We start from the raw sequence: 108,441 nt of genomic DNA, 5'->3' as shown, positions 1-108,441 counted from the left end.
TTTGTTATTGTAGTCTCAAACGAAACTTAATTTTACAGACTTTGTGGAGGTGGAGAGTTTGAGGTAGACTGCATTACATTTCTGGAATAGCATGTGTTGCAGATCACATTAGCCCCTTGGCACAAGCTACAGGCAGTTGTTGATAGAAGTGGCTGTCATAAGGAAGGAGAAGCTCACAAAGATGCAGTCAGAAGAATGGGAGGGAGGGAGCGTGTGTGTGTGTGTATCAGAAAGTCAGAGGAGAGTGAAAGCAACACAGATTAGCTGCGAAAGGAAAGCCAGACTCGTTTTTCTCGTTTCTGCATATCTCAAGAAGGTGGGACGGACTCGTGTAAACAGCTTAGCTCAGTGCACATACAGCTCTGCATGAGGATTGGTTTCTGAAACTTGGATTTAAACACTCTAACCAAAAGGTAAAGTGATTAATCTAGACTGCATGTCTTAACTTAAATAGTGTGTGTGTGTTTTGTATGTGAAAGAGAGAGGGAGAGAGAGGGAGAGAGAGAAAGAGAGAGAGAGATACACCTGTCAGATGACGGGCAGCTGCCTTGTGTCAATAATATGTTGCTGAGTGGAGACTTGGAAGCAGCTTCACTTCATCTTGATACATTAGAATATTTATTACTTTGGCGTTACACATTGTGCATTTTATGAGAAACTGAACTAGTTTATGCAGTATAAACTGATTCATCAGTAGATTGGAAGAGGAGGAAGAATTACATGAGGGAGAAAGGCAGGAAGATGAGCAGAAGAGATGTAAAACATTACACTATGTTTGCATGGCAGAAACTTGTGATGAACTGACAGTGTCTCTATTAAGTTTTGGTGGTTGTGTCATCTGCATGCTATGCATCTGCTGACAGTGGTTTTTCCTGTAGTGTGTATCGGTCACTTACAGTGAGTATGCACACTAAATACTCAGCATTCCTACAATCAACTCGTGGAATGTGGCAATATCAAGCACTCATTTGTCATTTTGTATGATGTCTAGACAAAGTTGAGAGGACCATGTTTTAAACAGTCGGATAAAGTTTATAAAAAGTTTTAAGCAAAAAAAAGCAAAGTAACGAGCAAAACTTATATATCATAGTCAAATAATAATGAGAAAAGGTATTACTAGTATAAAAGTTCCCAAAGAACATGAAATTAGGTGTTGGAAACATCACAGAAAGGTGATACACCGGTAAACATTTTTCGGGCAAAAGTTTTATAGTACCTAAACATTATTCCCTATTCTATGTATAGGCTATGTTTAATTTTACTCTGTTTGATCCTCACACAACAGATGTCTGGACCACCTCCTCCAGTGGTCCCTAGAAAGCCTTCAGGCGTCCGAGTCATGATAACTCCAGAGGAGCAGCTTCCTCCTGGTGGCCTACCCACCTACACAGATTTTAACAAAGGTAAAATTATCTGCCTAATACTAAATGATCTAAATGATCTGTGTACATGTTCGATTGTGTTATGTGTACTGTTGCCATGAAAATGTCTTTTTCTTCCTCTGCATGTACAGCTGACCTAATAATTTAGTTTGTATCACTAACCTTGTTCTTCCTCTGCTCAGAGAAAGGTGCCAGTGCAGAGCCAAACGACACATCTCTACTGAATGCAGAGAGAGAAGTGGTATGTGCTTGCAGATATCATTTAGATTTTCCTTTTTATATATGTGGGTCAGTAGGTTTAAGAATACAGCTTACAAATAAACAATAAGATCTTAAAGTCAAAGGAGACGGCGATTTATGTGGTCCCATAAAGTTTATGTCAGTAAACACATCAAGACCCAGACCATTGTCTATTGTCTACTGATCAAAATAAAAAAGAAATGTAACATTTTCAATGTATATATATACATAAAACTGAACTTTTGCTTACTGATCTTATAGATTTTTGAGGCAGGCTTAGTGTGGGAGGTGTAGAGCCAAGAGATTATTTAATATGTCTCTATATTTACCGAAGGAAAACACCTTCAGTGACCTTTGTATTGAATTTTGAATGAATATAGAGCTTTGAAATATGTACATGTTAAACATATAAGGAATAAGAAATTCAGAATATAAAAAGAAATATTTATACAGAATTAAAATATCATTTTAGACATTTAGTTAACTATTCTATGATTGGTGACATTACAATGAACCACTAATGGTGCTGCAATGGCCATAAAATCCTGTTAGAGAGGATTATCACAGATATGAAGATGAGAGATGATCATGAGATGATTTTTATTTTAGTTTGAGTAGGCCAAGTCTACATCATCAGCTGAGTTTGACTAATAGTTACAATATACTGAAATCCAGTGATACAGCCCTGCAGTAAATAGTGAAGGTTACAGTGTTCAGTTTGTTTGTTGAGACAGTGTGAGGTGTCAATTCAGCTGGTAATGGTTATATTTGAGGCTGTAATTTGTGGTGATGCTGTTGTATAAGATTCATGTGGTGATAGTGTTCCTAGGCAGACAAAATAATAGAAACACACAACATAGAGGATTATATAGAAATCAATGCCTCTTTCACAGTCTCAAATTGTGAACAGTTTAAGCATAATGAATGTAAAATATATGCTACCTTTCATGTTAGTGCAACTCCTTGTATGTTGTTGAACTGACCAGCATTATGAATTATTAACTTATTGAAACAATTTCTGTAAGTCTCTTTAAGTCACTGTATGTGTCAAACCTTCATCAGGAGATTATGAACCACTGTTTTGATGATGTGGAGCGATTCATGGTGCGCTTGCAGCAGACAGCCGAGGCCCAGAGTGTTCTCGACCAAAGGCAGAAGAAGAGCAGGAAGAGCAAGAAGAAGGAGAACCAAGATGGTGAGAACTGATATCCTTTTATACCATCCTTTTGACTAAGTACTGGTGTCATAGTTACACAACGATATCAAGATAAAAGACATACCTTTCAAAGCATCTGCTCTAATCAAGGTAACTGTTTGTGCATGAATAACGCAGCTTGAACAGGCCTTCAGAAATGAAGCAGTCAGAGGTTTGAGGCTATTTGGAGGTGCTTGGTGACTGCAGGGGAAGATTGAAACAGATAAATCTTGGTAGCAGATTGGAGAATGCTGGCTAAGGCTGCAGAAGAAGAGTATAGAGACAGGAAACTCGAGACAATAGTAGTATCGACACTATTTTACAAGATGAAAGCGGGTCAACAGGCAGGTTGCCAAAAATGTTTCAGATAATTCAGAAGACTGTTTCCTGCAGTAAGCGTAACAAGAAAACTTTGTAGTGAAGCACTGAAGCTTTAAATGTATCTTCAGATCGAAGATAAATTAGATTTCTGAGTGGCTGTCTCTGTTCCACTGTGATATCAAGATTAGTAAAGAGAAAAGTGATAAGATTTGGCTCTCAGGCCTGATCTTTCTATGTATATTGCTGTTTCTTCACCACTAGAAACTACAAATTGTCAATAGGTGTGAATGGGAGTTATACTGTTTGTCCCTTATCTGTGTACGCCCTGTGTTGGCCTGGCAACATGACTGGGTGTTTCCTAGGTTTCTGGCTAGTGCATGCTGGGATAGGTGTGACCCTATATAACAATTAAGACAATTAATGTATTCATAAAGAAATAGAGGACAAATTTTATTAGTCACTACCACTGGCTTTGTCTAGTAGGCGAGGACTGGCGGGAACAAGCTAGAACAAGCATTCCTCTCCACACCTAGACACATTTTCAACAATGGAAGTTTCTATTATTTCTATTTTCTACAATTCCTTCCACTCATAAAGTGTTAAATACTTAGTTAACTTGCACTTGGCAGCTTGCATATCACTCTATATGATCAAAAAGCACTTAACAAATGATACTGTACATTTAAGTATGTCAAGTTTGAAAATTGAAAGCAAGACCAACATCAACATGGATTGTATTGTGGGTATAATGTGTCTGTGTTTTATATGTATACTGTATTGGGTCGTTTTGGTTGTAGCTGCGATTGTGCTCTTCTGTTTGCAGATGATTTGTTGACCATGAAAGCCTGTCCTCCATCAGAGGAAGAATTCGTGGACCTCTTTCAGAAAATCAAATACTCCCTCAGTCTGCTGGTGAGATTAGCTCTCTTGTAACGTAATGAAAACTGAGAATAGCTTTTGAGTGTTTAGAATGGTATGATCTAATTTCCTGGTTTATATAGGACCGTCTCAAGTCATCCATCTCAGAGCCTGACGCGCCGGAGCTGCTGCATCACGTCTTTGCGCCTCTTAGACTGGTGAGTCTCTCTAAATGTTTCAATCTCTCTCTCTCTCTCTCTCTGTGTGATGCTGACTGTAGTGACTGCCTCTTTCACAGATGGTGAAAACCACTGGAGGGCCAGCATTAGGTGCAACAGTTGTCAGTCCCGCTCTGACCACTGGTGCCGTTTCACTTCTCCAGGAGCATCTAACTGAAGAGGAAAAAGAGCTCTGGGCTTCATTAGGGCCTAACTGGACTTCACACTGGTCTGTGTGTTTATGTATGTGTGTATAAATCTCTGTTTTGGAATGTGTGTGTGTGTGTCATGTTGCTCTAACAAACCCTCTCGCCATCTCTCCCAGTTCACAGCTTAGTGTGTCTGTTCCTCCATACTCACCTGTCTTCCTGGATGGATGGAAGCCTCATATGTTTGACTCAAATGGCCAGCCTTTGGAAGATCCCATCGAGTCACAACACAAACAGGATGCCGTCAGAGAAAGCAGGGCGGCGCAAACTCTACATGACCGAGCTCGACAGACAGCAGTGGGACCTGAAGGCACCGATGAAGTGTAAGACTGTAGAGATGCTCTTTTTACAATATGTAGCTCAGTATGGAAAGTTATGCTAAATGAGGAGTGGGAGCACAAATTCCAGTAATATTTGTAACGGCTGCAATTAACAGTATTTTGCCAAATAAAATCTGTCTGGAGGCTATTAAGAGGGTAACTCACTTGGACATCTCTCATCAGAGATTACAATAACTGATATGTGATAACTTTGTCAAATCTGTTGTTTTTTTTAAACATTATTTCTATTTCAGAGAAGGAAATGGGCTCCCACCAGAGGGTGAGAGACTTTTCTGCTGCAGTTATGATTTTGTGGCTAGAAACAGCAGTGAACTCTCAGTGCTTCAAGGAGAAACACTAGAGGTACAACTTCATAATCAGAATTACAGATGGTGACTGACTCGTAAAGGTACATTCTTGGAATATGTCACTACATTTGAATGATCTGTGTCTTATCTTTCTTTAGGTCATTGAGTCATCAAAGCGATGGTGGAAGTGTCGGAATCGCTTTGACCAGATAGGATTTGTTCCCTTTAACATCTTGGAGCCTCTGTCAGCTCTGAATAATACTGGGAGAGAAAGCCCAGTGGCACGCAGAGAGTCAAAGGTAAAAGTATGGACCTGATGTTAAAAACTTCACACACTGAGCTTTTTTGTCTCGTGTCATCTTACAGTTTTTACTCATTTCTGCTTTTCCACAACAGAAGGTGCCTCTTACTCCTCAGTCAAAGTACTTCTCATATGCTCCGCCGAGCCCAGTTGGGACCAGTCCTACAGCTACAAGCCCAAAAATGCGACCTCAGAGTATGGTTTTACCATCTACAGCAATGCACGGAGAAGACGATGACCGAGGTAACATACCCATACATGTTAAGTGTGAGCTCAGCTATGATAGCAAATCATGTGTACAGCCATAGGAGGGGCTTGTTAGTTAGAATATCAAGTGAGATCGCAAACATAACTATTGGCTTCTTGTATACAACTTCTTGGAGTTTGCAACCCATAAACATGAATGAACGAAATAAGCAATTTGCTCAATCAACACACTTATTTTTTAATACGTTAAGAGCATGTTGAGAGTAGAATATTTCAGCATGTAACAGCAGAAGAAGTATGATATTATAAGAAATATACATATAAGAAATATAAATGAAATGTATCATATGTGGAAGCAAGGATTACACATGCACAGGTGTAATAGAAGGCAGGTGTAATCTTTTGTTGAACATTATTGTCTGTATAGAGCTAACTGGACATAAACAGATCTCTGACTATGTGGTGCATCTAAAAATCTTTAGAAATTTAGTCATAAACCTTCATGAACATGTATCACATTTAAATGCAAAACAACCCAGACTCAGACTCACCATGCTTTATACCGTACCGGTTTATATGCAAATGATGTTGTGTGTGTTTCTGCAGTGCTGATAATGAATGATGAGCTTCTTCAGCGGCTGGCTGGTAAAAGAAGCTCGGGCCGTCCTCTGGTGGTCCCCCGCACAGCTGACACTTCTAGTCCATTGAACTACCACTCACCGCCTGCCGAGGTGGAGGCCTGGCTCACTGCCAAGGGCTTCAGTCAGCAGTGAGTATGCACAGTGGCAGCTCAGGCAGTTTCCAGAAACCTCACTCAGAACAAGACCTGTTTCTAGAAACTATTTATTCATTTATAGCCACATCCACTTGTCTTCTGCTGAAGTAGTTTTAATTTAACAAATGAAAATGACTGAAGAGCATCATGACCTATACCAGGCAATTTAAAATAAGAAGTAGATTTTTATTGGTCAAGTGGAGAAGCACTGTCTTGCCTTCAGTGTGTTGTATTCAGGTGCTTTTTGGACAAAGAGGTGCTAAAGAACAATGAAGAAAAAGTTATCTTCACACTTTATTGCAGTTTGCTGTACATGCTACACATGCAGCTTTCACAAGTACACTCCCTGATTTTGTTACAGTGCCCAATAGCGCCCTCAAATGTCAACATTTCCTCCCTGCTACTGTTTATATACTCAACTCTGAACTGAGTAGGGCTGGACTTGAACATAAACAGTGAGCTGGGAGGACATTTAGGAAACTTGATGGCACTAAATGCCACAGAAAATTTAAGAAGTCTAAAGAAGAGAAACTTAGTTTATTCCTATTTCAACAATTTCTATTTGACAAATATACTCCAGGTTACACTGTAATTGAACTTTTGACAATGAAAGCTCCATAAAATTGAACAGACACCAACACAGATTTTGTTGCTGCTCCCTCCTCTGTTAGGACAGTCCAGAGTCTGGGCATTTTAAATGGAGCGCAGCTTTTTTCCCTGAATAAGGAGGAGCTCCGCACTGTGTCACCGGAGGAAGGTGTAAGAGTTTACAGCCAAATAATGGTGCAGAAGGCCCTTCTCGAGGTTTGTTTGTCTGTCATCCTGGATGTAGGCTACTGTGTCTGTGTACATATGTGTATGTGTGTGTGTGTGTGTGTGTGTGGTTATGCTTGGGTTCATGTTTTCTGAGCCACTTATTTGCTCAGCCTTGGCTTATGCACCGACTTACGTACCACATTATTAGTGACCTACATTGACTGCAGAAATACACATTAGCTTCTTACCTCAGTGGTCACTGTGGGTAGATTTTGCAGTTGTTAATTGCTAGAGACTCTGATATTAAGGGGTGTGTTTTAATTTGACCTTCACTTCACAAACATCAGTTTAAAATATGACCATAAAGAGCTGTTAGTTCAGTGCAAAGGTCATCTTCAAATGACAGAGTCAAAATAATGGACTAAGCCAGTTGGGAAACTTCTTTCATCTGCAAAAAAGGAAAATTTCTTTGATATTTTTCTTCCTCAGGATGTGCGCAAAGCCACAGAACTGGAGACGGTGATGGAGAAGCAAAAGCTGAAGATTGACCTGAAATCAGAGAGTGAGGTGGTGTGATAGAGCGATCTAACATCCACTGATGCAGACGTGGCATCAAAGATCAGTGGACATAAATGTAATATTGCTTATACAAGCTGTTATATCTCTCATGTGCTACAGATTCATCAGCCAAAGCGAACTGTGTTTTGATTTCTAAGACAGAGACTTTAACCTCCTTGCCAGAGTTGACTAAAATTATCCTTTTGTTTGGTTTTCATCATACATTTAACAATGTGTAAGTATTTCTACTATCCACTGTTTAGCCAATACCTGAAACATGACATTAACCACAAGAAAGCAAGTGCTACAAATACGGACTAAGACTGCTTTTAGAGCTACAAGACCCATGAAATGAGCCTTCTGATAAACATGTTTATGACTCCACAGAACAGTCAGCTGTTGATTTACAGTTTTTATTGCTTGCACATCAACCTGTATTAAAAGAATGTTGCTTGTTGCAGCCGGATGCTGTTATTGACCAAATATATCATAAATATACAATTTGAGACCCGACTTTTTCTTTGATGTTCTCTGGAGACTAACATATTTAATGATTTTTCATTGTAATTCTGCACCGAATTACAATGAAAAATCATTAAATATGTTTATTATGATATAATGTGAAACAAGGAAACACAACATTGTCTGAAGGAATGTGTAGTTCTGTATCGTAGCTTTTGAGCTTGCAGCAACCATTACTTTCATATTCTGACATTGAGCAATTATATGGTTAAACTATGAATTCTCAAAAAAGATGGTCTAAATAAGTCATTTCATGTTTCATATTGAGTAAAACATAAAGACTCTGTATAAAGAAGCAAAAATATGTTTGATTTAAAGTCATTACAAGCAAGTGGCACTGAAGATGTCAACATATACAATCTGAATCACTCCCCTGCATCTAACAATAGCAGGTGGAGGTAAATCATCATCATTACCATCATCATGGAAAGCTGTGCAGGGCACAGCAACATGTTATATAAATACATTTTTACACTGGAAGCACCACCAAATTCTACAAAGAGGTCAGATCTAGTGTTAAGAGTGATAATTTGATTTTGGCTCAACAATTCACATTTCAGACAAATCCTTTTCTCAAGTTTTGTGCTTAACTTGAGACTGTTCAGCCTCATATTTCATTGTTCTGCTCCACAGTGGTTTTAAACAGAGGTAGGAGGATTACTTAACGATTTCAGTTACGCAGATTTACTCAAAGTAGAATAATTACACTTGAGGACATACTGTAGTCAAGTGAATGATTAACTTAGTTTCTTTATTAAATTGCTTTTCAATATTCATAAAAACAACACTACTACATAAAAATAGGATTGCAATCTCTTGAAAAATGTGTATTTTTTTTCTCTGTGGGAATAATGTTGATGAGAACAACTTCATCAGTCTGCTGGATCATGGTTGGTGAGCTGAGTGCAGGTTGTGTGTAACAGTTTGTATGTACAATAGAAGCTGTTCATGATCATCATACAGCAGAGCAGTTACAGATGGTGAAAGTCAGTTCTTACATTTTTACAGAATAGGCAATAAAGATTTGTTAAATAAAATTAGATTACACTGTGTCTATGTTGATTGGTAGCACTTCGATCTAACATTAAGTCAATTTTAACATAAAATCTGTTTAGACTCTCTCTAGCTATTTAGACTACTGTGCAAGATTTTGGGATAGAAGCCAGAATGCCTAATAAATAAACAAGCACACCAGATTTTAGCCATTTGTCAGAAGGACCTTGACATATTAGATGATTGTGAAATACATTCTGATGTCACATCTGCTTTGATCCACAAGCAATTCAAATATTTTAGTTGGAAATCAGGCACTGACATTTTCAACATCTGCCATGCATATTTCCACACTGCAGGTCAATGTTTTACACATATTGCATCCACTGCAGGGGACAGAAGGACAAATGATTATGATACACGTTTCATCCTGAGACCAAAAACCTGTTCAATGAAAGATGTAACAACATATACTTGCTAATGTAGCGTGAATTATAAAATCTCAGTGACATTTGTTTCAACAAAAAAATTTCATTGTAAGTGCACTTGCTGAGGTAAATTATTTGGCAGGAACTCTAAATCTTTTTCATTCGCTGTGGTCACATTGTCAGAGGAGACAGAGCTTTTGAGCAGCAGCAGGAGAAGAGGTAGTATTACTGATTCTCACTGCGTTCGACTCTCGGCGTCTTTACACCTCACAGGTGATGCTCTGGTCACAGCAATCCCAGTTCAGGAGCTCTTTTCCCTGAAACCACAGCTGGATTTCCCTCTGAGCGCCCTCCAATGAATCGCTGGCATGGACCACATTCCTTTAAATGACCAAAGCACATCATGATTTTACCTCCAAGACATAAAAATCACATGTAATAGGTGCATATCAAAAAGTTTATTGCTCAATCCTAAAACTTACTGTGGACATAATGAGATCAAATGACACCAGGTTACCTGCTGACATGAAAGCTGAAATCTCCTCTGACTGTGCCTGCCTGGGCCTCAGCTGGGTTGGTATGTCCCACCATCACACGTGATGTCTGGACTACATTGTGCCCTTCCCACACCTAAACAAGAATAAAACAACACACATATGAAAACAAGCTATTCAAGACTTGAAGATATTTGTAGCAGCTTTACACCCCAAACACTGTGTATTAGGTTTAAATCAGTAGCAGTCATTTTATAAAACACAAATGTCAATATGGGACCAATGAGAAAGGTGATGAAAATCACATAGAAACCATTATAAATCAATATATGCACATTATGACTAGTATGTGTTATATTTTCAAAGATAATAATTACATAGAGGTGATTTTTGCAAGAAAAATATAACTGTAATTCACTCATATTCAATAAAATCAGCTCATGGTGTGTGTAGGAGACAGCAGACATTGCTGATGCATGTGCCAGTCAGTGTAAAATAATGCAAAAGTAGAAATGATGAAAGTGAAGAGGCCTCACCATGACAACCACAGGACCTGAGGTCATGTAATGCAGCAGACTGGGATAGAAGGGCTTCTTCCTCAGTGCACAGTAGTGCTGAGACAGGAGATCCTCAGACACCTCCGCAACAGAGACAGCCACAGTTCAAATTAAACAAACAGAAAACTTGCACATTACAAACATTGCCAAACACATGATTTCTGACTTCTGTACCTGCAACATTTTCAGGCCAACCAGCTTGAATCCCCGCTGCTCAAAACGCCGAATGATTTGTCCAACAAGACGACGTTGAACTCCATCTGGCTTTACAGCTACAAGAGTCTGCTCCCTAACATCTGGAACACCTGGCGGTACAGACAGAAAAGATGCTGATGTTAACCATCATCCTCGCGTGCTGCCATATTAGTGACATTCAGGGAAGAGGACAAAAATTGACCTAAATTCAGCCACAGTACTACAAGGGAACACGCCTCTACTACACACACATTGAGCTCTGCTGATGTCAAACACGAACTATCTCTGTGAGCAGAACGAAACTTAACACATCAGATATTATATGTATTTGGTGTTAGTTGTAGTTTGGCAGCTGTGAACACAGCTGGCCGCTGTGAACACTCCAGGCACGAGCTAATGAATGACTGCATGCGATCAATTAAATACACACGTGACCCAACACGAGAGAACGTCACTCTACTGGTATTTCACATTAAGACTTTCTGTGCCAGTAAAGTCCAGCGAATCGTTAACGGGCTGGATGGAAGTTCAGTTTGAAGAAAAAGGTTCTGGTGTCGTACTGGACTGTTTCTGTGCGTTACCCATTACGCACGGGTGTGCGCAGATTTTGGCAGATTACGCACGCCGCAGGTCACCTTTTCTCCAGCATCGCTGCTACCAACATACACAATCATCATCATCATCATCACTATCTTCTGTGCCTCTAACCTAGTTCCAGTTCATGACCTCTTGAGTTTGGCAAGCAAATTTGTTTTCGAAATGGCCCCGTTAAAGTTGGAACAAATAAACGGTGCGCCTCGGAGGTAAAGTCGCCAAGACTTTGTGCAAATTATGTTAAACACATTAAATCTAAAGGAATATATTGTATTTCATCACCACATATTAAAAAGTGACAGTTTTCTTATGTCCTGGAAGAGTGCCATCTAGTCCTTCCACTCGAGTTTTCTTAAATGAGAACAAGTTGTTTGAAAGTGGTTGAAAGACTAAATGAAATGTACAAAAACAAAAATCGATTAAATACATTCTCTATAAGTCACTTACTTGATTTGCTCCTGTGCGCAGAAGCTCTGTGTCCTTTCAGCAGCGCGGTGGGAAACCCAAACAACAAACCTTTGGTGGTTTCTTGATTCCCTAAAGAAATCTGCTGGAGGATCCTCTTAAAAACGCACCGCTGCAACATGACCGTGTTTTGACGTGTGTTCAGTTCTGTCAGACACCACAGACAGAAGTCAACCCTTCTCAATCAAAACTCACGAGTCATCCCCCTCTCTGTCCCCCCGCACTGACTGTCTGAAACATGTTTAACTCCAGTGATGCCAGAGGTGTGTCTACTATTTCTCTTCTACTATTTGCTCCAACATTCACACTGAATTCAGAAATGTTTCATTTACAAACCTTTCTGGTTTATTTGTTGGATTTCTTTGAATAAACTTTTCCCAGAATCTCGTGGAGCATATTTCTATCTTCACTTTTCATTTTACTGCAGCCAGTAACAGTGGACTGGTGACTGTGAGTTTAAGAGCCAAACATGGATCCTGGAACTCAGTTCCTACAACTAGAGCCTTGAGATCATGATTTGAGTTTTACAGCATTTAAGGCGAGTGTTAACCATACTAAAATGACTAATAATGGCACAAGAACATTAGAAAGAAAAAGAAAAAAGAGGAAAGGAAGAAAAAGTCAAATAATGCAGATTCCAAGATACGAGGACTTTGTCCCTTTTGGATCTTTTTTAGATTCAGAACTGCTGGATCCTTCACTTCTCATTATGTAACTCAACAGCGTTTTGTTCATTCATTTTCCATGATAATTAAACTCTATAGTGGCAGTTTGTAAAGCAGACTCATATTTTTTGTCAAAGAATACATCGTACAGTTGAAGAAGGTTGAGTGAGTAGTATTTCCTGTGATGAATAAATTGATTTGGAGGTGTAAAATTGGTGGAATTCCCTTTAAAAGCACATTAATCTCTGGAAATGTTAGTGATTTCGTTACCTTTTAGGTTCATTTTCAATGCAAACAAAGTTCAATCAGCACTAAATGGAAACATAACATCTTACAATTATAATTATATACATACTTAAAAAACATCACTAGATATTTAGCAGCAAGATGAAATTTTAAGACAAAAATAAGTTCTAGTGAAAATAAGTCCAGCAATAAATCCAATTAGTTCTGTTCCTGTTGCAGCCCTGTAAGATGTAGTGAGTGACACAACCTTCCAGCCTGTTTTCTAATATCCAGCAATGACACAAACCTAAATGAGAAGCTAACAGCATAACTGAATAAGCATTTGCCTTCAGTATTTACACAGCAGCCATCTCCATTCAGTCTTGGTGATGCTTCAACATCTCAATATCTGAAATCCTGGACAGATGGAACCATCACACACGAATATTAAAGCTGTAACTCTGTACAAGATCATCCTACAGAAAAGATGATGGAACATCTGGTGTCGAGTTTGTGAAGTTTCACCTTGTTAATACTGTGAAGTTCTTCCTGTCTTCTGTATGCAGTGTCCTCACACAGCGTGTCACATGTGATATGTCACGTGCCACCTCATCAAGACCTCTGGCTGTCAATGCTTCATATCTTTCAAAGGGCATTAGCCATTCTTAAAATTAAAATCAACTCAAGCTTAACCATTGACTCTTTAAAGACTCAAAACCAACTTTTTGCTCATTTGTGTGTGTTCTAAAAGATACAAGGCTGAAAACAAAAATCAGCAATTAAAAAATGGATTCTAAAAGGATGCCATTGATAGAAAGGTTAAAACAGTATGAACATTATTCTCACATACAACACTTTAATAACAAATACAAGAGAAGAGCACAGAAACCGATGAAATTAACCGATACCTGAGTTTTACTAAAAAAGCACTTTATTAATCAAGCAGGTTTTCTCTTTTTCAGAATGGAATGATATGAAAGATCTTAAGTTGAGAGTCCGTCTCCTTTGGAGATGAAAAAAACTTGAAGGCAAAATGAATAAAAGCAGACATTTTAAAAACTCAAAATGAGTTGAAAGTGCTCAGTCCCAGCCCAGCTTTGTTGCAGAGGCGTGGGAAAGAAGGCCTGGCTCAGACTGCTCCAGGTCTGGGCGAAAGCCAACTGCAGACCAGGTTTACATTTCTTGCCAAAATATCATTGGCAACACATAAGGAGGGCGCTGCTTTCAAAAAATAATTACGCGCCAACCTTCTACAGTAGAAATCAAAGAGAAATATCAGCAGCATCCTCAACTTCCAATCACTCAACCGTGTGTTTTGATCCTTCCTATTTCTTTGAATACATGGACCAAAGCTGAATTTGGAGAAGGAGTGTTGGGCAAAGTGGTCAGCACAGGCAGTCCTTGAAGATCAGAGTTGATGTGTAGAGTGGTTCAAGCAGTCATTGTGCTATAGCTTGATGGTGCCAGTGGGCAGGCTACTATTACACAGTCTGTAGTAGCGAAGGTCATTCACCAGCCGCTGCACGCTTTGAGTGAACGAAGGCAGGTCCTAGAGAAAGAAATGAAAAGTTGGAGAGTAAAATTACAGAAGAGACAGGAGTCGACATTGTTCAGAGTGCAGAGGAGCAGAAAACATGTAAATGAGAAATCAAAGCTGTCTGGCCAAATCATGTATGAAACAGTTGGTAAACTAATGAAAATATGCCAAATATGTGCACACAGATGACAACATACATTGCCATGGTTACCCATTAGAGAATAGCTCACAAACCCCACATGCTTATGTCAGTTTTGAAGCTGTGATTACAGTTGCGTTTTGCAAATTCTTACTCTTACACTGCGTTCAATTTCATTCTCACCTGTTCAAGCTTGAAGTTGCGTGCGAGTACAGCTCGTTGGTTGGTGTCCACACCCTGGCAGCCATTGAGGAACTCTGGCATGAAAGCCGAGTAGAAGGCATCAAAGTCAACAGAGGCCATGTTGTAAATAGCAAGGGTGATTTCCTCCTGAAGGAGGTCGTGACTTTTGTGGAGAAGGACCTGCAGCAGCACGTTGATGAAGTGGAAGAGCATCGAGGTCCGGAAAAGCTTCTAAAAACACAATAAAAACAAATAAAACAATTACAATGGAGTCCATACATGAGTTGAAAGCAGTCAGTGTAGCTCTCATCTAGTCACGATGTGTGGATCACAGGACACATGTTGTCTAAATTACAGGTGAATCCTTTTATCAAGGACATCTAAGAATTTGGTTTAATACTGACAGTGATGTCTGAGATCTTAGAAGCTAAATTTACTGTTGCTTTGATTACAGGGGACAGATCACACTTGTGTCTCGTGTGCTTTCCCTCCTCCTGATTACTAGAAAGAGTTTATTTGTCAAAAAGGGATGAAACGGCCAGAAGGAAAGAGATAAAATTGACAAATTCTACTGCTAACAAGCTTTCAAGTTTACAGCTGACAGTGATAAATGTTACATCCTCATAAAAATTATAGCTATGGAAAAGAAAGAGAACTGCACTGCAGTTACAACCATTGCCTGCAGGTGGCCCATGTGTTAAAATTGCAGACATAAAAGCAGAAGGACTCTGGGATGGCAATGTCGGACTGTCAGAGGTTGATCAGTCCACAAATTCGGTCCAAACCTTGACAACTTTTAGATGGTTTTAAAATGAATCAGAGACTTTGGTGATTACCTGACTTGTTACCTATTGCCACAAGGAGGTCAGTTTTCACTTATCTGTGAAATATCTCAACATCTACTTGATAAAAAGGCACAACATCTGTACACACATTCATGGCTTGCAAACGATGTATTCTAATAGCTTGGTAATACTCTGACTTTTCTTCTAGTGCCACTATTAGTTGACATTTCTTTTCTTGAGTGAAACTATTAGATGGATTTCCATAGACATTGGTACACACATTCATGTCCCTCTCGGGATGAATTTAATAACTTGGGCAAGCCCCTGACTTTGAAACTAACACCATTCATCAGGTCAGAAACTAACTGCAAAAATAGTGACATTCCCATCAGCATTAGTTTACTTATGAGTTAACAGCTAATTATCAAATATTATTATTGATGTTAACAACTCTGCTCTGTGACGTACTTAAGATCTAAACACAAAGACACTGATATAAAAGCTCAACTTACTCTGTGATACAACTTGTGCTTGCTGTTGAGTGACTCCAAATAGGAGAGATTCTGCTTGAAGATGTGGATGTCTGGCTGCAGGAAGGACTGGCCAAAAGCCTGCCAAAGACATTTAAGCAGTGAGTCAGTAAATTGAGAAGAGCTATGTTTAACAATAACTTTAATTATTAGCATTGCTTCAATTAGCCAATTTTACAATTTGATATGACTGCTGATTTTGAGAACACTTCAGTTCTTTATGCTCCACATTAAAAGCTATACTATTGTTACACCGACTGTGTAAGTAAACTGATATTCTCTTGAAGAACAGAAACTCAAACTAAGACCGAAAGTCTGGATTTCCTTGTTCAATCAAAAGGAATTTGATGAAGTGTAGGTGCATGCAAACACCCACCTGCATGGCAGCTGTGAACTGGGCCTCATTTTCCATGGTATCTTCAGTGGCTCCTCTTTGGACACTTGTTAAGACTGAAGTTTTAAAGAAGTACCTCCAGTTTTGGTGAAGTATTTGGTATAGCAACTCAAACATCTCTGCCTTCACGTCCGGGGAAGGCCGCTATCAAAGACAAAAGGTAAGAGACAAGATACCATCAGTTATGCAGGAAATGTGATGAAAACAAAAGGCAAAGATATTATTGTTATAAAATAGGATCATTGTTAAGTACCTGAGAATTCTAGTTTTAACATTTGCACTGAGATATTTTTGGTAATACTGGCAGCTAACGCCACAACATTCATACTTCACTGTAGGTACTGTACATCTTTTTCAAAAGGGTTTCAGATTTCAAAAGGGAGAGGTGACACTACATGTCTACAGGCTAATCAATAAAGATGCAAACCAAATCAGGATGGAGGACTCCAGGATGAATATGATAATTCAAGACAGGTGACCAACAACTGACCTCTGCCACGACTGGGTAAACCTGCTCCATGCACAGAGAGAGGATGCTAGGTAGGAAGGGCTTGAAAGCTTGACCCGGCTCTTGCACCACCACCTGCAGGATTTTCAGGAACTTCTGTACCACTCTACAGCCTGCACTGCCCTCTTGCAAAATACTGGCCGCCAGCTGTTCCCTGAAACACACACAAGTGACATTGCATAATTAGCTTTAAGAAAGTTTTTGTGCCTTTTAAATCTTCATTAGATTCACCTAGGCAGGATGTAATATTACTACAAATAATAACTATTGTTAAATAATCTTTTTTTTTAACCTGGTGAACATGCTGAGGAAAGTGTGGATGATTTGTCCTGTGAAGGCAACTCCCATCTGGACTCGCAACGCCTGAAACAGCGTCAAGAAGAAGGCCAACATCTCATCTGTCACATCTGGAAGGAGAGGTAACAATTAACAGCTAGTCAAATAACCTTTAGTGTCCCAGTTTATTAAATAATTGTAATGATTATCATTAATCACATTTTGTTAAAACAGCTATGAGATATGTCTACTGAAACAGAGTATGGTTTTGTACAGAACTTGGAACAGAGTGTATGTGACCATTTGACAGTAAAAGCCAATTCATGCTTTCCGCCTCAACGGACAGCTGAAGAGTTGCATGCGGACCGTGGACGCATGCGGTTCCATTCATACTACGTTTGGGGGTCCGTGGACACAGACATGTTCCACATATGCCCTGTAGTAAACAGGGTCACAGCGTGATAACTTTCCAGAGTTGTAAAATCCAGTCTGTGAGCATTACAAGCAGCTGTGGTGTGTTTTTCTTATAAGCCATTAAACACAATATACTTTTACTCCAACTGCACTTGCTAGATTGGATTTCATTGTCTCAATGGCACTTTAAACAACATGTCCACACCAACACGGCCCTTTGTATTGTTTTACACAAGGCTGTTTTCAGTCTGAATGCAGCTGCAGAGTTCCTGTATGTTGCTGAACAATAAGAAAAAGTCAAAAAAAGGAAAAGAAAAGCGACAGCTTAATAAGAATAGGAATACAGTACACGTATAGCATACAGTAGATGAGACTTTTTGCTTTTCTAGCACATGCCCAGTTGACATGCTTGCCATGCGTATAGTCCGCACGGTCACAAGTCTTGGGCTGCGTGTCTGCAGAGGGGTCTGTTCACACCCTCGTGGCCGAGCGGACGTGGAAAGCATGAATTGGCCAAGTTCACACAAGATGTTTGCACACTGCCATTAATCAGATTCAGCGTCTTATACTTAAATCTAACTCAGTTTTTTTTTATTATACGTTATCTAACACAATCTAGCTGCGTCTATAAATACCAGTTACTACGGTAGAGGCAGTCAAAAAGCAGGCAAAAGTCAAATGTTAAGATAGTATAATGATGTGGATCTGATCTTTTGCAATATGAACCGTTATCATCTTGCATGCACTGATGGGAGACAGGGGACCATTTCTACATGCCAGTACAGTGCATGCTGGGATAGACCTCAGTCCCTGCCCCCCCTGACAGGATAAGGTAAGTAATGGATGAATTGGACCATCTTTATACTGTGATCACATTTTAAATTCAAACTAACAAACCTGTAGATGAGACACACTGACCTGGCTGCTGAATAAACACCGGGAAGAGGCTGAGGGAGACTTGGACAGACTCCTGAAGACTCTGGTAGCAGATCTGACGTGATTTGGTGGATTCCCCAGAAATGCTGTCCACTATGTCTCTGAGCACAGGCAGGGTTTGCTGTATCACTGTTTTCACTAGTAAAACGAAAGCAGGGAGAGCAAAAAGAGCAGGACAAAATGTGAAAAAGCTGATAAATCTGTTATCAACATCAGTATAATTTAAAAAAACTAACAAAACCAAAAACAAAAGAAAGAGAAAGAAATACTGACAGTCACCCAGATCAGGTCGTCGTGGAGTTATGTTCACTGTCCCTCTTAAAATACGATATTCCCGAGTGAGTGCTGCCAGTAGGCTGGCATGGTTGCTGGAGCGTGTTTGCCACTGCTGCTCACTCTCTGGTAAATTCGGCCACGGGAGCAGCAGCATGTTGGATAAAGCCCTACACACCAACATGTGAGCCTGTATGAGCAGGCACATGCACACACAAAGACAAAGAGAGGATGATTAAATCAAGTATTTAGGACATTTTAAGAACTTGAAACTTCAATATTATTTTAAAAACTCCACATACTTTTAATCTTTATGTTTGTGTGGTGTTTTCATCAAAGATAATTTTATGACTAAATATCAAAAAAGATAAAAACTATGATATCTTTAAGGAGGTACGCCTACTTTGCTACTTCTTGGAAGTGAATAAATCTATTAGTTATTAATTAATTAATTATTTATTACAGTAAATGAGTGAACCACGATATGCACAATAAAAGCAACAAACATTTACCTCTTGAGGGAGTCTGCGGGTCTGATTCTCTGTAATGAGGTTGAAGATGTTCTGAACAGCTGGCAAAGTGACCAAGAACACAGGTCGCACAGTAGAGGTGATGGAAACCATCAGATGGCATGCTGAGAGCAGCAACTTTTCAGGTACCTGGAAATAAAGAGAGAATTTAAGTGCTAGAAACAGGAAAGAAAGTCTGCTTTCCTTACCAAGGCTTGTTTTCTAAGGATACGTGAACACATTTCGGTCAGATAATGTTGACTTGTCTTGAATACAGTAATGAATGAGTGGCTCATCTGCAGTAAAACATTATTAGTTATCAAATACAACATTGCTGACTGACACACCATCAAGAAGTTATAGTGAGAAGCCAGAGTTTTGGCGGAGACACAGCTACACTCTCCATCCTCTTACTCTTCACACAGACTCAACCCAAAACACCCTTCTCCTCCCACAGTCCTCACACTTATTTTCATTTTTTTAAATCATGCAATAGTTGGAAACGAGCTCAAACTGGTTGCAAATCAAGTCTTTAGCTAAGGAATAGTGAATAATGTGCAATGGCTGGACTGTAACTTTGTTCTTCCATCTATTTTTCCATGAGCAAAACTGGTGTCTCAAAATAATCGACATATTTCTAAGTATATTTGGGCCATTTTCTACCTGATAGAATAGGATTGAAAGGAAACGAGGGAAGAGACAGACGGGGGAAATGACATGCAGTAAAACTGCCTGGCTGGACTCGAACTTAGCCATTCATGGCCAGCGCCTTAACCCCTAGACCACCAGCTTGATGCCTGTCTTAGGGCAATCTGAATAAGATCTGCTCTGTGTCTCACCATGTAAAAGAATAGAGTCAATAATGCAGAATTATCAAAGCTAATTAATCTGTTATATACAAAATGTGAATGATATGGCTAAAAAGGCCGATTTATGAATTAATTAAATTGTGCCATTTTACCATATTAACTCCCAGCCAAGAGGAACAACAACCAAAAAGCATGAGATACATAAGTGGAAAATTCTGTGAACACCGTCTTAAGGTTTAAGTGTTAGTTCATATTTTCCATATCATACTTCCTCCCAATGAGCTACCGTTTCAACATGAAAGCAGCACTTTTTTATGAGAGTATCCATGAACTGCAGTCACTTATATTTGACTTATAAACTTATTTCACCCAAATAAGAGATCCTGCGTTGATCATATTTAAGGCTTTTTCAAATTATGAAGTTTAAATGTAATAACTTTTACATGACATAAATTCATCCCAGACTCATTATTCATTTATAAACACCAGAAAGGACAACAATATGAATATGAGGGAAGCTACCTTTGCCGTGATGAGTGGGCTACTGGCATCTATTGCAGATGTGATGAGGTTGATGAACTGGCTCTGGTTTTGACCGTGGACCTCACTGTAGAACTGCGCGAGCCAATGAGAGTAGGCTTGCAAAGCAGCGAGGGCCTGTGCATGTCTGAAACCAACAAACAACACACACATTCACACAGCTAAAAAACATACCGCAATGGCCTGAATAAAACATACTCGCTTCTTCTACATACAAGATTGTGTTCCTTGTGATGTGTTTAGTATATTTATGATAGTATTCATTTAAGTTATCATCAGTTTCCCAACCAACACTACAACATAACTTTAGACGTTATTGTATTTCTACGAAGTCTTTCCCTGATTTTTATGCAACTTCATTATGTCAAACATGAAACTGCTCCTATAACAATGAACAGAGGACTCCAAAAAAACCTCCCCAACACTGTGCCAACAGCAAAGGTGGCTTTTCAGGGGCTTTTGTTCATGCTGTGAAATACGGCAAAGTGACTAAATTCACACAAACACTGTAATTATCAACAAAATTTCCCCTTTTCTCTTGTCAGTGAGCGGTTTAGACTTGTTATTTGTAACTGCAACTTTCATAAACAGTGGTTCACATATATAAACAGCGTGTCACCCATGTTAGAGCTGAGTTTTCCTTTAACCATGTGATACTCACACATCTATGAGGTCTGGCTTGAGCACAGAAGGCACAGCAGTCTCCAGGTCGTAAAGGCTGGTCTGAGAGCCGTAGCAGGTCACTTCAACCAACCTTGAAAAAGAAACACATGGTCCATTATAATATTTTGCTCCTTAAACTGAGTAGAATTTACCAGCCAAGATCAAGATTTACCAGTCACACCACTTATTACGCTAAATACATTAAACCATATAGACAGAACACTAAAAATAGAAACCAATGTCACTGTAAGAGTTGAAATTCAGTATTATTGACTAAAGAATGTGCAACAATGTGGTTACTCTTGTTCAAATACAAATATAGCCTCATTATGTTGGCACAAAATCACTTTACAATGTTTTGGTGGCAGAGCACTGACCTCTCCACCACTGCCAGGGCATCAGTGAAACGTGCAGCAAAAACTTCTCCGATGAAATGCTCAGCCAAGCGTCCGACCGCTTGAAGTAGGGAGCTGAGGTCCCTGAGAGAACAGTGAAGTCGACGGCAATCATTCTCTGCTGTGATATTAAGCCTTCGACCTGAAAGAAGGACATCATGACAGGTCATCTTTACATTTTCATCTATGGGATTACAATCACTCAGTTTGACTGTACCTCAAAACAAAAGACAGAAGGTGAAGCTGAAAAAACTACAAAACAAACTAAAAAAAAAAGGGAAGTTACTTACTTGTGCCAGTGGTAACGATAAACTGCTGCAAACCCAGGTACACGTCCAAATTTTCTTGAAGGACTGGAAACTTGAGAGAGAAGAGGGGAAAGAAAGAGACTCTATATAACTGTACTGTACTGTATATAACTGTATATCATCTATAACAAATACTGACTTACATGGAATTATAAAATCAATAGCCACGAGAAAAGAACTGGTTCTCTGGGATATTTACTTTTTTTTTTAAACTTATGGACATGTCACTGAAAACAGCGAGACATGTACAAACACATAACATGCACGATACAAAACTGAAAGAGATAAGATAGAAAAAAAAAATAAAAAGATAACCTCAGTTCCTTAAAGCATGTTTACAAGTAATTACTGAGAAGATATTTGGAGGAACTGATCCCTTACAGGAACAAATTCATGCAATCATAATTGAATTAAAAAATACTTTTAAGTACAATAAAGCATTCACTAGACTGAGCATTTTACTAAACTTTGCAACTCATCTCCTGATGTGTGTTCTATTCAAATCTGACACGAAAACTAAAACTTACACCCATAACAGAACACAAGAACAAACTGGACGTTAAAAAAAAGATGTTTGATTATGTTACCTTTTAGTAAAATGATGTAATTTATAGTGCCGTGCTGGGGCAGGTAAGTTGTCTATCTCTTGTTTTATGTAACCAAAATGGACACTCTCTTATAAAAACAAAATGAAACTCATGATTCTACATTTCACAATTCTTGAACGTGTGAAACTTACTTGTTAGATTTGAAAAGTTAATTTACATATGAGTGCATCAATCTACTTCTGCTTCAACAATCTTAAGTTATAGTTCACTGTAACTGTGACATTAAGAGAGCAATGTTAAAACTTTTACCATTGGTATGAAACCCTTGTGCCTTATTTTCTAATATTAATATATACATGAACTCATGATTCCAGTAGTTTCACAAATGAGGTTGCTAGTAACATAGCATTAAGCATTAAGCATTAAGTATCATTGCTGTGGGTAGCTGTGATTTAATGCAACATACATTACATAATGATTTTGAAATGTGGTTAAACATCAGACAAATTACTGTTGCACAATTTTTACGCACACCTGGCAGCCAATCAATGCCAAGTGTCTAGTATAATATTCAGGAGTTGGTATTGCTCCTTAAATGTTTAGAGAAGCTACACTGTGAACTAAATGTTTTAGAGTGGATCTTAATCTTTGAGGCTGTACGCTCTCTTGCAGCTACACATTTAGATCTCTTACCAAAGTGGTGAATGCATGGGATGGGAGCAGCTCCATCACCTTGGCAACCACCTCCAGACTCTGACGCAGGTACCTTTGCCACTCTGTCTGTTGCTATAGTTACCAAATAAAATAGAACATTAGGATTTGAAGTGAAAAATACTGTATTTGCTTTTGTAACGTGGGCATATCATTAAGGGGTTTATATGCTAATAATATAATAAAAACACAGAACATATTGAGTGAAAAGGTGCAAATGACAGAAACATATGTAAATTGTTCTTACATCATCATCCAGAGTCTCATCATCCAGCTCTTCCAACTGAGCCTGATTGTATCTGAACTGTATGCGATTCAGAACTTCCCTTAACAGAAGAACTAAGGCATCTTTGTACCTGTCAAACAATACATTCATTTACTTAACAAGCACATTTTAAACAAAAGCAAAGACAGATTAATAACAATCACCAGGCACTTTGTACACCTTATTGTCTATATTTCATATGGTTGCATTAATTTAAGATCATTCATCAATTTTAAGTTTAAAAGGATAAATAGGTTTTTGAGCTACTTACCTATTTAGAACACTATCTCTGTCAGCCAGTCTGCTTTTGATTTTGGTTGTTAGAAAATCCAAAAACACACTCCATATATCCAAACAGGCAAAGTAGCCCTCATGGGTAGGCTGAAAAAAGAAATGAGAAGGAAATTATGTAATCCGTCAGAACTAGCTAGGGATGTCAACGGTTAACCGCTGAGAATATTTTTGACCGGGTACGCATGTCTGTCTACAGGTTAATTTGCAAAACACTTCGTTAATGGCTAGACAATTACATCATCAGATATTCTTTCTGAATGGAGAAAGTAGCGGTGTAAAACCGATTTCTACACGAAGTGTTGCATTATGGGTTGTTTGTAGCATTAATGTTGCTAGGCTAGCGAGTGTCTTAAAGTCTGTTCATAGCGAGTGTGTTAGAGTCAGTCAGCACTAAAAAAGTGTTTCCTTAGTTCAGTTTAACCTGCAGGAGTTTCTGAAGGCTTGTGTAATGTGTTTTTCTGCCACGAAGGAAATAAATTCATGTGAAAATGAGTCCAAAGTGTTTTCCAACGTCTCTACTGCAGAAATGGAATATGTCAGGCTGCCAAATACCACTGTCAGATGATAAGGAGCTCAAAAAGACAAACAGGTAGTTGTATTAATACTAACTGCCGGAGGGAATCATTTTTACCGCTTCCAAGAGCCTGGTAGGAGAGTGTGTGAGTATGTAACCATAATATGATGTAAGTTATAAAAGTAACATTATTTTTCCAAAAACAGCTGTTGGAAAAGGGGGGTGTTCTGATAATCAGAGTCGCCTTATATTCATATTATTATTTATATCGTACCTCAAGCCTGAGTACATTATGCACTTTGAGGGGAAGAAGAATGAGCTAAAGTCAAGCTAACGTTAGCTCTGACCACCAACTGCTGGACAGCTCTCACAAACGAAAGTTATGTCACAACTTTTCTTAATAATTAACCGATTAGTTATCGGTTAATGGGTGTCAGTCTGTTGAAAGCAAAATGAACCAAAACTGACATCCCTAGTCAGACCTCACATGTTGTAGGAGATCAATAGAAGTAAACATCCTGTGTTGCACTTCATGAATAAATAACTTATTGATAAAATTATCATTACCTGGTTGAAGGTGTACTTGAAAAGCAGGCCAAGAAACTCTACAATTGGAAACTGAGGACTGGACTCAATCCGCCTCAAGTGAACACTGACAAACAGGCGCAGAAAATCTGTGAACTTTTCCAAGTAACTGCAAGATAAAAGAGAAAACATTACAAAACAAAAACATGTAAGTCTTGCAGTCAGGAGTTACTTCATATTGTTTATGCTGGTTAATCACAAAACTATTTCTTAAACCAAGTTCAAAAGCACACAGTGTCAGAGGAAGTCACATTACCCAATCGTAATTTTCATCTCGACAATGGACAGTGACAGCTGGTTTGTGGCTGCACGAACTACGAGACCACTCACGAAAATATCAAGATTGTGTATTGATGTATGATTGTGATGTAAAAGATGAGGTAAAGGGGAATAAGAGAGGCTCAATGAAGGAACCGATGTCTGGAAAGACCAAACTGGCCACATCTAGTCTGCAAATTGCCATTTTGCCTTTTCTTTTTAAGTCATCACTCTGTGGTTAGGTCTGCAAAGAAACTAAGTTTGGAAAAGAGGCCACATTCAAACTTGAAACTGATACAATATACAGTCATGTTAACTCAACAGCCAATGAAGACTAACTTAAAACTAAGTTGAGTATATATTTAAATAAAATCTGATAGGACCGAAGAGACGTGGGTTTTTCTCAGCCACTCTAGTCAACTGAAAAACAGATGAAAATAGTGTCATTAAAAAGGTTTTAAAAATGTGTTATAATATTAGCACAGTTTTATACATAGAGCAGAAAGAATAGGTCAGAATGACACATGTGACAGAGCTGAGGTACATGGCTGTATAGAGCCAGTGTACAGAGCAGTAGTGATGGAAACAAAGACTGTTTTGAGAGGACTGCTAAGAAATACCTCATAGCAATCTCTGACTGCAAATTAGGCTTGTCTGTAACCACAGTAAACATGACCAGTAGACTACATGTTGGAATTATTGTGGTAGAAAACACTGTACTGTCTATGAACAGTGAAAGCAATACCAGTGTCAACTTAGGGACAGAGACATACCTCTCATCAAGCTCCTGTAGGCGACTCTTGACTGTGTGAGCGTTATTCTCTCGTGTCAGCCTCTGCAGGAGAAAGAAGGTCTGCTGGAACATGCGCAGCAGGTACTCCTCAAAATCCAATGGCACACAGTTCTTTGACACCAGTTCATTGACACAGGTCATAGCGAGTACACCGAGTCGGGCACGATCCACCTTGTTGCCCTCGCTCTGCTGTCCGTTTCGCCCTCCTCCATTCGATGTTGGTGGCATTGTCCCTGGATTGAGCTGTCCATTAGAAGAGGAGGAGTTGGAGGAGATGAAGGGTCCTGTTTTGGCCTTTGTCCGAAGATCACAACCGAAACGCGCAAAATGGAAAATGGATGCCAGCAGGGTGGGTGTGATGCTTGTGGACAGAGGGATCCAGCTGAACAGGTGGGCCAAACACTCCAAAACAAGACAACAGACCTGTTGACTCTCATTGTCCAGTGCTGCCATTGGCTGGCAAAGCAGCTTGGAGTACTGGCTGCCCTGAAACAAATTGCCCAGCAATTCCACTGACAAGATTGAAGAGACACAAAATAGCCTGGTTAACACATGAAAACAAACCACTCCATAAAATACTGGCTTTGCTATCATCAAACAAGCAACGACTGCTCTGTGATTATAACCACATCACTAGCAAGACTTTGTAGTTTTACGTAACTACAGGACGATTCACTCACCACTTTCCCCTGAGGTGGGTGAGGGAGGTGGGGTGGAAGCGATGACACTGTGCTTGTCCCAATAGGTCTCCAGGATACCTGCGACACAAGATGTTTTAAGACTGCAATTATCCACAGATACTGAAAATTAGCCACCCAAAAGATTGTTCTAACTGGGAGCCTGACTCTAATATTTGGCAGATTTTTATCTTTAATTAAATCTGAGAATAAAAAAAACCCCATAAAAATACTGAATTTTGCAAGTCCTCATTACCATGATATGTCATATCATGGGTGGCTTTATATCCAATTCAAATAACATTTCTTTTAATGTGCATTAGTTTGAAATTTAGAATGGATTTCAGATTGTAATTTAGCTTTTAACATTGTCGTCAGACAGAGAGAGCATTATTAGCTCATGTCAGTATCAACCATCACTTCTACACTATAACTAAAACAAGAATAAACAGAAGTGCTTGAATTGTTTTTGTACATTGTGCCTGCAACCTGCTGTTATGCTCCAATACTGAAAAAATGCACTACCATTAACCTAGCAGCAACAACTACTGGGACTTTGTTGCCTTTATAAATCCTATTTACATCAGGAAATCATGTTGCAGTAAATACAAAAAGGTCGCTCTCACCTGTCAACAGTCCAAGCACTGTCGGTACCTGCTCCAGCAGCAGTTTACGCAGCTCATCTTTCCTGGCAACACAGAGGTCTTCTCGAGGACATGCAAGTTCCTCTGATGTGGTTTTCAGCATCACCAACCCCAGTGGAGCCAGTGCTGGCGACTGGATCAACTGCAATTCACAAGAGATTGACGGACAACCGCTTTTATCAATAAAGATACTGAAGTTTGCTACTAACAGAAGCTTTATAGGGATTGGTCAATAGTTTTTCATAATGTTTTATAGCAGCGGTGGCCAAACTCATCTAAAAGAAAGACAACCTCTGCTATCATCTTATACTATTAATACCCTTATATGAAAATCCCATTTACATAATGAACATGTATGTTTAAGCAGTCATCTACTAACTAAATCGATAACAAGACAAGATGCATCATAGTCCATTGTTTGTGGGTTACCACCTTGGTTGAACAATTTCCCTGCAGCTTATTTAATCTATTGCTTTTCTGTTCATAATCTGGTGCTACACAGTAAAATGAGATATGTTATTACATGCAAAGTGTGGAAACAGCTCAGCAAACCAGAAAAATACCTTGCATCCCCAAAGGCAAATTATTTCAAATTAATTTGCCAAAATTTCTTTAATTAAAAAAAGGGGGAGCATGTAGTGGAACTAGAGAAGCGGGGATGAAGGCTGGTCTACTGGAATTCAGATGAAACTACCTAATAAGCTATGGGACCAGTCAATATAAGTTAGCCTAAGCAGATACAGTGCAGATGTAAGGCTGGGTCAAGCCGTCAAGTATTTGCTCTTTGCTTTGGTGACAGTAGGTTTTCAAAGGCAACTTAGAAGTATGTTAGGTCAGGGCTTGAGAATGGTGTTGCCTGCCGGAGGATTCAGTGGATTTATCACCTATGAGCCTGGTATCCACTGCAGGGCCTGATGATAGGTCAAACATAATTTAACATGAATACTGGGCATGTTCAATCAGCTGTAATTTTACTCTAACGCTTGCCCCCCGCTCTGAAGGAAGAGAGGCTTTGCAAATAGAGCCTCCAATGTAGACTTTTTTCTTTAAACCTAATCAATGAAATCCTATCCACCCAGCAGCAGTACAATGTTGTAAGATCAATTAGGAAGAAAGATACTTTTCACAGCAACTTCACATGATCAAAGAACGGAAACTATGGTTTTGCAACCTTGTAGTTTTGACATTATTTCTGTTTCTTAGGCAAATAAGTATTTTTAGGTATTCAGCAACACATCAATCAGCACCCAGCTACTGATGATTGAAACGCCACACTTAACAGCAGAGACCACATCAGCAGGACTTACCTGAAGGGTGTTCGTGAAGAAATCATGGTAGAACATTGGCCAGTCCTGGCGACCAATGTCCACAATGACTTTACAGAGTTTATTACGAATGAAATAGGGCACAGATTTGTGCTGCGCAAGCAGGAGTTTCGGCAAACAGTTGCGAATCTCCATCTTGTCTTGTGAAGCAACACCGATCCACATCTTGTTCACCAGGTTCTGGAAAAAAAGGGGAACAATCAGCTATCAGAGATGTGACTAGGCAATACAGACAGAGATTTAGCAACAGTTCTCGATAATCTGTCTTATCTGATTATTTGTAATGTTCTGATATAGTGAAAACATTTTTACTAACACTGTATACTACAAACGTAACACTGCAAATAAACCACCTAAATTGAAGCAAAAATGTCTGAGATATGCATGAAAGAAGGTGAAAGTATGTCACAGGATGTTCAGCCTTTTATCCCATGCAACATGTAAGTTGCATAACGTCTTTAAAAGACAAAGAGGAAACAGGAAAACAACATCTTTACCACTTCATGTACTCAGACCTCAAAAAACAATACTTTTACTCTGAGTATTGTCTTATTTTCCAAGCATGAAAAGGGCACAATTCTATGAACTGAAAATACTTATCTCCCACCTACAGGACTTACTTCAAATACTGTGAGGCTGTACATCATTACATACTCATTCCGAGTATTAGAGAGGAAGAACAAGCAGTGGCGCCACGCTCCATTCTGCTGTGCAAAATTATTCAGCAGCTCCTCTGCAGAAAAAAGGAAGTAAGCATGATCACTGACAGAGGTACATGACATTGTAATACTTAGTTCGCAGACATACTGAAAGTAATGCGTCACAACACAGGAAGTGTGTTAAAAAGAAATGCAAAAAACCTTTAATGGTAAGCAAATCAATTCAGGTCACAGTAAACAATCTACAGTGACTGTCGGACAACAACATAGCCCATACATTTTATTTGTGGATCCAGATACTATTAAAGATCTTGGTAGGGAGTATCAAGTCGGTAAAAATTTCACAAATTATATTTGAAGATATGAGAAGGCCTCATGTATATTACCATTTTATCAAATAACGAGATGAGATCTACAAAGTGATCTAATTTCATTTTGAATAAAAAGACACCTTCAAATTTGATGTATGTGCAATTAAGCAGACCCTGGGGAAAAAGGTTGTAAAACAACACTTTTCCCCTCCTCACTGTTTTAGAGACAAGCTCTATTTTGTTTGCATTAAAACCCAGCTTGGTGGAAAACACAGAGCCTTGATCCTAATGAATAATGGTAGGTTTTTACAAGGCCAAACCTACCTATTTCTCTTTTTCTCTCATTGGTTGTACAGCTGTGAAAGAACTCCGTCATCAGGCTCTCCAGAGCACGCAGCGATGCCTCCTCTGAAGACTGGTGGATAAAAAAAGGCCAAGTTAAATTCAAAACGCACATTTAGCCTATTTTAAAATATGCATGATCCAAACCACAGACAGGTGTATTTTTATCATAACCAAATACCTATTAATATCACATCAATCACACTCAGACTAGCAAGTGCAATCTGTCTAATGGTTATATTTAATAACCACTAGACATAAAATTTAGTGGTGTGCATGTCATGCAGTATACATGCACAGCAGATGCTCAACTGCAGACCAATCACAAGCCTCTCCAAACAGCTGCTCGTGAACAAGAAACCCACCTTCACAGTGAAGAGGACAATGGATTGCCAATCAAATATCTTGATTACAAGATATTATTTTGATTACATACCTGAGCATTTATTATGCCTATGTATTTGGTGAAAAATGTTTTGTGTTTTATGTGCAAAGCTCTTCAACAGGCCTGATTTAAGGACATTTTGTAAGAGTGCTTGCAGGCGTGTATGTACCATCTTGCTTAGTGAGCTGGAAATTTATTTCCCCATGCTCATACCTGCACATATCTATGGTTGGTTAATATTACACATGTTTTGGTAAAGTCCCATGGAAATATGGTTCACAACTGCAATCAGACTTGCTCATATGGTTCAGCATGATCAGGATTGCATGATAATCTTTTTTCATACAAACCAAAGCAAGTTGTACGTTAAAATCGACTGTAATACCACACTTACACAGGTAGAGGAAGTTGGGCCCTGCCTGGATAAAAACCAGATAGCAAATTGAGATTTTAAAGAGCAGCTCCTGTGGCAGGCGGGTCTGAATTCCTCAAATAAGCCACAACTTGCCGAGGCTGAACACTTCTCAGGGCAAATATTCAGTTTTGCAAGATGGGCGTCTTGTATCGTGAAATGGCTTTAAGGAGCTGTCACATCCCGTGAAATACCTGTCCTCTCACAAACCGTTATACGACTTCACCGACGAACAGAGCCGTCAGTTAGCTATACAGTAAATAATTAAAATACATTATTAACATAACTTTAGGTCCTTCCTGTTCAAGTGTGCGAATCAAAAGCTTATGCACCATGTTAAGTTAGCTATTAGCACATGAGACAGAAAGACCTGAATACCTTGTAAAATAATAATCGTTAAACTGTACTTACCATGTTTAACTGGCTCAGATGCTTTCTTCAGTTCAGTCTCGGATTAATTACAGCAGTAAGACAAACGTTAAGTGACCGAGCGAGCCAATTCTGTAGCTACCGTTAGCTAAGGTGTTGCTGGCTAACGTAACCGCAGAGGGGCTTCATCATGGTCTGCTCGCTTACTTTGAGGTCGATACTTCACCGACAAATATCTAGCAAAGACAGGCAGCGTTTCCTTTGCATACAACAACCTTTAAACACTGACTGAATTTCACCTTGCTCGAGTAGTTTAGACGCGTTTTTTTCGATTACCAAGCAGCTAGTTGCACTGCATTGTCGTCGTATAATTCCGTTTACAGCTAAGAAGTTAAATACAGAGATCTTGTTCTTTTGTGGAAACTAGCTAACATTTGCTCCAGAAGAGGAGAAATGTGCAGCGTTAATTAGCTTTCTCTGTCTGTGTGGTCAAAGTGTTTTGAAGCTGGCTTAAGTTACCTAAATGCTAGCGTTGCAGCGGGTGGCTAGCTCGCTAGCTTTTCTAGAAAGATGAAGGCAACATTTTCGTTAGCTCGGTTAGCTGTCAAACGTAGACATGCTTAACTACAGGGCTGTCGCTCACAACTTGCCTTTTGCCGGTTGCAATTTCAAAGCGGGTAAATATGCACACCTAAGTTATGTAGCAGACAAATTTATAACAACACTAAATACATAATACTATACGCGCTTGTGCCTGTTATTCCCCTTTTCAGTGCTTAGGGCGGCTCAGGAATATAGCTCGCTTGCTGGTTACAGGGTTTCTTCGCAACTTCCTCTTCTGCTGCAGGAATGAACCAACCCAAAGCAGCTTGAGTCGAGTCAGTCAGTGATCTCCGGTTAAACCTTTCAAACTACAGCTACTTTTGTGGACACATTTGCAGACAAGGTTCCTCATAGTATGCATCAGTGTGAAAATGAGTTACAGATGAAAGAAAATGAGATAATTACTCAATAATCGATTTACATGTTATATATTCTGAGCTCTAAAAGCATATGCAAAATGGTCATATAATATTGTCTTTCTGCTAGAATAGAGACTACACAGAGACGGTTCAATTCAATTTGTGTATATAAAGTATACGGCGTGAATTTGTGTATATGAGGTAGTATATATCTGCAATTATTTGTAGTAGAGCTGTGCAAATGGCAGTGGAAACATAGCAGTGGTGCAAAAATAAAGTCATTAGATTGGGGGGAGGGTGGGGGGCATATAGGGACCTACATGGCATAAAAATAGACACAGTATATACACATAGTAAATAGCACATTATAGTAAAAATATATATTCATATAGTAAAGACATTAAAAAATGTCAACATATGCACAAACTTGCATTACCTATATGAGGCAGTACATATATTTGAAAGTATTTGTAGTAGAGCTGTGCACATGGTATTGTAACATGACAGTAGTGCAAAAGAGAAAGTCATTAAAGGAGGGAGCAGAGGGGAGAGATCAGGGTGTGAATGTTGATAGGTGAGAGGACACGGAGGACAGTGTGAAACAGACAAATAGAGAAAAGACTACATACAAATACAATACAATACAAAGACAACAATAGAATACAAAAGAAGGCATACACAGACAAATAAAAAAACTCTTCTGCTATAAGTATATTATGTCTAAAGTTATGTTTTTTTTATGCCATAACTAAAAAAAAGTGCTGTAAAAAGGCTCTTACTGATGGGGATAAAAAAAATAAATTAATTAACTTAATAAAATTAAGATAAAAATTCGGCAATTCACATAATACAACACTGCCGTACAATTAGTAGGTGAGTGCAAGATGAATACTTTTGCTAAATAATCAAAAAATAATTGTATTACAAGCAATTTGTTACATGGCTCACTGTATATTACTGTCACTCCTGATTGAAGAAGTTATTCTTTGCAGCTGAGTGCATCTTTTTTTATTTATAATTTGTGTATCAACTCAAACTGCTGAAGCCTCAGATAAACTTTGGAAAACATTTTTGCATAATATGAGGATTTTAGATTTTGTCCCCCATCACTTACATTGACAGTGCTTTAGGAAGGGATTTTTTAATAGCCAGTATGAAGAGGAGGAAACATTCCAGCAAGCAAAACCTGTTTGAATGTTGATTATGGGCACGTGACTCTTGTTTTAAGGTTGCCTCCAATAGTTACATTTCAGTCTCTGTAAGCCATTATTGCTTGTTTTGTTTGGGCAATTAGAAGAGAATCCAGAAAAACAACTACCACCAAAACAAACCTGTGGGATTATCACTTACAACACAGGGAAGGTAAATGCATGACATGTATATAATATGTATACAGAGTTAACTGTGTCAAACTGGCAAAGGATGCACTGTACACAGGGATACTGGTACATCTGAACCCTTTATTCACAGCATTTCACAGTAGCCACCTCTGACATAAAGAGCCTGAATAGCCACATTCCACACTTGCTGACACAAAGACTCCCCAGCGCTGAGTGCCTTTGACCATCAACCACAGGGCATTTTAACTATTTCCTCTTTCTCTCAGAAAGATTTATTTAAGAGTTATTACTCACTCAGTAATGACAATAATGGATAAAATTAACAGAACACTTAAAAAGGAAATGACATTAAGTTGCATCACCTACAGATGATACAGTATTAAAAGCTTGTTGTCCCCAGGAAGGTTTCAGAGGTAAAGGTGTTTTCCTTTAATGTTGAGAGAAACCCTCTCTGGGGAAATTCAAACATTACAAATAACAAATAAAATCCATCAAAACAATGTAAAAGAGCATTTTATGCAGAAATTCTACATGGCTGCTGATCCCTGCACCGACTTTGCACAGTTTGTCAGAAACTATCCTGTCAGTGTCATTAATTATGTGTTGAGTCAGTAAAAGGTCCTTGATATTCCAAGAGAAGGATTTTTACATCTTAAAAGAAGTAAGTTAATGATATATAATTTAATTTCTCTGAGGGAAAACGACGAGGAACATCAAGGTAGCTTCAAAGTGGATTCTTTCTCCTTGTCATTTTCCTTGCGGGTGTGCTGTCTTTGTGCTTGCATGCTATATGCCCAGGCTCTGTCCACACCATGTCCCTCAATCCTGCAGGGTGTCCAGTCAGGCAGGGGAAAACGACCAGCTACCACTAGAGCATCATCGGGAAGCTCAGCCTGCAGCTTCTCCTGCAATAATGAAAGCTGGGAACACAAGAGCACAAAGAAAAATTACTGCAATTCTCGAACAGAGTTTGAAATTTCTTACATTTACTGGTATTGACCCATAATAATACATCTGACTGCAACTGCACCTCAAATTCCTAGAATAACTGTTAAACTGAAAAGTTGCAACCACCTGACTGAAATAGTATAACAAATCATTTAGAGACAATTCAGACAGAAAAGTATTTCTTAAAACATTGTGTTCACCATCAGTGTGATACTCAAACATGATTAAAACCAGGGCAACAAATAGATTTGGCCCAACCAAGTGAAATTTGTTACTCTTGTCCTCTGAGATATCTTACTAGAGACAGGGGTGCTGCAAGGAACTCTATGCCCCAAGATCTGATATTAAATCACCCAACATATTACATCACACCTGGCATAACGGCTCCCTGTTTCATGACAGAACAAGAGTTTCTGTAACGCCTGCAGGTGACCCACTGTGCCTCATCTCATCTGGCTTTTAAAGAACTCATCCTCATTTTTTCTTTATTGTTGCATAATTTGGCTTTAAGCTATATGGAAATGGCCCATCATCCATCTATATATATATATATATTATATATATTATATTTTACTCACCACGCTAGGTGCCAAAAACACTGTGATATTCTTGCATTCTGTCAAGTCAACCTGTGATGAGATACAAGGCAGCATGTAAATTGGCAATAATAAACAATTCAGATTTAAATATGGATACAATAATCTAATTAAAAAAATACTCTTTAGTATTCACATAAAACACTGACAGGATTTACTCCTTGACACTGTTAAATTAATGGTTGCAAAGGTTCCTGCTGAAGGGAGGAAAACCATGCTGACTGATTCATTCATGTTATCTTTACCTTCCACTGAAATTTATTTCCTTTTTATTTCCTGCACACAAGGAGTGGGGATATTTCCACTCAAACTATGATTTTGTTGCAATAATATCCTGTTGCAAGAACAAATGCAGTAATACCGTCAAAATTAATGTTTACATTTCATGGTGGTGCAGCTTGCATCAAAGCCTCCTAACTGATAACTCAGCGGTCAAATTTGAACAGGAGTGTTACTAATGCCATAGCACAAGTGACAAATGTCAAACCTTCCAGAGATCTTCTCGTCGGTACGACACTTTTCCGTGGTGGCCTGCTCTCCACGCATGAAAGTGGGCCATTCGAACGAGCCAGGGGTTGAGCTCATATCCAACAGCAGGAGTGAAACCCTGCCGATGGGCTTCCAAGACCTTGAGGGTTAAAAATGACCACAATCAAAATGCATTTCTCACCAGTGTAAGAAAAGGTCAGCACAAATAGCTTGCCTGTACTTACAATACGGCCGTCACCAGATCCCAAATCCACAAGGTTTCCCTTTCGACCTCTCAGTAATGTCATTACATTATTTACTTGGGCTTTGCTGGCAGGGATGTATGGGACCTGGAAGATATATTACAGCCCTGATTCTCAAGCCTTTCAGAGGTATGAGTTGCCCAAGCAGCTGCATCAATAGTTATTCAAAGTATTATAAATGTGTAGATCATACCTGTAGCCTCAAGGGGACTTTTCTGAAGCCTGGTTGGAGGATTCCCACCCACATAGCATATACAGCAAGCCCTGTGCCAGCAGCTATCTGAGCCACATCCCAACCTCCAAGTTGCCTGGTCTTGAGCTCAGCAAATGCCTCGTTTGGTGCATCGTCATCCATTTCTGCATGACATGGATGTAATATAGGATCTGAGTAAATGTAAATTCTAGAGAAAATACTAAAACTCACAATGAAAGGGCTATAAAAGACAGCAGTGGCTTAGCTATTGCTGTAAAAAAAATCTTATTGCTGTATGCAATAGATGTGAGAAATATCTTAAATCTCTACATGCACACACGTAATGTATATGCTCAAAAATGTGGTGCCCCAGTGCGGTGGTTGCAGAATAGGACATCATTGATTATTACCACCTGTATGTCCCTTGTTATTTCAGCTGAGTGTCTGGATGGAGTTTGTGGTGATAGTCAGTCTTACAACGTGGTGTTTTTTCTTTGACAATCCTCTTTTCCTTCTACACAAAAGCCAGAGAGGCTTACAGACACTGGCGATGTACTAATCAGCGAATCAGCTGATGTACTGGTGTCTTTTTTTTTAGACAAATGACAACAAATAGCTCACAACTGGAGACTCTACTGCTTTAGAGAAAGTGCTAATGTGTGTTAGAAGCAGCATTGAAGAACATTTCGTCCCATATGTATAGTACCGTAACATCCGGTGGTCAAAATATATAAAGCTTTAGAGTTTAAAGAGTAAATTAACCTTCACGGTATTGAAATGATATGAGGGTGAAGTTTATTACGTTGTAATTAAGTTATCTGGCTAAGTATCGACACATTCCGTTATTAGCAAACATCTTTAAGGCCTATAATCCCATATACAAACAACACAGCAGGAGTGTGCATATTAAAGTAATAGATAATATCTCATTGACCTGCAGGAGAGCGGGCGGACACATTACCCCATCGGACCAGTCCGTCTTCGGAAATATTCCGTCCATCCGGGAGCGCACGTACGTTAGTTCCGGGAATGTGACGCATAGGGTGAAATTCCCGAAATTCCAGCTAACACCTGACATTTTCAGCAGTGATTGCCAACTGGGTTGGTGTGAGTTATAGAGAGGCACTTCTGGAACTTAGGTGTTTTCCTCAATAAAACTTCAGCGGTGGATACAAACACAAAAGGCCTGAACTCTGACTTTCTAGCCACAAGGGATCACTACTATTTGCTTCCTGCTACTTTTATGGGCTCAGTTAGCAAGTTTTTTACTGTGCTGTCAGGTCTCTTTTTTCCTTGTTTTGCCTTCCTTCATCCCAGTAAGATTCAAAGCTAAATCAACCCTTTTCAGTTTTTTGTTCCTCAGGTAAAATAAAATAGTTGTTACAAATGAGCACAATATTTTATTTGAAACTGAACATAAATGTACATTAAATTATATTTATCATCACTTTCCATTATTTTCTGTAAAAAAAATTATGTATCAATTTTCTCGCATAATGTTTTGTAAATATTTAGTATCAAAACAACATATACAAGACAAAGCCCCACTTGAACAGAGGAAAAGGAATGTCTATATCCGAGTGGCATCTGAACACCTGGAAGAAGAACTGTCCCTGTCAGTCGCTGTCAGCATCATCACTGATGATTCCCTGCAGGTTAGACCAGTCTGTTGCTCTTCTGCGCCCTCTGTTTGTATTTTCCTGATCACTATCAGAGCCGGAGTTCAAAGAGCGCTGATATGCGGAGGATGGAGGGTCTTCTTGTTTCTGCCATGCTGAGGCTCCTCGCCGTTTAGGACGACCTGAAAAAATAATTTATTAATATTTTCATATTTCGCAATAATACAAATAATATCAGTGACTTAATCACTTTGAAATTACAAAATCATAGATTATATGATTGCAACAATGACATGACTATACACTTTGCACTTCCCCATCCAACCAGGCTATAAGCCACACCTATAGCTATTATTACTCATGTGCTATGTACACAATGTTAACACTTTGGACAGTTACCCACTTGGGATACCAGTGAACTTCTAAAATTCTTCATCTGACCCAAAGATAATGTCACAAATGCTTGATTGAAAAGCCTTTTCTTTAACATTTCTTACTATGTTTACATGTACTCTGCATAAGTATCACCACAAAATGAGAATTTTTCTTTATACAACAGTTAGATTCAACCAAGTAATTTGACTGGACAAGAGGCATACCACGAGTACTGAGTGCTAGAGTACAATAGCACTGGGACTTTTAACTATAATAACATTAGTGGTCGTTATCTATCTTACATTGCAACAAACTTTGCACCACAAAGATTTCCACAAATAGAATTAAATTATCAGTGATCGTCATAAAAAGATCACTGATAAAAAGACCAGCACATCTTAAAATATTCTGCAGCACTAAGTCCAGACAAAATGTTTACTGAACAAAGTCTGGTTCGATATTCAGTTACACTTTGGATACAGGGGTAAAGACGGGAATCGGGATCTCAAACCTGACTCATTCATTCTAAAATGTGATGAGAATGGAGTAAAGTATTTCACCATGACATTCAACGAAGAAACAAAAAACCACAAAGACCCACTGAAGAGTGACAGAGAAGATCGGAGGGGCGCTGTGTTTGAGGAGCGAGGAAACCCCCTCTGTCTGGTGCCTTGGTCTTACACCAACCACAGCCGGAGAGCCACCATCATACAGAAACTGTCTGATGCAGTACTCGAGGCGAGGGAGATCATGGCAGTGAGACGCTACGATGTGAATTGTGATTTATAATGAGTCGCGGAACATAAAAAAAAAACTATCAGTAAACAAAAAACTTGGAGACCATCCACGGAGAGCAGGAAATGATGGAGCAACGTACTATCTGATCAAGCTGTTGACTCATCGGAATCACACATGCCAACAAAGTGACTGTCAACACACTGGCTGGTTGCCCAATAAATGGAAACAGACTGATAAATGTACATGATGCGGCTGTGATTATCTTCGACGCTCAGCCTGCAGCCTCGTACCTACAACTGAATCACAGCTGTGCTGATATTCAGTACAACAGCACTCCCTCACGTGTAATATTACTTAAATAACCTTTAGTGACCAAGAAAGCCTGACGCATTTCAACAATGCAAGCAGCATGAGAAAACATTTATAGTATCTATCGGCCTTACAACAGTAACAAAAGGCTATTGCCTGTATTTGGAATAATTCTTGTATGAATTCTAAGGTGTTGTGAAACCTTAATTGTTTCAAGATAGTTTTGAATGAACTTTTTGCTTTTCTGGTGTTCATATTGAGTTGTGTGTAAAATCAAATTGTCTTTCCTGTTCAAACTACAATGAAACCTAATTACAGATTAAAGCCACAAAAATGTAATTTCCACAAATTCTGGTATGTATCATGTTCATTATAGAGCATATTTATATTTATTTATATCCACTGGTACTTGTGTTGTTACAGGTTTTTGAATAATGTGGATTTGAACCACAGAAATGTATTTCTGTATCTGTATTTTATAAAGCAAGTGTGTTTCCAATAAGCAACTGCATGCTGCTACCCAATTTTGCACTGATTTTTGCTTGGAGGGAACCAACAGCAAAACTCTGTTTGTTTTTTCCTTCTATGGTTCATGGATTATTATGAGAAACTCTGCTTGGCATATACATTAATACTGAATTACTGCCTTCCTCCATAAAACTGGAAAACATAGTTATGGGTGCAAAAAACTGCCAAATAGTTACCTTGTGTGGCAATGATGTTGCTGACATCAAGCTCAGCCAGTTCCCGAGCTTCTTCTCTCTTCATTCTGATTTTTTTGCATTTCATAATAGATGGATTACCTGTGTGAAAAGACAATTATGTATATTATTACTTTAACTTTAACAGGTGATTCTCTGAGTTTATCGAACTGTTTCAGTTATGGAGAAAATTAAAATTGTTTTTACACTGTTCACAAACGACAAATGTCACACTGCTGTTTTACCAATTTAATAGTCCACTGAAGGTTTTTGTTTTAGGCTCATCTAGCATTCTTTTATGTGCAAAACCAAAAACTTTATGTACAGTATTTAAACAATTGTATAAAAAAAGGGAGAAAGCAAGAAAAAAAATACAGATGTAGGTGCTTGGTAAATTTCTGGAAGCTTGCCAGTTAGATTTTTATATTTTTTGTGTCAAATTGGCCGTCTAGTGACACTAGACAATTGGCCCATGGACATCAAAAACATCAGGATTCGTTCTCAGGGTTAGGCCACAAACATCCCTTTTACTGTTTTACCACTCAGAAGTCATTGAAAATACATTTTCAAGATACCTTCTCATGGGCCAATGTGAAACCTGAATTTGGGGATGTGTATTATGTTAAAAGGTGAATGTATTCCCTCTGACCTTGGACACCAAGATCCTCAAGCTCCCTCTTCAGAACAGCCACCATGGAACGAACGGAGCGACAGTCTTGGAGAAGCTTCTTGTAATTATGTCTCACGCCACAGAGAGAAATGTAGCGTTTGAGCCTCACAACTGCTTTGTTTTCTTCCTGCAGGATGAATCAGAGGTCAGACAGGTTGTGAAGAGAAGATGCGGACTTCGGTCCTCCAATTCTGATTTATAACATCACTCATGGCGAGTCACCTTTTGACTTTTCGAGCTCTCCTTTGTTTTCACGGTTTTCTTCTTTTCAGTATCTTTCTTATTTTCTGTCCCACTGTCCTGTTCATCCAGAGAGGGGAGTGATGATGAATCCGAATCTGACTCGTTCGTTTTCTTTTCCACTGAGACTTTTTCTTCTGCATACCACAACGGAAAGTCATGTCAAGTCATATAAAAAGTATGTTATCTTTTTCAGATACAATATGAATGAATGAACTTTTATTGATGGGATATGCAAGCATAAAGCTTTCATAGTCACCTTTTTCACTGTCAGCGGCGGACTCATTCTCATTGTTCTTGTCACTCTTTTCCGACCCGTTATCTGAGCCATCTGAGTCATCTTCATCCTCTTCGTCACTCTGTGGTGTTTTCTTTCCTCGACTCGTGTTACTGCTCGTTATCGCTCCGTTCTTTGTAGTATGTGGTTTCTTTTTTACCTTTTCTTTTGGACTGTCAGCACAGCTTCTCTCACTCCCACTCGTTTCTGACTCATTCTTTTCCTCACCTGCTGAATCTTCACTGTTTATCTGCCGTTTGCTGTTCTCATTTGATTTTTTCACCTCTTGCTCTTCATCCTCGGATCCAGTTTTAATTTGCTCTTCCTCTTCACTCTCCTCACTTCCTGTTTTGCGGTCCTCTTTATCCTCGGATTCTGTCATTAGCCACACAACAAGAAAATAACACATGAAACACAAAGATTTCATGCTCTACAAAAAGGAGAAACACACAACACACAAGGAAATTTCACCACAAAGTGGACCGTGCTATAGATTATTAAAACTACAGGCATCTAAATGCGTTTCATGTGAAGAACAGTTATAACCCACCTGATGATGAGTTTAACTGACGACGGGATTTCTTTGCACGGGATTCATCTTCACCCTCACTTATCACCTCGTCATTTTCCTTTTCTCTCTTCCTTTTATTTTGGGGCATCTTTGTCTCCAACTCACATCCATTTTGGTCATTTTCCTTTCAGGAAAAAAAAAAAAAAAAAAAAATCACGATTTACACAAGAATAATGACTACAGCACTAAAATGATCCCCCTTCAACAACTTAAAACACTGAAAGAATGAAGCATATATGAGCTGTACAGGAAGAATTCACATACCTGCATTTTCATCAGTTCCTCTTTAACCACCTGTTTCATGAAATGTTTGGCCTCTGGACTTAATGTTTCACATCCCTCACGTGCCAAATATCGCTGTTTTAAAATTCCTAAGGTCAGTGTGCTGAAATAAGACATTAGAAAGCTTTCATCAAGATTTGTGAGGGAGAAGGTTATTTGCAGTAACAGATACTGAATAATTAACCTAACAGTTTGTGTTTCTGAATACAGAACGAGAAACACATCTGAAAATGGTAACAATGAACATAAATACCCACATTATACTGAATGACTGGTTTTAAAGAGATGAAGACTATAAATCCTGAAGGCTGAGTGACTGTTGTTGAAGAAAATCATTCAAGTCCAGTTCAGAAGTTTGCTGTAGTGCTGTGAGTTTAATGAATCCACAGACACAGAGAGGATCTGAACCGGTGAGCTGACTCAGAGCGATGACGGGGAAGCACGTTGATGCAGTGATCAGACAGTATGCAGCTAGATAGTAGTGATCAATGGGTATTGTGACGCGGTATGTAAGGGGCATTCTAACTGTTGCCATCTTGTTTATTTTGGAACCAGAAGTGATGAGAAGTGACCATATTTGGACGAGAGCATGGAGCTGGGGAGGATTTCACCAGGGTCCAACTACAGCACCTCATGGACTGCTGTGGTAGCGACTTCTCTATAACAAGGTAGCCACGCCCCAAATCATACCCTACTTTATTGTCTATTTTACTCTAAATGGGACCATAATTTACTAAATGAACATCATGCTGTATTGAAGAAGACTTGAAACTAGTGATTGAGATCATAAATTCATTTGGAAAATGTTTACTAAGGTAATAAATCAAGTGAGAAGTAGGGTCATTTTCTCATAGACTTCCATACAATCAGACTTCTTTTTGGAGTCAATGGAGTCGCCCCCTGCTGGCCAATAGAGAGAATGCAGGTTTAAGGCACTTCTGCATTGACTTCACTTTTCAGACCCGGAGCCACCTGCTTGGTTGTGACACACAGTTGGCAAATGACAAGATCAAGGGGCCAAACCAGGGTGGGGCAGACGTCCCAGACTTTACTCAATGAGTAAGTCTGCACTGCCCAAATGTGCATGTCTTCATCATTGTCAAATGCAAAATTTAGAGGTCGCAGACACAGATAATAAAGGATTAAATGTCTTTTTTGAATGAAATATTAGGGGACATAAAAGAAATATCAACTAATAGATTTTATCCACAGAACTGATTAACCAAAATTTTCACTAAAGTTTGTGAAAACCACTTAAAGTACAATTTTCCATCTGTGGATTAAAAAAAAAACACTATTTCAGTTAAGGCTTTCTAGTCATAACAAAATACTTACAATATAATGACTTTATTCAAAGTGCATTGTTTATTTAAAAGACAGATATACGTGGTCTTACTTAGCGTAAAAAACTGACGCTACTTTTTTTTTTTTTTTTTTAAACAAGAAATTCAAACCAATTACAATTACCAAAAGACAAATCGCTAAAATTGCATTTACTAACCAAAGTTGACACAATATTATTGCCTCTTATTCCACTGACAGATACCACATCTCACCAGCAGGAGTCGTTTAAAACTGGCAGTTTATCCCAATATTGTGGCAAATACTCTTCTTCTTGGCAGCTGTCCCTTACATGGATAACTTTACCTAACTTAACGAAGCTAGCCAGGCGACCTAAAAGTTCAATTTTAGCCCCGTATGGCCCTCACATCCAATGTTGGCTGATGGTGTTGTGTTGGGATGATAAACCAAAACATTGCCAAACTGTATCACATCTGTTGGGTTATTAGTAGTAAATGGCACATTAACTGCAGTGCTGGCAAATGGTTTGAGTAAATGACCATTAAATAGCCGTGTTCAAAGAGGTAAATGTCAGTGGGTATTACTCAACCCCATTTCACACATCCAGTCTATCCCTGAAATGTTTGGGAACATTTCTTGCATGGGGTCATGTGTGAATGGGAGCAGAGATCGATATTCAGGGAAATTGGTACCGCCCATTTCCCACCTCAAGACCTAGTAACATTTCAGGGAAAATGCTGGTACAGCTGTGTTGCGCAAGTAGGTCTATCTGTGGATTCACAGTACCTACATGACACACCCAGTTTACTAGGTGACACACTCACTTGGTTAGGTTTAGACATTAGCAGTGAGATGATTAGGGAGTACATCCCAAGTCTCTTAATTGTATCCACATTTCCCTCACTTGTGTCCTTTCCTTGCGTCTATGTCCCTCCCACTAGGGCTGGGCAATATATCAATATTATATCAATACTGTGATATGAGATTAGATATCGTCTTAGATTTTGGATATTTTGATATGGCATAACCTTTGTCTTTTACTGGTTTTAAAGCATTACAGTAGAGTGATGTAATTTTCTGAATTTTACCAGACTGTTGTAGCTGTTCTATTATTTGCCCTTACCCACTTAGTCATTATTTCCACATTACTGATGATTATTTATTAAAAATGTCATTGTGTAAATATTTTGTGAAAGCACCAATAGTCATCTGAATGGCCCTTCACTTCTAAAAAAGTTAGTTTTGAGCCTTAGCGCTTTCCATAGTACCTCGGTGGTACGAGCACAGCACCTCGGGGGCGAGCTTTTGTGAACGCGCGTTTGGACGGCGGCGGAGCTACGCATAGGGGGAAACAGATCGATACAACACCAGCATTGCCATGGCATGTGTGAAAAGGCGAAAGATAGAAATGTTCCTGAATATAGCTGTATGTGTGAATCGTGAAAGTCACCAGTGGCGTCTTAACGGTTATCCCAGTAGGATCTATGTGTGACAGAGGCTTTATACTGTTAACTGACAGCAGTTATCAGTCATTGTAGATCAAAGTTAGCAACAGTTAGCTCAAACACTCACAATCAGTGCACTAACCTGTGCTCTTAATCTCAGTTACAAACACACAACGTGCTCAAACAACTCTTAACTGTACCTTAAGTCTGGCTCATTATCGAGCTGCCGACACACAAATCTGCGGATCCTTGCTGTCTCTTTCTCTGACACCATTATTCTTGACTGCGACGGTTTCTATTTAGCGCCCAGGCACCCGGACGTGACAGGAAGTGACGCCAGAGACACGCCCTTTCATGATTGAATTTCAGAATAAAACTTTGGACAATTGATAGACTTGATAGCAGTGGTTCCCAAACTTGAGGTTGACACATATTTTTCCTTTTTCTTCTTCAAGCTTTCCTCAAACCTTTGTTTTATGTATTGTAAAGCACTGTGTTTTATCTCCTCAACCCTCTAAAGGTTATTCAAATTTTTCAAAAAAAGACCTCTTTTGTTTAAGTGATAGACATCACAACGTGTGACCAGGGGTCCCAGGCATACACTTTGCTTTATTTTAAGGGGACACAAGCCGGAAAGGTTGGGAACCACTGATCGATAGCATGTGTCACAACGAAGTGATATATAACTTCAGTCTCAACTTAGATTTTGTTCAATTTAATAAGAGGACAGTCACATTGAAAATATAAACTTTGGTAATAAAATATGACTATGGGTAACTTCCATTTGTTTTCTGTAACAGTTATGTGTTTCCTGAGTCAATTTCTTTATTATACTTTAGGGAAGAAGGAGAAAAAAAGAGAAGTGAAGCTGAATTTCATAAGTAATTTATTCAGAACATTCATGACCACAATTGGACGGAAGTTTTATTAGTGCATATTTTAAGGTATTCTAAAGGTGATTTTGTTAAGTGTGTGAGATGCATATTGCTCTCATTCAATTTTTTTGTTTCAGTATTCAGAGTGATTAGGCTTGCACAAGACACTGGTGAATATTAGAAAGAGAATACTTATCTTTTCCCTGAGGGGAATAAAAACACAACCCAGGATTAACAGCCTTTATCATTGCTGTACAGCCAATTATTTTGAACAAATTTCAGTGGTTTGATGTAAGACATAAAGCAAAAGATCATGGCTCAGAATAAAATACAAATACAATCAAAGAAATGGTGGACAGGTCATGGTTCCTCTTGAAACATGAAACTGAAACATAAGTTCACGATTTAGTCATTTACACAAGTAAATTCAAAATCTGAAGTGTGCCATGGAGTGCATCATATTCCAAAAATTAAAATTCACTTGAGCACTACATAACACAAAGATTGCATACAATACAAAAGTTAAATAGCAAACAATAAATTAGGTTCATAAATTAATTAATAAAAAACATCTGGAAGCAACAGCAGTAATAATTTAAATAAAGAAAATGGAGCTGCTCAACAATCTCATTCGTAGAGAACCTCACTAAAAATGGCTACTCAGTTTTATTCCAGTGTTAATGTATCTAAGCTAAACACGAAATCCATCTTCTGTTCATTACTGTCAACTTATGAAAAGGCAACAGATGTTCCACAACCTGAAAAAACAGTGCAGTGCATATCACAAAACAACCATATTAACAGTAGGCATAAAATCCATCTGTGTGGTTGGTGTTGGGCATTGAGGCCCATTCAGTAACATGCAGGAGGTTCCTTGCAAGGTAATATTTATGCCAGTTTCGTGTCCCAGGTAAATTGACATATTTCCTATTTTTAAGAATGTACACAATTGCTTTTCATGTAAACAAAAGCATTTTCATCTCCAAATGACTCTCAACTCGGTTACAAATCAGTCGTCAACCCCTACACGTACTGCAGTGATGTCTAAAGACATTAAATGAAATAACTAACACTCAAGCTATTGCTATGATCAAGGACATCTCTTTCATTCTGCTTCCAACAAAAAAACAAACATACATAAAGTCACTCTTCCATGCCTTATGTTTTCACATTATTAGTCCTTGTACACAGTTTGCTGACCGTGCCCTCTTTCATCATGCATTATATGCCTCCTTACGTGGATCCGTCTGACTCGCCTGTCCCCTCCCCCAGCACCCTCTTCCTCTGATTGGCCAGCTCCCAGTGATGTACCTGACCCTCTTGAATCTAAAAGGTGAAGGCCTCCTGGACCAGATCCTCTACCGTTCTCATAAATGAGAATATTGAGGGTTTCTTCAAAGATTCGAGCCTCAGGAAACTCAACCTAAAAAACACAGATGTTAAAGTTTGCTGGTGAGTGGCTCAACATTTATTTTCAATGGACAATATAGTTGAAAGCTTTTACCTGTTAAAGCGGAAAAGTTGGGTTAAAATAAACACCAACATGTAATTAAAGCGTGTTTACCTCCTCTACTTCCAAGAATCTACTGCAATGTACACATTATGTCATGCTTACTTTGGTCTGCTTCTTCTCTGTGGCATAAACAATTGAAGTGCAGCACACTTCAGCAATCTTGCGGCCTTCTCCATAAAAAGACCAGCAGCAGATCTCGTCCCCCAGCACGTCTTTGACAAACAGGACACGGCCATTAAACCGTAGCACGAGTTTGTCAAACAGTTCAATGTTCTTCAGCAGGTTATCATCCGAGTTGCTGGTCACAGGGAGAGACAAAGAGTAAGTTATTATCAAATGAGCAGATTAATACTCTTAATAAAAAAGTATTCCACACTCTATAGATAGGTTTTCGTGCCCTATGTAGGACAGTCAGCCCTGATTTTTACCTGGTGTAAGAGTATTTGTTGTTTCCTCTGTTGTTCTGCAACTTTACTACTGGCTGTAAAAACAAGAATCAGGGATAAATCTGAGGAAGTTGTTAAATAATGATTATCTCTGTAGTCCATAAATGAAAAATAGTCTTTACAAATTTTGTGTACATACAATGTGAGACAACTTAGAAATATTACGATTTACATTTTGGCAGTGAAATGAATTCTTTCAAAGTTAACAATCATATTAAAAAACTAATAAAACAATTTTCATGGTGCACAATTCTACATCAAATGTCTCTTCAAACCATGTAGGTTTCTCTGTACAGAAAAACCTACAGAGGACACTACTATATTGGACAACTAGGGTTTGACAGCTGCTATCCTAATAAACACTTTTGTCACTACTCCATTTGATATAGATGAAAGTTAATTTACCTTTCTGCAGGTAGCAATCATCCTCTGCTCTTCTTTGACTGAGGTGATCATGGGGATGCGGCACACACTTTCAAAGACATCCTTTTGTTTCTGATGATAAATGAAGAAAGTACGTCAACATACAACTGCAAACAATATTTATTTTTGACGTATCCATTAACCAGTTCATTATATGGTCAATTAAACATCAATAATTCCAGGGTCCAAAGTGAAGGCACTGAATTTCTTGTTTAGTCTGACCAATAGCCAAAACCCGGATATATTAAATTTATGATCTGAAATGGGAAAAGCAAGTAACTCTTTGTATTTGTGAAGGTGTTTTTACAAAATAAATGACTAAGACATCAATGAATAACATAGTGTGTATTAACTACATGTTTATCAGCTCATCAACTGATCAGCTTATTGTTTTGACACTTTATTAAACAGACACTGATAAATCATAAAGAGTTAAGATAGTGAAATACAGACATGCAACTTTGAGGATACTTTGAGGATACTTTGGTCCTTTGGCACATATTAACTCACTGGGATACTTAGGAGATAGCTGACAAGCTGGGAGGTGGATTTGATGTGGAAGAGACGAGGAAATTATAAAATACTTCAAATACTTCAATAGTTTATTGTGCTAATGTTATATGAGAATTTCTCTGTTTCACATCTGCATGTCTGTATGTTCTTAGATGCTCTAGAGCAGAAACAAAACCAGTAAAATTGTTTTAAAAAGCATTTTGTCCGTTTACCTGCATGGCAGTGAGGCAGTGCTGGACGAGGCCCTGGACCTGGTAGTACTGGGCCTCCTTCAGAACCTCATCCAGTTCTTTGTGGTCCTCTGGAAGTGGTACTGAGCCGTCTCGCAGGAAGTTCAAAACCAAAGAAAAATGTCGGCCACATCTGTCCAAAACTACCCAACCTGGGACAGTGGGGAAAATGATTTTCAGTAATTAGCATTCTTCTGTATTTTCTATTTATTTAAATGGTAGACCAATGGCCCCCAGTGTGCGGTATGGATGTGAGTCCTTTTAAACATTTTACTGAGACATATGAAAAGGCAGTATGGACTTGTAAGAATAAATTCAGGACTCACATTCAGTTTAAGCCCTGAAAGTGACCAACATTTGAGTATTTAAACTTCAAACAGCACATCCACAAAAATCAGTTACATGTTCACTCATTGTTGGTTCACTAAAGTAGATAAAATCACGTTTTACATCTGAATTAAATACACTGGATTATGAAAGAGCAAAACTAAGAAGTGTAGTGACGTGACACTAATGTAAAACTGAAGTTATGTACTAGTCACTTATTTTATAAAGATTTCATAATTTATATAAATTCAAAACAGAACACCTGAACTAAGTGTGATAGTAACACCTCATAACAAATCCTGAGGGGACGTCATACTTAAAGTGACATGTACAATAAACAATAGCAAAGTGGATGCAGTAAAAAGGTGAGAACAGTCAGACACGTCCACTCACCTTCTGAGTCTATGGTAACCTCCGTGCCTCCATTGCATATACTGTGTAGCAGACTGTCTTCCTTGCTTAATGTCTGGACAGTTGTATAATGCAGCGAGCCACCCACATTTAACTTGACATACTTGCTCCCCAGCAGACCCCGATTCCTGAGATCATCTGTGTTCTGACAGGCGGGCTGGGAAACAGCAGACTGGGCCGAGTCGGCAGCATGACTGCCAACTGAAGCCTCAGCAGACATGGGGCTGAAGAGTCACTTCCTGACTGTAATACAGAAGAATACAATGGCTTATTTGTAGTACAGGTTTGGACTAGAACAAGGAACAGTTTTTTTTTTATCAATGTCAATATGGATTGTCACTATTTCAATTGTCTCTTAAATTGACTGATTAACTGTGTGGGTAAAATATGTATAATGGCCTTTACCATTAAAATTAGGCCATTTCTGACTCTTTCCTGTTTTCCTGTTGCTTTATAGATGAGAACAAAGGACTATTATGAATTGTATCCACGGAAGAACCACAGTGACACTATTTTCAGCATGAAATACTTAAATCCAAGAAAGCAGAGCTATGTGTCCTTGAAAATAGAGAACATACATAAGACTAACGTTACTTCTACTACTACCACTGCTACTTCTTTATACCCCATACGTGTGAAGCGTATCAGTTTGTGACCAGGCTTTCTCCACACTTCATCTCAGTGGGATGCAGAAATTATTTATAAGTACAATAAGTCATCCTACATTAGAGGCAAGCATGTAGACTGTCCTGTCAGCTCACTGATGCTTCTGTTGTCCCACAATTTTGGTGTTAGCTTGATCAACATAATGTTAACAACAACCAGAAGCACTGTTAGCTCATAAATGATAGCACCGACTGACGTCTGGTTGCTAAGATAATATTTGCTTTACTTATCGGGCTTATAAGATACAGCGACAATAAGTTAGCATATAATTAAGCTTTATGTTATAATATATTTGTATAATTTATTAACAAAATGTAACTTTACTTACCACGCTAAACATCCAAGGGAGCTACAGGAGTGAACGTAACTACGCTGAGATAGCTGGCGTTAAATGTGTTAATATAACTAATATATATAAAACTAATTAATTTAACTACAACGCAGCTGACGTTTCACAACTCATTTTAACAGCAAGCTAAATCAAAATGGCTAACATCGGCTAGTCTGTTTTTGTTACGCTGAAAGCTCGCCTCCGTTTTCGTACCGCTTCTTGGAGGACAAATCAGATATTAACCATCAAAAAAACTAAAAAACATAAGCCAGACCCCAAACGAAGAAGGGCCATTTCCATTATTAATCATAAAAATGATGAACTGATGCTAATATGAGGAGCTAGGGAGCTAAATAGGTCACTCGGAAACGAAACTGGAGCATCTTCTTCTTCCGCTGCTTTCTTCTTCTACGTTCTAAAACTGTTCAACAGCAACTTGTAACGGAATCACTGCCACCTTTTGAACTGGAAATTCCTGTTTCCAACAGAAAAACTATATAATATATAATAATAATAATAATGGTAATAACAACAACAACAACAACAACAACAACAACAACAACAACAACAACAACAACAATAATAATAATAATAATACATTTAATTTGTACTGCACTTTTCATTTGCAGTGAATCTCAAAGTGCTACAGCCTCAAAAAACAAACAAAAACATATGAAGATGACAAAAGTTGAGATAAAAAAAGTAAAAAGCTTTTTAAGCTTGTTTTAAAAGAGTCTAATTTTAAAAAATCTACTGTACATAGACGATTGTTAAAGTATGTAGTGGATTGTCCATGTACCATGTTTAGCATGGTTTATGGTAAAAAAACAAAAAAACAAACAAAAATTCGGCGGTGACAAAATATAAGAAATACTGCTCTCTTTTTTATGACACTAAAGGTGGAGGTTTTTTTTTTTTTTTTTTTTTTTTTTTTTTTTTTAAACTTTATTGAGAACATGAATCCACATGAGGTACATTCTTGAGAACAAAATACCAGGGGGGATTCACAAACAACACAGAATTAAATAACATAATAATAATAATAAAAAAGAATACAAATAATGAATATAAAATAATTACATAAAATAAAAACAGAAAGACATTAAAAACAATACACTCAACAGATTTTAGTCTTCTTTTTAGTTCAAGATTTAATGGTCTGTAAGTACTGCTCATATTCTTTATGACAGTGGTCAAGGACCCTAAACTGACACAAATTTTACTACGGTCCCTCATCTGATAAGACTTTTGCTTTTAGATGTTTTATTACAGAAAGTGTATGAAACCCATGACCAAAATAGTCATAGATTCTGTTATTATGTTACTTATAGATGGAATTATAGTGAAAATAAATTATGCTGGGGACCCCCTGGAACCCCCTCAAGGACCACTGGGGGTCCCTGGACCCCAGTTTGAGAACCACTGCTTTATGAAAAACTGAGAAGAGAGACTAAAGGTGTGGAACTATATTGAATTTGTGACTAATTTTCACTCTAATAATTCAATATGAACAACTTATATTTGTGTGATTCTTACAAAACAATGAGAACACTTTAATAATAACTTGTAGAGACTAGTCTATCCTTCTTGACATGTTAACACCAGACTCAAGCTTTGACATTGTGGATGGTTGACTAAGTATATTTAGAATCAAGACCTTAACTGCCCTCTAGTGGCCACAGTGAGGAACTTCAATGAATAATGCACAGTCATATCATAACATTAGTTATTTAATATTAATATATACAATTCATATTAGTGTGATTGTAACAAATACCAACAGCAGCATGTTATTTTTTCTGGCGTGCAGATGGGTTTACCTCTAGATAAGTTCATGAATTAAACGAGATGATGGTTGTCTGGAGTGTATTCAAAATCATAACAGAAATGATCTTTATGTAGAATAATGATAAATACAAATGATCGCCACTAATTAAAGGTGAATTTTAATTTCCAACTCAGTGCTTAATGTGTGAAACCTAAAATATTATCATGCACCAACTCTGTATTTTGCCCCTCTGTGTTTGCTATGAAGGAAAAATGTCTATCAAGTACGAAATAATCTCATATATATTACATGACTTTTCAATGGGCGAGTTATATAATCATTAACACAGTTTTGTTTATGTGCAAATGTAGGTATGACAGCCTTGTTATTCGGAAAAATAAAAACTCATTTCAACAAGTTTTACACCATTCAACAGAGACTTTATTTCCAGTTTAGCAAATAATTGACTGCCTTCAAAAGAATGTGTTGTATCATATATGAAGCAAAGAAATGCTACTGATGATAAGAATTAAGTCTACAAAGCAATAGTCTCCAAGATCCTCCATGTGGCACAGCGAATGAGACTACATTCACTGTTCAAACAATCAGTCGTAAATAAATACATAATGCATCACAGCAAGCAGCCAAGTTTGTAATTTTTCATCAACATAGTGCATACAACATCAAATCTGATAACAATGATAACTGTCAATAACTATAATGATAATGGTAAGATTGAGCAGAAGCAATATAATTTACAATCAGTGCATGCTATAAGCATAATGACATTCATGTCCTCGCCTTTTCTTCTATGTCATGTGACACTGGGTGACGATGCACTCCAGAAACAGCAAAGAATAAAATAAACACTGCCTTTTGTAAACACTATTGCAACAACAGATGAAACACTTAAGGACATTAAATTATTTAACATATTTTGGCACTGAATTTTCATTATACATATAATGAAAATATATAACCTCCCGCCACCATGTATAAGTGTATATATGAGGCTTATATATATATATATATATATATTAATTTAGTGTATATATATCAACCTCAGTCAATATTAAGTCAGATATTTACATTCAATCTGTGTGTGTGTGTGTGTGTGTGTGTGTGTATGTTACACAGAGAAAGACAAAGTAAGGAAGAGAGAAAATGACTGCTGATCTCAAAACTTCTCTCATGATTGAAATTAAAATATTCTTCCCGTAATACTTTTCAAAATGTGACATGAGCCACGCTAAAAATGAAAGAAAAACATTCAGCGTGTACTGTATGCTCGTGACTGTAACTTTTGATTGTTAAAAATAAGGTATTGCCAAGTTTTCTAATGTTTGGCCTCATAATAATTTAACTTAATCAATAAAATCCATTTCCCATCAGTCTGTTCCCCTCCTTTCCTGTTCTTATGCCTCCCACACTGTTATTTCTTCTCTTTTGTCAATTTCTTACCCTTCATAAGGCACCAGTCCTAATGATACAGGAAGTTGGACTGTGAAGTAGGACCCACAATTGGCAGACAACCAAATCAGTGCAAAAAAATCAAAATAAAGCACTTCAGAAGAATACAGTGCTATAACCAAGAGCTATAACCAGAGGTACAGTGATGGTAAAACAGAAAGATAAGTAAAAATGAGTGATAAAAGGGGAGTGAGGCCTTACAATACTAAGCATTTTTTCCTCCAAAAGAATTTATTCTTTTTGTGGTTTTTAATTCTCACGGAGATATTTTCTCCTTTAAATGGATACTTCATACTCTCGTGTATCCTGTGGACAAAGGGAGAAAGCAATTATTAAAAAACAAAACAATACAGTTTTACCAAAGCTCTGAAATCAGAAAGTATTTCTAAGAAAAACATAAAGGACCCATTTCAATGTTCATGTTTGAAACTGTGAAATCGTCCATGTATAAAATAAATATATCTAAAATCATTTAATGTCTCAATTAAACAAATATGAAGTACAGAAAACAGAGGTTTAAAGTTTCAGCTTTATACTCACCCCTGCCTCATAAAGAGGGTTGTTGAAATCGGACTCAACTGTAATGGGACTGTAGGAGTGTGTGTGTGAAAGAGACTTCCAGAAGAGCGGCTTCCATTCTAGTTTGCATATGCTGTGAGTGATAAAAAGAAATGACATATAACCACATGAACAGAGAGTTAAAGCAGTGTTGCAACTACACCACAGAGATGGATGAGTGTGGACATTTGTAAAAACTGAATCAAGTTTTAGATGTCACATTGGTACTCACTTTGTATAGTACATGTAAATCCCTCCAATCAGGAGGATGACCAGGATGATTGGCAGAATTATTGCCAAAGCGATGTTCTCACTCAGGATCTGATGGGACGGCTCGAATGCCTGGGACACTGTGAAGAAGTCAAGAAAAAGATGCTTCTTCTATCAACTGTGATTTGTTTTCTCTTCACAATGTACTTTTATTTCATTAAAAATGATAACATAATGTAAGCCAAACACATGAAAAAATGAGTTGCTAAATCTGGGGACCCTTAAAGCTGGAGTGCAGGACTTTTGTCTCCCCCTTCTGGCATTGAGAGTAGTTATAAAAGCACTGTCGACATGTGCTTGCGTCATAGGCTACGCTGTAGCCTACTCTGTCGCTACTGTTGCTGCTGTAAAACGGTGGATAAATTGTTTTGAGCATCACACAACCCCAGCGAAATGACAGATCAGAATTTGATAAATTTGGTCCAATAACATTTGGAAAGTCTAGAAGAGCTGCACGATTAAATTATTTTTATCCCTATTCAAGTTAGCAGAGAGCTAACTGGAAGTTAGTTGGGTTGGCCAGCAGAAATCTCTAGTATGCATGCTCTTCCCATAGAGCAGCAGTATACATTCATCCAGGCCAGCGCGGGAATGTCAAACACAACACCAGAAATATATTCTCCAATATACTGTGAAATACAGAGAGATGTTCGTACGTATGTTCATTTATATGTAAAAGTTCCACACTGCAGGTTTAACTTTAATTTGAAAGAGTATCTTTTTAGTACACCAATTACCACTTATATTACATTTTCTAAATGTAAGTAGTCTAACATTGCCCAATGTTAAGTTTTTTTTAGTGTGTCTGCTATTATTGCACTATATATTTTGTACATTGTAACAATAGTAGACTAGTAGACAACAAAACTATTGTATCCCTCGTGTCCAGTGTAAAACAAAAATTCAAAAATCACATTTACTTTTGTAACGGCATCTATCAGCGTCCTTCTTAATATCACCGCTAGATGGTGCCAAATTTAAAAAAAACAAAATCCTGCACATAGTTGCTTTAAATATCATGTCTGAAGGACTTATTTGACTTCATATGCATCACATAGGAGAAAAGAAGAAATGAAATCACCTTCTAATTTGTGATCATCCAAAAGCTCCTCATATGCCACTGTGTGAAATGAAGATACAAGAAATATTATAAGACATATTCATGTTGGAAGTTCTCGTCTTATTTCTGTGCTGATGTTTATTTTATTACTAAAATAATGAGTGGTAAAAGCACCTTGGTAATTAAACTCAAAAACGTAACCTTATTAAGTCAAACACAGACACAGTGAATTGGTTTTCAGACATTTTCCTGTTCTGTTTTTTAAATGAAATCAAAGAGAGTCCAGAGCAGTATATAAAAATGTGGACAACAATGATAAGCTTCACCTTTGCAAAAGGGCGGTGGGCTGTTCCACTGAGACGGGTGGCCAGGAACGCAGCTGATAATGACCTCACCAATAAGTTCGTAGCCCTCATAACAAAAGAAACGCAGAGTTTCTCCTGCCTGGTAGCTGTGCTTGTACAACGTTTGGTAACCATTGTCAGGGACACCAGGGTTTGGGCATGGGTCATATTTTACTGTTCAGAGCACAAAAAAACATACAGAGGACAGTCATGTAGTTGAACGTTACTTCATAAGCAGACAGGCAAAACCAGCAGAGAGCAGGAGAGGGACTTACAGACACACTTTGGACTGCGGTCACTCCATTTGGGAGTGCCAGTGTCTCGTCCATGGCAGGAGATTTGGCTGGGACCTTCCAGTTGATAGCCCTGGTTACAAGAGAAACGGACCACTGTTCCAACTGCAAAACCTGCTTCAGGGCGCACTGAGCGCGCTCCGTTTACCACCTCTCCTGGATCAGGACACTGCTGGACTGTGGGGAACAAAAACGGACATGTATGACAGCATTTAACTTGCAATTGGGAAAAAAACTCAAGACAAAGAGGAGCAGCAATAGCAGCATGGATGATTTCTACGTCAACTGTATGATGAAACATTGATACTACTTAGAGAGATAACAGCAAACGAGAGAGAAAGAGATGAGTAACGGCATGCATGGGGATTTTGGGGATGGGGGTGCCTAGCTTAGCATAAAGGCTGCATAAATCTGCTTACCAAGACCTCTAAAGCTCACAAATTAACATGTTATATTTAGTTTTGTTTAAGCTGTAAGGAAACCAAAGTGTAAAAACAACACATTTCTTTTCATTTCTTGTACATAATCCCTTGTAAAACCATTACTTGTTGTTTTTACACTTTGGTTTTTGTACAGATTGAACAAGCAAGATATAACATTTTAATTAGTGAGGTACTGTTAGGCGGATTTTGGGTAACACCTGTTTAGCATTTATAAGTATTATAGTGTGCTATTTATTAAATTTTTATGTGCTGCTTACTATGCTAAATAGGGGGACTTAAAGTGAAGTGCATTTTGTTACCTTTGATAAGATCCAGATTCCAGTCTTGATGCTAAGCTAAGCTAACCAGCTGCTGGCTGTGGTTTCATATTTAACATGGTATCAATCTTCTCATCTTATTCTATGCTGGAAAGTGAATAAGTGCATTTCCTTAACTGTTGAACAATTTCTTTTGTGACATATGAATGTGTTTAGTTATATGATAAAACTAAAAACATGAATCTTTTGTATCTCATCATCTGATCTTATCTTCAGAAAAAGTCAAATCTCTTAGCTTCTATACTGTCTCAGTCCTAACAAAGATTTCTGTGTGGAGAAAAGATCTTTAAAGTACTTGTCTCACCTTTAACACAAGTGGGTGGACTGCTACTCCAGGAGAGGTCCCACTGACAGGTAATGATGTCAGAGCCACTGATGTCATACCCTGGTTGGCACTGATAGGTCAGCACACTGCCTCTCACAGGGGAAGAGTGGGACGAGCTGATCCATCCGAACTCAATTTGAGGCAGGGTAGGGCAGGTGTCATTTGGCTCAACCTCTGCACGACACAGAAAGCAATTCAGTGAAAGAAATTAAAACAGGTTGGTCATGATCTCATTTGTCCTGCCCAATTATGAGACAGACTTTTACATAATCTATATTTTAAATGTAAAAGATGTGTAGATTCACAATGTTTACACTTTACGCCATAAAATTAGTTAATTTAGGAGTCACTTACCACGATAATGTATAAGGAATCCCTGACTTAGGATGAAACTGGAATCATCTGGATCACTTTGAAACTGAATAGTGACCTCTGACCCCCCAGACACAACCTGGAAGCGCTCTCTGGACCCCAGGTATTGGCCGATCACATGGGACATGAGATCACGTCCATCAAAAACAGTCAGCACATCAGTGTGACGGATATTTAAACTTTAAGAGGGAAAGACAAGAATAAAAAAAAGAAATGAGATTTCACTTCAGGGAGATTCTGTTTTTTAAGACGAGCAGTCCACATACCTGATGCATTTTATTAGTTAATAACAGGACAAAGAGCATAATAATAAAATATTAAACAAGTATAACTCATTTGAAATCTGTAAATACACATGTACAATATATCACAATGTAAACTGCTAAAAATGTTATGGAAATAGTAACATGAGCTGTTATTGAATTGTATATGCAGTGCAGACACAAGCTGAATTGCTGTTTAAATAGATTTTTGTCTATTTAAGATTTTTTTGCAATTCATTTGGAACATTTACTGAACAATATACACAGGCATACTATTCAGTAAATGTTCCAAATAAATGTCATCAAAAGCCTTTGTACCATCTCTTATCAATGCTTTTCTTGACTTCAAGGTTTCATGCAGTGTTTCACCTACCAAATATATTGCAAACCCTTGTCATGTAAGATGTTTGACACATAATTTTACACAATAAACAATAACTACATCATTTAGACATTTAACTATTTGCAGTATTTTGCGTGAACAATATGTCAGTTTTTTCCAAATGTGTATGGCATTACAAACAAAATGTTGCATAATGCAGTCTTGAAACATGTACTCCTACATATAAGGGGTACATGTTTTCAATTTCTGTGTGTTATAAATATGACAATATTCAAGTATTTAATTTAGTCACTTTTTAACTGCCAACCAGTTAAATTAGCAATACTCACATGTGGACATCCAGTTCAATACGTTTCTCCTCGTTACCATGGATCTGCCATACGCAGTCGAGCCCCTTGGAGTAGCTCTGGGGCCAATCAGGAGACAGGATGGTACCTGCGGGCTCGGTCAACTCCCCTCCACACAGAGCTTACAGAGGAGAAGAGAGGAGAGAAATTGAGGTGAGAACATAGACTGGAGGACAAAGGGAATCATGAAATAACAACAAAAATTGGAAAAAGAAAAGCCAGAGAGCTGGAGGAAAATGAATTATTAATGGAAGGTGAGAACACAAATAAAGACAGTTTGAAAAGGAGAAATGAAGAAGAGGTGATAAAGAGTTCAGAGAGCACTTAAAAAGGAAAAATAGTGTATGGATACTATAAAACTTTCATAGTTACACTTGGACTAATTAAAAACAGCCATCTGCCTGTTGTCTACTATTTGTTCTGCTATCAATTAATGAATGTGATCACTTTGACACTGTTACTACATTACATTACATCTACCATCAACTATTAGATTAACATCAACCACAGCAGCTTGTGGCCTAATACGAACAGCTAGGAAAGTGTGCCAGTAGGGAGATGAAAACTCTTGGGTGCAAACTGCAGTGATGATTGTATTTGGTTGCAAACCAACAATTTTGCCTGTGAGAATGCATAAAATTAGATTTGGATTGAAGAATACTGCTGACTTCATATACAATGCCAGAACTTGCTCTCATACAAAGCATCAACCAAAGCATGAAACTAGGAAGCCACACACACGGCCAGCCGTGTCTGTGGCGTGAATCCAGGTATTGTTCACAGAAACACGTGATAGAATAAAAAGACATCCCACACACACTCCTCTGGGAACATTTTAACCACAACAGTTGTCAAATATCTTTCAGTGAGAGCATAACAGGCAGATATGAGCAGGATATGACTTCCAGGACATAACACTGGAAACCAAGAAAACAAAAAATGCTAAAGTTACTGACATCCTACCATCCACCTGCTGTTCCATCACTGTGTGTGAGCTTCTTGTGCTTTACTCAAAGCAAAAACACCACACAGCATATGGCTTTCAGAATGTCTTTCTGTCACTTTAACGCTTGGTTGAAAGCATAACACCTGTGTTTTCAACCAGTCCCTGACCCTGTGCAATGTCTCTGCCAGTTTCATATCTGCCACAGTCTCTCTGTTGCTCTCAGTTTTCACAGCATGCCAACAGATCAGCAGATGACAGAGTCAGCGAGGCTGTAGTCTTCATGCTATAACATCTTGACGCCTCTCAACACAATTCAATTTGAATATTAATCAAATGACTTTCTCACTTCATATAAAACACAAGGGTGGACAGGGAATAAGAAAGATTGCAATTCTGATAAGGGAAATAAAAACTATTTGATTTCATAAGGATAAATATATTAATGGACTCACTCATTTGAAATACAACTGATGCTCAGTCCCAAAACTTACCTTTGCACACAGGTTCGCTGTCATTCCAGTGGGGATTGCTGGGGTCAATGCACTCAATCGTCCCTGAGCCTTGTTCCATGACAAACCCTGGAGAGCAAGTGAAGGTAACAGTGGTGCCTAGCTGATATGTGATGTCACTGCTGCTGAAATTTCCATGGGGCATGTAGGGCTCCCAGCAGTGTTCATCATCAAAAGCTAAAAACAAAAAAAGAGACAAGGAGAAAAAAAGATAACAAAATTATTTTTTTTAATAAAAAACATAATTCTGTTATGTGTGTGAGTGCACTGATCCAGGAAAGTATTTTTTTTCTATTCCCTACATTTTTACATACATTTTTACAGATTCTACACGATCTCTGTTGAGAAGCAGATACAGTAGTTGTTCTCGTGGTTGACAAAATTAAGCAACCATACCTGTTTAATTGAGGAGGGAGAAGTGTAGCTTTTCACTTGGGATGACCAAAAGCCTCAAAACCTCTTTCCTAGAAAAAGCCCAGCTGTGAGACACTAACAGCTTCAACGGTAAGCATCTCCAAAGCCTAAAATACATCCCACTGAGGCGTAGGCAGACTGTGAGCACTTATGTGGCTTATTATAGCCCTCTTAAACACAACAGCAAATGAGAAGAAAGCACTGGTTTTCTTGAGTGCTGCCTATTAAACTTCACTCCCACTCCAGATATAATACATATCAATAACCTGTAACAAGTGACATATCACCTGTGAGGATTTTGAATTTTTATATTTGGTGGGTTCCTGTTATTCAATAATGTGTCACATCTATTCTTATATCTATCATATTTTCAGGCAGGATGTTGACACAGGTATTGACAGGATGTGCAGCTATGCTACTGCCTTTGTGTTATGCTGAATGTGGAAAAGGATGCAGGCTGAGTATCCGGAGTCTCTCCGCTCACCCTCATAACGCAGCGCCAGAAGCAGAGGGATGGAAGAAGAATCAGCTGTGAGCTCCAGGTACAGTGTAGAGCTCTCACTCAGCAACCCACGCTCTGGGACATCATCCAGGTCTGAATCAAAGAGCGGTGGAGACAGGGAACTGTTTCCACTGCGCACAATTAACCTAAAAGGAACAAACCACAAAGATGGGCGGTGGTAAGCCCAAGAAAAGAGGAAGACGTTATGATAAGTGTCTGAATAAAGAATGCATGAATGTGCATGGATAATAAGTTGAAGGTACATCAACATGACTGTGAATAAAGTTATATTGCTTTGGTCTTGGATATACTAAAGCTACTAGATTTTTCTGTTCATTTGTGAAATTAAGTTATTATAATTTTTCTAATATTGTTTTGTAATGCTTAAATAGAAGGTTAAGTTACAAGCTAAGAAAAATAACTAAGGGTTTACTTTTCAATTGTATTAATTAAATAAACTCGTAATTACTTATAATGTGCGGCTATCATTAAATGATGGTTGGTGGTAGAGTAGTGAGAAATAAAAAACTGAGCAACAGTCTAACTAGTCAAATGGGGACAGTCTGGGCAAAAGACAATATCCATTTGCATCATGGGTAGTGTAGTACCCAGGATTTCAAAGAACGAAGCATATTTTAGAATCGTTTTAGCATATTTTATTTATTGTCTGTCTATCATAAATTGGACAGGTTTAGGGATGTGCAATTTTGAAGTAGTTTGGTATGCTTTAAATAATTGACAACAACTTTGTGCGTCTCAGATCTGCGGAACATTAAGTGAAGGTGGTGAAAAATAAAGGGAGGGCTGCTGACTGTCCCTGACTTGCCAAAAATCTGAAAGAGGAACATAATTTTGTGGAAAGATGCCAAAACTAAAAATACAAACTTTCATTTGCCAAAACAAAACACATTGGTGATTCTGAATTTGATATGAGCATTCAAATTTTCAAATGATTGAAGATTCTGTGATACACATACTAGTGGAAACACAAACTTACTTATCATCATCTTCATCCAGTGCAATCCTCTCAAAGTGTAGGTGGAGTCTGTGCCCCTCTTTGGCTTCTATTAACCAGTGGCAGCTCAGGTTGTTTCCATTACTGTGGTTGCTGACAGATGGAGGAGGTGGAGACAGTATCCGGCCCACTGTTGCATTACGAATCCATCCTCCGCAAGACACAGCTACGGAAAAATAATAATCCACATATTACTTTCCACGGTCACAATCACACTGCTATGAAAGACTAGCCAGACTTGTTACATTTATTTCTAAATGAGTCTACTGACCAACACACTGTGGCTCAGGAGTGCTCCAGTGTGGCTGTGTTGTGTTGACGCAGGTAGCCACCTCATGGCCGCGAATCTGGAAACCTGGATCACAGTGGAAATGTGCCTGACCTCCAGGATGGATGTCTGTCACCGTCACTCCGCCGCCCTCAGGAGACAGGGGGAATGGGCAGGACAGCAGAAAGGCTAAAAGGATGTTTTAGAGAGACAGGAAGGAAGTGGAAAAAACAGTTAGACCTGCAACACGTGTGCTTCATTCTCTTGACATCATATTGTATATAATGCTTTTTAGGAAGTTCAAAAAGGATATTTTCTTGTGTTTTTAATTTCTTCTAATGATGAATTTCTATTCAATTTTATTTATATAGCGCTAAATCACAACAAAAGTCATCTCAGGGCACTTTTCACACAGAGCAGGTCTAGACCTTACTCTTTAATTTACAAGAGAAGACTGTACTCTCTAATTTCTACTCTCTCTGTGCACTGTGTGATCATCATTCATAAATCTCTACAATTTATGTCATGTCCATTGTCCCATTCTGTCAAAACTCTTATTCACAATTTTCATGCGTCATCATTGTGACCGGGAGGTCGTCAGTTCAATCCCCTGGCCCCGCAGGATAAATCAGGGTGGGGAAAGTGAAAAGCAGCACTTGCCCCTCCGTCATCACCACCACTTAAGTGACCCCAAACCCTAGCTGCTCCAGTGGAGCTGCCCAGTGGCCAGCAAATCAGACTGTGGTTGTACTGGGTGGCTTCCATGTGTAAATGTGTAGCTGTGTGAATGTAATCAGGGTGTTCCTGAAAAAGAGAGCATTGCTGCAATAGATAAAGGGAAAATATGTAACCTGAAGGGTTAATTTACCTTGATAGTGGAGGCTGAACATGCCATGGTTGGTCTGTCGGAGACTGCGATAGTGAATGTACACCTGATTGGTTGTACTGCGAATCACCTGACCCTCTCTCATCAGGGTCTCGTTGGCCAACAGCTCTGGTCCCACACCTCCGTACCCCATGATTGTCAGAGACTCTTCCTTGGACAGATTAACCTTCCTCACCTAGAGGGAAAAGAGGAAATAACAGCACAGAACCAGCTTTAATTATTAAACTTGCCAGGCAATTTAGCAGCAAGTGAACTATAAGTCTTTCTGTGCACATTTGGCACCTTTAAGATGAACAAATGAAAAACATAAATACATGATATGGTGTGTGAAATGGTCTTAATTTATTGTTCAAATAATAAGAGACATCATGTTTGCGGTTTTTGAATTGTGTGTGAATGTGTTGGCTTCAATTTGCTAACAATTAACTTGAGCCTCATTAGCTAAAAATCAATACAGCGCAGCTCATTGACCATATTGCTACACTTTTTTTGTTTGTATACAGCTAACTGTAAACGCTTTAGCCACTCAACATACAGCATCAACACTGCAATTATTTATTTGACTGAAAATGTAAAATATGCTTCAAATTTTGTATCTACTTTGACAGATATCACAGTTCACATTCAAATAAGAGATCTAATTAGATTTCTATGCAAAATTCACTGACTGTATTTAATAAAACATATTTCAAGTCTCACTTTTGTACTGAATCTATATTCCTCTCAGTAATTAGAAAAGGACAGAAGCCTAAATATTCAGTTTAAAGAAGACATTAAAACTTTATTTTACATTGGAAATATGTCTTTGAAAATAGGTGCATATTTGAAAAATTATTTATGCTTATGGATTCTTAAGAAATAATACACATTACCTGAATTTCCACACCATAACCCGCATACACAGTAATGCTGTAGGTGCATTCCAGCGGGGAAAAAGATGATGATGATGATGCAGGATCTGGTGACTCAACAACATCCTCCATTGCCGACAAAGTTGCATTGCATTGGACTGTGAAAAAACGGAAAAGGCAGGGGAAGAAAAAGTAAGAACACGTGATGGGAAATAGATCTAAAGTTTTTAAAACTTACAACAGGAACACTTTAGAGAACATATATTATTTTTTAGCATCATGACTCACATTCATACACTTTCAGTGCTGTTTCAGCTTTTTTCCCAGCTGATATTTTCACAGTCAAATGTTTTTGAGAATCAAGGTGCACTGTGCAAAGGCCAGTTAACATGTATGCATCCCAGTGCATGTGGGGATTGTGACATTTTACAGTTTTACAGAGACACACGGTGCACCTTTGGTATAGCGAGGAATGAGATGGGATTAGGAGGCATACATACTCAGCTGATTTGAAAAAAAAGAAAAAGAAATTATGATTTGGTAAGATAAAATATCCGCATATTTGTGTTTAGGAGGAAAATAAACACATCAATAGGATTACAGATTGGTCTGAGGCTGATTTTTAGTAGTATATTTATTGTCACGATTACCAATGCACAGGGAACGCCTCCCACCAACCTAGATAGAGATAGTGGCAACAGCTCAACACTACGTGCTGCTATTGCGTGACAAGCTTTTAGCAAGCTAGCAGAGATGTCAGAATAGCTAAAAGTAAAGAATGAATAGTTGAACAGGTCCAGCTTCTGCCACACTAAGAGGTTAAGTACAAATGCAAAGTTTAGCAAATGTACCAGAAAAAAGGAAGAAAGAGATCAGGCCTAAACATTGACAATGCCAGGATCACTATGTCTTGTGTCAAATAAAAGTAAAAATATCAATTTTTATATGATTAATTATGTTTAATAATAATCAAATTAAAATAGAAGTTTGGATTATTATGAGTGGTGTCAATGAAGAGATATTTGAGATCACCTAGGGCCTCTTGGGGCAGAAAAGTTAAATCTGAGCTTAGCTTGACCCTGATTTATCGTCACTAATAAGCGGTATACAGTTGAATGGACTCCTTACCACTGAGTACTGGCTGAACTGTACTTTTAGATGAAGCTGTGATCTGCTGGATTGCCTTGGATTCAATTATTTTATGGGCCGCATGACTGACTGAAACTGCTGCTATGCTTGAGTAGATTCAAATTATTGACCAGCCCTTGTAAAACAAATGACATCAGAAGAGGAAAGGGCTTTACAGTTCATTTGGCTAGCAATAAACAGAAACCAAAATGTGTTAGCTAGAAGCATCAATCAGGGGAAAGCAACCAAACACTTTTGGAGCTGACAGTGTTAACTGAGCATGCAGACAGGTGGGAGAAAATGTAAAATCTGGCCACTTAGATGGAACACCTTTATGCTATTTTTAAAGATAGACTGGATTTAAGTGTAGTGGACACACTTGTTTGTTGTCAAATAATTCTTTAATGGCAGGGAAATTATAATTTGTGACCACAACACATAATGTACATTTCAGAGTTGAAGTTAAATGTTAAGAAATATGCTTATTTGCTCTCTTGCCAAGACTTAGATGAAAAGATTGATACCACTCTCATTTTTATACAGGAAATATGAAGCCACCGCCAGCAGCTGGTTAGCTTAGCTTAGCATAAAGACTAAGCAGGGAGAAACAGCTAGCCTTAGCCTTCCAACACCTCTAAAGTTCAATTATTAACAGGTCATATCTAATTTGTTTAATCGACACAACAACTTAAGTGTAAAAACTTTTATTTGGTGTATTTTGTTACCTCTGGACAGAGCTTGCCTGGCTGTTTCCACAGACATTTTATCAAACTTCTCACCTAACTCTTGGCAAGAAAGCATATTTCAAGTGTTGAACTCTTCCTTTAAGCTACAATTGTGTTGCCATATAGGCTAGTGAAAATGTCGGCTTAATCGATAATCTCCAGTAAAAACACAATAAAAAAACTGTGGAATCACAGAGGAAGTAGGTGACAAAACACACACATCTCACTGATCACTCATCTAAAAATCAGCGGACCCACCTCCTACCTCCTCAGTCACATTTCCTCAATTCTCATCTGTAGCTGTCATAGTAATACTGTCTTTCAATGCTGCTGAAGGCCAACCACCATCATCTCCACCTCCATCCCACTCCACACACTCCAGATCCAATCCTCCAGAGCTCTGGACTCGACTATTGCACACAAACTGATTTTTGTACATGGACTAAAATATGTAGAAATATAGCTGACCTGTGTAGATAACAATGCTGCATATTTTATTTATATTTTGTTGTCACTACTTCACCTACATAACATACATACATAATTATAGCTACACCAGAACCATTACTGCTCCACAAATTTTGCACAACCTTTTTTTTTATTTAAAAAAATACAATCCACAAGTCAGGTCATGTATATAGCTTAAGCATTGTAATGTGTATAATATTCATAGACTGAATTCCATTTACTTGACTTCTTATTTTGTTTGCATTTTACTCCTAGTTCTTATCTGTTTCCTTGTTTCCTGCACTGCTATAACATGCGCATTTCCCCTCTGGGGATCAATAAAGTCTTATCTTATTTCATGACCAGAATGAGTAAACACTCTCATTGAAGGTGGATGAGTGCTGATACTCATTGTGGTACCTGAGCCAAAGGAAATTCTCACTTAAGAGCATTTCTGACAATCATTTGAATGCTATTCTGTTCTTCACCAACCCTCATTAGTATTCACGTCATGATGGCATTGTTGACTGACTCATACTGATTTGTCAAATTAATACCTCTCTTCTTAGAATATGACAGTGATGATATCAGTGTTCATGTTCACCTGGTTGCTCTTTCTTCAGTTAATAAGTTGTTTGCATGTTCACTGATTAGTATGTATTTGTTTGTTGTAATGATAACTAAAACACAGAGAGAGTGCATTCAGACTTTATTGTCAAGATTCTTCCGGATACAGAGATTTTCATGTGACAATGTGAACGGGGAGGACAGTAACAGTGAATGTGTCGCATGAAAATGGACACATTTCATTTACAAAATTCTTGTAGATATTGAGCCCAAACCCCTCCTGTATGATTCATACCTCACTTGTCTCAGAGCTTCAAAATCTTCAAAGTCGTCAGCTTCTCTTTATCTTCGTACATCTTGTCCTTTGTGACTGATACAGATTTCATTGAGGGAAATAAATCAGTATTTTTTTACTTGGATTCAGCTCATCAGTGTACTGCAAAATTTTGTACATTTAAATCTCATGTGGTCATGGTGCAGTTGCCCACACAGGAACAGACTATAAACTAATGCCCTGTGTACTTTCTTCAGTGCCAGCAATGCTAACCATCATCTGGGTCAAAGATGAACACATCCATCTAAGTACTTTACTGATAAAGGTGGCTGTATGATCATCTCTCTGCAGATCTCATGTGTGTTTTCTTGTGTGTTTTCTTGTTTTGGGTTATGGTGGAGAGATAGGGGAAACACTTCATCATCTCTTCATCACCGTTCATGGCTCCGTGCATTATTTATGTCTCTTCACAATTTTGAAGAATGAATCCTGAAATGTAGAGGAACAAAAAACATGTTATTTTGCTGAAATAAGACCAGAAGCATGGGCAAACATGTCTGTACTTTAGACTGTTCTCAAATAATACTGTTACCAAACAGCTAAAATTCTAAAACCAATATTGGATACTGAATATATTGCAGAATAACACTTAACATTATTAGCGCTAGCTATGTTGACTGAATAGCTAAACAATGAGCATTAAGTCACTGGTTATGTAACAGTGTTGCAGTTTTCTAAAAAAAAAAAACATAAGGTACATGCATGTTTTTCTTTACAGCTAACTCACATTGTACAGTAACCCGCTGAGTAACCTATTAATATTTTATGACTGTTTCATGTTACCTTGTCTGTCAAGATCTTCTTGTCACCCTTTCTTCAAAGAGTCAGAGGCAGAGAGGAGAATTGAATGAAGTTGTGACGGAAACCAAAGTGATTCAGTAGAGGAATTTGTTGCTGTTGCCGGCGCCACCGAAATCTGAACAACTCCAAAGCCACAGGCGAGATCCTGAATTATTTGTTCGAGCATTTTTTTTGTTCACATTGGTTTATCAGAACCATATCAACTAGCATCAACAAACAACCAAGACTCATGGGAAGCCAGGTGATGGCATGCAGGTACCTGGCATGTGCATTGTAGTTATAGTGGTCGTAGTGATCAGAGTGGTAGTTGTCTCCTCCTCTATGGGGAGCGAGGACATGGTATTCCTTGATCCTGTCTGGCTGGCTGCAGAGGAGGAGCTTAAAGCTGTGGTGAGCAGGCCTGGTGATATGACTGTTGCTGTAGACTCGGTTTGCCCAAGCCCAGGCACAGCCTGTGTTGGGTTGGTGGTAGTACCTGCAGAATCCAAACATTCAATTTAAGGTGTGTCATTTCCAATGAGCAATCACCCACATCGTACTGTAGCTGCATTTCCTAAGCCATAAAGACCTGTGTTAATGTACCTGTGCCCGCAGAAGCCTGTCCTAAGTATTCCTTACTCTGCAGGGCAGCATGGATCAGGTCACCCAGAGGGTAAGAGTCTGGGGTTGATGTTGGTGGTGTATCAGGCTCAGGAGTCATAAAGCTCATACCTGAAATAGCCAGGACTAATTACTGTATATGTTATTTGCCAGAATATAATGAAATTAGCAAAATGTGGCAAACAAACTGAATAGAAAATACATTTTTCTCTAGGTTTAAGATAAACAAAACACTCTGCATTATTCTGGTGGGACACATTAGAGAACACACACACATACACACATGCACACACATACATGCAGTTACCTGAAACAAGGTGGATCATGGTGACAGACAGTATCACAGCAAGTTGTGTGAACCCCATGGCTTTGGATGAAACTGAATGACCTGAGAAGGTTAAAGTGAGCAGGTTAGCAAACTGTGATCATGTAAACAGAATAATTACTGTATCTTGTATACTGTCATGTAACTGCTTATTAGTGGACAGCTGATAATAACAGCAAGAGGCACATGAATAATCCATGTTGACTGGAGAGGCATTAGTTAGCAAATTATTAGTCATATCATTTCTTTCATGACAACTTCAGGGAAATTCTCTCGCAATTCAGCATATGTTTACATCACACAGGCCACAATGACTCGGATTAGAGGATAAATGCGATGTGAATACTGCAAAAGCTCAGCTCCATCAATCTGGAAAATATGCATTCATATCATACGATGAAGATTCTTAAAATTAACAATTAAATAAAAGTTATTTTTACAGGTCTACGAAAAAGGAACAAGCACACATCGCATCCGAGAGAAGGTTAAATATTCAGGCTTTCCCCTTGCATTTTCTCATCCAAATCTGCAATAGCATGTCCGAAAATGCGCTATTCCAAAACTGCCTTCCTTCGCCGCAGGTAGACTGTAAACCTTTATTCTATCATTAAACGGTTAATGGTAATGTGTCAAAAAGCACCTCCGCTGTTATTCGAGGCGTTTCCTCGGTAAAAATACCAGCCTGGTGTGTGTCAAAATGATGGGGCTCTACGAGGCAGCATCACTCGCACCTCTCCCGGCCCTCTTTGTGCGGAGGACGAATTTTGGCACCAGTCATCACTACTGTGACACCATCTCAGCTACGTAGAAAGGTGCCTGCCGCTTACCTTTGTCTTCAAGGCTGCGTCCTGTTGTCTTTTTGTTGGACTGTATCCTGTTGCTTTAGGCCCCGGGAACACGGCGGGGTTTGTGCTGGTGAGATGCCCCTCGCTGGTTACTGTGTGGTTGACGCATTCGGCTATGATGTGAGGGCATTTGTGTTGAAGCTTCAGGTGCGCCCTAGCGGCAGGACGCGGCAACTGCAGCGGCGCGCGGTAAATATCCACATTTTGTCTGTGCGCGCTGGAGGAGCTGTCCACCAGCACGGCGCTGAAATCTGCCAGACACAGCGCTGCACGGTATATCAAGGTAATCAGACACAGATGTGAGATGCAGCACGCAGTGGGTAAAATAGTGGTGTTTGCTCATTTAAAGGCCTGCATGTGCCATACGGTATGCATGGCGAACCTTGTTGTGCTGTGCTTTCCTGTAATGGGTGGATGTTGGCGCTAACATGTATTGCGGACATTATAACATGAGCCAGCTGAGCTGTGGGGGCTAGCGCAGAGCAAGAACAAGATGAGAGCTGAGGCGAGTGAAAGAAAAAACGACTCAAGTCCGCAATTTATGGGACACCTTTGCGGTGCGTAGCCTTGCTGTAGCCTATAGGTGTTTCCACTGCTCATCACTTAGCATGTAATTGATGCGACTACCAAACGAATCCGTTGGAATAAGCCTATTAGGAAAGAGCCCTCCCACCTAAACACACACACACACACACACCGGCACGCACGCACACATACACACACAAGCGCGCGCATATAGACGTACACGCACATGTTTTGTGCTTGCAGGTAACAGTAAGCCTAAGAGTCTGTCTGTCTGACTCTGTGTCTGTCTCCCAAACACACACACACACACACACACACACACACACACACACACACACACACACACACACACACACACACAAACACACACACACACACACACAGACGGATATCTTCTACTTTCTCGTTTCCATTCATAAAATAGCAGAAATCGGATTTATATACAGCTGAAATGTAACATCTGGCCCACTTCCGCACTAGGAAGTGTGTCTGTGCCATGGGTGCTCTGCAACATTTGAGTACACTTCACATTGGTTCAAAGAGATACACAGTTGCAATGTGTCCTTACTCATACAAAGTTAATATTAACTATAATTATAATCAATTCCGTCCAAAGTTGAACACTCTTAACAAATGTTATTAGCAAGTAATTGAACAGAGAAATGTTTTACAATTAATAGGAAAGAGAACATTATTACAATAGCTTTGATCATACAGACAAGAATGGTGATTAGACAAAAGTTAGGGCTGCTCGGAAATTAGGGGGCAACAAAGATCAACCATTCAGAAGTGGTTAAACTTTCAGCAGCCTGTTTACTTTGTAGACCACAGAAGTAGAAAGAAAACACAATAAATGTGGCATATTAAAAGGAAATAACATAAACTGTCTCCATTAGCAGCCAAGGTTGACCACTGAAGATGGAAAAACCCTTGGCATGACTTCAGAATATTTCCTGCTGAGAAATCTTTGACTACATCCGCAGCTAGCTTGCTCAGGGAGTGAGGGGTCTGAGATCACTTACATAACACCATGAAGTCAGTCTCAGGGCTACTAAAGCAAGAGCTCAGTGGCTCTGTGACGGACTGGAAACCTATCCTGAATGTTTCATTAATTTCTTCCAAGTGCATGCTGGGATGTAGCTCTATATGACCCTGAAGGGGATTAAAGTAAAGAAAAGAAATGAATGTGTAGTCTGTTTGAAACCAGGGCAGTCCATCATTTCCTTTAGGCTGTGCTTGTTGGCAAACACAGCCTGTCTTACCCTTTATATTATCTGAAAGACGGTGACAAGCAAAAAACTGTAGGAAAGACTGTCTTAGAATACATACCACTGTTGTGTTCGCTATGTAAATTAGAGAAATATAATAAGAAAGATTACGATAAAGTTTTTGTCACCTGGAGAATTAATTTTCTGCCAGAAATTTTTTTTAATTTTTTTTATTTTACTGACATGCTGACTGATGCCATATTACACATATTCATGCATTACCATAATCTTTCAATCTGTTTCTTTTTCAGTATTTTAGTGTCTCACAAAATCAAAGGATGCACTGGTCAATGAACACACTGCCCTTGCCTCCATATGTTGAGCTGGGTGTCCATTCACTGAGCGGCCTTCTGTGGACCCTACTGCTCTTGTTTCTGTGGCACTGTTATCGGATGGGCTCCGACCTGCCAATCCCAGGTCACACACATGCTGGAAAGCTCAAGTCGGGCTTAAGGCGGTCCATGATGTCCCGTAGCGGTAGCTGCGCCGGAACAAAGTGTAGTGCACGATCCAAGCTATTGAGGAGTGATCAAATTACTCCCTTTATTTCCATGGAAACAGAGGAAGATGAGGAGCAGGGACAGGGCTACCTCACCCCAGTGCTGAGTCATGCCTTGTTCCCAGCCCAGGCATCTGCAGAAGCCAAGAAACTGTACACAGCACTGCAAGAGTACGCCAAGCGCTATAGTTGGGTGGGCATGGGTCGCATTCATAAGGGCCTCCGAGAGCAGGTACGAGTTTATTCCATGCAGGCCATAGGCTGGTGCTTGCAATTGGCAGTACATCTTGTGTATATGTGTATTCAATGGATTACATTGAATTTCATCATGGTCAAAGATTTGTTTTAATAGCATTTATAATCTTATGTAAAACCTTCACACCTTCATTTGGACAACAACATTGAAATTTTGAAATTTAATTAAGAATTAATCACTGATTTCTCATTGTTCTTACTTTAGGTCAGACTGAATGATCACTCTGCTATACAGAAGCCTCATCTTTTCTTCCTGCCAGATGTCCCAAGTGTTCCTTTCTTCCCACGTGATGCTCATCGGCATGACATTGAGGTCTTGGAAGCAAACTATCCTGTGATTTTGGCCGAGTTCCAGGCTGTTTACCAGAGGGGCATTGACTCAAAATTAGGCTGGACGTGTCTGGGACCAAAGGTACATAATAATATCTCTTGGGCTCACTATGAGAAAGGCGCAATGCAAGAAGCACTTCCAGCTTTTGTATAAAATCGTCGTCATTACCTGTTATACATAGTCCTGTGGAAAAAAAAATTGGCACAATCTGGGAGCTCAAATACCACCTTCTGAAAAATAGCATTATATGGAAGGAGAGAGAGTGACCAGGGCAATAAAAGTTTTTCTTAAAGATGAAATTCAACGTTTATCCAAATGTTTGTGACTTGTTGAATGGACTTTGCAAACAAATATATTTATCTTTGTTTAATCAATTAAATCAATCAATCAAATAAAATCAAATAAAATGACAGATTTACTTATGGCTACAAATGTTTTAGCCATGTCAGTATGATTTTTACATTTAACTATCAAAATTATTATCAAAATTATTGGTCACAAGTAAAAAATGGTGCATGAGTAAATGTGCAAAGTCTAAAATGTTATTCATGTTCCTAAATCACATTAAATCACGCCTTAAAATATGAAAAGTACGTGACACAGAAAGTTCATAAATGTTTCTCTCAGAATGCACTTTCATTAAAGTAAGGCCTAAATGGTTAAGTACCCATAATAATAAACCATTGTTACACACTGGATTTTTATAGTGTTCTTGTTTTGCAAGGGAAGGTCCAAAACAATTTCAAATAAGCCAAAAAAAAAAAGTATAACTATGAATGAATCTAATAATCTTGTATTTATTTTGTATTTTTTATTATAGAGTTGGTTCCTTAAAAATGCACCTATTAATTCTGATATTGATGTATGTGTCTATTCTACATTAGAGGCCTCATCTGAGTCATATTTTAATCACATGTCATTGTTTTTTTTAGGGCCAGGCAGTATTTTCTTTGTACAGCGCAGGTGTCTGTGTGGCGGGAAACTGTCGTTCCTGTCCTTGCACCTACCGGACACTGCTTTCTCTCCGTACGTTTATAAACAGCAACTCATTGGGATCTGCTGGATTTTGGCTGCTGGGGCCCGGTGCTACACTGGGGAGCTCATATGGACCCACTAATACACGTCTACGTTGTCATCTAGGTCAGTAAACGAATTAGGACTTGGAAGAGTTTTTTTGAACATGAACATTTGAAGTAGATTTTATGCATGTGACTAAGTATTGTCATCTCAGACATATCTGAAAAATCTGTCACTGACTCTTCCAATCCAAAGTAAATTAGCAATGCTTTTGTTTCACACAATATACTGTAGTTTGCTGCCCCAACTCTACATTCGAAAGCCGTCACTTTACACACATAAAAGTCAACAATACACAGCATACTCACACAGACAAAAATGAAAAAAATATACTCTAACTCTGAAATAAATTCAATTAAATACATAACAACTTTATCATCCAAACCTATTTGAACACCACTGACTTCAATGGTGATGATTTTTTAGGAAACGGATAGAGGTGATTTATTCTCACCTTGTTGCATCAGTCATCACCAACCAAAATGTCTCACGCCCAACTGAGATACACTGTGGAACTTGACAGGGTTGCCCTCTCTCTCCATTTTTGTTTTCAATTATGGAGGATCCATTAGCAATCAGTGTTAGACAGAACCCTGAAATAGATCTACAGGGGATCCCACATCTCTCTCTTTATGATGACGATATCCTTTTGTATCTATCAATCCCAGATCAGTACCTCCACTGCTCTCACATTTACAGTTTTAGCTCATTCTCAGGATTTGCAATTAAATGGGAAAAGATCACTCCTTTCAAAAATGCCTACAGCAGCTTCACATATCTTGGAATTACAATAAGGCTTTCATGCCCCTTTCTCATTTTAAACAGCTAGACTCAATTCAATTCAAGACTCATTGTACCCTTCATATGGGGCTACAAAACTGTATGAATCACCAAAAAACACCTAATCAAACCAAAAGACGAGGGTAGTTTAGGCCTGCCACATTTTAAAACTTACTACTGGCAGCTCACTTAAACATAATATCGTGGTGGAAAAAGGGCACTCATTATAGTGCACTCTTTGTAATAAGACCTCTCTTCTTGCCCTTCTTAACAGCCCCACCAAAACAGGCAAATTACATTAAAATAATATTTTTGTTATGAATACATTTAAAATCTTGAACCAAATCAAATTACATAACATCCTAGCCTCATATTTCTTTAGGTACTTGCAAATTCGAGACTATGTTAGGAACATAACTTGATAACCTTGAGAATATCAACAACTTTGGTCCGTGTAATAAGGGGGCAATCTCTTACTTTTATCAAACTAGACAAAGACATATTGATGTTAATACAAGTGCACATGAGCAGAATCGGGAGACTGAGTTGGGCAAACAGATAGACGATGAGACTTGGGAGGAAAGCCTTGAAAGTCTGCATAAATGTTCAATTAACTCTAGACACAACCTGATACAATTCAAAACAGTGCATCGGCTATACTACTCCAAAGACAGGTTACATTTTCCCTGATGTGTCCCCTCTCTGTAACAGGTGTAAAGAGGCAGAAGGGTCACTGACGCATTCTCTTTGGACATGTTGGAAATTGTTTACTTATTGGAAGAGTATATTTGTATATTTCTCTGAAGCCTTTGAGAAGAACTGGGAAGTGTCAACCTACACCACTAGTTGCTGTCTTAGGTGCCACAAGTGTGTTACCTGTATGGCAAACAAATATGAAACTCAAGCCATTTCATTTGGTATGGTGGTAGCAAGAAAACTTATTCTACTTATGTTGAAGTCAGACTACGCACCAATATATATTATGTGGATAAGAGAGTTGATGAATGTGTTATACTTAGAAAGGTTAAGGTTCTCTAATAAGAACAAGACTTGAATATTTGTCAGAATTTGGAGCCCTGTACTAAAGAACCTCAAGGGTAGTGGACTGATGGTGTAACTGTGTACCCTCTATCGCTGTGTATATGTCAGTGGCGGTTGGTGACTCAAAAAATTGGGGAGGACAGGAGGAAAACCAACCCATGGAATCATGTTATTTTACACTAACTACTTATCTTTCTTATGTTCAAGTTATATTATGTTCTTATGTTCAAATGCAGGGCAGTGCAGAGAGCTTTAGAGGAGCAGGTGCTCAAGGTTAAAGGGGCACAGGAACAAAATTTTTAAAACACCATACACCAATATAATTTATATCATAACCTGTTGAATTATAGCAACCCATCATTTGAACCCTGTAAGACTTCAACACATAATTATTCAGTAGGTAATGACCGTATTATCACAGAAGGAAATAGTCTATGTACATTGTAAGAGATGCACTAGCAACAAACATCAAGTTGATGGAGAGAGAATAAAGAGATATTACAGCTCAGTATACATATTGTGAAGTGCATTTTGGAGCTGTTCTGTTGTTTACCACACACACACACACACACACACACACACACACACACACACACAAAATCCAATAAAAAACTACACCACTGCATTATGCAGTACTTTGTGGTTTAGGGTTAAAATTCATTTCCCCTTTAGCCCATTTTGTGCTGTGATCCGTCTGGCTATAATCCTCTCTGTTTTTCCTTTAAACAGTGCATGCCCTTCTTAGCTGACAAAATATAATATTTTGTAACCAAAGTTTAAAAGCAGACATCACTTTTGTAGGTCTGCAAACTCCACCCCTGTGTGAGCTGGTGGTGGGAGGGGAGCCTCAGTGCTGGTCAGAGGGACACTGCCTTCTGGTTGATGATTCCTTCCTTCACACTGTCTCCCATAAGGGTTAGTGAACCACATAAACTTTTGAAGAACTAAGTTTAATTTGTGTCCATTTATAGTATTAAGAAATGCGGGAAATTATAGGGGAAACATCTCAGTTTACTGCATTTATTCAGTTAAAATTTAGAAAACTGAATTACAATGAAGACAACTAGTAACAAATAAATTGTGGTGGGAAACAAATGCATATATCATTAATTTTATTCTTATTTTTTACTTATTTGCATCTGTATTCTCATTCTTAGACTTAAAAAAACATTCAAGTATTTTAATGAACTCTTTCATAAAATATCACTGGAGTTTTTTGCTTCAAAATGAATCATTACCCAACAACTGAATCTATATGACTATTACATATTCCTCTACAATTGTGTCTGTGTCTATTTTTAAAGGGCCTCCAGATGCAGGACCCCGAGTCATTCTGAGTGTGGACCTCTGGCATCCGAATGTGGCTGCGGCAGAGAGACAAGCTTTGGACTTCATGTTCAGCCCTGACCTCTGAATTCACTCCTGAACTACCAAAATACAACATGCAGGGGTGCCTTACCTTAGCCCTGCTTGTTGTTGGTCATATAGTTCATTCCAGTCAATGAAACACTGTGTGAATCTGCCCTAAGAATTACACAAGCCATTAGCCATGCTTTCAAGTGGTATTGGATTTATGGTCTATGCAAATTACCCAACAGGAAGTGCCAAATGGAAACATTTGAAATGGCATGACATGGGGAAATTTGGCTGCAAACTATGAACTGACATCACTTGAAAGCACAATAAAACCTAACCTAAGAAGAGCAGATCTGGTGTATATTATGCTTGTGAATGCTATTTGCATGTGAAACCTATTTGTTATGATTTTGGACTTTGTTTTGAGATGCTGGTGCATGTGCTATGCCTTCAGGAAGGAAAGGCCACGAGAGTCAGCCTGAGATGCTTTATTTTAAGTTTACCTATGGTTCAACCAACAAACTGTGAGAACATGAAACTGAAAAACATGAAAAATTATATACATATAAATTTTGATTTATTTTTGCTTCTCAGTTTGATGCCAAAAATATGTTACCTTTTGCATACTGTGATTATTTTTCCTCTTCTTATCACTATCTTGTATGTAAGCTGGTGTGTATCTATCTATGAAGTATAACATGCATACATCAGGGTTTTTGTTAATTCTATTCAACAATTAAATAACAAATAAATCAATATTGACTCAGTGCCTCAGTGTAAATTAATTTATGAATAATAAAGATGATATATAGAAATATATTATGAAATAGCATAAAAACAATTATAAAAATTTCACAAGACATAAGTAAATTGAAGATGGATTAATCAATTTCAAAGGTGTAATACATATATAATGAACTTCTATGGGGAAACACTCATCTCAATGTAATAATTAATATTTAGGTGTATATTATTTAGACCTGTTGTCTACTTGGCTTGTCAGAACATTGTGATAAAATAAAATCTAAATGTGTTAAATCCAAAACAGCCAGTATTATTGTTTGGGAAAATATAATATATATGAATATGTCATAAAACAATAAAACAAAACATAATTTTAAAATAACATTCTGGTTCATTAAGCTCCTATAGCTCTTTTTGGTTACTTTTTTTTATACAGTAGATGAGAATTAGTGTGGTGATTTTATCTTATCTGCCATCTGCTTATCTGAGGGTCCCATGATGAGGATTACAGAGACTGAACTAATCCACCCCAGAGAGGCAGATTATTCCTGAGATTGTTTATATGTTGTTGTATGTATATGTTGTTTCATGATGTATGAATTTGTTCAACACCGGACATTTATTCTATCAGTTGTTGAGGATCTGATGAGGGGCAAAGCATCTGACTGTCAAATTCAGAGGCAAATAATAAATAAATCAAATACACTATCATGGACCAGCATTAAAACTCGTATCTTAAATTTGCTCAACTGTCCACTTCATCATCACAAGTCCAGTTTATACACCTCTGGCATGTCATATATTTTAGTGATAATATTTTACCAAGATATCTTGCATTAATATTGGTCACTTGATAGATTAATTAAGTAATATTTTTTAGTTTCTCAGGAATTGTGTATCATTACATTGATTCTACAACACATATTTTTTGATAACCATCTCAACATAGGCTGTAGCCTTCAAAAATTAGGACCAGCACATTCAATCAAAAGGGAAAAATAGCAGTTGTCATGATTTCCATGTTGTCCTTTTGTTGTGTAACAGAATTAGTCAACCTTATGGGGATTCTTATTTATTTTCAGCCAAAGATGCTAAATGAACAAAGTGGTTGAAAAATAAATTTGTTATTATTGTAATTTATAATAATATAAGTCAAATGACACTTGTTGAAGTACTGCATGAGAAATGATGATTAATCTGCTTGGTATACAGTATATTTTTTATTTAAGTTTAGTTAAATTGTCTATATTAAGACTTAAGGCCTACACTGTCATCTACAATACCCTATTTTCCCTCAATGTTTTATTCCCTGTTGATTCTTTGCAGACATACACATAAATATGCCCATGCATAAAAATAAAAATCTATATGCACAGATGTACTTAACGCGTATGTTTGTGCCACTGAGGCAAAAAAAGATGAAGGTTCGCACACTGTAGCTTCCTTAGATGCAGTTTATTGACACATCCACCAGTGATGTTTTGAGCCACATGCTCTTCTTCAGACTAAACAATATATATATATATATATATACAGTCACCATCTTAAATAGAGCATAGGCTCCAGTCACATGACTGTCACATTATATATGTGCAAAACTCATTCTATCACTGACCAACATATTATATATAAAGACTCAAGGGCCACTGAGGCCCACTCCACAGGCTTGGTCGACAGTGACAGTGCTGCCAGAAATAATCATTTAATAATCATCCTCTGGGGAATTTATAATATTCATTCACCAAATTGGAAAGCTATCCAGTATGTTGCTCTGGAACAAAGTGTTGGATAGACAGAATGACTGACAGATGAACGGACTGACCCCACATGCTGCTCATAAGAACTTGTTTTGTTCATTTCAAAACTTATTTTTGAGAATTTAATTTATGCACATGGTGATATTTGATGGCAAATCACTACATCTGCATTAGTAATCATACTTTTCAAACAAAATTTTAAATGAATGAAATTACATTTACATACCGTTTTACTGACAACTGTCTGTTACTGTTCTGTTACTGTTCAGCCTTACTTCACAACTTCTTGATGACTGTGGAACATCAGATCTGTGTGTCACCCCTACTGCAACAAGTGGAGCTGATTAGGCAGCACATGTAGGATTCAAGAGAAAGAATAAAACATCTGAGAAATACCTTGTAGTTTTATTTTTGGAAATTTGCAGTAGAATGTCTGATATTGTGTTGTAAGCTCTGGTGTTTCATTTGATGGGTCTTTGAGATGTATGTATGCTCAGAAGAACATTTGTGACTATCATTGATGAATAAACTTTAAGCAGATGAGCGGCCTTTTCACCCTGGTGAGACAAAGGTGGAAACATGGCAGAGGGCATACAATCCTGTTGAGATTATGATGGCATCACTGGAAGAACAGATGGTTTTTGGGTCAGAGCTGCAGTTACATTGAAGGACCTGTGGCAGCATCAACCGTTACTTTTGAGAGGTCAGTGCAGGTGAGGAGCAGATACATCATCAAGGAAGGGTTGTTGTCATCGTCCACAACTAATATACCCTTGGAAAAATATCATCTCAGTGAGCTCAATAATCACCCAGACGCTAGTCCTTATTTTTTAAACAAGTTAAATTCTCTTCTTTCTGGGTCAAACAATAATGTATTAATAATAAGGATGACCAGTTGGCCCTAATAGTACTTGTGAAGGAAAAAGAGGGCAACATCCAAAAGGGGGGAACTTGCACCACACACTCTTCCAACATGTAACTTTATAGCACATTTAGTATTACAGTGCCTCATTCCAAATGTGACCTAGATCTTCATCCATCTAAAGAACATGTAAACTAATCTACCCAGTTCCCTCAGCATAATCTTTAAATAACAAAGACGGCAAAAGATATTTTTACATTATTAAGTTTTACTTTAGTTCTCCAAGGCCAGCCCATAGTACAGCACACTTACAACATCTTCACAACACACATTTGTTGACTGAGACTTGTTCTTTGTAGCACTTTAACTTCTGCTGACGTAATTAATAGCTAGAATTTGTAATTTCACCCCTAACAGATATTCAGCTGCTGTGCACCGTATTCACTAGTTCCTTACAAGAGACAACAGCACTGCCATCCTTTTTGACCAGCTGACCATGACATCTACACTCACTGCTCTGTGGGACAGGTCTGGGAGATTCAGGGCAAATTAGACAATACCAAATTTGCCAAATATCATATCATAGCTGTCTAGAGCTACCATTCAAACATTCATTACTTTATATCCACCAAGTAGAACAAAAAGAACAAGAACAAAAGTAGGCTATCATCAGCATAAAATTAAATAAAAACTGCATCCTCTCCATTCTCAGTCATCCATTTGTTCAATTCTCCTCATTTTGATGACATCATTTTCACAAACTCTGTAAAGACAATGGAGAAGATATTGATTAGCTAAATTGTTTTAGATTCATAGCAATATGAGAACAATTATCATAGCAAATGTTGTATGGGTTACGCCACATTGCAAACTACTTTCTGCTTTGGTTGGTTTAGCTGTTTAAACTAGTGACCACTGCTGTTGTTTTCCTATAGAGGACTGTTAAAGTGAGTTCATACTGTCTGTGAAAAGTGTAACTAAAAAAAGAGAAAAAGTTAGGGTATGTGTGAACACAGTCAAATGAAATAACCATTTTACTAAAGAAATTCTTTCAACAATTCTTTCTTCATAGCAGACATTTTGACTTGTCATTACAAGAAAAGCACAAGTGAATAATACCATTAATTATGGCTCAGATGCATCTACAGTAGGTGTGCCAGTCAGCAGTAGGTCAATTAATGTTATTAGTTGCATTTGTGTTTGATAAGTTAAAATGTTGTGTGTGAGGAAAGTCTATTTGGTATCAAAATAAATAGACTTTATTGAAATTAAATGAAATCACTTTAGCAATTTTTCTCATCAAAATTACTTAATTTAACAACAGTTTTAACCAAAGATTATTGATCAAAAAATCCTGTTACTTCAACTTCTGTGTCTCACAGAGCAATCCTCTTCAACATTTAGTCAACATTTATTTATACAACAGAGGTCAATATAAGGTTATAAACAGACAAAATTCATTTTTTGTCCTGTATGTGTGTGTGTGTACTTGTATCTCACCCTCAAAGTCAACTGTTCCATCTCCGTTGTTATCAGCTTCTCTGACCACAGCATCAATTTCATTTTTGCTGGTTTGTTCACCCAATAACTTCACCATGGCATTTCTCAGCTCATCAGATGTAATTGAGCCATCACCATCTATATCAAACTGTAAGAGAGGGAAGAGGAAAACAAACAATTGGCATTTTGGACATATCACAATCATAACATAATGTTTTACAAGATTTAAAGTTTGAGATGTTCATTTTCATTTGGTGTCCACCATGGGGTGCCAAAGACCAAAGAGAGAGAATAGGGATGTTGAGCTCACCTCTCTGAAAGCATCTTTAAGTTCCTTCAGCCCAATCATCCCTGCAGTTTCAGCCAGAAGTTTGGGGGACATTAGTTCCACAAAATCCTCAAAGTCCACCCGTCCTCCCACTGTGATAAGACAAATAATATAAATGATACAAACGATAAAAAAATATAGTGACTATAAGCAGCAGTCAGTAAACACATTTTAAGCAAGGTTTAAGTGTAATAACCCCATTGTGATTTAAATGACAAAACAATCACACGTCAGCTATTAAAGAGATACAATATTTTATCTTTAGCAATCAGTGATTTTCTATTTCATACATTAAATTTCCCTCTGCTGCAATAGTCACTGTGGGAAAACAACTGAGATCATATACAGTATGCAAGCACAATTGTGCCACTTTCTCTATTTTTATCTTCCTTTTCCTACATTAATAAGTTCATACACAATGTTAGTGGCATGAAATACTTGCAATACACACTCAGGTTTCATAAATGTGCATAGGATGTTTCACTTTCAACTATTAAATGTGATGTACAAATATACTACAACTAAGATAATATATGTGCTTTTCTGTAAAATTTATGGTAACCAGTGACATATGATAAGCCATTAGACAATATATTCATATTTTTGTTCCTACCAACACTTGACAAGCTACTTTCGAGATAGAAATATGTAAATAAGAGCTCAGGAGACATGGAAACTGAAAGACACATTTCCTGAAAACATGTCGATTCACACACAAAACACAATTTAATGTCAAATTTCAATAATTTCATTTTCTAATTTAATTTCATTCATTTTTCTCGGGAGGAGTTGTGATTTTTTTTAGGTGTTTCATAATGAAAATAACTTCAATGCATTGTTCAATGTATTGATGATTCTCCTTGAGAAATTGTGTTTTCTCATATGTGTGTCAGGTTATATCACCAGTCCTGAAAATGCTTATATTTTTTATTTTGTGAAAAATAAATAAAATAATATAGATTTTATATGGTATATTCTTGGAACATGTTCTTTACATATGATATATTTTTAAGGGGCCAGCACAAGTTGCATAGTTGCACATCTGTTTATTTATTTTTTGGCACCAAAGAGGTAACGAGTGACATTTTTCTTTGTCTATACTTCATATAATGTGCTGAAGAAAAAGGGAAATACTCATGAAATCATTGGATTATTGTAGTGCTGATGTATTTTGCTTTCACCTCATAAATTAGAGTACATTACTCACAATTCATGTTGATATTCTGGCCCAGTTCTATCAGCTCCATTTCAGTTGGCATGTAACCCATGGTCCTCATCAGGTTCCCCAAGTCTTTACAGCTTATGAAACCGTCCTTGTCTTTATCAAACTCCGCAAAAGCGTCACGTAACTCTAGGGAGCATGCAGACACAAGCAAGTGAGAAGTGAAAAATATTATACAGCACTCTGCAACAAATACATAGGAAAGCATGCAAAAATAATTACCTTCTATCTCATCGTGTGTAAGAGCTCTTGTCTGCAAAACAACAACATGGACACAGATATAAATTGATTTTAGAATGTTTTATACACAGTAATTTACCACAAAATATACAACTCTTGTTATGTGCATAGTCATACATAGTGTCTTTCTGCAAGGCACTGACCTCCTATAAGCCTCATACATACATACATACATATATAAATATGTATTGCACCTGTTGAATCAGTTAGTGTTCATTGTCAATGTCTGAGGTTTTTTAACACATACAGTCTGTATATAGATTTGAATTATTAATTTAATTTATTGAAAACATTAGTACACTTACTTGTTTTTAAGAAAGGAAATTAGAGTAAAAGAGGGGAATGAGTCATTTAGAGGCATGAATACAGAAAACCTGTGTCCAGAAATGTAATGTGTCATAACATTTTGAACTATTAAATGTTGGGACTTTTGCATTTTCTGCAACATTCTTTAAAATATATTTATCAGTTTCGTTAAATTAAATTACACATTCATATAACATTGTACAGCAGAAATCTGAGCTACATTTTTTAGACCAGAGCAATGTAATAAATTGTACATTTATTCAATAATTTGAATCGTTCTCCCAAACTGTCTGGTCTCCAAATAACATCGTAGTATGTAACAGCACCATTAACATTATGTTTTCTGATGAACATTCACTATTTTCACTGTTACTCTCGTCCTGCTGTTCATTATTTTGCATATATGCTTTTAGTTTTTGTGCTCCTGAAATATTGTTGTGCATATGAATGATGGAGTAAACTTACTTATTCAGCACTTTTATTCAGTTCTCAAACTTATTGGTTTGAACTCAAATTTCTAGTAATACTGAAAAGTAATTCAAATCAAAGAACAATGCGGAATATCTGAATGAGTTTATATTTTGTGTCTGCTTTTAGCCACATGGTCCAGGAAGGCTACTGGACTATTATTTATTACATTATATATTAATCAGCCTGCTCTTTCTGATGAACACATATTGATGTTTATTTCTGTACATTCTGAGAATGTATTGATGATAATCTCCAGATGCACTCTGTTCATGCGATTGCACCTTTAGCACGCATTTCCTATATATTTAAAAATATGTACGTTTCAAAATATACTGTAAGTGATGAGTATAAAATGCACCTTATTGATGTAAATATGTTTTCATTTGTATATAGAATATTCAGGTTTTGCGTGAATGTATTCTTTGAAATTAGGGACCAAGCACAGAAGCTGAGTACCAATGCCTCCGCCTGATGCATCAGCTAAAAAGTTTGCCCTCCCACCTCAACTCTAGAATAGGACTAGTGCTTTAAGCTTCTTTCCCCTTAGCCCACAAATAACACCACATTAAAAAAAAAAACAAAAGACAACCCCCCCCCCCCCCCCCCCCAAAAAAAAAAAAAAAACAGAACAAAAAACAACAAGATATTTGTTTCATACACAATCAACAAATGAAAATAAGATTTACGTTCCTGGTAAACCAATGAAAAATAATGATATGTACACATATTTATTTAATTTGCTCTAGAAAACTCCTAAAGTAAAAACACACATAAAATACCATAAAACCATAAACTGTACCAAAAACCTCCCGACTTACTTGTCTCCTTGTTCCTCCTCTGAGAAAGATGCAGGCTTGTTTGAGACTCATGATGACAGCCTTAGTCGAGATCCTGGGATACTTGTTCCTATGAATTTCTTATCAAAGTATAATTTTATAATTGAATTCACTCTGTTATATGTTGCTATATCATTTGGTTTATTTTTTCCATGCGTTCATGTGTCTGTGAGTGTAAACTGTGATGAGCAGTGATCTGCGTATGCCAGAGAGGAGGGATGAGGTCTCTCATGGATTATCTCTGCAGCTTTGGTCTAGAAAAGAAAGATGAGCTTAATGCTGTGCATATACACAGTTTCATATGCACAGTCAAACATTAGTTGTTTTTAAGACCTTTTCATGAGGTATAGTAAAGAGATCTGAATTTCAATAATAGAAATTGTAGAAGAGTAAAATTAAAAAAAATTGTTCGCTGCTGATAAAGATAGCTTTTTAACTTGCTCTTTGGATTTCAATCTTTATTCATTTGGAAAAGGGGAACTCATGTAGAATACATATCAGTATTTGTGTATTGTTTCCAGTTTTTGGCTGCTTGCATCCCTTCATGTGGTGCTGGTTGAGTAAATGGCTGTCTGGATAGAGCTTTCTGTCTGTTATCTCTACATGAAACAAGATAGAGTACAACAGATGGGAAAGTGGGGAGGGAAAGTCTGTTGGAGGGATTGTGCTTCATATGCCACTGCATAATGTGCATTAGTAATTTCTTTATGAATATGGAAAAAAACTAAGAACATAGCAAAAGTTTTGATAAAATTTCTGTATTAACCTAAATGAATGTAATAGATTTTTCAGTATGTTATTTTTTATTTTTTATTAATCTCAGCATGCAAAATGACAGGGTTTGTTCACTATGAGAACATACATCACCACCATGCCTTCTGAATGCTGCTATCAGTACTGTAGTTGTTGAATGACTGTCTTCTCTATGCCTTTCAAAAATTAATAAAAACTTTATTCTGAAAAAAAAACAAAAAACCCTCAAACAAACGACTTCCATCACAAGCCTATTACATAACCATGAATGCATTGGGAAAATTAAATCTGAACATAATCTAGATCTGTGCAATGTAAGAAGATTGTCAAATCGACAGGCAACGATATCATTTGAAGCAGAATCGTTTGTTACATTTCACAAAAAGCCCAACAACACTAAATGAGCACATGACCAATTTGATCATCACAAAAACATATACATATATAGTGACTTCAGCCTGTCTGTATGTGGCAGAATCTGCACTTTCTTACATCATAAGCATGATGCCAGATAATGTCCTGAAATCACTTCTTACATAACGGCATTGATCCTGTACATATAGTCTGTACACTACCATAAAGACAGATCAAATTCTGTTTCAATTCACTAGTGTAATTTAGAAAACACTTTTGTAAAAATGTGAGAGTGCCATTTCATTCTTTATATTATCCATATGCTTAGTCAAGTCAAAATTTATAGAGCACATTTAAAAACAACAGAAGTTGACTACAGTGCTTCACAGAAAAATCTAAAATACAATTAAACTGAAATAGACAGAGTTAATAATTTTATCATGCTATAAATAGGACAAAAAACTGATTCTATAAAGCTGGGATTCAAGCTGGGATTTAAAAGTGGTGATAGATGAGGAAGATTTGACAGCGAGCAGCAAACTGTTCCACAATCTGGGAGCAGCACTGAATGGGAACATGGAACAGAGAGAAGTAACCGGTCAGAGGATCTGAGGGGTCTGGATGTAGGATATGGACTGAGGAGATCAGAAATGTAGGCTGGTGCCAAACCATTCAGAACTTTAAAGACAAATAAAAGAATCAATACTATATTTCTCTGGTAACCAGTGGACTAAGGCCAGTACATGGGTGATGTGGTCTCGCTGCTGCATTTTGAACCGCTTGCAGACGAGACAGAGAGGACTAATGGACTCCCACTTTGAATATATTCATAGAGTAAAAGGGCTAATAGGCTTTGTCCATTGAAATAAACTGTGTAAAATGATGAAATAAGATATCCATACACAACATATTTGCACTAAAAACAGAATAAAAAGACTCAGTCACCTCTGGTTTTAAGCCTCAACCTACAGGAACTAACATACCACTACTGTAGGTCTGTAAGTCTTCTACTTGCAGACCACAGGTCCTTTTCATGATGCCCTAAATTCTTTTTCAGACATGATGGACTTACTGAAAAAGTTTCAGAAAATAATATGCACAGAAAGATATGATTTTAATTGCATAGACAGCCAGACAGACTCAGTCTGACTCTTTTTTGGTAATTTAAGCAGTGAAAAATCATGAGCTAACCTAACACCTACCACCTAACTGCTGTAGCAACTGAGTCCATTGTTTGTCAGTGAAACTGATGCTGGGAAAGAACATAAATATCCATGAAACATATTTTTGCCTCTGAGATGTATTTGAATGATATGAGCCAAATATGTTGGCCCCTCCCTTGTATAATGCAAATCTAGAGTATTTTAGAGAGTATACTTTTGTCCTCCCACTAACCATCTGTCTCTTAGTGTGAAGCATCTGAGTTCACATTACTAGTCTCAAGATGATGTACAAACTGTCCATTCTGCTGACAGCGCTTTGTCTGCCCTGTGAGTTGTTTCATGCTGCAATACTGATCAGAAATTGAAAAATGCATATATTTCATGCTCTGACATTCAGTCCTCTCTTGTTCTCACCCCTCTCTTATTTCTGTTTCTTTGGCAGGTTTGAATGGCCAGGCTATGGAGTCCATTCCCTCAACTTCAGTGCTGAAAAAGCCCCAGGAAGCCCTCAGTCTTTCCTGCAGGGGAACTGGTTTTGATTTCAGTCAGTTTGGAATGCACTGGATTAGACAACCTGCTGGAAAAACACTGGAATGGTTGGGGCTCATTTACTATGATGCAAGTAAAACAGTGTATGCAAGCGGTGTGCAAGGACGTATAGAAATTACCAGAGATAATAGCAACAGCATGGTGTATCTGAGACTGTCCAACTTAAAGCCAGAGGACTCTGCTGTGTATTACTGTGCCAGAGACACACTGGTTAAAGTAAGCAGAGAGGCTTTACAAAAACTCCACACATGATATTTTTACAGAGACCTACAGGTGGCAGTAGAAGATATGGTTTGGAAAAATACTCTCTAAGGAGAGTAATGACAAAACCTCTAAACACGTACACACATGCACACTATGAAAGCAGCAGCTGATGGTGTGGTTTGTGACTTCCTCTTTCTTATGGTTTTTACCAACATATGTGTAACCTGATGAGGGGTTGTCTAAAAACTCAAGTTAGACTAAGTTAAAAATCCGACGACGCCACCCTGGGAATTCCACCCAGGGAATACATCAAATAAATTCCTACTTCGATCACACAGGTAAGTTTCACAAAAAGAATTAACAGACATGGTTTTTTAAAAAGGTATTAAAAAGAGTTGGTGTTTTTAATCTTCTTCAATGATGCAGCATATCATAAAATGGCAGTAAAAATAGAGGATATAAAAAACATCAAACTGTGATCCTAAAATAATTAAAAAAAAAAAAAAAAAAAAATGAAAAAAAAATACATAAGATAGGGAGGTGGAGGAATTGACTAAAAAAAGGGAACATACAAAGGTGTTCACAACCACCACAAAATGTAAAAGAAATTAGGAATATACTAAAAGAAATAAAACATAAATACACTAAGATCACTGAATAAAACCTAGCATTTAAAACTCAATAAAAGAAATTAAAAATCAAGTGAGTTTCAGGTATAACAAAGCAGCAGTGGCAGTCACAGCCGCAGAGACAAAAAAAGAAACACAGGTTAGTCCAATCTTCTTTTTTATTATTATTTATTTACCGAAACACACAATGATAAAATAAGGTTACCTCGGCTGTATAACTCCAATCAATACCGTCAGGCCGTGGGGGACACAAAGTGTGAAAGTATGGCACCAAACAGAGCAGCAGCAGCAAAAGGAAGACAAAGGATAACAGTGCTACTCCCTGTGTTTATGTGCCACTGATTGGGGACACTTGGTTCAGGTGTGTGGGGCAGGAAGGGACTGGGATATTACAGCTATGTAGCGACCCCAACTGGTGGGGAGGACTCAACCTGTCTGTTACATCTGCTTTTCTACAGCAATACATCGGTTAATAATATTCCCATCAGTTATTTTGTAAAGCAAGTGTGAAGATTTTTCTGTTACATTTCAACTACTAAAATAAGAAATTACAATGGCTAAATAATGATTGAAAGGAGACAAATAAAACACATAAAGAACTGAAAAAACAGGTGTTAAGCAAAATGTTTTTGTCTTGAAGCTGTGGATGAGTACAAAAAAATAAGGACCTAACTGAAATCTGATAAGGCCTTGTACATGAGGGCACATATTTTTTCAAGCAGGCATAATTAAGGTATGCCAAAAAAAAACTGTTTACTGTTTAGGGAATGGTTACTGTGAGAAAAAAAATCAGTATATGTGTACACAGTTGGATTTATATATCTATTTGTATCCTTTCAATTTATATAAAGAAAATCAGACTTAACAAACATCTCTGACAGTCTATTAAGGTTAGACCCCATCAATCACCTGCCAGGTCTCTTATTCTGTTAGAGGCTTTAAAAACTTACTCAGAGAGCACAAAGGACTGCAGAGGACTGAGACAAATAAGATTGACTTATGAATTGCACTGGTTCTGAAATCAGTACACTGACTATTCACTGTTGTCACACTGATTCAGTACTCAACATGTTTTCCTCCACAGGTGTGGAGGATTCACTAATGAAGTTCTAAAGAAGAGATCAATATCAACTTAGAATGTCAGCAGACCTGAACACTTAGCAGAGGAGGATCCCTAAGACCACTAAAGATTTCAAGACCAGTATGAATTTTCCATCTATGTTTTGTCTGTCCAACAGCATTATTTCTTAACACTAAACTCTTCACCTTTAATGAATTTAAATTAAATTTAGCTGAATGATTATCAATAATATGCATGTTTACCTCATTATGGGTTTCCTCATAAGGAAGTGAAGTGTGTGTGTGTGTGTGTCAGTGAGAGGACAGAAGAGCTCACATCAGTTCAGCTTCAACATCAACCATGTTCTCTGCAGCTCTGATGCTGCTGCTGGCAGCTGGATCCTGTGAGGAGCTTTCAGTGGATTCACACTAATAAACACATTTGAAACACTGAATAGTCAGATGAATGATGGAGATAATGTTGATTTCTCTTTTCACAGGTGTGTACAGTATTGATCTCATCCAGCCAGATTCAATGGTTGTGCAGCCTGGACAGTCTTTGACCATCATCTGTCAGGTCTCTGGTTATTCTCTGACTGATAGCAGCTATGCAACAAGTTGGATCAGACAGCGTGAAGGAAAACCAATGGACTGGATTTTCCATCAGTGGGGAGGAGGCAGCTTTTATTAAAATAATGCCCTGCAAATTATTTTAGCACACATACACTTCTACTAGCAGAGTGACATTAACGTAAATCACCAACAGACTGGTACAAATACCCCAGCAACCTATGTGACTAATATTCACACACACATACATGCATGCACACATGCACTCACTCACACATGCACACACACACACACACACACACACACACACACACACACACACACACACACACACACACACACACACATACACGCACGCATGCATAAACGCAGGTTACATTACAGCATTTCAGATCTTCATATTCCTCTTCATGTTCACTCTGCTAGTTTAACTAAAGAATGCATGATGGGATATGAAAACAGGAACAACAGTTGACCAAGTATTCAAGAAGAGTTTTGTTGACATATTCATCTCTGTGACTCTTGTAGATTGCTCTGGATATTTTTAACAGAAGCTGAAAAAGTGTTGAAATGCTGAAAATGAACAGGAGTTATGAGAAATTTGCATATTAGTGTTAGCATAGAGAGTGTCAACCACATATGCACTATTTTTTCTGTTACACTTACTGATGTACAGAATATAAACACTACAGATACCATCTTTAAGAAACCAGTCACAGTGAAGTAGTGTGTCCCAGTGTATGAAGATAAGCATGTTATAAATCCAACTTCAAAAATTGTTAGAAATGATTAAAAACACCACAGTATGTCTGCTGGCCAGATCTGTCTACTGCAGACACAGAGATCATTTGGGTCACAATACCTTTTTCAAACTAACACTACTGTAGTTCAACCTGCAGGGCCACCACTTGAGAAAATCAAGAATTTTGTTAATCACTTATGCCTGAATATCTTCTCTGAGTAGGCCTAATTAACAAATCTTTATTTATACAAGTACAAATACAGTGTTTTGTTTAATTGTTTTCTTTTTCAAATGAAGCGACAAGGTGAGAGGGATATGTAGTAGACATAAGTGACAACATTTTTGTAGCATCAGAATATTCCACTGTATCTGTGATGCTGAAAGTCGGTACATAAACAGCTAAGGACACTTAATCATCTACTGTATATTTGTCTTCATACATAATGATTTACTGAGTCATTCAAATTGACGTATCAACATAAAAAAAGAAAATGAAAACTGAGATGTTATTTTGTCTCATAGATACAAAATGTATGTATTGGGTATTGTGTAATCAACATTGAAGTTCTTGAACACTTTTATCATATAAGTGTGTTATACTGTGTTCTGACTTCTTACAGAAATACAAACATGTTGTAAAAACAGATATTTTCTGTTTAATTGTCAAGTTTTGAGTTTCACAATTATGATTCTTTTCAAATTTGTAATTCAATCATCATTTTGATGATTATAATTGCTTTTCTATCAGGGTTAGGTATAGTTTAATTATTACATGGAGTATAAGTATGAATAATGGTGTACTTGTGATACACAATAAAGACTTTTGAGGATTTCGTTGTCATTTCAGACACAACACAGGCCAACAAATTTCTAAAATAACAATTTGAAGTCAACAGAGCATAAACTTCTGTTATCAGTTAATTTCAGAAGGTTTCTCTGTTTTCTGACATTTCTAAACATATCATCTTTAGAGAGTCACTTCTCGTCTCTCTCTGCACCTCTGGGAGCACACCTGCAGCTGTGAAACTTTGTAGAAGCTGTCAGTACTGCAAATAAACTTTGTTAAAATGAGAGACATGTCTTTCACATATATTTGCATATCAGTATGTGTCCAGGCCTGAAGTGGCCTACATGTACGCAGACTGACACACATCCTCAGAAAGACAAAAAACAGAGACAACCAGGGGCATTTAGTTGGTGGTTTGAACTGTGGTGTTAAAACTCATGGCCATTCTTTCCATATGAATCCTCTGCAATTTGGCAAAGGGTGATAAAAGATAGTTTGAATTTGGTTAAAAGAGGTCAGAAAAGGAAATACTGATGAGTTCCTGTGGCGGGTGCTGTTGTTAAGATTTTAACCTCATTAATTTGGTCAGTATCACAAATCTGTTGTAAATCATCATTAAACCACAATAGTTCATGAAATTACGATTGGCACCTTGTAATTTACATTGAATATTTTAGTTTATATAAATGACCAAAGGACTGATAAATAATAATTGGCATATTATCAATGTATTGTAAGTAATGCAGTTAGTGATTAGATGTTATTATACAAAAAACCTTTGTCAATAACTAATAAATAATTACAGTCATTTAAATATGTTTTTTAAGTTTAACAAGGATCCAAACAGGAGACAAAGAATAAATGAACTGATATTTTTCTAGAAACAAAAACTTATGTCTTCAGAATTATTTGAAAGATGCTACAATCATACCAACTGCCAGAAAGATCATGCTATTTCTTTCTTTCTGGTTTTTAGTTATATGACATAATATTAATAAAAATTGGCACCCGTTTGTGATATGTGATATTATATTGCATATGGGAGGACAAATAAAAAATTGAACAAATGATAAATAATACTATACTGATGGTCAGTCACTAATGCCAGAAAACTTCTCAGATGATGTCTCACTTTGTTTTATGATTCCTCTCTCCTTTCATCTCATCAGATTGTTCAGATCAGAGTATCAAGTCAGTTCAGTCATGAAAAAACCTGTCTCAGTCTGCAGATTGTGTTGTGGTATGAAGTGGACCAGACAACCTGCAGGAAAGGGACTGGAGTGGATAGGGGTTTGCTTCTGTGATGCCAGTAGTAACACTTATGCTAGCAGTTTGAGGACTCTGCTGTGCATTATTGTGCTAGACACATATACACACACAAACTGTTTATTACTGTAAGGAGTAGTAGTAAGGCTCTACAAAAACCTCAAAGATGTGTCTGTAGCAAAGACCTACAGGGGGCAGCAGGAGACTGCATAAATGAAGGCAGTAAGAAGACTGACATTGCCCCTAAAAGTAATGTCAGTGAGTAATGTGAGTAATGTTCCCAATAATATTTTTGCATATGCATTATGGACATATCTATCTATCTATCTATCTATCTATCTATCACGACTCTGACTATACACTGTAATAGTCTAACTTCAACAAACAACAGGTCTAAATGAAGGACAAATCCAATCCAGTTGTTCCCTTCCTGCAAGGAGGAGTCAATGCAAAACTCAGAAGTCTTCCACCTCTACTTATCTGACTGCAGAGAGGATGACAGAGAACAGTGGACACACAGTTTAACATGATGGACTATAGGACAGGACTGCTGCTTTTAACTATCTGCTAGGCAGGTGAAAATATTCACAGATCTTGAGTTGAATGTGTCTTTGAATTGTTGCCAACATATGTAGCAAGTGACTTCTTTTTTGGTTTGACAGGTGTTGATGGTCAGACTCTGACAGAATCTGAACCAGCAGTTAAAAAGCCTGGAGAATCCCACAAACTGACCTGTACAACATCTGGATTCACATTCAGTGACTACTGGATGCACTGGATTAGACAAGCTCCTGGGAAAGGGCTGGAGTGGATTGCAGCTATTAGATATGACTGTGCTGAGATCTCCTACTCTCAGTCAGTTCAAGGCCGGTTCACCATCTCCAGAGACAACAGCAGAGAGCAGCTGTATCTGCAGATGAACAGTCTGAAGACTGAAGATTCTGCTGTTTATTATTGTGCTCGAGATTCACAGTGACTGGAGTTGTTTGAGCAGCTGTACAAAATACTCATACAATACTCATCCTTACTGGGCTGATAAACCCCAACTATGTCACTTGTTTTGTGTATTCAGCTGTATGGAAATAATAAAGTACAGTAATAAAATACAGTACGTAAAGAATAAATACTGGACCATACAGTCACATACAATACACACACATGCACACACACAGTAAAAATCAAATAGAAGTTCATCAACACTCATCTTAGTTCATTGTTTATGTGGAACTTAAAACCTGCAATATCTGAACACAACACTGACATATCATCACCTTTTATGTTTATATGTTTATAACAAACAGTTGATCACATCCAACAGTTATGGAGCAACATTATCATTCATTTGGAGTTGTGTGTGGCTTTTTACCTACTAAATGCTTGACTATGTTCAGCAGTTGGTTGCTAAAGCTGCAAAAAAATGCCTGCTGTGGATGAAATCAACGCTATGAGAATGGTGAGAATGAACCAAAACAGTAAAGTTGCGGGCCGGACAGATAAACTATTTTTTAATTTTTTCCCTGAAAGTCAGATACTAACTGAACCTGTGCAATTGGCTAAAAAATTTGGACAATCCAGTGGATCATTACTGATATGATTTGAAATGATGGTTAGACAATCTGATAAAACATCTTCATTATCTCAGACATGCGCTTGTGTATCTCTGATGTTCTCTGTAGCTGAGGCAGAATGGAAAAATTAAATTGTCTGTTTATTTGAGTTTAAATGCATTTGTCTGACTTGTGTTAGAAGTTTTCTTAAGAATGAAAGAACATTAACTTCAAGTTACTGTTTTAAATAATACATTTATATGTGTCAAAATAAATGCTAATAACACAATTCCAAGTTGACTATGTGTGACACAACAGTCCATCCCTCTTTTATAGCCTGTCAGTATCCTTCTTTATGCAAAGTGAACTTCCTCACAGTCTGCTATAAAAACTTGATATCATGCTGTCAGTTGCAGCAGAAGAAGAGAAGCTCCCATCAGATCACCTTCAATACCAACCATGTTCTTTGTAGCTCTGCTGCTGCTGCTGCTGCTGGATCCTGTGAGTCTCACTGAGGCAGAGACACTGACAGTATGATCACAGCACACTGACTGCTCACTGTTATTACACTGATTCAATACTCAACATGTTTTCCTCCACAGGTGTGAAGTGTGAACAGTTGACACAGCCAGCCTCAGTGACTGTGCAGCCAGGTCAACGTCTGACCATCACCTGTCAGGTCTCTTATTCTGTTAGTGACTATTGGACAGCTTGGATCAGACAGCCTGCAGGGAAAGAACTGGAGTGGATTGGAAGTGCACTTGTTGGATCCACCACAGCCTACAAAGATTGACTAAAGAACAAGTTCAGTATCGACTTAGACTCTTCCAGCAACAGAGTGACTCTAAACGGACAGAATGTGCAGCCTGAAGACACTGCTGTGTATTACTGTGCCAGAGACCCACAATAACACAAACCATCAGCAGACCTGAACAAAAACCCCTCAGTGCCTGAACACTTGTAACATGAAGCCACCTGAGGAGGAGCCCTCAGACCACTAATGATTTCAACACCAGTTCACTGTTACAGTAAAGAGAGAAACAACAATTATAATAATATTAAATAGTGGAGGCATTTACCAAAAAGTGTTCTATCTCTCAGACTCACAATATTAAATTTCAAGTGGTGAATTTGTTGCAGCATTATTTCAGTGGACAACTACACTTTAAAAGCTTTCATCTAATAAGAAATTAAACATAAATAATCTTTCTTTATGTTAGTTTTAGTTTTAGTTTGTGGATCTACATAAATTACTTTTGTCAGTCTGGACTAACAATGAGAGGAAGGACTGAACAGGACAAGAAATGTAACATTTTCTCCTTTTACTCGTGAGAATACAAGTTTTACAAGAGTTTTACAAGAGTTTTACAAAACACTTTCACAGTCTTCGGTACGATCTGTCTCCAGTATAGATACAAACATTACAGGTGACCTCAGTAGATCAAAATATTAGCAAAATGCAAATAAGTTAAATAAGCTGTGGTATTAAAATAAAATAATGTCATTAATAACTGACAATAACATTATTATTATAAACAATAACAGGTTGTTTGATGTCTTAGTCCTCTGTGTATTGTAGATGCCTGTCAAATGACAATGACAAAATGACAATTCTTGTAGGCAGCCATTGTTTTTTTTCATGTTTATGAAAATAATTTTAGTTACCTGAGTTTAGACTAAGATGGATAAAAACAAACATAATGTCATCTCATGTTTGTAACTTGAAGCCACCAGAGGAGGAGCCCTCAGACCACTAATGAGTTCAATATTAGTTCCCTTTTACAAAAAGGAAAGAATAAACAGAATGAAACCTTAATGTATGTATTGTAAAAACCCATAATATGAAAGTATAAAACATTTTGTAAATTTACTTTTAACAAGGATTGAGTTCATGGTGTAGATACTTAAATGTTTTAATTGGTATTATATCACAGTGTATATTCCTATGATGAAAAAATTCAAGAATAATGTTTTATTTCTTAACTTTTATATTTATGAAAAAGACATGTAAGAGGCAACATTAACACATGCATTTCCCCAAATTATCTCCCGGTGGGTGAGATTAAGACTAATAAATACAAAACATAATGTCATCTCATATTTCAGTGAAGTTATTTTGTGTCATGATAATTCAGTTGCAAGTGTGTTAAAAATATGTGTTTGTTGGGGGAAACTCTGATATCCAACAACATGAGTTGGTTGTAACTCAAACTTGCAACACACAATTCAACTTTTGAAGAGAATTCTGATTAAGTACAATTTTCAAATTTAGATCAAAATTCATTTAACTGGTGTTGCAATTCTTCCATCATTGTTTTGTCTGTGAGGACGAGTCAGTTCAAAACTTGGTTGTCTTCCACCTTTACTGATCCGACTGCAGAGAGAGAGACAAACTGGTTACTGTAGTTTTCACTGACATTTGTTTGACACAAGAAACAGAGTTTATGTTTCACATTGGATATTTTATTTTTATTGACTAAAGAAGATGGGTATTAATAACATCCATGTACTGAGGAGTTGCATGTTTTTCATGTATTCTCATCAGTTTTCTTCACTTATATTCTTACTGGGGTTTTCTTTCCCACTGCCATCCTGAATGTTATGAGCACTTGAGAAAAACAAAACAAAGCAACATTAGTTCAGGAGGTACTTTTTCTATTAAAACTTAACTAAAATAACTATAAACTTTATATTAAAATAGATATTGAAAATTTTCAAAAGTTCAATGCGGTTCTCTCTCCCTGTGAGGAGGAGTCAATGCAAAACCTTGATGTCTTCCACCTCTACTTATCTGACTGCAGAGAGGATGACAGAGAACAGTGGACACACAGTTTAACATGATGGACTATAGGACAGGACTGCTGCTTTTAACTATCTGCTGGGCAGGTGAAGATTTCCACAATCTTTATCTGACATATTTACATTTGTATTACCAACTTGATGCATGTTAGGCTCTTTTTTCTGTCTTGACAGGTGTTGATGGTCAGACTCTGACAGAATCTGAACCAGCAGTTAAAAACAATAATAATAATAGTAATAACAGTCATCAGACTCTACTATTAGTCTCCAGTTAGACCAACATTAATGCTTCATGTGTTTGATTCTATGCAAACTCAGTGATCCTCCTTGTTTCTCAGCTATAAAAAATTCATATCAGACTGTCAGTGGAGATCACAGCACATCAGCTTCACCATAAACCGAGTTCTCTGTAGCTCTGCTGCTGCTGTTGGCAGCTGGATCCTGTGAGGAGCTTTTTACTGCTTGTTTTTCTTCCAATACAAACCTGATCATTGCTTGAGATCTTCATGTTGGTTCCTACTAGTGGTTCCAAAATCTCACCTTGTCATAAGTGACTGAACCTTTGCTCTACTCACCCCTCAGCTGCCTGATCTCAACCAACGAGTTTCACATCTCCTGATTGTCATTTGTTGTATTTGTTTTCAATATCATCTCATTTTACATCTTAGATGTTCTTTGATTTTATTTAATTAATAAACCTTATGTTACTGTATTATTAAGATATTACCGTTTAGAAAAATATATAATCAATTTTTAGATTTCTAATCAATCACTCATTTCAGGTTATGTGCATGTGAAGTATGAAAATCATGATGTAGACTTTCTTTCAGATGGGAAACAGTATATCATATCTCCTAAAAGTTATTTTTCGTTAAAGTTGAGACTTTGCGTTATGATAATATGAGCAGAAACTATTTCAGATGGTTGATTTTTGAGATCCAACAATTCAGAGTTTGCTGTAAGTGTTTTAATGTTCTGCATATGGTTGATTTTTCAGTTTTTGTTTTGGGATTTTCTTGTGAATAATTCTTATGCATGATATTTTTATGATTAAAAGAACAAAATTCAATTTCAAGCAAAAAAAATTCAGATCACAAACTTATTTAAATTCAAATTCATTTGGCTCAAGTCACAACTCTAATTATACATTATAATTGTCTCAGTTCAACAAACATCGGGTCTATGATGGCCAAATTCAATCCACTTCTTCCTGTGAGGAGGAGTCAATGCAAAACCTTGATGTCTTCCACCTCTACTTATCTGTCTGCAGAGAGGATGACAGAGAACAGTGGACACACAGTTTAACATGATGGGGTGTATGACAGGACTGCTGCTTTTAATGATCTTCAGTGCAGGTGATAAAAAATCACAAATCTTGTGTTTAAACTGTCTTTAAAAACTTACCAATATAGAGCAAGTTACCATTTTCTGTTTTGGTTTAACAGGTGTTGATGGTCAGACTCTGACAGAATCTGAACCAGTGGTTAAAAAACCTGGAGAATCCCACAGATTGACCTGTACAACCTCTGGATTCACATTCAGCAGCTACCGGATGAACTGGATCAGACAGGCTCCTGGAAAAGTACTGGAGTGGATTGCTTTTATACACACATCTAGTTCTTCTGTCTATTACTCCCAGTCAGTCCAGGGTAGATTCACCATCTCCAGAGATGACTCCAGCAGTAAACTCTATCTACAGATGAACAGTCTGAAGACTGAGGACACAGCAGTGTATTACTGCGCCCGACATTACACAGTGAGAGACAGTAATAGAAGAGTCATACAAAAACTACTTCCTCTATTTACCACCACTGATAACATTCATTCCTTTATTATCACTGTTTTGCAAAACTGATTGTGTTGAACTGTCAGTGATGAAAAGTAGTGATTGGCTGAATATTTAAGTCTTATTTGTAACCTTTATAAATATAGATTATTAAAATAGAAAAATGTTTGTATTTGGTGAAGGTTTATTTTTGTGTGTTTTTCCTTGGAAGCAACGTTTACAGATAATGTAAAAAGACTAGTTCTGGTTTCATTTTGGTAATTTAAAAAAAAAATCAAAAGTTCTGATTTGATTGTTTCTGAAACATAAGTTTTGATTGTCCAATACATAGTCAAAACCACATGCAATCCTGAAACTGAAGCATTTTACACCCTTAACAATATGTTTCAGGGAAAAAGGCTGTGCCAGATGCATTTACTCATTAACAAATCAAATATATAAATGCTACTTTTTGCACTTATTATTGAAGTAAATCTCAAGATGAACAGCAGGAAGCCTGAAGAAGATGTTGTGTATTTTTGTGTTTAAGACTGTGATTAAAGCTGGATGAACAAAAACTATGTCCTCCTTCTCTCATCCTCACTGATAGACTCTGCACAGTCTCACATTATTAATGTCACCAGCAGTAAACTCAACTTTTCATGATATTTACATGATCCTGATGCTGTTGCTGTATTTCTGTTTGAAAGAAATAAGTAAGTAAAGTCAACAAATAATTAAATAAATGTAATGAATTTAGAATATCATATGTAAAGCAGAGATGACTTCCATAAAAAAAATCTATTAGTCTCGAGTTAGACCAACATTAATGCTTCATGGGTTTGATTCTATGCAAACTCAGTGATCCTCCTTGTTTCTCAGCAATAAAAACTTCACATCAGACTGTCAGTGGAGATCACAGCACATCAGCTTTACCATAAACCATGTTCTCTGTAGCTCTGCTGCTGCTGCAGCTGGATCCTGTGAGTCTCTCTGGATTTGTCATACTCAGCAGTTCTTCTTTTTTGATATTTTGTCACAAAACATTTTCTTCTTTTAACAGATGTGAAGTGTCAACAGTTGACACAGCCAGCCTCAGTGACTGTGCAACCAGGTCAACGTCTGACCATCACCTGTCAGGTCTCTTATTCTCTTAGCAGCTATTACACAGCTTGGATCAGACAGCCTGCAGGGAAAGGACTGGAGTGGATTGGAATGAGATTTACTGGGGCTTCATACTACAAAGATTGACTAAAGAACAAGTTCAGTATCGACTTAGACTCTTCCAGCAAAACAGTGACTCTAAACAGACAGAAGGTGCAGCCTGAAGACACTGCTGTGTATTACTGTGCCAGAGACCCACAATAACACAAACCATCAGCAGACCTGAACAAAAACCCCTCAGTGTCTGAACACTTGTAACATGAAGCCACCAGAGGAGGAGCCCTCAGACCACTAATGAGTTCAATATTAGTTCCCTTTTAAAAAAAAGGAAAGAATAAACAGAATGAAACCTTAATGTATGTAATGTAAAAACCCATAATATGAAAGTATAAAACATTTTGTAAATTTACTTTTAACAAGGATTGAGTTCATGGTGTAGATACTTTAATGTTTTAATTGGTATTATATCACAGTGTATATTCCTATGATGAAAAAATTCAAGAATAATGTTTTATTTCTTAACTTTTATATTTATGAAAAAGACATGTAAGAGGTAACATTAACACATGCATTTCCCCAAATTATCTCCCGGTGGGTGAGATTAAGATTAATAAATACAAAACATAATGTCATCTCATGTTTTAGTGAAGTTATTTTATGTCATGATAATTCAGTTGCGAGTGTGTTAAAAATATGTGTTTGTTGGGGGAAACTCTGATATCCAACAACACAAGTTGGTTGTGACTCAAACTTGCAACACAAAATTCAACTTTTGAAGAGAATTCTGATTAAGTACAATTTTCAAATTTAGATCAAAATTCATTTAGCTGGTGTTGCAATTCTTACATCATTGTTTTGTCTGTGAGAACGAGTCAGTTCAAAACTTGGTTGTCTTCCACCTTTACTGATCCGACTGGAGAGAGAGAGACAAACTGGTTACTGTAGTTTTCACTGATATTTGTTTGACACAAGAAACAGAGTTGATATTCATGTTGGGTATTTTATTTTTATTGACTAAAGAAGATGGGTATTAATAACATCCATGTACTGAGGAGTTACATGTTTTTCATGTTTTCTCATCAGTTTTCATCACTTTTTGCTTACTGGGGTTTTCTGTTCTCTGACATCCTGAATATATGACATTTTGAGAGAAAAAACAAAACAAAGAATAACATGAACATGTATTCAAGAGTTACTTTGATACTTTTGTTTCTGTTAAAATGTATTAATATATTAATTCAATATTTCAAAATTTCAAAAGATCAATCCAGTTCTCTGCTTTCTGTGAGGAGGAGTCAATGCAAAACCTTGATGTCTTCCACCTCTACTTATCTGACTGCAGAGAGGATGACAGAGAACAGTGGACACACAGTTTAACATGATGGACTATAGGACAGGACTGCTGCTTTTAACTATCTGCTGGGCAGGTGAAGATCTTCATAGATCTGAATATGGCAGAGCTTTTATTAGTGTCAGCGGGTTATTTTTACTTTCCTTTTTCTGTTGACAGGTGTTGATGGTCAGACTCTGACAGAATCGGAACCAGCAGTTAAAAAGCCTGGAGAATCCCACAAACTGACCTGTACAACATCTGGATTCACAATCAGCAGCTACTACATGGTCTGGATCAGACAGGCTCCTGGAAAAGGACTGGAGTGGATTGCCTGGTATGAAAGTGGTAGTAATAGCAGAAGATTCTACTCTCAGTCAGTTCAAGGCCGATTCACCATCTCCAGAGACGACAGCAGAGAGCAGCTGTATCTGCAGATGAACAGTCTGAAGACTGAAGATTCTGCTGTTTATTATTGTGCTCGAGAGCCACAGTAACTGAGTTGGTTGAGCAGCTGTACAAAATCCTACAGTACTCATCTTCTGGGCTGGTAGCATTTAGTAATCGAGTATGTTTAGTAATAAATTACAGCAACATTTGTTTCTGTATTATGTAAAGTTGTGTGTTCCTCAAAAATATTTTTACTAAACATGAGAGACATCAACTTTCACGATACATTTGTCGGGGTGTAAAATAAAAAAAATACAAACTACTACAAATAATAATAGAGATGTTTAAAAATAATACATATTTTTATGAATTAAGACAACATAATGTCTATAAATAATGTGGAATCATAATATGAAGGAGTAAAAAAAGTTGTAGATTTCTCTACAGAATCACTAGAGGTCAGTGTCAAGTTTCTCTCTCCTCTTTTACAATAAGGAAACACTCAGATCTGCTTTTCTCATTAATCTTAACTGACTGACACTTGAATCCTACTCTGAACTAAAGCCTGATTCTCCTGCTTGTCATGTACATGGTGTCAAAATGTGCTTGAAACAAAAGTCATGTGTGAGTTTGATTCAGGTAATTTTGAATAACAGACAAAAGTCATGTGTGAGTTTGATTCAGGTAATTTTGAATAACAGTTTGAATCTATATGATATTTACCATCAGCAGTGACTGCAGCTCAGTCTGTCAGTGTCAATTCATCATCTCAACAGACAGGAAGTAAATCTCAAGATGAACAACAGAAAGCCTAAAGGAGCTGTTGTGTATTTTTATTAAAGCTGGATGAACAAAAACTATGTCCTCCTCTCATCCTCACTGATAGACTCTGCACAGTCTCACATTATTAATGTCCTCAGGTCAACTAATTCAAAATTACACAACACAGTCATCTGAGTACCACTGATGTATGACTGAGCTTTAAAAGTAAGATTTCATCACAAAAAATATAATGTTAATATAAATGAAAAATCTGACTCTTCCATCACATACTGTAGCTTCATTGAAACCATTGCTGAGAGAAGACAGCAGTAATCTATAAAGTCCAAGTTTCTTTGTGTGTCTGTTTCTTCAAACATTTGAAAACACTGAAACCATTCAACGTCTTTTATGCAAACTCAACTTTTCATGATATTTACATGATCCTGGTGCTGTTGCTGTATTTCTGTTTGAAAGAAATATGTAAGTAAAGTCAACAAATAATTAAATAATTAAATAAATGTAATGAAATTAGAATATTATATGTAAAGCAGAGGTGATTTCCAGGTGTGTTTTCACTTTGCAGATATACAGTAATAACAGTCATCATACTCTTCTATTAGTCTCCAGTTTGACCAACATTAATGCTTCATGTGTTTGATTCTATGCAAACTCAGTGATCCTCCTTGTTTCTCAGATATAAAAACTTCACATCAGACTGTCAGTGGAGATCACAGCACATCAGCTTCACCATAAACCATGTTCTCTGTAGCTCTGCTGCTGCTGTTGGCAGCTGGATCCTGTGAGTTTCTTTGGATTTGTCATAGTCAGCATTTCTTCTTTTGTAGTGTAACTTGATAATTTGTCACACAAAACTTTCTTCTTTTAACAGGTGTGAAGTGTCAACAGTTGACACAGCCAGCCTCAGTGACTGTGCAGCCAGGTCAACGTCTGACCATCACCTGTTAGGTCTCTTATTCTCTTAGCAGCTATTGGACAGCTTGGATCAGACAGCCTGCAGGGAAAGAACTGGAGTGGATTGGAATGGAGCGTGTTGGACAAACCTCATACTACAAAGATTCATTAAAGAACAAGTTCAGTATGGACTTAGACTCTTCCAGCAACAGAGTGACTCTAAATGGACAGAATGTGCAGCCTGAAGACACTGCTGTGTATTACTGTGCCAGAGACCCACAATAACACAAACCATCAGCAGACCTGAACAAAAACCCCTCAGTGCCTGAACACTTGTAACATGAAGCCACCAGAGGAGGAGCCCTCAGACCACTAATGATTTCAACACCAGTTCACTGTTACAGTAAAGAAAGAAACAACAATTATAATAATATTAAATAGTGGAGGCATTTACCAAAAAGTGTTCTATCTCTCAGACTCACAATATTAAATTTCAAGTGGTGAATTTGTTGCAGCATTATTTCAGTGGACAACTACACTTTAAAAGCTTTCATCTAATAAGAAATTAAACATAAATAATCTTTCTTTATGTTAGTTTTAGTTTTAGTTTGTGGATCTACATAAATTACTTTTGTCAGTCTGGACTAACAATGAGAGGAAGGACTGAACAGGACAAGAAATGTAACATTTTCTCCTTTTACTCGTGAGAATACAAGTTTTACAAGAGTTTTACAAGAGTTTTACAAAACACTTTCACAGTCTTCGGTACGATCTGTCTCCAGTATAGATACAAACATTACAGGTGACCTCAGTAGATCAAAATATTAGCAAAATGCAAATAAGTTAAATAAGCTGTGGTATTAAAATAAAATAATGTCATTAATAACTGACAATAACATTATTATTATAAACAATAACAGGTTGTTTGATGTCTTAGTCCTCTGTGTATTGTAGATGCCTGTTCACCATTTTAAAAAATGTCCTTTCTTGTAGGCAGCCATTGTTTTTTTTCATGTTTACGAAAATAATTTTAATTACCTGAGTTTAGACTAAGATGGATAAAAACAAACATAATGTCATCTCATGTTTGTAACTTGAAGCCACCAGAGGAGGAGCCCTCAGACCACTAATGAGTTCAATATTAGTTCCCTTTTACAAAAAGGAAAGAATAAACAGTATAAAACATTTTGTAAATTTACTTTTAACAAGGATTGAGTTCATGGTGTAGATACTTAAATGTTTTAATTGGTATTATATCACAGTGTATATTCCTATGATGAAAAAATTCAAGAATAATGTTTTATTTCTTAACTTTCATATTTATGAAAAAGACATGTAAGAGGCAACATTAACACATGCATTTCCCCAAATTATCTCCCGGTGGGGGAGATTAAGATTAATAAATACAAAACATAGTGTCATCTCATGTTTTAGTGAAGTTATTTTGTGTCATGATAATTCTGTTGCAAGTGTGTTAAAAATATGTGTTTGTTGGGGGAAACTCTGATATCCAACAACACAAGTTGGTTGTAACTCAAACTTGCAACACAAAATTCAACTTTTGAAGAGAATTCTGATTAAGTACAATTTTCAAATTTAGATCAAAATTCATTTAGCTGGTGTTGCAATTCTTACATCATTGTTTTGTCTGTGAGAACGAGTCAGTTCAAAACTTGGTTGTCTTCCACCTTTACTGATCCGACTACAGAGAGAGAGACAAACTGGTTACTGTAGTTTTCACTGATATTTGTTTGACACAAGAAACAGAGTTGATATTCATGTTGGGTATTTTATTTTTATTGACTAAAGAAGATGGATATTAATGACATCCATGTACTGAGGAGTTACATGTTTTTCATGTATTCTCATCAGTTTTCATCACTTTTTGCTTACTGGGGTTTTCTGTTCTCTGACATCCTGAATATATGACATTTTGAGAGAAAAAACAAAACAAAGAATAACATGAACATGTATTGAAGAGTTACTTTGATACTTTTGTTTCTGTTAAAATGTATTAATATATTAATTCAATATTTCAAAATTTCAAAAGATCAATCCAGTTCTCTGCTTTCTGTGAGGAGGAGTCAATGCAAAACCTTGATGTCTTCCACCTCTACTTATCTGACTGCAGAGAGGATGACAGAGAACAGTGGACACACAGTTTAACATGATGGACTATAGGACAGGACTGCTGCTTTTAACTATCTGCTGGGCAGGTGAAGATCTTCACTGATCTGAATAAGGCAGAGCTTTTATTAGTGTCAGCAGGTTATTTTTATTTTCCTTTTTCTGTTGACAGGTGTTGATGGTCAGACTCTGACAGAATCTGAACCAGCAGTTAAAAAGCCTGGAGAATCCCACAAACTGACCTGTACAGTCTCTGGATTCACAATCAGCAGCTACTACATGGTCTGGATCAGACAGGCTCCTGGAAAAGGACTGGAGTGGATTGCAGCTATCAGTTATGTCAGTTATGGTAGTGGTAGTGACACATACTACTCTCAGTCAGTTCAAGGCCAATTCACCATCTCCAGAGACGACAGCAGAGAGCAGCTGTATCTGCAGATGAACAGTCTGAAGACTGAAGATTCTGCTGTTTATTATTGTGCTGGAGACTCACAGTGACTGAGTTGGTTGAGCAGCTGTACAAAATCCTACAGTACTCATCTTCTGGGCTGGTAGCATTTAGTAATCGAGTATGTTTAGTAATAAATTACAGCAACATTTGTTTCTGTGTTATGTAAAGTTGTGTGTTCCTCAAAAATATTTTTACTAAACATGAGAGACATCAACTTTCACGATACATTTGTCGGGGTGTAAAATAAAGAAAATACAAACTACTACAAATAATAATAGAGATGTTTAAAAATAATACATATTTTTATGAATTAAGACAACATAATGTCTATAAATAATGTGGAATCATAATATGAAGGAGTAAAAAAAGTTGTAGATTTCTCTACAGAATCACTAGAGGTCAGCGTCAAGTTTCTCTCTCCTCTTTTACAATAAGGAAACACTCAGATCTGCTTTTCTCATTAATCTTAACTGACTGACACTTGAATCCTACTCTGAACTAAAGCCTGATTCTCCTGCTTGTCATGTACATGGTGTCAAAATGTGTTTGAAACAAAAGTCATGTGTGAGTTTGATTCAGGTAATTTTGAATAACACAGTTTGAATCTATATGATATTTACCATCAGCAGTGAGTGCAGCTCAGTCTGTCAGTGTCAATTCATCATCTCAACAGACAGGAAGTAAATCTCAAGATGAACAACAGAAAGCCTAAAGGAGCTGTTGTGTATTTTTATTAAAGCTGGATGAACAAAAACTATGTCCTCCTCTCATCCTCACTGATAGACTCTGCACAGTCTCACATTATTAATGTCCTCAGGTCAACTAATTCAAAATTACACAACACAGTCATCTGAGTACCACTGATGTATGACTGAGCTTTAAAAGTAAGATTTCATCACAAAAAATATAATGTTAATATAAATGAAAAATCTGACTCTTCCATCACATACTGTAGCTTCATTGAAACCATTGCTGAGAGAAGACAGCAGTAATCTATAAAGTCCAAGTTTCTTTGTGTGTCTGTTTCTTCAAACATTTGAAAACACTGAAACCATTCAACGTCTTTTATGCAAACTCAACTTTTCATGATATTTACATGATCCTGGTGCTGTTGCTGTATTTCTGTTTGAAAGAAATATGTAAGTAAAGTCAACAAATAATTAAATAATTAAATAAATGTAATGAAATTAGAATATTATATGTAAAGCAGAGGTGATTTCCAGGTGTGTTTTCACTTTGCAGATATACAGTAATAACAGTCATCATACTCTTCTATTAGTCTCCAGTTTGACCAACATTAATGCTTCATGTGTTTGATTCTATGCAAACTCAGTGATCCTCCTTGTTTCTCAGATATAAAAACTTCACATCAGACTGTCAGTGGAGATCACAGCACATCAGCTTCACCATAAACCATGTTCTCTGTAGCTCTGCTGCTGCTGTTGGCAGCTGGATCCTGTGAGTTTCTTTGGATTTGTCATAGTCAGCAGTTCTTCTTTTGTAGTGTAACTTGATAATTTGTCACACAAAACTTTCTTCTTTTAACAGGTGTGAAGTGTCAACAGTTGACACAGCCAGCCTCAGTGACTGTGCAGCCAGGTCAACGTCTGACCATCACCTGTTAGGTCTCTTATTCTCTTAGCAGCTATTGGACAGCTTGGATCAGACAGCCTGCAGGGAAAGGACTGGAGTGGATTGGAATGGAGCGTGTTGGACAAACCTCATACTACAAAGATTCATTAAAGAACAAGTTCAGTATGGACTTAGACTCTTCCAGCAAAACAGTGACTCTAAATGGACAGAATGTGCAGCCTGAAGACACTGCTGTGTATTACTGTGCCAGATACCCACAATAACACAAACCATCAGCAGACCTGAACAAAAACCCCTCAGTGCCTGAACACTTGTATCATGAAGCCACCAGAGGAGGAGCCCTCAGACCACTAATGATTTCAACACCAGTTCACTGTTACAGTAAAGAGAGAAACAGTCTTTAAACATGTATAGTGTAGAAAATGAGGAAAGCAAAACAACTTCTTCATTTACTTATTTCATGGGGCTTTAGATACTTAATGACATAGATAATAATGTCTTAATCACTAATATATCCCAGTGTGTATTCCCATGGTGAAAAAAAACCCCACTTCAATTATCTAAACTTTTACATTCATGAAAAAGTAAAGGTAAAAATGTGTTTTTTTTACACTCCAATCCAGTTACATGACTTCAATGTGCAAGTTGTGTGTAATAAAAACTCGAAGCCTTCACCTTCA

At 37.6% G+C, this 108,441-nt stretch overlaps 10 protein-coding genes and 1 pseudogene across 13 annotated transcripts; 4 read left to right on the top strand and 7 right to left on the bottom strand.

Annotated features, from left to right (window-relative positions):
• Positions 1 to 219: 219 nt before the first annotated feature.
• Positions 220 to 8,803, top strand: eps8l1a (EPS8 signaling adaptor L1a). The gene is made up of 14 exons (XM_067571217.1): positions 220 to 413; positions 1,286 to 1,403; positions 1,565 to 1,623; positions 2,685 to 2,817; positions 3,962 to 4,050; positions 4,140 to 4,214; positions 4,295 to 4,443; positions 4,540 to 4,746; positions 4,998 to 5,106; positions 5,210 to 5,350; positions 5,448 to 5,595; positions 6,166 to 6,328; positions 7,006 to 7,138; positions 7,580 to 8,803. Exons 2-14 carry the CDS (start codon positions 1,286 to 1,288, stop codon positions 7,664 to 7,666), a joined length of 1,611 nt encoding a protein of 536 aa, XP_067427318.1. The 5' UTR covers positions 220 to 413; the 3' UTR covers positions 7,667 to 8,803.
• Positions 8,804 to 8,895: 92 nt separating this feature from the next.
• Positions 8,896 to 12,104, bottom strand: nme4 (NME/NM23 nucleoside diphosphate kinase 4). The gene is made up of 5 exons (XM_067571222.1): positions 11,879 to 12,104; positions 10,817 to 10,947; positions 10,622 to 10,723; positions 10,109 to 10,221; positions 8,896 to 9,972 (listed from the first exon to the last, which is right to left on the bottom strand). Exons 1-5 carry the CDS (start codon positions 12,015 to 12,017, stop codon positions 9,852 to 9,854), a joined length of 606 nt encoding a protein of 201 aa, XP_067427323.1. The 5' UTR covers positions 12,018 to 12,104; the 3' UTR covers positions 8,896 to 9,851.
• Positions 12,105 to 13,699: 1,595 nt separating this feature from the next.
• On the bottom strand, positions 13,700 to 31,878 carry xpo6 (exportin 6). The gene is made up of 24 exons (XM_067571216.1): positions 31,120 to 31,878; positions 29,894 to 29,984; positions 29,220 to 29,332; positions 28,582 to 28,779; positions 27,257 to 27,416; positions 26,634 to 26,711; positions 25,934 to 26,465; positions 24,885 to 25,011; positions 23,781 to 23,890; positions 23,492 to 23,600; positions 23,227 to 23,319; positions 21,968 to 22,037; positions 21,660 to 21,819; positions 21,281 to 21,373; positions 20,602 to 20,746; positions 19,274 to 19,420; positions 18,762 to 18,951; positions 18,471 to 18,626; positions 17,155 to 17,269; positions 16,845 to 17,016; positions 16,337 to 16,498; positions 15,943 to 16,041; positions 14,646 to 14,876; positions 13,700 to 14,335 (listed from the first exon to the last, which is right to left on the bottom strand). Exons 1-24 carry the CDS (start codon positions 31,120 to 31,122, stop codon positions 14,234 to 14,236), a joined length of 3,456 nt encoding a protein of 1,151 aa, XP_067427317.1. The 5' UTR covers positions 31,123 to 31,878; the 3' UTR covers positions 13,700 to 14,233.
• Positions 31,879 to 33,975: 2,097 nt separating this feature from the next.
• antkmt (adenine nucleotide translocase lysine methyltransferase) lies at positions 33,976 to 37,104 on the bottom strand. 2 transcript variants are annotated; one of them, XM_067571220.1, is made up of 6 exons: positions 36,782 to 37,104; positions 35,848 to 36,011; positions 35,637 to 35,741; positions 35,411 to 35,551; positions 34,906 to 34,956; positions 33,976 to 34,299 (listed from the first exon to the last, which is right to left on the bottom strand). In XM_067571220.1, exons 1-6 carry the CDS (start codon positions 36,885 to 36,887, stop codon positions 34,093 to 34,095), a joined length of 774 nt encoding a protein of 257 aa, XP_067427321.1. In that variant the 5' UTR covers positions 36,888 to 37,104; the 3' UTR covers positions 33,976 to 34,092. The 2 variants fall into 2 exon arrangements, with proteins under 2 accessions (XP_067427321.1, XP_067427322.1); XM_067571221.1 differs by lacking the exon at positions 36,782 to 37,104 and adding an exon at positions 36,261 to 36,705.
• A 130-nt stretch (positions 37,105 to 37,234) lies between these two features.
• hirip3 (HIRA interacting protein 3) lies at positions 37,235 to 44,715 on the bottom strand. Its single transcript, XM_067571219.1, has 8 exons — positions 44,577 to 44,715; positions 41,612 to 41,732; positions 41,327 to 41,471; positions 40,759 to 41,151; positions 40,482 to 40,636; positions 40,239 to 40,386; positions 39,593 to 39,691; positions 37,235 to 37,648 (listed from the first exon to the last, which is right to left on the bottom strand). The coding sequence occupies exons 1-8, from the start codon at positions 44,648 to 44,650 to the stop codon at positions 37,464 to 37,466; spliced, it is 1,320 nt and encodes a 439-aa protein (XP_067427320.1). The 5' UTR covers positions 44,651 to 44,715; the 3' UTR covers positions 37,235 to 37,463.
• Positions 44,716 to 45,245: 530 nt separating this feature from the next.
• On the bottom strand, positions 45,246 to 50,519 carry kctd13 (potassium channel tetramerization domain containing 13). Its single transcript, XM_067570150.1, has 7 exons — positions 50,109 to 50,519; positions 49,097 to 49,357; positions 48,359 to 48,528; positions 47,616 to 47,705; positions 47,193 to 47,245; positions 46,867 to 47,062; positions 45,246 to 46,674 (listed from the first exon to the last, which is right to left on the bottom strand). Exons 2-7 carry the CDS (start codon positions 49,332 to 49,334, stop codon positions 46,426 to 46,428), a joined length of 996 nt encoding a protein of 331 aa, XP_067426251.1. The 5' UTR covers positions 49,335 to 49,357; positions 50,109 to 50,519; the 3' UTR covers positions 45,246 to 46,425.
• A 1,778-nt stretch (positions 50,520 to 52,297) lies between these two features.
• Positions 52,298 to 69,551, bottom strand: sez6l2 (seizure related 6 homolog (mouse)-like 2). 3 transcript variants are annotated; one of them, XM_067570419.1, is made up of 19 exons: positions 69,430 to 69,551; positions 68,585 to 68,665; positions 68,260 to 68,388; positions 67,937 to 68,152; positions 63,697 to 63,833; positions 62,807 to 62,999; positions 61,942 to 62,127; positions 61,653 to 61,836; positions 60,638 to 60,801; positions 59,722 to 59,916; positions 58,267 to 58,405; positions 57,314 to 57,510; positions 56,939 to 57,133; positions 55,857 to 56,051; positions 55,564 to 55,755; positions 55,259 to 55,297; positions 54,140 to 54,257; positions 53,890 to 54,001; positions 52,298 to 53,655 (listed from the first exon to the last, which is right to left on the bottom strand). In XM_067570419.1, exons 2-19 carry the CDS (start codon positions 68,640 to 68,642, stop codon positions 53,626 to 53,628), a joined length of 2,679 nt encoding a protein of 892 aa, XP_067426520.1. In that variant the 5' UTR covers positions 68,643 to 68,665; positions 69,430 to 69,551; the 3' UTR covers positions 52,298 to 53,625. The 3 variants fall into 3 exon arrangements, with proteins under 3 accessions (XP_067426520.1, XP_067426521.1, XP_067426522.1); XM_067570420.1 differs by lacking the exon at positions 69,430 to 69,551 and adding an exon at positions 69,243 to 69,398; XM_067570421.1 differs by lacking the exon at positions 68,260 to 68,388.
• Positions 69,552 to 69,648: 97 nt separating this feature from the next.
• On the top strand, positions 69,649 to 77,346 carry asphd1 (aspartate beta-hydroxylase domain containing 1). The gene is made up of 6 exons (XM_067570422.1): positions 69,649 to 69,730; positions 71,492 to 71,971; positions 72,200 to 72,406; positions 73,258 to 73,465; positions 76,025 to 76,138; positions 76,528 to 77,346. The coding sequence occupies exons 2-6, from the start codon at positions 71,519 to 71,521 to the stop codon at positions 76,635 to 76,637; spliced, it is 1,092 nt and encodes a 363-aa protein (XP_067426523.1). The 5' UTR covers positions 69,649 to 69,730; positions 71,492 to 71,518; the 3' UTR covers positions 76,638 to 77,346.
• Positions 77,347 to 79,355: 2,009 nt separating this feature from the next.
• cabp5b (calcium binding protein 5b) lies at positions 79,356 to 85,093 on the bottom strand. The gene is made up of 6 exons (XM_067616257.1): positions 84,828 to 85,093; positions 83,215 to 83,245; positions 82,978 to 83,121; positions 81,753 to 81,862; positions 81,443 to 81,590; positions 79,356 to 80,705 (listed from the first exon to the last, which is right to left on the bottom strand). Exons 1-6 carry the CDS (start codon positions 84,876 to 84,878, stop codon positions 80,677 to 80,679), a joined length of 513 nt encoding a protein of 170 aa, XP_067472358.1. The 5' UTR covers positions 84,879 to 85,093; the 3' UTR covers positions 79,356 to 80,676.
• Positions 85,094 to 87,396: 2,303 nt separating this feature from the next.
• Positions 87,397 to 93,905, top strand: LOC137168346 (uncharacterized). Its single transcript, XM_067570886.1, has 4 exons — positions 87,397 to 87,442; positions 87,558 to 87,737; positions 90,057 to 90,188; positions 93,584 to 93,905. The coding sequence occupies exons 1-4, from the start codon at positions 87,397 to 87,399 to the stop codon at positions 93,895 to 93,897; spliced, it is 672 nt and encodes a 223-aa protein (XP_067426987.1). The 3' UTR covers positions 93,898 to 93,905.
• Positions 93,906 to 94,927: 1,022 nt separating this feature from the next.
• LOC137168345 (uncharacterized) lies at positions 94,928 to 103,875 on the top strand (annotated as a pseudogene).
• The last annotated feature ends 4,566 nt before the right edge of the window (positions 103,876 to 108,441 follow it).

Source organism: Thunnus thynnus, chromosome 17, assembly GCF_963924715.1.
Source record: "Thunnus thynnus chromosome 17, fThuThy2.1, whole genome shotgun sequence".
Taxonomy (NCBI): Eukaryota; Metazoa; Chordata; class Actinopteri; order Scombriformes; family Scombridae; genus Thunnus; species Thunnus thynnus.
This window is presented reverse-complemented; position numbering and strand designations above follow the sequence as displayed.

Excerpts from the sequence above, each read along its gene's own strand:
- eps8l1a (XM_067571217.1), top strand. The coding sequence starts at position 1,286 with ATGTCTGGACCACCTCCTCCAGTGGTCCCTAGAAAGCCTTCAGGCGTC. Across the intron at positions 1,404-1,564 it reads CTACACAGATTTTAACAAAG|AGAAAGGTGCCAGTGCAGAG; the intron begins GTAAAATTATCT and ends TCCTCTGCTCAG. Across the intron at positions 2,818-3,961 it reads GAAGAAGGAGAACCAAGATG|ATGATTTGTTGACCATGAAA; the intron begins GTGAGAACTGAT and ends TTCTGTTTGCAG.
- nme4 (XM_067571222.1), bottom strand. The coding sequence starts at position 12,017 with ATGTTGCAGCGGTGCGTTTTTAAGAGGATCCTCCAGCAGATTTCTTTA. Across the intron at positions 10,948-11,878 it reads TGCGCACAGGAGCAAATCAA|GTGTTCCAGATGTTAGGGAG; the intron begins GTAAGTGACTTA and ends CTGTACCGCCAG. Across the intron at positions 9,973-10,108 it reads TTCAGCTTTCATGTCAGCAG|GAATGTGGTCCATGCCAGCG; the intron begins GTAACCTGGTGT and ends GGTCATTTAAAG.
- xpo6 (XM_067571216.1), bottom strand. Across the intron at positions 16,499-16,844 it reads TTTACCCAGTCGTGGCAGAG|CGGCCTTCCCCGGACGTGAA; the intron begins GTCAGTTGTTGG and ends TGTCTTTGATAG. Across the intron at positions 16,042-16,336 it reads AGTTCACAGCTGCCATGCAG|GCTTTTGGCCAGTCCTTCCT; the intron begins GTGGGTGTTTGC and ends TGTCTTTGGCAG.
- antkmt (XM_067571220.1), bottom strand. The coding sequence starts at position 36,887 with ATGCGTCACATTCCCGGAACTAACGTACGTGCGCTCCCGGATGGACGG. Across the intron at positions 36,012-36,781 it reads GTCCGCCCGCTCTCCTGCAG|AAATGGATGACGATGCACCA; the intron begins GTCAATGAGATA and ends CATGTCATGCAG. Across the intron at positions 35,552-35,636 it reads GATCTGGTGACGGCCGTATT|GTCTTGGAAGCCCATCGGCA; the intron begins GTAAGTACAGGC and ends TTAACCCTCAAG.
- hirip3 (XM_067571219.1), bottom strand. The coding sequence starts at position 44,650 with ATGGTGTCAGAGAAAGAGACAGCAAGGATCCGCAGATTTGTGTGTCGG. Across the intron at positions 39,692-40,238 it reads TGAGGATCTTGGTGTCCAAG|GTAATCCATCTATTATGAAA; the intron begins GTCAGAGGGAAT and ends CTTTTCACACAG. Across the intron at positions 37,649-39,592 it reads CAACATCATTGCCACACAAG|GTCGTCCTAAACGGCGAGGA; the intron begins GTAACTATTTGG and ends TTATTTTTTCAG.
- kctd13 (XM_067570150.1), bottom strand. The coding sequence starts at position 49,334 with ATGTCTGCTGAGGCTTCAGTTGGCAGTCATGCTGCCGACTCGGCCCAG. Across the intron at positions 47,063-47,192 it reads AACAAATACTCTTACACCAG|CAACTCGGATGATAACCTGC; the intron begins GTAAAAATCAGG and ends CCCTGTGACCAG. Across the intron at positions 46,675-46,866 it reads CAGAGAAGAAGCAGACCAAA|GTTGAGTTTCCTGAGGCTCG; the intron begins GTAAGCATGACA and ends TGTGTTTTTTAG.
- sez6l2 (XM_067570419.1), bottom strand. The coding sequence starts at position 68,642 with ATGGGGTTCACACAACTTGCTGTGATACTGTCTGTCACCATGATCCAC. Across the intron at positions 63,834-67,936 it reads AACTACAATGCACATGCCAG|TCCAATGCAATGCAACTTTG; the intron begins GTACCTGCATGC and ends GTTTTTTCACAG. Across the intron at positions 56,052-56,938 it reads TCCACCCACTTGTGTTAAAG|TCCAGCAGTGTCCTGATCCA; the intron begins GTGAGACAAGTA and ends TGTTCCCCACAG.
- asphd1 (XM_067570422.1), top strand. The coding sequence starts at position 71,519 with ATGCACTGGTCAATGAACACACTGCCCTTGCCTCCATATGTTGAGCTG. Across the intron at positions 72,407-73,257 it reads GGACGTGTCTGGGACCAAAG|GGCCAGGCAGTATTTTCTTT; the intron begins GTACATAATAAT and ends TGTTTTTTTTAG. Across the intron at positions 73,466-76,024 it reads ACGTCTACGTTGTCATCTAG|GTCTGCAAACTCCACCCCTG; the intron begins GTCAGTAAACGA and ends TCACTTTTGTAG.
- cabp5b (XM_067616257.1), bottom strand. The coding sequence starts at position 84,878 with ATGAGTCTCAAACAAGCCTGCATCTTTCTCAGAGGAGGAACAAGGAGA. Across the intron at positions 83,246-84,827 it reads GAGGAGGAACAAGGAGACAA|ACAAGAGCTCTTACACACGA; the intron begins GTAAGTCGGGAG and ends GTTGTTTTGCAG. Across the intron at positions 81,591-81,752 it reads TTAAAGATGCTTTCAGAGAG|TTTGATATAGATGGTGATGG; the intron begins GTGAGCTCAACA and ends CCTCTCTTACAG.
- LOC137168346 (XM_067570886.1), top strand. The coding sequence starts at position 87,397 with ATGATGTACAAACTGTCCATTCTGCTGACAGCGCTTTGTCTGCCCT. Across the intron at positions 87,738-90,056 it reads GCTCATTTACTATGATGCAA|GTGTGTACAGTATTGATCTC; the intron begins GTAAAACAGTGT and ends CTCTTTTCACAG. Across the intron at positions 90,189-93,583 it reads AACAAGTTGGATCAGACAGC|GTGTTGATGGTCAGACTCTG; the intron begins GTGAAGGAAAAC and ends TTGGTTTGACAG.